Source organism: Lycium barbarum, chromosome 10 (assembly GCF_019175385.1).
Source record: "Lycium barbarum isolate Lr01 chromosome 10, ASM1917538v2, whole genome shotgun sequence".
Taxonomy (NCBI): domain Eukaryota; kingdom Viridiplantae; phylum Streptophyta; class Magnoliopsida; order Solanales; family Solanaceae; genus Lycium; species Lycium barbarum.
The window spans coordinates 111,364,103-111,508,281 of NC_083346.1; the positions used below are offsets into that span (position 1 = coordinate 111,364,103).

The 144,179-nt window shown below is 33.2% G+C and overlaps 7 protein-coding genes across 11 annotated transcripts in view; 4 read left to right on the plus strand and 3 right to left on the minus strand.

Moving 5' to 3' along the window:
- Nucleotides 1–8,792: 8,792 nt before the first annotated feature.
- On the minus strand, nt 8,793–13,920 carry LOC132615506 (polygalacturonase At1g48100-like). The gene is made up of 7 exons (XM_060330109.1): nt 13,379–13,920; nt 13,002–13,169; nt 12,306–12,350; nt 11,778–11,985; nt 11,123–11,204; nt 9,545–9,802; nt 8,793–9,430 (listed from the first exon to the last, which is right to left on the minus strand). The coding sequence occupies exons 1-7, from the start codon at nt 13,805–13,807 to the stop codon at nt 9,181–9,183; spliced, it is 1,440 nt and encodes a 479-aa protein (XP_060186092.1). The 5' UTR covers nt 13,808–13,920; the 3' UTR covers nt 8,793–9,180.
- A 37,043-nt stretch (nt 13,921–50,963) lies between these two features.
- LOC132612598 (RNA demethylase ALKBH10B) lies at nt 50,964–59,654 on the plus strand. Of its 2 annotated transcripts, none has more exons than XM_060326694.1 (8): nt 50,964–51,814; nt 54,986–55,099; nt 55,410–55,516; nt 55,796–55,913; nt 57,405–57,524; nt 57,610–57,722; nt 57,810–57,964; nt 58,627–59,654. In XM_060326694.1, the coding sequence occupies exons 1-8, from the start codon at nt 51,322–51,324 to the stop codon at nt 59,255–59,257; spliced, it is 1,851 nt and encodes a 616-aa protein (XP_060182677.1). In that variant the 5' UTR covers nt 50,964–51,321; the 3' UTR covers nt 59,258–59,654. The 2 variants fall into 2 exon arrangements, with proteins under 2 accessions (XP_060182677.1, XP_060182678.1); XM_060326695.1 differs by lacking the exon at nt 50,964–51,814 and adding an exon at nt 52,331–52,486.
- Nucleotides 59,655–63,195: 3,541 nt separating this feature from the next.
- On the plus strand, nt 63,196–73,421 carry LOC132615398 (purple acid phosphatase 8-like). 2 transcript variants are annotated; one of them, XM_060330001.1, is made up of 7 exons: nt 63,204–63,622; nt 70,404–70,560; nt 71,198–71,305; nt 71,506–71,633; nt 72,194–72,322; nt 72,846–72,913; nt 73,043–73,421. In XM_060330001.1, exons 1-7 carry the CDS (start codon nt 63,416–63,418, stop codon nt 73,257–73,259), a joined length of 1,014 nt encoding a protein of 337 aa, XP_060185984.1. In that variant the 5' UTR covers nt 63,204–63,415; the 3' UTR covers nt 73,260–73,421. The 2 variants fall into 2 exon arrangements, with proteins under 2 accessions (XP_060185986.1, XP_060185984.1); XM_060330003.1 differs by lacking the exon at nt 71,198–71,305 and having other exon boundaries at nt 63,196–63,622.
- A 4,184-nt stretch (nt 73,422–77,605) lies between these two features.
- LOC132614028 (purple acid phosphatase 3-like) lies at nt 77,606–85,948 on the minus strand. 2 transcript variants are annotated; one of them, XM_060328370.1, is made up of 7 exons: nt 85,671–85,948; nt 82,680–82,836; nt 81,324–81,431; nt 81,102–81,232; nt 79,436–79,564; nt 78,363–78,430; nt 77,606–78,042 (listed from the first exon to the last, which is right to left on the minus strand). In XM_060328370.1, exons 1-7 carry the CDS (start codon nt 85,866–85,868, stop codon nt 77,829–77,831), a joined length of 1,005 nt encoding a protein of 334 aa, XP_060184353.1. In that variant the 5' UTR covers nt 85,869–85,948; the 3' UTR covers nt 77,606–77,828. The 2 variants fall into 2 exon arrangements, with proteins under 2 accessions (XP_060184353.1, XP_060184354.1); XM_060328371.1 differs by having other exon boundaries at nt 81,102–81,229; nt 85,671–85,945.
- An 8,016-nt stretch (nt 85,949–93,964) lies between these two features.
- Nucleotides 93,965–100,262, minus strand: LOC132614474 (annexin D5-like). The gene is made up of 6 exons (XM_060328927.1): nt 100,070–100,262; nt 97,779–97,924; nt 97,125–97,343; nt 95,501–95,716; nt 95,328–95,417; nt 93,965–94,675 (listed from the first exon to the last, which is right to left on the minus strand). Exons 1-6 carry the CDS (start codon nt 100,143–100,145, stop codon nt 94,472–94,474), a joined length of 951 nt encoding a protein of 316 aa, XP_060184910.1. The 5' UTR covers nt 100,146–100,262; the 3' UTR covers nt 93,965–94,471.
- A 2,136-nt stretch (nt 100,263–102,398) lies between these two features.
- On the plus strand, nt 102,399–107,167 carry LOC132613663 (putative 4-hydroxy-4-methyl-2-oxoglutarate aldolase 2). Of its 2 annotated transcripts, XM_060327789.1 has the most exons (3): nt 102,434–102,556; nt 105,463–105,515; nt 106,474–107,167. In XM_060327789.1, the coding sequence occupies exon 3, from the start codon at nt 106,488–106,490 to the stop codon at nt 106,986–106,988; it is 501 nt and encodes a 166-aa protein (XP_060183772.1). In that variant the 5' UTR covers nt 102,434–102,556; nt 105,463–105,515; nt 106,474–106,487; the 3' UTR covers nt 106,989–107,167. The 2 variants fall into 2 exon arrangements, with proteins under 2 accessions (XP_060183771.1, XP_060183772.1); XM_060327788.1 differs by lacking the exon at nt 105,463–105,515 and having other exon boundaries at nt 102,399–102,556.
- A 35,568-nt stretch (nt 107,168–142,735) lies between these two features.
- The window catches only part of LOC132613910 (65-kDa microtubule-associated protein 6-like), a 7,103-nt gene continuing 5,659 nt past the window's right edge, over nt 142,736–144,179 (plus strand). The window contains exons 1-2 of the mRNA XM_060328207.1: nt 142,736–143,449; nt 144,140–144,179. The exon at nt 144,140–144,179 is cut by the window's right edge and continues 164 nt beyond it. Of these exons, the coding sequence (XP_060184190.1) occupies nt 143,372–143,449; nt 144,140–144,179 (118 nt within the window). The 5' untranslated portion in view covers nt 142,736–143,371. The remainder of the gene's footprint in view (nt 143,450–144,139) is intronic.

Below are 144,179 nucleotides of genomic sequence, written 5' to 3' on the forward strand. Positions count from 1 at the left end.
TAGGAGGATATAGGAAATGGGTCATAAATGTGGGAATAGTGCCATTTTTTAGTAGTAGTTTGGGGTGAATCATGAATATTGAGATGTTGTGATTGTAATTACGTTATGAATGGTGTTAAGAGCATGAATGTAATGTTGTGCTATGATTATGATTATGGATGACCTTGAGAGGAAATTGTGGGGATTGGATTAATGATAAATTTGATAAAAGTTATTAATGATGATATTATGAATGTTGTTATTGACGTCTGGGAGTTGATATATGATATGGAGAAAGTAGTATAAATAAAGGAGACGCTGCTCAATTTTCTCTAGTTTTAGTTCAAACACGCTTATGTTATCGATTATCTAATATGAGTATGAACTTTCTTGAAGGTAGAAATGTGAGCAACGAAGAAGAACGATCAAACGATAGAATAGCTAAACGAAAGAGGTATATAAGGCTAATCATTTCCTTCTAAGGCATGAATCTTCCTAATTTTCCATAATCTTCCTAAATAATGGAAATTATGAGTCTATGACTATAAAAAGCTACTCAAGCACATGATAAAGAAAGGAGATACGATATGAGTATGTTAATGATGATTTTCCTTGTGTACACTCATCTTAAAATGGTTTTTCTATGATTATGAGTACAAGAATAATGAAATCAAGACCAACAATGTACTTCATCTCTCATATGTTAACAATGGAAGCACGTCCGCCTACTCATGTAAGTCTAGCTATATAATCCCTATATGTAAGGTGTCTTTGTATGGAAATGAATAACCTTTGACACCAAGGGGTTGTGTAAGTAATATAATGAGAAGGTCCAGAAAAAAAATTATTACTGGGACTACTATCGTTGTATTGTCTCTGTATCATTGTATAGCCATTTTAATATTTTGAAGTGGATATACTAGAAAATCTGACATTCAACTACTTATGAGACACTCACGCGAAGAGACACTCACGCGAAGGGAAGTAAAAATCAATCAAGTTTTTGAATTGTGATGTTTTGACCGCTGGAGTGATCTTGTTTTGTTTAAGCATTTGGTATTCGGAATTCATGATCTGATTGATTTGAATTCGTGTCACATAAATTATTTTAAGAGGCAACACTGTAGGAAATTTCAACAATTATCGTTTGTCACTCCACTTTGATTAGCCTGAACCAAAATTCAAGTTGCTGCGGCTTTACGATTGCTCTAGAACATATGCAAGAGCATGAGTTTTGATGATTTACCAGTCTTTTGGCTTTGACTGTTAAAAATTTCCATTTGAACCATAGTTGATAAGTTTACTACTAACAAGATCGTCGAAGCAAATTTAAAGAAGTTTATAATAATTGCTTAAGGGCAAGTGACAGAGTCACTATTATTTATAAGGATGAATAAATTCATCCCATTATTTTTCTGTGTACAATAAAAATAAGTACCCAATTCTAGAAAAAGGATTTCAAGAATAGTTTGATTTAACTGATAGTTATTTTCACAACAAACAGTTCTGAACTTTTCTGCTTGTGCATCAACTAAATAAATTTCTCTTGCATTAAGTGTAAGAGAATATTTTCCCTGTCTGTTTTCATTCATTCCATAGATTAATATACATCATGTACATCAATTGTAGGCTACAAATTACGAACTAAATTGACTAATGGATTCTAACATATGCTATCCTAAAATAGAATATTACAAAATATATGGGAGACTAAATATGTACAGACTCTAACACAAACCCGCAGTTGAAGCAGGAGGTTTACGAACGGTTAGACTGTCCCGAAAATCATCAAAGAGTACGCGCGGAAGACCTTTGGTGAAGATGTCGGCAATCGGATAACGGGACGGAACATGTAGGACACGAACCTCTCCACGTCTAACCTTCTCACGAACAAATTGAATGTCCATTTTAATATGCTTGGTATGTTGGTGTTGTACCGGGTTCCCAGACAAATAAATGGCACTCACATTGTCACAATAGACCAAAGTTGCTTTACAAATATGACAATTGAGTTCAAGCAACAGATTCCTAATCCAACAAGATTAAGAGACAACATTAGCAACCCCTCTGTACTCAGCTTCAGCACTAGATTTAGATAGAGTAGGTTGGCGCTTAGAAGACCAAGAAATCAAGTTATTCCCAAGATAGACGCAATAACCAGATGTGAGTGTCTGGACATCCTCCCCAATCAGCATCTGTAAATGATAGTAGCGACTGTAGAGATGTTTTGTATAAATGTGTGCCAAAATCAATCGTACCTCGAATGTAAAGCAAAATGCATTTTAATGCTTCCATATGCTGGACTTTGGGATCATGCATAAACAAGCAAACTTGTTGGACGGCGTATGATATGTCTAGCCGAGTCAATGTCAAGTATTGCAAAGCACCTGCCAGACGATGATACTTCGTAGGATCCTCTTACGGGGCGCTTGAAGAAGCGCTGAGTTTGCCTTTTGTGTCAACTGGAGTGGGGAAAGGCTTATACTGTGACATGCCTGCCCTGTCAAGAATATCCTCTGCATAAGAACTCTGAGACATAAATAGAGAATTTTTGTCTCGGGAGACAGCAATCCCCAAAAAATAGCTTAACGGACCCAAGTCTTTCATTGCAAATTCCGTAGCTAACTTGGACATAATACCGAGTATGAGAGAGTCTGAAGATGCAGTTAGAATAATATCATCCACATATAACAAAATATAAGCAGTATCCTTTCCACGACAATAAGTGAAGAGAGAGTTGTCATATGTACTATGCGAGAAACCAATGTTTGCCACATATTCAGCAAAACGTTGATACCAAGCCCGTGGTGCCTGTTTCAAACCATAAAGCGACTTACGCAGAAGAATGACATGATCAGGATGAGTCAGATCCCGAAATCCCAGAGGCTGATACATATAGACGGTCTCATTCAAATTGCCATGTAAGAAAGCATTCTTTACATCAAGTTGGTGAATGGGCCAAGAGTGAGATAAAGCAATAGTAAGAACCACACGGATAGTTGCCGGCTTGACCACCGGACTGAAAGTCTCGTCACAATCGACACCTTCCCATTGAGACCTGCCATCACCTACAAGACGGGATTTATGCCTCTCAAAAGAACTATCAGACATTTTTTTATGCCGAAAAATCCATAACGACCGAATAATATTAGCATTTGGAGGACGAGGGACCAACTCCCAAGTCTTACTATCAATAAGAGCATTATATTCATCTTGCATAGCATTTTTCCAATTCGGGTCATTAAGGGCACCGACGGGATTCCGGGGAATGGGGGAGATGGAATTAGTGGTGGCACTTAAGGCTTTATTATGGTATTTCAAGTTCGGCTTAAAAATCTCATGTTGACTACGTGTAGTCATGTGATGAACGGGTAGGGGCTGGCAGGGAGGGAGCTGCTGCCGTAGTGGGGTAGCGAGAGAGAAGGAGAAACCGGCAGTGTGGAGACTACCAGTTGGGCAGTGGCAGGAGGCGGCAGAAGCTGGCAAGCAGTTGGGGCAGTAGGAGTGCACTGCTAGGCAATCGACGCTGAAGAAGAGGAGGTGGGCGAGCTCGGGTGGTGGGTTGCAGGAGAGGGAGGAGGCTGCATTGGTGGAGCAGTGGCCTGGTCATGCAACAAATGGATTCTCAATGGGGAATTATCATCACCCAAAAACTCATATGAGGTAGGAGATGGAGTATTTATTTGTGAAAATGGGAAGGAACTTTCATCAAACCACATATGCCGGGCTATGATTATTTTTCGGCTCGATAAATCATAGCATTTGTACCCCGATGATTGGAAGGATATCCTACGAAAACACACAGAGTGGACCTAGATTGCAGTTTATGAATTTGTGTGGAGGGAAAGAGAGGAAAGCATAGACAGCCAAAAACTCGGAGATGAGAGTATGATGGATTCTTTTGATAAAGAATGTGAGTAGGTGTCTTATATGCTAAGATTTTAGAAAGGAGAATATTGTGTAGGTACGTTGCCATGGCCAAGGCGTGATGCCAATAGGAGGGGGCATAGATGCATGGGCAAGGAGCGTACGAACAATATTATTGATGGATTTAATTTTCCGTTCTGCCTTACCATTTTGGGGGGAAGTGTGGGGACAAGAAAAGCGGAAAAGCATCCCGTTTTGTTCACAAAATTTATGAAAAGGACCATTATCAAATTCACGCCTGTTATCACATTGAAAAGTTTTGATTTCTTTTTCAAACTGAGTGCGAATGAAAATCCGGAAAGCCAAGAAACAATTATAAACTTGGGACTTTGTTTTGATGGGAAAAGTCCAAAGAAAATTAGTGTAATTGTCAATAAATAAAACATAATATCTGTGACCAGAAGAGCTAAGAACAGATGAAGTCCATAAATCACTGTGAACAATGTCAAAGGGCATAGTAGTAGTACAAAAAGAGTCATAAAAAGGCAATTTAATTAATTTCCCCAGCGGGCAAGAATGACAAACATTGTTTTGAGTCTTATTACATTCAATCAACTTACTACTATGTAAAGAACTTAGAATAACATCCCCTGGATGACCTAAACGGGAGTGCCAAATATGAGGAGAGATGACACTAAAAGAAGATGGTGCGGAAGACGAGATGGATCGATATTGTTGGAAGAATGGATAAATATCACCCGAACTGTCACATCTCATGATTTTGGTCCCCGTCCGGAAATCGTTCACAGAAAATCCAAAAAGGATCAAATTCAACAGAAACCATATTACCGATAGTAAATTTACGAACGCAAATAAGGTTTTTGATGAGTTTAGGTGCATGTAAAACATTTTTTAGGTTTAGGGAGGGATCTACTCTAAGGTAAGTATGACCATAACCACGAATAGGAATCATGTTACCATTACCAACAATAATGCTATTATTTTTGCTCAATTGATAGTAAGATGAGAGAGTACCTTGGGAGTTGGTCATGTGAGATGTGGCTCCGGTGTCCATGTACCAATTGTTGTCTTCAGGCAGATTTAACGACATTGTATGCATAGCTTGATCAATATCCGTGGGCACATACCCACCATGTGAAGACGGGGCTGCTGAATAGAATGACTGAGGAGGACGAGCACCGAGAATACCTTGCTGGGACTGAGCTGGCCGTGACTGCTGCTGCCACCCGTGAGGCTGCTGCCACTCGCGTTGCTGCTGCCAGCCAGTGGTGGGGTAGGGGCACGGTGGGGTGGCCCACGGATGAGGCCCCCAAGCAGCCCAATGGAGGTAAAACCATGACTGGGCAGCAGCCCCTTGGTTCGGCGATGTTGCGGGCAGATTGCCCTGGGCAGTGTGCCGGCTACCCCCGCCGCTGCTCTGCCTGTTTCCTGCGCCACCGCGGTGGCTGTTGCGGTTTCCACCGCCGCGACCGCGGTTGTTTTTCTTTCCGCGATTGTGAGAATTTCCTCGATTATTAGAACCATTCTCAAAATTGTTGCACTGCACATTACTAGAAAAATTATAAGGATTAACATTATGGGAAACAAGAGCAGCATTCGACCCGGAGTCGTGGATGGTGTCCTCGCCATGGATGTCTTCCTCAAGTTCGAGCATCGACCGAACAATGTCAAAAGATGGGAAAGGAGTACGGTGTCGTACCGTCGTTCGAAAGGTTTTATATTCCTCCGATAATCCACGCAGAAGATGAAGCACAAGTCGTTCGTCGGAAACTTTATGGTCGACGTTTGCGAGATTATCTGCAAGAACCTTTAGCCTGGTGCAGTATGCTTTCACATTCGGAAATTCCACCAATTTGGTGTTGGTGAATTTTGCATCAAGAGCAAGAGCCCTAGCCGATTTGTTGTCCTGAAAGAGATGAACAAGACGATTCCATGCCTCGGTTGCAGTGTCCTCTTGATGAATGATCGCGTTGAGAAGATCATTCGATATGGTACCATATATCCATTGACCAACAATGTCATCTATCCTTTCCCATAGAGCCTTCGTAGCAAGTTTCTTGGCTTCCGTTGCCGGTGGTGGCACGGTGGGGGAGGCAGGAGGTAGTATATGGTCGATCACCAAGTTTGCTCGGCAATGGAGCTTGAAGAGGGTAGCCCAGTTGTTGTTTTGGCTTCCTTCATAGTCAAGAAAAATAGGAATGCATGATTGATGTTGGTGACTGTAGTCGCAGGGTGCAACTTGGAGGTGTCAGCCATGGAGAAAAGGAGGAGGAAGAGTCGAAGAGAAGGAAGGCAAGAAAGTTGGTGGCGGCTAGGGTTTAGGTTGCTAGGGTTTTAGGAGAAACCTAGTCTCATACCATGTAAGAGAATATTTTCCCAGCATGTTTTCATTCATTCCATAGGTTAATGTACATCATATACATCATAATCGTAGGCTACAAATTAGGAACTAATTTGACTAATGGATTCTAACATATGTTATCCTAAAATAGAAGATTGCAAAATATATGGGAGACTAAATATGTACAGACTCTAACATTAAGCACAACTGAATTTTTTCATTCTTTTTAGTCCAGAAATTGGATAATCGTCCTAGATTATTCATCCCTGTTGAACTGTCACGCTGGCACCTTCTGAGATGTCTTGGAAGGGCAGCATAAGGCAAAGTAACTGACTTTCATGTGATTACTTTCAACCAACTAGAGGCTCTCTCCATATGCTAGACTCGATAGGATTAGTAGCAAAGGTGAAGCCAGGATCTCAACTTTATGGGTTCTGAATTTTAGAACGACAATTTCAAGTGTTAGTAACCAGGTTCTAAACTTAATACACTATTTGAGCAAAAGCTACTGACTGAACCTGTAGCTGGACTTCTAGCTCTGCCCCTGATTAGTAGCTTGGGTAGCAATACGGTTTTCCCATTCGGGTTGCCTGCAAGACCAACAATTGATGGTCATGAATCAGGTAATTCAACAGAAATAGGCGATGTGAAGTCCAGAGTTTCGGGAAGCATCAATGAGCCATTTGGAACAAATGAGATGCAATTTCACTTGTCTTGGTTGTGGTCATGCTAATGAGTTGTTTGAGTTTGCTATAAGTGTGCGCATGTTTTGGGCATAAGACTGGGGTGAGGAAACTCTAATAGAAGAGCTTGAGTATGTTCAAAGGAAACTATTTAGATAATACAGTAAGAGCACTAAGATAAAACAGAAGCCATTGAGTGGAAGCAATTGATATGTATGCAATAAATAGGAAGTGAAAATGAAACTAGAATATGTAAGATCAACCGAAATAAATACGCTTTAACTTATATACACTGTCACCTAAATGATAACTATAGTTAAGTGGTAACCATTCCATAAAGGTGGAAATAATAACCTGGAAAATAAGGCAAGTTACCTGCTACAACATGTTAAATAGACAGGTACTACATAAATTTTGCAGAGCATGAAACTCTAAACTGCCTTTTTTTTTTTTGGTGCCATCATTCTCTTTCTGTGGCTTATTCTCTCTACCATTTTGGTGCAACAATAAATGATTCCTCAATCTGCTAGTACTTTAGCCATTGCTAATTGCCATCGCTCACCAGACCCAACTCCTCCATCAAAGTACAAATGCAGGGATCGGACTCTCAAGATTGTCGATGGGTGTGTGTCAGATCCTTCAAAAATAGTGTATTTTTAAAGGATCCAACACGGGTGCGGCAAACTTTTTTTTTTTGAGGCAGAGCAACATAAGTATCCACAATCTGCTCTTTTCTCATGTTATCTAATAATCTGAGCCATAACACAACTTTCTAAAGAATTAGATGGTCTAATATACCTATCAAAATCCTGATGCTTCTCTTGAAGGACAAATTGAACTTTTTCATCATTAGTGCAATTTGTAGAACACATAATTCCTAATGAATCAAGATTAAGCTGTTTGAATCTGAAAATCCCTTCATCAGAAATTTCCTTTTTAGATCTTTTTCGAGCTAGTCTGCGAAATGGATTTCACAAACTTGATGCAGCAAAAATATTCTGATTGTTCATGTGTTGACATTTTAGAAAATTGCTTTTTCTATAGTAAGTTGTACTTATCACCTGATGCACACAAAATTTCAGTAAGTCAATTTTCTGGCTGTGCTCCTTCAGAAGCCTGCAATTCATCATTCAGTTGTTTAACTGTGAGTATCAAACCAAACCTTATCCTTTCTAATTTCGACAGTTAGATTCGGTGTTATTTATCCTTACAGATAATGGATCGAGCATATCTCTATGTTAAATCTCAATAACTATCTCTCTGTTTCTCTCTATGTATTTGTTGGTTTTTCTTTCTTTCATCTTATTCCTTTTATATGGTTGGAGTTGCTTCTTTAGTCTAAAATTTATGTGGTTGATGAGAATGTTTAATTTTCACAATTACTGGGATAAAAGTAAATAAGCTTAAGGCTTTAGCTGCAATAGAGTTCTTGAAATGAAAAGGAAACTAAAATTATGAGTTTACCCATAGGGAAGGAAGAGTTCTGTCATGTGTAATAACACGAATAAGGATCATTAAGTCCAATTTATGTGACGTAGTTTGAATCTACATGGGATTTAAGAAATAAATGAAAACTTCGGAAACTTGTGATCTAAACATGTCTTAGCCTTTGTGTGCCTATAAAACTTTTGAAATATGTGGTCTTAAATGTGTCATAATATTTGTATGGTTATAAAAGCTTTTCAGTAAGGGCAAAATGAAAAGCTAAGTTAATTGTTTTCAAAGTTAGTAGTGTCTCATTTTCACCGAAAGGGCTAAAAAGAAAAGTGAGTCACATAAACTAGAACGAGAGGAACCAGAGGAGTAGCATTTTGAAGAATATGAAAAATTAGTCCACTCTGTTACACAGTTTTTAGTTGCTAGATTTCGAAATTGTAATGAAAATGATGAAATAGAGAACCTCTTTAAACTAATCATTTTATTGGTAAACATTTCACTATCTAGTACAGACGATAGGTCATTAAAATAGATCATATCTGCTAATACAAAATAGTATCCCCAATAGGGATGGAAACCAGCCTAGCCAGTAAGTAAACTTTATATGAAACTGACCTACAAAAATAGTTTACATACAAAATACAGCTATAACTAACATTTCTGAACTCCTAACGATTGATCGATCATCAGGTACTGCAGGTACCATATCTGCTAATACAAAATAGTATCCCCAATAGGGATGGAAACCAGCCTAGCCAGTAAGTAAACTTTATATGAAACTGACCTACAAAAATAGTTTGCATACAAAATACAGCTATACTATTTTGTGAACTCCTAACGATTGATCGATCATCAGGTACTGCAGGTATATTCAACAGCCTCTCCAACCGACTGTGGCATTCCATCTTGCAAGCAATCAATCGGAGGTATCGTTAACGTCTGTTGAGTTCCATAAGCATTCCAACAGAACGGATCATCCACGAGCTCACCTTCATGTGGGAGAAGTTCAACTTCGGACATTGTAATATTGGTGCAGGCGATTGTGTCGCTACAGGCAAAGTGGATAGGAGGGCTCCTCACGTCGTAGGTGCCCTTGATGTTCCTGTACTAGGGGTGACAAAATTAGCTCATGAAAATATGACTCGCCCAACCCGCCCATTTATTAATTCATTCCATTTAGACCCGCCTATATTCAATCCAAATTTGACCACCCTACCTGTACGAGATGTCGCGCACGTATACGGCCGACGTCTCATTCCGACAGTCCTTTGTCATGCAGTAGTATTGATCTATGATTATGCAGTTTCGCACGTTTTCCATCTGAATTGTGTCAAATAAAAATCCTGTTACTGATCCGGACCCGCCTTGCCATGTCTTGATCCGAACTCCGTTGTCTGAGTCGCGTATAATGGCGTTACGGACCGTTATGTTTGACACACATGCCTGGCTATGGTGCACTCCTAGGCTCCCAATACTGCAGCAAAAGAGGGCAAGTATGTATCAACTTCTAATGAGTTTTTTGAGTACTAGGTGATTAATGGACTTACGGTAGTTCATTAATGAGATGAAACATGTACTAACATTGTGTAGACGAATGTAAACTCGGAAAGATCAATAGATCACATGGTGTATAGTAGCCATGATAAGGTTACGATGACACGTTGAGTAAGGACAAGAACAGGTCAGATTATCTTGATTTTCACAAGTTCATTATCACTAGTCCGAGTTTAACTTGGAGCTTGTTGGAGCCCATTTGAGTTATCTGATAAATGTTAAGTACTGAAAAATGCTTTTTAATTGTTGAAATTCAATTTCACAAATAAGAAATTATGTGTTTGGATAGAAGTATTGAAGCTGACAACAACCAGTTGATGTGTTTAGTAAAAAAAATGACAATAAACATTTTTTCTATTAAAATGACTTATTTGGACGACCAGATGGAATAGAGAGGCAGTTAGGAGTTTTAATTTGAAACATAGGGAGTAATCTATTTTTTCCGAATTTTTTTTTTTTTTAAATCATGTATAATACATGTGAAATGCGATATTGGGGAGCAAGTGAAAATGGCACTATTGAGGTGTTGAATCGAGTACTTTAGATCGATAAGCTTCGACACTCTCAACCTGGTTTTGGCCAATTTTTGGAAATTGTTTGAAAAATATAATTATGTATGAATGAAAATGAAAGGAGCATGGATTTTGCAAACGTTATTCTTTAAAATTAGTTATTCTTGTTTTTTGTTCTAAAAAGTAAATATTCACAATTAGTTTTTAGAGACTAAATTTTAAACGAATCCTACTAAAATTAAATTGAAAATAAATCCAAGCAGCTTGGTGGAGAGCTTGGTGGAGTAAAGGGAATATAAAGTCTGTAGTCATCAAATATGTGATGGGGTGGTAAGTATTAGTATTTTATTCTTAATAGAAATATCGAATTCGAGTCTCGAAATAAAATTACTCTTAATAAGAAGTGCTTTATTTCACAAGATAAACCTTCCGATGTTGCATTAATCGGGTCTCAAAGTCAATATCGAACACCAAATAAAAAAAAAAGTTTGGTATACTCTAAATCCGGTGACATGATTAACTAAGAAGATTATTAAAAGAGAATATGATTAATTAAGAAGATTATTAAAAGAGAAAAAGATAGATCTTGTCCTTACTTGCACTGCACTAATTTAAGGAAAATTAGATTCAGCTTTCTGTTAGTACAAATTTTTAATTTATAAAATTGAGGATGATGACAATAGTCAATACGTCAAGTTCCAATGAAAAAATAGAAACAGAAAAAGTACCTGATCCCGTGACTAGGCCCACATGTGACTGCTTCAATCTCAACATTTGAACAACCAGGTCCTATTGATATGCAATCATCGCCTGATACAACAATATTACATTTTCTTTAAAAAAAAATCTTCTAAAATTAATTAATTAGATAAAAGAAATTCACAGGGTAACTTGTTTCGACATCAGTATTTAATTTGTATCTGCCTTTTTTAAACTTCTGCACATATTTTTACTTTAAATATAAGGTGTTTGAAGTTAGGCTTGATAAAATTAAAGTTGTTACATATGAGTGAAGTTCATGCGTTAGCCATATGTGATTGAAGTTCAATCAGTTTGCCTAATCTTCAGTCGTTTTTGTTTGAATTTCAGCTAAATGTGCGTGAACTTCGGATATAAAGGTTGAAGTCAAGCAAAAATTACTGAAGTTCAGCCACATATGATTCAGAAAGTTTAGACAAAAATGATTGAATTTCAGCCATATGAAAATTCAGATTATATCTGAAGTTAAACTTTATCAAGACTAATTCCTGACGTCGTATCTAAAATTGTCCTGAAGTGAGTACATGTGCAAGAAAAAGTTTAAGAAATGGGCACAAGTGAAATGACGGCGTTAAAATCAGGTATCAGGTAAATTTCGCCCATTAATTGGGGTTAATTTTGTACCATTGGCTATGACAGAGTTGTAGATTCCAACAGAGTTGGTGTTCTCAATGTGAATTCCATCAGTGTTTGGGCTAAGCTTAGGTGAAGAAATTGACAATTGGTCTATCAATACTCCTTCACACCCATCAAATTTCATGTGGAACATTGGACTGTTTTGTATTCTTAAACCTCTCACCACCAAATTCGAGCTCATGAAAAACCTTATCATCTGCAAATTTATGTTTAAAAAAAAAGGTTACATAATGAAAATAGAAATTATAAAGAGACACTTAGACTACACGTTACTATGTTACACACCATAAAGGCGTAGTACAAGTAGAGATAGGTTCAGAATTTTGAGTTCATAAATTTTAAATTTTAGAAAATATAGTTTATTAGGTTCTTGATAAATTATGTTATACATACTAAGGACATTTCTTAACACAAATATAAAGCTTCAACAAAAATTAATGAATTTTATCAAACTCGAAAATAAAAAATCTAGTTTCGCCACTAATAGAGAGGGAGAAGTGAAGCTAATTAACTTACAGTAGGGCTGTCACATGGTCCATGTAAAGTTGAGCCATTAGGTCCCTGTAACAAATGGAATTGTACTGATTACCATACAGAACAAACATTCACGAGAATCCTCTAACTCTATGCTTATTCAGACAGTAGTAAGTACACTATATTTTTAGTGTTTGTGTTTTGCACACTGAACGATGACATAAAAGATATATGTACACAATTAAGTTAGTTAAGATGCAATTGCATGTAATTCCATTTAATAACGTTGATGTAATTTCTAATGAATGATATTTTCACGATGACACATTTGGCTGGATATGGAAATAAATTAAGAAAAGGGGGGAAAACTTTAATATTTGTGGTCTTAAACAAGTCACTGATATTTCTGTGATTATAAGTCATCTCATTAAAAGTAAATGAGTAATTTATATTTTATTTTTTATTTTTTAATAGAAATAAAACGGACCAAAAAGGAGTAAGTATCCTGTTATAGTAAGTCAAATTACACTAATAATATTAAATTTCCATTGCAATATCAATATGACAATATCAGTACATATACCTTAAATAGTACTAGTACTACTTTTAAACAGATGAAAGAAAGGTAGACAAAGAGACAGAGAAAAAGACACCAATATTATCACGGACTCTTTTACTCTTTTCTTTTCTCTCTTTTTTAAATTAAAACCGAACCAAAAAAAAAAAAAAAAAACTTACCCGGTGAGGTTTGCAGGGCAGTTCCCACCATTTTTCACCATTACCTTCAATAGTACCAGTACCAGTAAAAGTCATATTATCAAGTCTGTAAAACACAAGCCATTGCTTGTTACTATCTTCTTTAGGCCAACATTCCGGTCCTTCTGGTGGCATTAGCACCCCGTTTACCTAATTGTAACAAAATTTAAAAAAAAAACATATGTATATATATTAAAACTAAAGGTAATATGTAGAACAAAATATCTCCCTCGGTTCAGTCTATGTCACATAAATAGATAGTAATACTTTATGTCTTAGAATTCTGAATATAGTTATGTCACATACATTCAAACTGAGGAAGTAATAAGGAAAGAAAGACAATGATGATGTGTTCTTACTCGAAATTCAAGTCCAGGCTTACAAGGGCCAGAGAAAATAGTGGAAGTGATCATGAAAGTACGGTCCGCGGGAACCAAAATCACAGCGGATTCGGCTTGACACGCGCATTTCCAAGCCGCGACGAACGCATCCGTGTCGTCCGTGGAGCCGTCCCCGACGGCTCCATACTCCATCACGTCGAAAATGCAATTATCGTCAGAATTCAGAGCGGACCCGCCTCCGTAACTCGGGTCCGACGGAACAACATTACTAGGAGAAGAAGCTGGTGATGGTTCGTTAACACGAACATCAACAGGATTAGGAGCATTACTATCACTTTGGCTCTTTTGTTTCTTGGAAATGTGATGTCTTCCTTCCACATTGATTGATTGACTATAGAATAACAACATACTAGTAATAATAACACATAGTAAACGAAGTATCTCCATTGAAGGTGGAAATTGAGAAAATATTGAAGGAAAGATAACAACAACAAAACTCAATGTTGTAGTACTATTGTGTTATTTGTGTGTGTATTTATGTGGCGTGAATCATATGAAGTTGAGGCTGTAAATTTATACTGAAAAAGGGTGGCTAAAGGCTGGAAACACGTGGCAAGTTTAGGTTGATCAATCCGTTGCTGTCTACAAGAATATAATGCTCTTTCACGAAGAATAAAACTGTTGAGAAAATTTTAAAATATGGGAGACAATGCCAAGTCATATATGTGTGAGGCTCTTAAATGTTTAACAGGACTAGTGAGTCCTACTTCTACCACTATTATTTTGACACGTATACATCTTTCTCTTTTGTTTCTTGTCCCTCTCGTTGGAATCACAAGGCTTTTCCTTGGGGAGGCTTAAGGAATTTTACGTCTAAACTTATTTGTTTTAAATTTAAAATATCTCTATAAGATTTTTTTTGAAAAATTACATTGTGTATAGGATGAAATTAGAATAGTACATGCGGGTTTATAAGAATTTAGCAATTTTTGTCCAAACTCCAAATATGTATTATAAAATTCAAAAAATATTTATAAATATTTCATTATAAATTCAGTTATTATTTTTATAATATTAAAATTAGATTATTATATGAATCATAAACTTTAGATCCTGGGTTTGCCTCTAACAGTATATTCAAAATTAATAACTTGTTTGCTCAACTCAACTTTGTATATTTCGAAAAATATTTGTTTTCTGGTAGAAGTACTTTTTCGAAAAAATAATTTTGCAGAGTAACAATTTGTATTTGGCAATCAATTTGAAAATCACTTTTTTGATATTAGAGCAGCAATTTGTGCCTAGACAAGGTCTTAAAGGTGTTTGTAAGGAAAACTATCTTTTCCAGCTTTGAAAAACAACGTTAGCTACAACTAGGCCTGGGCAAAGAGCTGGGCCTGCTCGGTGCTCGGACCGGCTTGCCTGTACTTTGCTTGGCTCGATTTCAATCAAAATTTAGCTCAACTCGGTAAAGCTCGAGCTCAGTTGAGCCGGCTCGACTCAGCTTGATTGACTCGTGTTGGTCATGTACTAATTACTTTAAAACTAAAATTCATCCATTAATCTTAATTAAGTTAGAATAATATCAATTTAATAAATATAATTATTTATTGTAATAAATTTATAATTTTGAATTTCTTTAATTGATTTGACATAATTGAACTTTTTATAGACATCATTGCTTAAGAATATTTTATGGGTGGTGCAAAATGTAATTAATATTTTACATTTAATAGTTCAAAAATTAAGGAAATTTAGTATTGTACAAATTCGTTGAGTTTAGTATTGCTAGTTATATTGTTTATTTTTTGTTTGAAAATTTCTTCTATTTTCAATATTAAGTAATGTCATTTAAATTTGAGTTCTTGTTTAGACTAATAATGTATATATTTCAGTCACACTTGAATGCAATTATCAAATTAAACTAATAATGCTTATATTTTTCTTAATCAACCAATGTATATATTATAGATTTATGTTTTAATGGCATAGCACTACGGAGAACAAAATACTAAAGAGCCTAATCGGGCTCGGCTCGGCTCGAACTCAAGCTCGATTATAATTTGACAAAGCTCGGCTGAGATCGCCTCTGCTCGGTATTATAAAAAGTTCGGTTGAGCTCGGCTCGGTGGGGCTCGGCTCGCTCGGCTTGGTGCCCAAGCCTGGCTACAACATTTATCCCTAAAAGTTTGGTCAAACACCCCAACTCTCTAAAATGGACATTTTTTACTTTCAAGAAGCTTGGTCAAATAGGTTACAAAATTTACTTTTATGTAATATATAGTACATTTGAATCCTTAGAGCTATTTCAGATTTGTTTCTTTATATTCTAATTTTTTTTTTTAGTGAATCCTGATTCCTCACCGAGCCTTAATTAAAATGGTTTAATCAAATTATTTTTGCAACAAAATTGATATCTTGATGTCTCTTCATCATTATTTGGAAAAGAACGAAAACCAAGAAGTATGAAGATATCCTATAAGAGTACCAAAAAAAGTCATGATTCTAACTCTTAACCAGATTTCATACCCACAGATTTATTCAACGAACATCTCTGTTACTCCGAATGATATATCATGGTTTTATCAGGCGATGAAAATGAACCATACAACAAAAATCTAACTAGATCCAGAGCCAAGATTTAAAACTTACAACTTCAGAATTTCAGTCTTTTAAAATTATTGAATTCTAAATTATAAATATATACATATTTAATAAAAAACTAATATGAATGCAAAATGTAAATCAAAACTAATGAATCCGACCTAACCCGTAACCGAAATGCTAGCTCCGTCCCGACCTTAATCAAAGTTAAATTGGTGAACATGATTTGGATGTAAAAGCAAGGGAGCAAAGCTTTAAAAATAACAATAATAATTTTAAAAAAAATAATAATAAAGTTGTTTCGTGACTCTTATATTTTTGCGTAAACCAAATATTTCATTTTAAAAGCTATAAAATATATATATATATATATATATATATATATATATATGTGTGTGTGTGTGTGTGTGTGTGTGACTGTGAACCAAATTATTATTATACATTAATTTGAGGTTGTTATAATAACTCGTAAACTTAAAATTTATATCCGCCTCTGATTTCATGAACCATAGAAAGAAAAAAAACTAAATCAAAAGTTAAATTAATGAACATGATTTGGATGTAAAAGAAAAGAGCAAAAAATTGTAGTCTCGTGAGTCTATATTGTTTTGTAGTATCTTGGGGCCACGGAAGTTGGAAGCATATAGTAGGTGGACGACAAAGGGAAATAAGCACTTCACGGGTGCATCAACTAATAATATTAGACCCATTGTGTGTGTGTGACACAACCGACATACTTTATATAATTTGATCAATGTTTCCAAATAAATTATTTTAGGATAGATTCGGCATATTCCAAGTAGTTACACTACTTGAGTACACTTTTATTACGCCTAACTATGGTTTAATAAAAAAAAATTAAGCGGTCCTGCAAATATAATTTGACTTATGAATCCAGGACATATCGTCCTCACAGAGTAACAATAGTTTCAGTCTAGATAATTTCTAAATTATCAAGTTGAAAAAAATTTAAGTTGATTTTGTGTTTTTAAATAATAAATGAAAAAAATTAAAGATAGATAATCAAAAATAGGCAGTAAAGATTTGATTATAAACAATCTAAGATAATGAATTCTCCAATTATTGAAACAATCATGAGTTAACTTCGAACCATGTGTTTGGTCGATACTATTCTATCAACCCTGGACTTAAGGTCGATCGCTAGTGTCTCATAACTTTTAACGTCTATTCTTAAAGTATTTTTTTCAAAATGATTCAAGACCATTAATAACTTCAGCTTATGATCATAGTCGAATTACGATATCCCTATGATGATTTCAGATTAGATTAATTAATCTCTTAACTAACCCGAAGTACTGTTATTTGACTAACTCAAGTACATTCAAGCAATATGGCATAAACAATTGCAGACTTAAAATAATTGGATTCAATAATAAAATGATCAAATAAAGAGAATGTCAGGTCAAGAATTTACAGAGTTATTCACAACCACCTAATAATGGGTTTATCAAAATCTAGAATAGAAATATTAGCCTACAAATATTCTACACAATAGACCAGAGTAGAAAAAGTAGAAGAACCTAACCAATTACTAACAGATTTCAATTTATTGCTAAAAAACTCGTTTGAATCCGTTAGTGACGTTGAATAAAATCGGATGGTAAATAACACATAAATTAAGTATTTACAAAAACGGAAAAGGGCCAAATATACCTCGTTATACTTTGGGTCCAAATATACCTCTACCGTTATATTTTGGGCATATATATACCCGTCCACCGTTAAAGTTGACCAAAATGGAGGTCAATCCCACATGACATTAATATTTTAATGAAGTAAATATCACGTCGCATGTCAACGAATAAGGTCTTTTCATTTATTTTTTTCCAAACACATTAACAGATACGTAGTAATTTTTGTTTTCCAAAAAGAAAAAACCAACATTGCTCCATTATTAACTCCACGTGATTCAAGTGGAGATGAAAATGCTTACCACTTAAGTTAATCATCTTTGGTCAATAAATTAAGAACTTGGCAAGAGCACATACAGGCTTTGATTTTACAATAAGAAGATAGGATGGTGAAAGATGATATGGTACTATGGTAGGAAGGGTGGGGGTGGGGTGAGGGTGGGTGGGGTGTCTGGGAGGAGGCTAAATTGGGTTTAGTTAGTGAGGTGGCATGCCACATGTTATTTACTTCATTAAAATGTTAATGTCATGTGGGATTTGGCTCCATCTTGGTCAACTTTAACGGTGGATCGATATATTTGTGCCCAAAGTATAACGGTAGGAGTATATTTTGACCGAAAGAATAACAAAGGGTATATTAAGCCCTTTCCTTGTAGTACAGGGGTATATTTGGTCCTTTTCCGTTACAAAAATGTTTATGCCATAAGAAAAGAGCTCAAGAAATATGGAAATACATCGAAACCCCCTGAAAATTGACATTTTTTTCAATACACCTAAACTTTGCGGGGGTCCTATGACCCCCCCCCCCCAACCTCCCCCGGACAACTTCAAAGTGGTATTAACACACTTTTTTGATCTCCCAATTTTGAGAAAGAAAGTGAACTCACGCACCTATCACTAATTGACACGTGTCAAATATAAAAAAATACAAAAAAAAAGACAATTTTTTATAAATTAAATATATATATATATATATATATATATATATATATATATTCATTCCTCCTTCTCCACTGTCCCTAACGAACTAATGATCAGAAATGGAGTGGGTACTTAGCTTCAAGAATGGAAACTAAGTGGAACTCCACCATTAATGTTATCATCAACTGTAATTAGCTTAATTTTTTCTCCCTAAAATTATACAAACACATATGTGGCCAATAAATCAATTTGAAAAGCTTTCTTCCACCGAAAAAAACCACCATGGCTGACCACCACTACTCTATCATCCCCTCTCCTTCAAATCACTGAAAATACTGATGTAATCGTAAATCAAAAGCCCCCACGATCCACCCCATCCTCAAATTGAAAGCGAAAAGACTCGCCGGAAAAAGCTCCCATCGGGCGACTTGTGTTCATCATCTTCTATCTTCCTCTTTTTTCCCGTAAAACACAGTTAAACCCCTATTAGTGCTTACCAGAACAAATTTCGTACCATTGTAAAAAAAAAAAAAAAAAAAAAAGGCAAAAATGAGAAAAAGCGCCACCTCCGGCCGATTTACCACCTCTTCATCGCCGGAAAACACAATTCGCTGTGAAACGGTGGCCGGCAGCGATCATCTCCCTCTCCCCTCATTTTATACACTTTCTATTGCTCTTCATCGTCCTTGCCGAAAAAGCAAACACCGGTAATCAGAAAACCACCAACTTCTATAATGAAGAAGAACGGAGAAACTAAAAAAAAAAAAAAGGAAAAAAAGTACTCAAAATAAAAAGATAAAAAAATAAGAAAAATATTTTTAATAAAAGAAATCAATCAAAAATAAAATTTTCAAGCTTGTTTTGGTTCCTCACTCTCTCTAGGAGAGTGACTTGCACTCACTATGCCAGGTGGCCGAAAAAGGGTGTATTAATACCACTTTGAAGTTGTTCTGGGGGTTGGTTCCTCACTCTCTCTAGGAGAGTGACTTGCATTCGCTATGTCCGGTGGCCGAAAAAGGGTGTATTAATACCACTTTGAAGTTGTTCAGAGGGGTTATAGGACCCCGCAAAATTTAGGTGTCTTATTGAAACAACGTATCAACTTACGGGGGTTTCGATGTATTTTCTCCACCAAGAAATATATACACTTAATAGTAAGATCTATTGCAATGTCATATCAAGCAGATTAGAAGTTATCTCCTCATTAAAAATATGATAATACAATGTAAGTGTTGGCAATAAAATTTTACTCGATCAGAAAGATGATGAGTGTTTTTAAGTTGCTTCTATGGCGACTCGCAGTCTGGATAACGTGACACGTGGTAGTTGTTAGGGGTGGTATAGAGTATAGACTGGGATAATTGAAAAAAAGTCGATCGAACCAAAATTTACGTTTCTTCGGTTTTTAATAATTTCTGTTATTCAGTTTGGTTCGCGATTTTTCAAAAAATAATTTCTGGGCCCCTTAGTTATCTTCCTTCCTTCCAAGCTCCGGGCAATTTGCAGGATTGCCCTTCGCTGGAGGTGGTCTTTAATCTTTACCCCTCAAAATGGTGGTCTTTAAATTCTGCCCTTCAGGCAAAATTTTTGCCTGCACAGGCAGAATTTGCATGGCAGATTTGCAAAATTCTGCCTAAGGCAGAATTTTGCGATTTTTTTTTTACTGAACTGGGGTTCGAACCCACAACCTCAGGGTATTAGGCGAGGGGAAATACTTAAAGACCACCAATTTGAAGGGCAAAAATTAAAGACCACCCCAAATGAAGGGCAATCCGTGCAAAAAAAAAAAACGGGTAATTCGCAGAATTGCCCTTTTTTTGGGGTGGTATTTAAATTTTGCCCCTCATATTTGTGGTCTTTAAATTTTTCCCTTCGGCTAAAACCCATAGGTTCCGGGTTCGAACCCCCGCTCAGTCAAAAATTTTAAAAAAAAATTGCAAAGCAGAGTTTAAATTTCGCTATGCCCCCTCCAGCAGACTTTTAGTCATGTTTTACTAAAAGTCTGCCGGAGGGGGCAGACTTTGCCTTGAAGCATATATATGTATTTTTTTTTAAAACTTTTCAAGGTAAACTTTTAGTAATGCCTTAACTAAAAGTGTGCCCCATAAAACATAACTAAAAGTATGCCCCATAAGGCGTAAGTTTTCCTTAAGGCATAACTAAAAGTTTGCCTTATAAGGCAAAGTTTAAATTTTGCTATGCCCCCTCCGGCAGACTTTTAGTTGTGTTTAACTAAAAGTCTGCCGGAGGGGGCAGACTTTTAGTTGTGTTTAACTAGAAGTCTGCCGGAGGGGGCAGACTTTTAGTTGTGTTTAACTAAAAGTCTGCCCCCTCCGGCAGACTTTGCCTTGAAGCATATATATATATATATATTTACTTTTCAAGGTAAACTTTTAGTTATGCCTTAACTAAAAAGTGTGCCCCAAAGACATAACTAAAAGTATGCCCATAAGGCGGAACTTTTCCTTAAGGCATAACTTAAACTTCGCCTTATAAGGCAAAGTTTATGCCTTAAGAAAAGTTCTTGCCTTATGGGGCATAATTTTGTTATGCTTTAACTAAAATTCTGCCCCATAAGGCATAACTAAACTATGTCTTAGGAAAAATTCTGCCTTATGGGACAGACTTTTAGTTATGCCGGATCCGGCATAACTTTAGCTTTTCCTTAAAGATTGTATACTGGATCCGGCATACACTCCCCCAGTCCTGCCTTGCGAAATTATTTTTTTATTTTATGCCTGAGCGGGGGTTCGAACCCAGAACTTCATGTATTCGCCCACCTTTCCAAGCAAAGGGCAAAACTTAAAGACCACAAATATGAGGGGCAAAATTTAAAGACCACAAATTTGAAGGGCAAAATTTAAAGACCACCCCAAAAGAAAGGCAATCCGCACAAAAAAATGAAAAAAAGCCAAGCTCCAGTACTCCAGCCCAAAATTAAAAGCCCAGCCCAATTGACCAAATGGCTAAATTAGCTTTCTTCATTATAAGATTTTGAACTCGTGATCTACAAGTTATCAAAATATTAACTCTCAGTTTGTTAATACCAAAATCTACAATGAAGAAACAAAACCAATTAAACCAAAACTATTGTATAATACGTAAGTTTGACAGTTTAATTTGAACCTGTGATCTACAAGTAATCAAAGACTAGTAACGCTACAATTTGTTAATACCAAATAAAACGTATGTACATGCTCATACGCATAGTTCCTCTTTTATGTAGAATACGTATGTTTGACAGATAATTAAAAAAAATGTTTATTTTGACATTTGAGCATTATATATTTACTGAGTAAGCATCAACATTTTATGAGTACTACTGGTCATCATAAAAAGAAAGAGGATTGGTGAATGAACTCTTGTTCTCCTAAAAATGGAAGAAATTGCACGGTTTTCCCTTCAAATGGGCTGTCTTTAAATTTTTGTCTTTCAAAATCGAATTTATGTCTAGCGGGACATATGTTCTTAAAGAACGCGAGGCATAACTTGTGGGATACTATGATGCAAAATATAAATTTATGTCGCACAAAAAAAAATGTTTATCTTGAGGACAAAAATTTAAAGATCAGCACAAAATAGGGAAAAAATGCAAATGATCCCATAAAATGTTCTCGAGGAAGAGAATGATGTGGGCTCAGAAAAAATGAAATGGGTTCATTTTCTATGAAGAATTAACTCTGAGACTCATTTCCTTGTCCAAAAAAAAAAAAAAAAAAAAAGAGAGAGAGAGAGAGAGAGAGCTCAATTGGTTAGTAAATCACTAATCGAAAATCGAAACTCCGAATTGATGCTCACCCCTAGTAGCTATTTTAACACTAATCATGGTGCTGCTACACATGTGATCAATACGTGGAGATTTTGGGAAAATTTTATCTTTTGTATTTTCTTGGACATAATTAGAATTGTTTGTTAGAGGATAGTCAATAGGATCGTTGTACGTCGTTGTTACAATTTCTCTTGTATATTTATATGATTGTACAATGACGAAATACGCACACACACCCAAAAAAAAAAAAAAAAAAGGATTTACGTTTTGGAATATGTAGTATCTATTTAGCTTCTAGTTGTAATGTTTCTTCCATTTCCAAATGTAGTGAGCAAACTATGTCCATCAATGAAAAGAGTTCAATTTTTTTTAATTGATATTGTTCTGCTGGAATTGTGTCTGATGTATCTCTTTCGTATATCATATTAGGTCACTTTCTTTATTTTAATTTGAAAGTAAAGTAAATGTGTCAATTTTAAACCAGACAATTTGAATTTTGAAACTTCAGAACATAACTTTTAACTTTAGACCCGCATATTTAAAATTGATTATGTGAAAGCTAAATTTTAATTTTCTAACAAAATTGACTATTTTTCAAGTAAGGGTCCGAAAAATAATTACTTGTACGATTCACTAAAAGCAATACGTTGAGTTACAGAGAAGATTAAAATTAGCTTAAATAGCTTTATAATCTAGTTTTCATATGGGAGGGTACATCAAATATAGAAAACTTTATACAATTGATGCAGGAAATATCATGATCCAACGTACAACAACAATTTAATGTAATTTCGGCTACCACATCAAGAGTTATATTATACTTTTACCCCCAAAGAATACTAAGAATTATATTCTCTATATATACAAATACACAAATTATTGATTCCAAAATTTTTATATGAGGGTTCACTCACCCCCGTTACAATATTCTTATTATTATTGATTTCAATTTTTTTACTTCTACTAATATTTCACGTGTTTCTATTTATGATTCCTATGGAGTTGCATTATATCAAATCTTCTTTTTCTATATCATTGTTTTTACGGAAAAGGCTCAAATATGTCATCCAACTATCAGAAATGACTCATTTATGTCACTCATCAATAGTTTGGCTTATTTATGCCATCGAACTATAGGAAATTGCTCATTTATGCCACTGAACTATAGGAAATGACTCATTTATACCACTCATCAATAGTTTGACTCATTTATGCCATCGCCTATTATCAAAATGACTCATCCATGCCATATTTCATTAAAGCTGATTTTACAATACCATATATGACACGTGGCCTCCAACTAGATTATGATTGTGGGTGGGTAAGGTGTATGAATCGAATTTTTTATTAATTTGGTATTTAAAATTGGGTTGGTTTAATTAAACGACGTAGACCTCTAATTGGAGTCACGTGTCATATCTGGTATTATAAAACCAGCATTAATGAAAAATGGCATGGATGAGTCATTTTGGTCACGGGCAATGACATAAATGAGTCAAACTATTAATGGGTGGCATAAATGAGTCATTTTCTATAGTTCGATGGCATAAATGAGTCATTTCCTATAGTTCGATGGGATAAATGAGTCAAACTATTGACGAGTGGCATAAATGAGTTATTTCCGATAGTTGAATGACATATTTGAGCCTTTTCCGTTGCTTTTATGCTTTAGAAGCACTAGCCGCCCTGGCCCAAACTGAATGAATATTATCTCTATCTGATAACTTTGTTATTATATTAGTGTTATCTACACTCAATCTGTAGGTATAGATATGAAAAGAGGGGACAAGTTATTTGTTGTGGATCTTTCTTGTTGGTTTCTTAGAAGTTTTTTTCTCTTAGATAATGAACCAAATGTTGACATAAAAAAATATATAACAAAAAAAGGAAGAAGAAACCAAATTAAACAACATGTGCAACATGTTTTTCTTTTATTTTATTATAAGGCAAACATAATCTACTTATTATGGTTTTAGTTCAGTTTTCAAAAATTAATATAGGGAACTATTGTGTGTTTGAGATTAGTTTTTGACCAAGTTTCGGAGAAAAATCTTTAAGCCATTAAACATTACTGTTTGCCCTAAAAAGAGAACAGTTGAATTTGTTTGTGGTTTAAAAGATACGTGAATTGATTTGTTATAAATAATGAATAAAAGCGGATAACAACTAGAGAAATCAAATGAATAAATCAATATGAAATTATAAAGCGATAATGAAATAATTAAGCCCAGGCTTTATTGATCCTTGGAGTGAATCATCTGATATGTTTTCCTCTGGTGGAACAATTATACGTTCTGGCCTTGAAGGAATAAATATTAATCCGGTATAAAAGAATGACAAAACAAGCTAATTGTAAAGAACTGAATTGTATGAATGCGAATAAGTAATTGTGATTCAATGCCCCTTCCCATAGGCTTTTAAGCTCCTTTTATAGTACAAACTCCTCAACACTTAAGTAGTGACTTAATTCTAATAATGAGTAATAATAGAGAATAAATGCTGCTTTAATTCTAAATGGTAACGTTTGCTTCGAATCTAGACCGGTAACTTTAATCTTTCATTAATGACCCGAGACATCTCCCTTGGAAGGTTTGCTCCAGGTTTATCCGGGGCCTCTCATTCCGATTAAATGAAACGGCTAAGTAACGTTCCCCCCCCCCCCAACTGGCACGTGTTCCATTCCCATCATACCACGTGTTGAGCTGTATCTTGCCATGTATACAGATAGTCCCCCCACTCTCTGGTGGAGAGAAGTTACACTAGGGAGTGGACTTGAAACATCGCCGGACCTATCCCTACTTAATGGCGGGAAAACGAATCATCGCGACGGTTCATTCAAAAAAGCAGCCTTCAAATCCCAATTCAATGTTTTTTCTGTGAAGCGCTAGAAACTATTCATTAACGATGACTGAAATAAAGCTGTCATTCATAGAAAATTGTGTCCCTTTGAATACCAAACGTTTCATCTTTCATAGTTGAGTATACATAAGGCGATAGATCAAGCTTAAATTCAACCAAATCTTGTCTTTCCTTAAACGAGAAAGAACTTCTCTTGAAACCTTTCTTGTCTTTATCTTTTCCTCGTTTGCAAAGATTATAACATGTCTGCTTCCTCATCCCCTAATTGCTCTTCTCATAATGTTACTCCATCTCCCAGATGTCGTTCTAGGAAAGCCCCAATCTCACCAACAAGTCAAGAAATCGGCCTTAATTCCCTTGTCGCTGATATCCTTCCTACTGAGTTCAAGTATCATGAAGATTTTAGCATCGTTGACCACCATCAATCTGTTGAAGAAATTGATTCCTTCATAACTGCTAACACTATTCCCACGGTTCGAAAGGACTCAAACTTCACACCTGAAGTTGAAATTGCTGCTGTTAATTCTAAAGCCGGAATGAACCATCACTTTGAGGGTTTCTCCATGGTATACACCCTATCCTTTTGCGATAGATTTCAAGCTCCCAGTTCCCCAGATCATTGAAGACTTTTACCGCCGATACCAGCTTGTATCGGTCAAGTTGCCCCTCAAATTTGGCTCCTCGTCTACTGCATTCAACTTATGGCCAACTAGGCCGGAGTTGCATTCTCCCTGGATGACTTGGTGCACCTGTACACTCTTCAAGTTTTTCGAGGGTTAGTACACTTATATCCTTGCGGCAAATGATGTCTGGTTAACCTAGAGAATGATTTTGACAGGGGGTGGCTTCATAGGTTCATGATGATCCAGACCAGGCACCTTCATCGTTCCGTGCTTGAGCCGTTTCCGGAGGCATGGAACATAACTCGTAAGACTTTCCATGGAATTCTCCCTTTTTCCTCTTGTTTTTTTAATCATTACATCATGCCTTATTTCACTTACCCTTTTTTCGATATTTTATTACTTTTCCAGCGGTTCCTGTTGAGCTGGAACTTCTGTTCAGGATTTTCGAATGGGTTGTTGCACTGCTACGTGCTACTCCCAGTATTACTCGATCTTAGAGAGGTATGACCTCCGATTGGTGGAGAGGAAAAAACCATGGTGAGCCAAACTCAACTTTATTAGTTTCGCTTGACTTCCCATTTCTTCTTTCCTCCCTTTTTTTTAACTGAAACCTCTCCTTACAGGCCTTCTTGCGTGAAAGTCCACCTCTCGGAGGGTCCACACTCGAAATATTTCCATGTTAAACATTGTTAATATTGTTTCCTCCTGGCAGAAGCGTAAACCAAAAAATGCTTTTGCTTTCCTGGCAGAAATTGTTCCAGAGTACGAACTCGATGTCGGCTTACGGAAGCGTGGAGCCAAGCTCAGTAGGGTATTCACCTCGGAGTCATTTTTATCAATGATGATGATGAGCCACGAGTTGGTGATCCCCAAGATCTATTGCCTGACGGTTCCAGCAAAGCATCCAGGGAACCCAAGGTTTCTCCTACTGAAGTATGCCCAGGAAGCCCTGTTGCCCCAATTTGTGAACCATCGCAGAGGAGATTCATTACACCAGTTAAAGCAAGAACTTCCGGCTTATCTCCACGTCCCAAACCTACAGTTTCCAGCTTGGAATCTTCACTGGCTTACCTGGACAAACTGTTCCTTCAGGTATCTATTATGCTTTTCTTGTGAATTCCTTCACAAGTCCTCAGTGTTCCCAGTTGACCCTTTTATTATCCCACTTTCAGGGTCACGTGGTTGCTAATTCTACTGTCGAACTTGCACGATCCATCGCTCCCTCCAGTGGCGAGGTCAAGTTCCAGAAAGATAACGATCGTCTGAGGGTTGAAGTAGAGAGGCTCCAGACTGAAATTCGAGACTTTGATTCTCTTTAGGCCTCTCTGAGAATGTGCTTAGATGATGCGGCTAATTCACTAAGGGGCCGGGAGAATTCTATTCAGATTCTGACTTCCTCATATGTAGTTCTTCAGAATAAAGCGCCAGGCTCAAGGATGATTTGAACAACATCCAGGGGTATCTTTTTAGTGTTGAAGTTCCCCGGGATCGCCTTCGAGCCCGATGCCAAAAATTACATTTTCGTTGTGATTTAGCCATTTTAAAAACTCGGAGGGTTACGCTCAAAGAGGCAAGCGCTCCTGATTTTGATCTTCCTACGTCGCTTCTTGAAGCGGAAATTGATTTAGAGGCTGCGGAGATGGTTTTCGAGGCTATCCAGGATCCTGAAGAGAACATACGGGGGAGTGATGACTTTAGGTCACCGCCTGCTGCAGGAGCTACTTCGGATATTTAGCCCTCATACTTGCTCTAAACATTTATAATAGAATTATTATTTTCCTCTTTTTTTTTTTCAAACAATTGTTAGCTTTTAATGGAACTTCTCCAAGTTTTGCTTTTAAGCCCAAGCAGATCATGGGACCAGACATACCGATCCTTTTGGCAAGTTTGTAATATGGCTAGGTCAATTTTTACAATCTCTAGACGCATTGCTATCTTTCAATAACATAACTTGTTTCCGGCTGCATCAATCATGTGTTCACTTTATTTTTAGTATAATCATCTCCGTCCTCTTCCGTTTATTTACCCTAGCTACTTTTATTCCTCATGCACTCCCCATATCTACCTCAATGGAATATAAAGGTGATGTAACTGGGCAGCAACCAAAGAAGAGTACGTTTAAGAAATTTAATTTCTTGATGCTCTTCTTGACATGTCTATTGATGTACCTACCATGTTGTTCCATGCTCAACCTCGCAGAAGATTCCAAAGGGGTTTGAAGAAGAAACCCGTAGGTTAATTCTACCGTAGCCACATACAAAGAGTTTTTATGATTACTGCAATTTTGATGAGAATAGTGGATGCTCTAAATGGTGATTAGTTTGAGACTAGTAAATTCCTGATACATTGTAACACTGTCAGTTTTTGCACTTATCTTGGGCCTTTTGTCATCCTTTTAATCTTTCAACGTGTATTCAACTTCTAATTTAATAAACATGACTCTTCTGAATCAACCTACTTCCTTGTCACAACTCTTTTTTATTTTTTTATAGCCTCAGTAACTATTTCTTATTTTAATGTAAAACAAAGCAAAGATACGAAAACAATCAAGACTTACCCGAACACACTATTTCTGAGGACAACTTAATTCTTTTATCTTTTGTTCACCTCGATTTCTTTTTTCCCTAAGGCAAGTGAACTCTTCCATATCTACTACGAAAAAGACATATATGTGCGACTCCATGTCCACTTTTACTGCACTCGCTTGGATAATCTCCGCATTTTTTATTTACTCGGGTTATGTTATTATCATCCGGACTAAATGCTTCCAATTGGATAATAATTTTCTCAGGTTTAAATACCTCTAGACTTAATTTTATTGGGTTTAAATACCTCTGAATTTGATTTTCCTTGGGTTTAAACACCTCTGAATTTGATTTTCTTGGGTTTAGATACCTCTAAATTTGATATATTGGTCAGGAATGATACTTCTGACTTAATTTTCTTTTCATGAAACTTAATTTCTTTTCATGAATCCTTATAATTATGCTGATGAATTAGACATCTCTAATTCATTTGTGCATTTTTTGCTTAAGTGGAAGCTTATAATTTGTGTATAATTCTAGTGTGTGCAACACTCAATCAAAGTTTTGCTTGAAGAGAAAGTCTATTTGACTGTTACAATTCTCTTTCTGCTGTAAATCAAACTTTAGGAAATAAATCCAAAAAGAAAAAGGGTAGTACAACCTTTTGACTAACCAGCTTAGAGCTTGGCCCGCAGTCCCAAGTTTTTCCAATACTTAACTTTAATAGAGTTGTCCTTGCTTTTGGATTTGAAAATTTTAACTCCTTCTTTCTTCAGCCAACCCTTAGTTCCTTGCCGCGACTAATCTTCTCGAAAGCTTTTTTGGATCATTCCTGACTTCTGGCTACCTATGGCCACCAATCAATCTGACTTGCTATCCAAAGTAACACGTTCGTTGCTGCCTCATTAAAAACCTTACAGGAAAAAATCTTTTTTTTTCTATAGATAAAAACCGGACGAAGGAAAAAAGAGTGTAGCACGTGTTTTCTAAATCCTCCAGATAACTCTGCAATCTTCCCGTGCTTCCGAACTCAATCTTTGTTGGAAACCGCTTTCCTTTTTCTACTGCAATAAATGTGGTAACTTTCTTAGAAAAAGCATTCAAGGAATTAAACTTACCTCGAACGATTTTGACTTCTGACAATTTGGTGTGAATTTCTTCCCTGTAACCTTATCTGGTTAAACAGTTCTTCGCTCATTCCTTTTGCTCATTTCTTCCATCTAGTAGTTATTCCTCCATCTTCCTAGCAAGTTTTTTTTTTTTTTTTTTGAAGTAATAAATCTGCCTTGACTATGTCACTACCGGACAACCCATTTGTCAAAAAATTTTGCGGGGACATACTCCACTCCCTCCGTCATTTGAAATTCTAACCATCTGAGTGAAGCTGCGATCATGGCGTTTGTATCTTGAATCCAAGGTCTCCCCAATACAACCTTAAAATCTATGCCTCCATTTATTATTCGAAACTTTGTATTCCTTTCACCGCCTCCGGTGACAACTAACAATTCTACAGCCCCTTTCGCAATTTCTTCGGGTCCAACTATCTCCCTGGTTTCCTTCTCGGGTAGTTCTATTTCAGCCATCATTACTTACTGTTGTATAACTCCCCACTGAATAATGTTCACCGCACTTCTTGGAAAGACTGCAACTCCAAAAACTACATAGTTATTAATCAAAGCAGAAATCACCAAATCATTGGGACGGGGTGAAATTCTTCGACGCTTCTGTTGTCAATTGACAACACTTTCTTTCGCTTATGTTCCAGAGTTTTCCGTCTACGAACTCCTATCACCTCATCCTTTCTAATCGAAGGAATTTCCTAGATTTGACGGGTTGGTAAATTATCATGTAGATAACATGGCGTGGTTCGGTCTGAAGCTCTTGCTTGATTAAATTCTTATTTTTTCCGTAGTTATCTTTGGCCCTGTCAGTCAAGAATTCTCCTAAGTGACCGTCCTTTAATAATTGTGCTACCTCGTCCCTAAGGTGTCGATAATCAGCAGTTCGATCACTATGGGTTCTCTAAAAATCACAAAATAAGCTCATATCTCTCTGACTAGGAACTGATCTCATTGTTCTGGGTCATTTCACGCCATCATTTTATTTATTACCACAACCAATTCCACTAAATCAATGTTGAAATTGTATTATGACAACCTTGGATTTTCAGTATTGTTTGTAATCGAATCAATTGTTGCTGACTTGGACTGCAATCCTCATCTGCTTTGACCAGAATTGGCCTTTCTGTCAGGATTCAGTCTCCCATACTGATTGTTCTGGCTGTGTTCTGGTCTTGAACGAGACATTTCCAAGTGACCATACGATTGATATCTTTCTTTTTCAAATATGAAATCATAATCAACATTCCTTCTTGACCTGTCATAGTTCCGATTCTGGCCAATTGATCTTGCCGGTAATCTGAATTGATCATCTTCCACTCGGATTTTTTTATTCATACCTATTATAAACATCTGCCCAAGTTATAGCAGGAAATTCCAAAAGGTTTTCTCTCAGTTTTAATGAGGCACTTGAACTTTTAGGGTTTAACCCCTTGGTAAATGCCTCTACTGCCAATTTATTTCAGACAACCGGCAACAACATTCGTTCCCTTTAGAACCTTATAACAAACTTACAAAGCAACTCAGGATCGCTTTGATCAATCTTGAAGATATCTGTTTTCCTTGATGATACCTTCTTTGCTCCAGCATGTGCTTTGATAAAAGCATCCGCAAGCATTTCGAAAGAATGAATCGAATGCTTTGGAAGCAATGAATACCAAGTCATTGCCCCTTTGGATAATGCATTACCAAACTACTTGAGTAAAACAGATTCAATCTCGTCCGACTGTAAGAGGTCACATGCTCATGAGGATCTGTGGTCCCATCATATTTGGGCAGATCCGGCATTTTAAACCTCTTCGGGATCAATTTAGGCATTGTACTTGGTGGGAATGATAGCTGCACAAATCTCTTTGAATCCGGTCCTTTCAGTACTAGCGGGGCTCCTGAAATCTGATCTATCCGAGAATTGAATGCTTTAAATTTTTGTTACGATCCAACCGACTGTTTAATTCTTCTCATTCTTTTCTAAACGATTAGAAAGATCCTCCAGGTACTTCATAACTTCGGGTGTCGTTCCGCCACTACGGGCACCATCGTTGTCATCTCCTTGTTCTGCCTCCGTATTAAGTGGATTTGCACCAGCATTGCGTCTCCCTGCTTGTAAGTCAACAACAACTTTCGTCTGCTTTTCCAGCAGTTCCAATATCTTTGCTATCCCTGGGTCTGCGTTCGTAACCACTTCTTCTTCATGGTCATCATTAGGAATCTCGTCTCCCGTGTGCTTGGATCCACGAGGGAAAATCGGTGTTTGATCGTTCCTTGCCCTGACTTCTCCTGCTGCCAAAGCTCTCTCTTGAGCATTTAGGTTGTTCAAAACTCTATCAGCTTAATTTCCAATGTTTGTCATTGTCAAAAACTACCCGGTGACAGAGATTTAAAAGTGATAAGTAAAGTGATTAGAGCAACAAAGAATATCACTATTATCCTTACTGTTTACCCTAAAAAGAGAACAATTGAATTTGTTTGTGGTTTAAAGGATAAATACATTGATTTGTTATAAATAATGAATAAAAGTCGATAACAACTAGAGAAATCAAATAAATAAATCAGTATGAAATTATAAAGCGATAATGAAATAATTAAGCTTGGGCTTTATTGATCCTTGGAGTGAATTATCTGATATGTTTTCCTCCGTTGGAACAATTATACGTTCTGGCCTTGAAGAATAAATATTAATCCGGTACAAAAGAATGACAAAATAAGCTAATTGTAAAGGACTGAATTATATGAATGTGAGTAAGTAATTGTGATTTGATGCCCCTTGCCAGAGGCTTTTAGCCTCCTTTTATAGTACAAACTCCTCACCACTTAAGTTGTGACTTAATATTAATAATGAGTAATAATAAACAATAAATGCTACTTTAATTCTAAATCATAATGTTTGCTTCGAATCTGGACCGGTCATATAATGTTAATCTCCCATTAATGACCCGAGACAACTCCTCGGAAGGTTTGCTCCGGGTTATACGGGGCCTCTCATTCCGACTAAATGAAACGACTAAGCAATGTTTCACTCCCCCCCCCCCCCCCAACTGTCACGTGTTCCATTCCCATCATGCCACGTGTCGAGCTATATCTTGCCATGTATACAATTACACCTACCTCTAAGGTCCGTATAATTTTCAAAAGATATTTTGGTTTGATATTCCGAAACAAAAATTTGCTCCTAAACTATACGATTTAGGTTAAAATTTTAAGTGAACTATCAAAACAAATGGACCACGGGTTTGCATTGGTATTAAAATTTAAATACCTAAAGAAAATTATTCATTTTAAACAAACCTTATGTTTTAATTTTTTTTTTTAACATTTTAACGCCCAATGTAAAAATTAGAGACAAGCATAGATAGGGGATGCAAGAACAATTTGGGACGAAAGAGTCCTCAAATGTCAAAGATATAATCAAACGCAATACGATGTATGGTGAAATAAAGAAAAAAGGTTCAATATTTAGTTAGTAATCTCGACATCTTACATAATCAACTTGTATGTATATTGCGTGTGGTAGGAACTCTTTTTAAATGTGAAAGTTACGCACAATCAAACGCACATAAAAATGTGGTGGAATAATTGAAATTTCTTCGCGTATAGTTAGAGGTCTCGAATTTTTAACTCAACGAAGAATACAATTCTAATGGAATGTTTAATTCCTTTAGTAAGTCTACTGACTCTACTTGATGCGAATCCAAATAACTATTAAAGTCAAAAGGTTTTAGTAGTCTCCCAAACTACCATTCATTAGGCATTTGGATAAAAATTACTTGACATTTGAAAAAAAAAAATACTTAAAGTTAAGTTGAAAAATGTTATTTGAAAATTAAAGTTGTGGTTGAGCATGAAAACATGATTCAAGTTAAGTGAGTGAAACTTGAAAAACTACTAAAATCTATTTTTCAAACTTCAGATTCCATATTGCATTTATTTGCTATATCTATTTATTCTTATCAATCTGAATTACTCTTATTTCTTATAGTTTGAATTACTATATTTTTAATTTCAGAAACTTCTGATTCCGTACTTTAAATTTGAAGTTGAAATAATTGATCAATTTGATAAACAAACAATTATTCGAAAATAATCTTCAAATATTATTCCAGCATTTTAAAACAAAACTATGGACAAATGGCTCCAAGTTAAAAAATATATATTTTGCATTCATAATTTGATATGGATTAACACTGATACAAGCAGTGACGGAGCTAAGATTTTTTACTAAGGGAGTTTAAAAATATAAAGAAGTAAACACACGAAAAAGCTAAGGGGGGTCAACATTACTATATATACATAAAAAAATAATGTTAACTTTATATATGCAGTGTAATTTTGATCGAAGAGTATCCAGATGAACCCGCACGTGTATTTATGGAATGGAAATAAGTGGCACCCACTATTCATTAGCTATATCCGTCCATGGCTGTTGTCCCCCGAACCTAAGTCCTAGGGTTGGCACCAATGAGCCATATAAAATTACTTGGATATTAATGATCTTCACTATTAGGTACCAACGTTGACTACTTGTATAATTAAGTGCACATAGCATAATAAATATGTGCTTTCTCTTGAGCCGAGGGTCTTCCGAAAACAGTCTCCCTACCTAAGATGGGGGTAAGGTCCGCGTACACTCTACCATCCCCAGACCCCACGTTGTGGGATTAACTGGGTATGTTATTGTTGTTGTTGTTATTTATTATGCTAATAAATAGTTGACATTTGAAAATTTAAAACAGGATACAAGTGGTTTTTTTCCGTGTGGATCTTTTGTGCCCATTCTGAATTTGTTTTAATATAAAGCAAAATAAAAGAGATCTTTGAAGAATTCTGTTCTTTTATTCAAACTAGTTCGGGGTACGTGCGTTACACTTGTGTATCGCGTCAAGCAATAAATATATAAAAAAATATTGAGAAGGAATAATTAACGTTAAAACAAATGCAACATTTTTAAAATCATGAAATAAGTGTTAGTATTTCTTTAACACAATACCTCATGAACATGTAAAGATGATGAATTTCGTTATTATTTGCATCTTACCTGATAGCATTTTACAAATGATTTGTTGGTTTTAATATGCAAAATATTAGTTGATTTTAAAGTCCTAAATTGAAGGAAAATAATTAAATGACTATTTTGTCTTCTCTGTAATTTGTTTTTTAAAAGGTAAAAAAGAACATTTCACTAACCCCCTTTTATTCCGCTTAACTTATCATTATTTAATTTCTTTAAAAGATCTCATAAATAATATTGTCAGAATAATTGACAATTTCTAAGTCTATTATTGGCTAATGCTCAATATTCCAAATAAGTGTCATACTTAGTTTAAAACGTTTGAAAGGTAAGAGGTGGAGTGCATGTCAAAAGTTCCTTATTCCAGTGCAGTTGGTAGCATTATGTATGTTATGGTTTGCACTCGGCCTGATATTGCTCAAGCAGTGAGTGTGATAAGTCGATTCATGTCTAATCCGGATAAGACACATTGGGAAGCAATTAAGTGGATATTGAGATATCTTAAAGGTTCTTCGAATGTTGGTCTAACTTTTTGTAGGATGACAAATGAAGGCTTCTCGGTCCTTGGTTATGTGGATGGTGTCTCTTGTTTTCTACACGGAGTTAGCTCACGTAGGCTTAGAGACATTGGGCTGAATGACGTTCATATGGAAGCTCGAAATTCATCTTAAGGTGGAGATTGTGCAGTTGAGAAGATATTCAAACCAATTCCTACTCAAAAGCGGAAAAGAAATAAAAGGAAACTTTTTTTTGGCTGGTTTTCGAGTGTTATTGGGATTTAGATCCTTTTTAGGAAAATATTAGACCTAGTAGTATAAATACATGCTAGCTAGGATTTATTAAGAAGGACAGAACATACAATATAAGAGTATTCAATCTTGTAACTTTTCTCCCTTGATATTAATATAACTGCCGGCCGATTTCCGTAGACTAGAATCACATCGATCCGAACCACGTTAATTACTGTATTTTTATCGTTTCCGCACTAACACTTTTAAAAAACTATGTCTATAAAAATTTAATTTGTGAGCTTTTCACGAGATCTCATATTTAATAGAATTATAATGCATCCACTTCATTTATTTGCTTTGAATAATATCTGGCTCTCACGTGCACAAAAACTTTCTTTAATCGAGCGTTGTTGAAATGCTTCAATCTCTTAATTCCTCTGTTTATAAGTCTATTCAATTCTAGCGTCTTTTTCGATTTTGAGATAGTGTTTTATTGGTAATTTGTCATAATAAAAAAACAAGAGTATATCTTTTTTTAGATTTCATATTAAATTTCGTGTTTATTTTTATTAAAATTTAAGCTTGAAAGAATATAAAAATGAAAGATCATTAGTATTAGATTACTCCATCCGTCCTAATTTAAGTTCTTAGTTTGACCGGACATGAAGTTTAAGGAATAAAAAAAGGCTTTTGAATCTCGTGGTCCTAAATTAAAGATGTGTAATGTACTAAAATGTCCTTTGAATCTTTTAGTTCTAAACTTGTCATGTAAGGTGCATGAATTGTCACCTTACAAAATATAGAAAGAGATACTCTTTTTTGGGAAACCAAAAAGAACAGTAAACTTCTTAAAGTTGAAGGTTAGGGTGTACATGGATCGGGTTGGTTCGAGTTTTTCAAATACCAAACCAAACCAATTATGTCGGGTTTTTAAATCAATAAACCAAACCAAATCAATAAAAGTCGAGTTTTTCGACTTCTTGTTTTTCGATTTTTTGGGTTTTTTTTCTCCGGAAAATCTTCATACAAAATATAACTTTAACTTAAAATATTTATTTCTTCCTAATAAGACACAACCATTCACTTAAGATTTTCTTAAGAAAATAACAAAAATGTGAAATGAATGATGACATTGTAATGAAATATTCAACAAAAAAAATAATGAAATAGCATAAAATAAATATTGCTAATTAGTAAGGTATAATGAAAATGTTCATCATCTAAAAATGCTAACTCATGCTAAAATTAGTACGACTAATGAGTATTAATTACATGAAAAAGAAAAAAAATTAAGTTACGTATTTTTATTATCTAAATTAACAATGCAAAACTAAAGAATAGATATTCAACATTGTTGTCATTCCCAGTGTTGGGATTGAATTACTTTTGTTATAAGCATTAGTATTGATTTGGTTTTGGTTTGGACTTTATTTGAGTTACTAACATCTATGGCTATAAAACTTATTGGAACATTCAAAATTTTAAGTCCAAGCTTAAAATAATATGTTAAATGACAAAAACTATGAAAAATCTTAATAAATATTTATAAATTACATTATAAGCAAATCTTTTATGTATAAAATATATTAAAAATTTCTATACATGTAATGTCGGGTTGATCTGGTTCGGTTTGACTTTTTTTAGTTAAAACCAAACCAAACCAATTATGATCGTTTTTTTTTTTCTAATACTAAACCAAGTCAAACCAAATCACTAATCAATTTTTTTTTTCCGATTTGATTCGAATTATCAATTTGGTGCGGTTTGTCGGTTTTCTTTGTACACCCCTAATTGAAGGGATGAAGTTAAAGGAACATTATCATGTATTATGAAAAACATATTTTGATATTGACATAAATAAACCGAATAAAATGGAACCACGAACACCTAAGGCGTGGATGCAATTTTTACTATTGTATCTCACTTTCCCTTATAGCCTGTTTGGCCAAGTTCATTTTCCCCCCCAAAAGTACTTATTTTTTCAATAAGGGCTTATTTGAAAAGAAGTGGGGTGTTTGACCAAGCTTTTGGGAGAAAATAAGTGTTTCTGGGAGTAGTAAAAACAGTTTTGCAGAAGCTAAAAAAATAGTTTTTGCCCAAAAACACTTTTTTGAAAAGTACTTTTGAGAAAAAATACACATAGAAGCACTTTTTAAAACAGAAAATACATCAATTAACCCCTGAACTTGGCACGAAAACTCAGTTTGAAAACTAAACTTAACTTGTACTTATTTACCCCCCCTTAACAACTTACGTTTTAATTATTTTCCCCCTCTAGTGGCCCAGACCTGGGCGCGTGTTTGACTGTCTGACCCACGCGTTAATTAATTTGTTTTAACGTTTTTTTTAATAGAAATAGATTATTTAAATGGGGGTAACGGTTATAATACCGTTCCCCCTTTCAAATCCCAAACCCGACCCACCACCCTTTAAAACCCTAAATTGTTCTTCATCTTCATCTTCATCACACCTTCAATCAACCCTATTTTTTCCTCCATTCATGAAATTCCTCTTGCTCACACCATTGCTCCTTCATATATGTATTCTTCCTCCACCAAATTTCTGTCCATAATCACACTCTGTTCTAATTCAAAAAATTTATGAGTTTATAAATGTCTCAAGGTAGTTGTTCATCTCACGTAAAATGTAATTGTGGCACCATTGCAAAACACCTCACTTCATCAACTCCTATTAATCCCGAACGAAAATTCTACAAATGTCCGAGGCCTAAGGGCAATTCTTGTGAATTTTGGGAATGGGAAGATGAATTGTTCCCTCAGATTCAGTGAAATAATGTTTAAAATTTGACATCGTCGTTAGATGCGGTCAAGATCGAAAGGGACAAATTGCAAGAAGAATTAATTGCCATTGAGGCTAGACATCTAATTGAAGTGAACAAAATGAAGGAGGAATTCATTGGCTTGAAGAGTAAACAACAATTTGACTTGAAAAAAGTTCTAAACTTAAAGGAGAAACTTGCAAATACAAGGATATTGCACTTGATTTCATGGGGAATATTTATTGGCTTTTTGGCGGCGTCCTTAATCAACTGAATTTATGTTGTTGTATGTTGTAATCGCGTAGTAGGTAATGTAAGAACTTTATGCTCTTGTTGTAATGTAAATGTCATGAAAGAACTTTATGCTCTTGTTGAAGAATTTTGTTGTTATGGAAAATATTACCTTCAAATTGATAGCAAAAGTTGAGAAATTTTATAAATTACTTTAAATAGAGAATCCGGAGACCTAATCTATCATTACGATCTCCGGATCCTCCTTTACATGAACAAAAAACACTATGCGGTTCTCATCTAAGCATGCCTTAAAATACAACACATCTCCTATCCCTAATCCGGTAGCATCAATGAAGGTTATCCAGCCTTGAGCGAGGCGCGTGTATACGCCAACCTTGTATTTCATATTATACTCATGATCGTCGTAATGAACAACAGCGTCCTTGTCGGTGTTTTGAAGAAATTCCAGTATGTCAGTTGGAAGGATCTGCAAAAAAAAACATGTTATTACCAAAAGAGGTAAAAGAACAATTGAAAATATATAATATGACAACACTTACAAAATCGTCTTTTGGACGTATGATTTCGTCAATTCTTTGTCAAATCATGCGGCCATTTCCATGTCATCCATCTTAGATGAAGGCTGCCTCTTTAATATCACTATATGAGTTAAGAGTTATTTGAGTTGAGTGAAAGTGAGATGGAAAGAAGGCCTATTTATAGTTGAGTTGAGTTATAGTGTTAGTGTGATCAAGTAGTTAATGAAGTCTCAGATTCACTGGTTTTGACCATCACTCCCAAGTGCCAACTACCATCATTTACTAACTCGGATTCAATGTGTTTGACTGCTCAAATTTGTACAATGCATTTACTTGCATCCATTCAATGTGCTTGACTGCTCAAATCTGTACACTGCTCAAATGTGTAAACACTGCTCAAATCTGTTCACTGCATTTAGTGTTATACACAACATTGCAGTCACAGCTGGGCAGCTTCTCTATGCATTTAATGTCATACACAATAATGCAAGACTGAACTGTCACAAAACCAGGAAAGATACAACAACAGTGCAGTCACAGTTGCTTAATATTGCAAGATTAGAATGTCAATACAAGGCAAAATTCCAGTCACAGCTACTTAATATTGCAAGATTAGAATGTCAATACAGGGCAAAATTCCAGTTACAGCTACAGAATTGATAAAGACTAAAATAAGCCTAAGTGCATATTTCTTTGACAAATGTACATCATCTACCATAATTGTTTCACAAAAACAACATCAAAATCTGCAGTCACTGCTGCATAACAGTCAGTACCAAATACATACATATACAGGACTAAACTAATTCAACTTCATTTTTCCATTTCATTTCTGGGTAGCTGATGAACTTGTTTGACTTAAAGAGTTCAACTCAACAGCTTTGGCCCTTGTTTTCATTCTCTTTTGTCCACACATCTGTTGAAGACCTTGTTGTGTTATAGCTGGACTCCTTTTCCATTTCAGTCCTCCTGGTCTTGGTTTGTGATGTCCAAGACTACCAGTGACGACTGCTAAATTCATAGGCATGATTGAAGACTGATTTGCCATTCCAAGCTACATTAGCAAAATAGATCTCCATTAGGCTAGATTGTTTGTAGTAAATGATTAATGAGGATGCAAACTTACATTGACAATTTTGAAACCACTTTAGGTATGAAGCACTCCCATTCCCACAATCTTGGCCTCTTAAAGATGCCCCTCTTCCAGTAACTGATGCACTTGCATCAGAAGCCTAAGTCACATTTAAGGTGTCAAACACTTAGAGTTGTAAAATTGATTAAGTGGTAATTTAACAAGCAAAGTAATACCTGTGATGTAGACGACTGTCCTGTAGCCCTTCCAGATTGAAATGCTGCAGCCCTTCCAGATTGAAATGATGCAGCAGCCATGGCCTAATTCATATTTAAGTAGTTAGTCTCAATGTAAGACTCTAATATTTAATTAAGTAGTAAATAACAAGGAAAGTTTCTACCCGTTTGGTAGAACCTCTTGGTCTTACCCTTCCTCTACTTGGTTGGGAATTACTTATTACTTTAGAAGAACCAACACTTGACCTTGTTGAACTGGTACTTGTCGCTCTCCCCCTTGTCCTTCCTCTGCCTCTCACAGATTGTGGATTTATAGTACAACACTTCTTATTGTGACCCTTTGTATGGCACAAGCTGCAGGTCATCTCAACACCTCTTTTGACAGCTTCCCTGTCTTGTTTTCTGTCTGCTCCTTTCTTCTACACTTCCTTGGCCTACCTGGCAGCTTTTTAATCTCAGGTGGGAGGACAGGAGTGTAACACCTCGTATCTTAGAACTCATGTTAGACTCGTAATGTTAGAGTTTTAGAGAAAAATTTGAAAGTTTGTACGTATTACGAAAGTGGTTGACCAGCCTACTTCGGGCACCCATAACTCCTTGATTAGTTGATAATTTGAGAAAATTTAAAACATGAAAGTTGTACCCTTTGGAATAGCTTTCCAACGGTATCTTATGGAGCTCAAACAGAGCCCTGTGCTAAGAGTTATGCCTGTTTTACTATCACTGATTGGAGCAGAATTTTCAGATTTTGGGTTACGTTTTTAGCCTTTTCCTACTCGAATTGGGACTCCTTATTTTATTATTGTATGAAGTAAAAACGTCCCTAAAACTATTCTAAACCCTAAGAGACTATTCTTTTTCTCTCTACCTCCATCCCTAAAGAACCTAGACACTTCAATCTTGCAAGAAACTCATTCTTGCAATCAAGAAAAATCAAGAAACCTTCAAGAATTTGGTTTGACAATCTAGTTTCCTAAGGTTTCCTCCATGGTAAATATTTTAATCAAGAACCTTTGTATTCTACAAGATTTATCATTTATAAAGACTAGAATAAATCCATCCATCCCTTTACCCTATAAAAATCAAGAGTTGTAAAAAGTTGGAGAAAACTCTAGTATTTTTCTGTTGAGTTTCATTCCGACCAACCATATTAATTTGGTGTTTTCCGATAATATAACCGTTGGATCAAGCCCAAATTATAACTGAGTGTTAATAACACATAATTCTAAAATATGAACGGTGAAGATTGGATTTGGAGGTCCGGAGAAGTACCCTTTGAGCCACGAACAGTAGCTACGAAAATCAGTGAAAATCCTCTCAAGGTTTCCAAATTCAAAGCTTTTGGAATTCTTCTTCAAAGATTTAGAATTTTCTTCAAGTTTTGGAGCGATTAAGGTATGTAGAGTTACTATCTACGTGTAGGAACATCATTGTTCTTCCCCACGCCTCATAATCCATAAATTATGATTCTCTACGAAAACTAGGGTTTTCTATACCATGCTCATGACAACCCTAGGTCCATGTCCATGATTATATTATGTATGAATTGCTATTATTCTACCATTGTGTTCTTAATAACTCCATATGATTATTGAAAATCAGTCCATAATCCATGAAAACCCATATCTTATATTCCATGGGTTCTTGTATGCATGTTTTAAAATAAAAAATGATTATTTCATGAATATCCTACATGTCTACAAGTTTTCATGCAACTATATTATATAATTACTTTCATGCTATGATACAAGATACAAACATACTAAATACAAGTTATTTCATGAAACCATGTTTACAAGTTATTTCGTGAAATCATGATTACAAGACAAGTACAAGTTAATTCACGAAAATCACGGGCTTCTTAGCCAACTATATTATGTTCATGTTTTTGGGAGTTGCACGAATTACCGAGAAGGCTCAGATAGCCTGAAACTATGTAGCCACCATAGGACAAGGATCGCTTCGCCCAGTTAGGACGATACCTTAATTTTACACTGAATGGATCCATCAGGCATGTTACCACCTTATACCCTGGCAAGGTATGAGGGCTCTGCTGGTCCGGCGAGGTACCAGACTCCACGTACCCACGTGGTGATATCACATATCGGTTCATGAAATGCTCTCCCTACTTATCATGTTTTACTTATGTTATATATATATGTACTCATGCTCAAACTCATGTTCATGTCTAGGTTTTCAGTTTCAGTTCTTATCATGTTATTTCATGTCCCATGTTATTTCATTCAGTTGCTTTACATACCAGTACATTTAATGTGCTGACGTCCTCTTCTATTTCCCGGGGGCCTGCATTTCACGATGCAGTTACGTATTTACAGGACGCCGCATCTGCTCAGTAGGATTTGCTCGTATCAGCTCATTGGTGAGCCCCATCTCATTCGAGGTTTAGTCAGTTATCTTTATTTTACTAGTCATGCATTTAAAGGTATGCTAGGAGGACTTGTCCCAGCAAGTACGTTTTCCAGTCAAGATTCACGATTAGAGGTTTCATAGACTAGAAAGTTTAGTTATGTTAGACATGCAAGGTGTTTAGCCATCTTTGGCTCGACTCATGTTACTTCCGCATTTATGATTTAAACAAGTATTTCATTAAATTATTATGACATATCATGTTTTATAAAAGCTCATCACGTTCATGCTATATTTCCGCTCATGTATGCCTCATGATGATTTAGCAGGCCATGTGGTTCGCTCGGTCACATGCAGTATGTCACCGAGTGTCGTGTTACGCCCAGGCCATTGTTCGGGGCGTGACAAGGAGGATTGGTTGACTTTGGCCACATTACCATATTAGTAACAGGTTAAATAAATGAGTTGTATGTTTTGAGGTAAGTGTCCTTAGTGTACCAATGTGCAACATAGTCAATAGGTTCCAATTTTCTGAAATGAAGTGCAGCTATGACATGACAGCAGGGAATACCTTTCAGCATCCAAGATCTACAAGTGCAAGTATTGGTGTTCAGATTTACTATGAATTTATTACCCCAACTGTCCTTGACCTCAAAACCATATTCACCATTCCATTCAAGAGTACACTTCATTGACTTTGATGTGTTCTCTTGCAATACCTTCAAAGCCATTGGGCTGATGTTTGTTATCCAATCTCAGAAAACACTCTTAGTTGTCCTACCCTTCTCATCATTTTGACTCTAATTTCCTCAAGAATTGTCTTGTGCCTTGGCCCCAACATCCATGAATTGAAACTCTCGGTCATGTTGTTGTCAACACTATCACAACAGTTGAGGTATTTAAAGTAGACTTTGGACCACCTATCTATGTTGTAATATAGCAAATCTCCATTTATTCCATCACCTAACTTCTCTATATGATCCAATTTTTTTTGCAACTCCTGCTCATATATGGACTTAGCATATCTCCAGAAGCACTTTCTAATCTCTATGCCTTTCCATTTCTTGGAAAAATTGGCAAGAACATGTCTTGCACACATTCTTTGTTCTACATTTGGTAACAGATCCTTAATGGCTATATCCAGACCCTACAATAACATGTAAAAAAGATTAGGTAACAGTACAACAACATAAGTTAAAGAGAATGAAAAAAATTTAGAAATCAATAACCAAGAATACATTACCTTTTGCATATCTGAAAGAGTTGTCAAACCAGTCCCATCTCCAAGCTCAAGATCATGCCTTAGAATGTTGACAAACTATCTCCAAGTAAAAGTATTCTCAACTTCAACCACTGCCCAAGTCAGTGGTAGCATCTGGTTGTTCCCATCCTTATAAACAACCACAAACAATTGGCCTTTACTAACACCTTTTAAAAAACACCCATCCAACCCAATTGCTCTCCTACAACCAACCTTGAATGCCTTCTTCATGATATCAAAACATATATAAAAGGACTGAAACATTTTGATTCCACCTTCAAAAGTTTCTTCACTCAGCCTAACCACACATGTGCTACCTGGATTAGTCCTTAAAAGCTCATCCCTATAATCCAAAATTCTTTTGAACTCCTTCACATTGTCACCCATGATTTGTTGCGAAACAATGCTTATGGCTTTCCTTGCCACAATCCTACCAATATACACCTCCAATTCCTTTCTTACCATATTTTGGAGCTCAAAAATTCTAATGTCAGGTTCAGAAATAATTCTATCCTTGTACCTTTCTGAAATATACAAAGAATTCACCAACTTGTTCTTTGTTGTGCCATTGCACTTGTGAACAGGATTATAATTCTTCACAACAAAATCATTTGTTCTAGAATCATAACTGGCAAACAATAACCATGGACAACCAGCAGTACACTTTACCCTCACCCTAGTTGGTTCATTGACATATTTATCCAACTCTACATGTTCTTGAACTGAATACCTAGTAAGTGACTTCCTAAAATGTTTAGCACTTTCAAATGCAAGACCAGTCTCCCAAACTATTTCTTTATACTTAGGATAAAAAATAACCCTATTTCTAATTCTTTTTGGTCTACTTGACTTTTTGGTAGGCTTTTCAACCACACCTTCATCATCAATCTCTATTTCAAAGCTAACAGGTTCATCTGAGTCATAAAATGGCTCATCCCCACCCAATTTTCCTTCAAATGTACTCTTACTCTAAGATAAATATTCATCATGTCCCATATCTACACCTTTTGGCCCGAAATCTATCCCTTCAGATCTCTTAGCCTTTTCTTTCTTCGTTTTTTATTTTACAGCCACCCTATCTTTCCTTAGATTCGTATCCTCATCATGGACATCATTATCAAATTCTTCTTCTTTTTCACCTTCCTCTACAGCTACATTGTCAGACTCCTCAGATTCACTCTTACTTTCTAAGTCAGAATCATCATAATTATCACCTGCTGAAGTAGTAGTAGTTGCAGTAGCAGCTGAAGTCCCACCCAAGGGTTCATCAAGACCAGCAGCCTCTTCAAACCCTAAGCCTTCACTACCCCCAAATGTTTGACTACCTTCACCTGCCCCAGCCTTTTCATCTACATCTTCACATGCGGGGTTATCAAAAGCAGTAAAAGATTCCCCACCCACAAGGGTAATAGGTGGAAGAGCAGGGGGGACCACAATAGGTTCCTCAACAAGATGCGTGACAAAAATTACAACAATATCTCCGTTTTTTAATTGAGGTACAATACCAATAATGTCCCTATCACTTTTAACTTCTACTACAAAAAGACATTTAGGTGGTCTAATATATACACAACAAGATGAAACATTGTAACCTATTTCTTTAACATAGTAAACAAGCTCAAAATAAGAGAATTCATCAAGATCAACATCAAAATAATCTGTCACACTACCTCCAACATGCTTAATACGAGGTTTTTTTTTTCTAAATTACCTCTGTGGTTAAACCTCAAAGCCACAAACACGTCGTCCATTTTCACAAAACCTAAAATTGAAAACAAATGAAAAATTGCAAGATTCAGTTACCATTTACACAACAAAAAAAAAAACGAAGTTAAAGTTTTTTTTTTTTTTTTTTTTTGCATATAAAATAGTAAAATCGAAATCTAGACCAACCCTAACTTCGAAAAACAAGAATCGTGTACCTTTGTGGCTAACTAATCTTCAATATCACTCAGAAACGACAAGATTTACGTATATTTTGGGTTTTTAACTTTGCAATGATCGGTTTGTGTAGTGTGGAGGTTTGGTTGTGTAGTGGAAAAGGCAAAATGTCGATTGGGAACCGTGGTTGGGTTTTTGTTTGGGATGGGTCAGGTTAATTGGGGCTGGGTCGGGTTTTTTTATGTGGGGACGGGTAAAAATAAGTTGGGGAATAAATAATGAAGTTTCACCCATGAGCTCGTTGATGTGTCGTGAATTTTAGCACATTTTATGCCTTTGTAACTAGACATGTTGCTTGATTTTAAGTGTTTTTACATTGTTTCTTATGTTATTTTTGTGTTTTATAGGGTTGATTAACTAAGGATCGGAAATGAGAAGTAATGCTGAAAAAACGGACAAATTGGAGCTAAGCGACGCTCCGTAACTCATGTTACGGACCGTAACTCATGTTACGGACCGTAACAGGGTCAGTAACTCATGTTACGGTCCGTACCTTTGAACCGTAACAGGGCCTGAATTTCCAGAAAGTTTTCATTGAAACCATCAGTGTTACGGTGGAGTGTTACGGTCCGTAACTCATGTTACGGTCCGTAACATGTCACCGTAACATGAGCTAAATTTCCAGAGAGTTTCAATAAAACCTTCAGTGTTACGGTCCGTAACTCATGTTACGGTCCGTAACACTTCACCGTAACATCAGCCAAAATTCCAGAGAGTTGCCAAGTAATTGTCACCACTTACGCTTCAGAAGGACGAACCGTAACATAGGGTACGATCCGTCGCATGGTGGCCGTAACGTCAAAGTGGTCAAATGACGAAATGAAGGACGGACCGTAACCTGAGTTACGGTCCGTAACAATGCGGCGTAAGGGCATTTTTGTCCAGAAACTTGGCGCGATTTTTGGCTCTATAAATACATAATGTAGGGTTTTAATTCATTATTCAGATTTTATTTTAGAGGCATAAACCCTAGGTTTTTAATCTTGAAGTGGTTGGAGCATTTAAGGCAACAACTTCACTCTCATTCCATCTTGTATTAGTATTGTAAGTGTATTATGTTAATCTTTAAGCTTTTTCTGTCAAGAAACATTATGAGTAGCTAATTTCAATTCTAAGGTTGTGAATCCCATGATGGGTATTATGTGAATGAGTTTCTATTTATGATATATGCATAATGGTTGTTGTTATTTATTCTATCTTTGAGTTGTAACGTTGGGTAATGATTGCAAGCATTAGCCGAAGCCATTATATTGACTTTTCTTGGGAAAGAGAGTCAATATTGGTAAGATTGAATAACAATGACTCGAGGCGTTAACCCTCGTTTAATAAACTAACTTAGGAATAAGAATAAGTCTAAATTGGCATTATTGGTCGCTCTTCGATTGTAACTCTTTTATATTCGGAAGAATCATAAAGAGGAAATCTTGCTTAACTGTTGGGAAACATTAAGAAGTCTTTAAGAGACCAAGTGCATATTCATAGAACAACCATTAGAAGTATATCACCTTGAAACCTGAAGCATAATATCTAATCAAATTGGGGAACACAACCTTAGTCTCTCTCTCTCACATTAATTACATTTTAAGTCAAAGTATTCAATTACATTATTAAACAATCAATTCAAACTATCCGGAATAGGATTAAAGCATTTAAAGATCGGTATCGCATACGATTAGTACTCTTTTCTCTCCATATTCCCTGTGGGATTCGACCCCAACCTTTGTTGGGTTACTATATTTGACAACGTCCGCTTTACGCCATTAATAGGTGTAATTTGAGCGTATCACTCGTGCGTGTCTAACAATACCCAGCCCTCAACTGGTCTGGGCCACTAGAGGGAGAAAATAATTAAAACGTAAGTTGTTAAAGGGGTAAATAAATACAAGTTAAGTTTAGTTTCCAAACTGAGTTTTCGTGCCAAGTTCAGGGGTTAATTGATTTGGTTTTGATTTGGACTTTATTTGAGTTACTAACATCTATAGGCTATAAAACTTATTGAAACATTCAAAATTCTAAGTCCAAGCTTAAAATAATATGTTAAATGACAAAAACTATGAAAAATCTTAATAAATATTTATAAATTACATTATAAGCAAATCTTTTATGTATAAAATATATTAAAAATTTGTATACATGTAATGTCGGGTTGATCTGGTTCGGTTTGACCTTTTTTAGTTAAAACCAAACCAAACCAATTATGATCGGGGTTTTTTTTTCTAATACTAAATCAAGTCAAACCAAACCACTAATCAATTTTTTTTTTCCGATTTGATTCGAATTATCAGTTTGGTGTAGTTTATTGGTTTTCATTATACACTCCTAATTGAAGGGATGGAGTTAAAGGAACATTATCATTTATTATGAAAAACATATTTTGATATTGACATAAATAAACCGAATAAAATGGAACCACGAACACCTAAGGCGTGGATGCAATTTTTACTATTGTATCTCACTTGCCCTTATAGCCTGTTTGTCCAAGTTCATTTTTTCCCCAAAAGTACTAATTTTTTCAATAAGTGCTTATTTGAAAAGAAGTGGGTGTTTGGCCAAGCTTTTGGGAGAAAATAAGTGTTTCTGGGGAGTAGTAGAAACAGTTTTTCAGAAGCTAAAAAAATAATTTTTGCCCAAAAGCACTTTTTTGAAAAGTACTTTTGAGAAAAAATACATATAGAAACACTTTTTAAAACTTGGCCAAACACTAATTGTTGCTCAAAAGTGCTTTTTAAATTAATTGGCCAAACACAAACTGTTTTTCGCCAAAAAGCAAAAAAATATTTTTTAAAATAAGTTGATTTTAAAAGCTTGGCCAAACAAGCTATTAGTCCATATTTAGTTATTACTCCTATAAGAATAAAATTTAAGGGGAAAAAAAAAGAAGAGAAAAGACATATTTTCATCCCTGAACTTGGCAGCAAAACTCACTTTAGCAACTAAACTTAAGTTATATTTATATACCCCCCTTAACAACTTTCATTTCAATTATTTTCCACCTCTAATGCTGATGTGACCAAAAAAATAAAAATAAAAATAAAAATAAATCATGAGCGTAAATTCCATAAAAATAAGGCGGGCTCACTGATGTGTGTATATTGTACAATAAAAAATGGGCCCCATGGCCCCTAAACCTTTACCCACGTCCCTACCCCTTCCCTCTTCTTGTTCTCCATCCTCTAAAACGTTGCTGCGCTCTTCTTCATCTTTTTTTTTTCTCCTTTCTTTTTCTAGATAAATTGAAGAGAGCAAATTTAATATTGCATCTATAAATGGGTAAATAAACATATCTTTATTTAATTTAATGTGAACACAAAATGCAAATAAAGGAAAAAATAATGGAGGTCTGAATGAAGATGGGCAGTTCGTGCAATTTCTTTATTGTTGTTGCATAAGTCCATTTGAAGGGCAGTTCGTGCAATTTCTTCATCGTTTAACAACAATGAATTATGGATTTCTGGTAGTTATTATAAACGAATATGAAATTGAAAGATACGACGCTGACCTCGGTGTAACTGTTGCTGGGTGAATTATTATTGTGTTTTGAGGTTTTCGAATCAGATTTGAAAAATGACATTGAAATTTTTCGAAGAAGCGGCGAAGCAAGCTTGCGGAGAGTGGAAGTGGGTATGCTATTGAAATTGGGAAAAGCCTCTGCTATCGTCTCTATTTTTCTAAATAACAATGAAGAAATTGAAGAAATTGCAGGTGGGTTTTTGTTGATACCCACCGCCACCTCTATTTTTTGTTGATACCAATCTGAATTTCAGTCCAAAATTTGTGAATTTTCTTAATTTGGTGATTTGAATGAGAAGTAGAAGCAATATTGGAAGAAGATGGTCTGTTGGAAATTATTGTTGCTTCGGTGGTGGGAAAGGTTGATGGCTGCGGTGGTGGTGGCTATGGTTGAAATATGATTAATAAAAGAAAATCTTTGACAAAGATGAAATTTTTCAGTTGGGTTGATTTAAGGAGGCGGTGGTTATGGGGGTGGTGGTGTGGTGGCGGCGACGGTGGTGGTGGCGTGGTGATTGCGGCGGCGGTGGTTGCTACAAGTGTGGGGAGAATGAGGAGAAAGAAGAAGAAAGAGAAAAAATAATGAAAGAAAAATAATAAATGAAGAGTTGGTAATTTTTGACATGGTAATGACGTGGCGCGAGTGTAATACATCTCACATTGTGAGAGTGACATTATTTTTTTAGGATGAAAAATAATTGAAACGTAAGTTGCTAAGGGGGTATATAAATATAACTTAAATTTAGTTGGTAAAGTGAATTTTCGTGCCAAGTTCAGGGTGAAATAATATCTTTTCTAAAAAAAAAAAAAAACATTGCATTTTAGAATATCCTTCTAGATTCTTCCTTCCTCAAACCCTCGGTCCACTCCCACGTCCCATTCACATTGTAGGCCTTCTCATTTTTCCACCCAATCACATTGTAGACTAGACTAGCAGACAGACTTCTTGTATACCATTGAAACACAGTAAAAGAAAAGGTCAAAAGCAACCCATAGAATCCTTGGGTATTGGCACTTTGTCCTTATTTTATGTTGGTCTTTAAATTTTGCAACAAATAATTCTTTGACTGCGCATAAATTTATATTTTTGTATCATAATATTTGACAAGTTATGCGCAACCTCTTTAAAGAACGTAAGCTCACTAGGCATAAATTTAATTGCGTTGGACAAAAATTAAAGATCAACCATTTGAAGGGTAAAAATCAAGATCAACCCATTTGAAGGGGGAAGCCGTGCAATTTTTTCTAGAATCCCTTCCTCCATAATTAAAAGTTTTGGGTTTAAATTTTAAGTATGTAAAAAATCTTGTTAGAAAAGTACTTCCTTCTTACGTGAGTCTTATATTATGCAAATTAAATTAATCAGGCTAAGTATAGAGAGCACTTCCCTATTAAATAGACCTTATATAGTGTGATTGAATTAATCAGGCTTAATCGAAAGTACTTTCTTAGACAGTATATGATAAACAAAATTGAATTAGTCTGGTTTAATCAAGAGAACACTTTCCTCTTAATTGAGCCTCATACAGTGTGAACTGAATTAATCAGGCTTAGTCGAGAGAGTACTTTCCTCTTAAATAGCCCTCATACAGTATGGAACTGAATTAGTCAGGCTTAATCGAGAGAGCACTCTTCTCTTAAACGAGCCTCACACATTGTGAATTGAATTAGTCAGACTTAATCGACAGAACACTTTTCTCTTAAACGAGCCTCATACAGTGTGAACTGAATCAGTCCAATTTTCCTAAACGGGCCTCATAGATGTAAACTCAAATTATTCGGGCGGCTATTAAAAACATCAAACAAAAACCTAAAATAGAAAGGTGGAAAAAAAAAAAAAAAGGAACCTGAATTTTCCTAGAGAGAGAGTCAAAATCAAAAACAGAAAGCCACAAAGAAACCACCATTTATAGGAAACCAGAAAAAACAAACACAAATACGCGTGCTCTATAAGCCAAATATTCTTCCTAAAAACCCCTCATTCAACCCTTTCTCTACATCTTCACACACACACACACACACACACACACACTTATTCAGATCTCACATTTAATTTACCTTTTTGCAACAACCCCATTGTGTTTTCATCCAGATCTGATTAAAAAAAAAAAAAGAGCTAAATCTTTATCACACACATAAAAAAAACAAAACACAACTAAACATAGATAATAGTAACATATAGTAGTTAATATTTGAGTTCAAGAATTCAAGAACAATGCAATCAGGTAATGCTGCCACGCCAGCAGAGAAAACTCACAACAACGGTGACGTGTCAGGGGTGGCACGTCATCAGCAGCAACAACAATGGTTTCAACCTCAAATGGATGAAAGGGATGGGTTTATATCATGGTTAAGAGGTGAATTTGCTGCATCGAACGCGATAATCGATGCATTATGTCATCATTTAAGGCTAGTTGGTGAGCCTGGTGAGTATGATGGAGTCATTGGGAGTGTACAACAAAGGAGAGGGAATTGGAGTAGTGTGTTGCATATGCAGCAGTATTTTAGTGTAGCTGACGTGATTTATTCATTGCATCAGGTTGAGTGGAGGAAACAGCAAAGTGTTGGGGTTAAAGTGGGAAAAGGGGATAATAAGAGGGGTGGGAATAGAGGGGGTTGGAGAAATGAGGGATTGAATAGTAAAGAGTTGTATAACAAAGCTAATGGGGTTGAAAAGATTGATGAAGTGAAGCAAGGGGACAAGAAAGGTGAGATTCAAGAATGTTATGTTTTCTTTATTTTTACAGTATTGGATATGGTGTGTGTACTTTTTTGTGTTTAAAAGACTGTTCTTTGGAATTTATTGATTGAAGGGTATGTGATTGTATTGATCATTTATTAGGAAACTGTTAAAAATATAGAATCTTGGTTCCTTTTCCATTTATTGGTTGTTAATAATGCAAATTTGTAGTCACGGGTTTGTAGAGATTTGGATTTATCACCATTTAATGATAGTGATATTTGTTGAAATTGATCATCTATTAGGTAACTGTTAAATTTTATAATCTTGGTTACGTGGCGAATTTGTAGCAGCGAATGCGATAATCGATGCATTATGTCATCATTTAAGGCCTCTTGGGTAGCCAGGTGAGTATGATGGAGTGATTGGGAGTGTGCAACAAAGGAGAGGTAATTGGAGTAGCGTGCTTCATGTGCAACGGTATGTAGTGTTGCTGAAGTGATTTATTCATTGCATCAGGTTGAGTGGAGGAAACAACAAAAGGGGTTTGATGGTGGTGGGGGTAAAATGGGTAAAGGGGATAATAAGAGGAGTGGGAATAGAGGGAATTGGAGAAATGAGGGACTGAATAGCAAAGAGTTGTATAACAAATCCAATGGGGTTGAAAAGATTGATGAAGTGAAGCAAGGGGACAAGAAAGGTTAGATTTTTAGAATGCTATGTTTTGTTTATTACTTTCTGTACTGGATATGGTGTATGTTCTTTGTTGTTTAAAAGACTGTTGTTTGGATTTATTGATTGAGTTTTAGAATCTTGGCCCCTTTTTCATTTATTGGTTGTTAATAATTTAGCAAATTGGTAGTCGTGGGTTTGTAGAGATTTGGATTTATCACCATTTAATGATAATGATGTTTGGTAGTTTCACTTAATCAGAGTGTAATCTAATCTGTTAAACCTACTTAGCAATCCAAAATTTCCACTTTAGAATTAGTGAAATCATCACTATGAATTTGGTCATTTAGTTACTTTCCACAAAGAGGTAAAGTTTTTGCAGCAGCGAATGCGATAATAAATGCATTATGTCATCATTTAAGGCTAGTAGGTGAGCCTGGTGAGTATGATGGAGTCATTGGGAGTGTGCAACAAAGGAGAGGTAATTGGAGTAGTGTGCTTCATATGCAGCAGTATTTTAGTGTTGCTGAGGTGATTTATTCATTGTATCAGGTTGAGTGGAGGAAACAACAAAAGGGGTTTAATGGTGGGGGTGAAATGGGAAAAGGGGATAATAAGAGGGGTGGGAATAGAGGAAATTGGAGAAATGAAGGACTTAAAGATGGAAATAGTGAAGAGTTGTATAACAAATTGAATGGGGTTCAAAAGATCGATGTTGTAGAAAAGGAAGTAGAAGTGAAGCAAGGGGAGAAGAAAGCTGAGATTTTAGAATGTCATGTTTTCCTTTTCTTTTTTTTTACTTTTTTCTTTTCTTGATATGGTGTATGTACTTTGGGGTTGTTTGTTTGTTGGTTAGGAAGGGAATTATTCATGTATAATATTAAAACATGCATAACTAGAACCATGTTTGGTAGCATTTTAGTTGCTATGTATAAGATTCAGCACACCCAGTACGGTGTTTCATTAAATTTACAATTCCACATAACTAAAACATGTACTATAAGTTATGAATCAATTTATGTAGAAGATGGAATAACTAATCCCTGCATAAGTCTAACCAGCAACCAAATGGCTTGTGTTTAGAATACAACCATTTGGAATTTATTGATTGAAGGACTGTGATTCTACATCCCTGTTAGTGATGACTGTTGAAATTGATCATCTATTAGGAAACTGTTAAATTTTAGAATCTTGGTTCCTTTTCCATTTATTGATTGGGAGACAAGATAAAGTGATTATTAATAATTTAGCAAATTGGCAGTCATGGATTGTAAAGATTTGGATTTATCACCATTTAATGATATGATGTTTGTTAGTCTCCCTTAATCAGAGTGTAATCTAATGTTTTAAACGTACTTAGCGATGGATTATATTAATTGGTGGAAAGACAGATTGAGTGCCCCTTGTTCCAATCAAAATTTTTACTTTAGAATAAGTGAAATCATCACTATGAATTTGGAAATTTAGTGGCTTTCCACAAAGAGGTAAGTTTTTGCCATTTCAGCTGGTTTAAAAGTGTTTGCCGTGCTAGTTTACGGTTTACTTGGCTTAGTTTAATTGATGGTTGCAAGGGTATCTCTGACCATCTGTACGATTGAGTGGAGCACATCTAAATTTTAAACTGCAAGAAGTCTCTGCTTGCATTGACCTGTGCTAGCGATTGAGAGAAGTTCTAATGCTAGAGATTTAATTGTCACTGTCAGTAAGAGGCAGAAGGAGCGACAGGAAGCTTCTTCCTGGATACTTCAGGTATATCGTTCCAACCATAAGGCAATTGGACACCTATGTTGCTCGGATTCTCTAAAGATGTTGCCGCACCCGTGTTGGATCCTCCAAAAATGCACTACTTTTGGAGGATCCAACACGCACCTGTGACATTTATGAAGAGTCCGAGTAACATAGTTGGACACTGGGAAGAGTATTGGAGTTTTGCGTTTTGTGGTATGGATTTAAATCCAGTTTTGCAAATTATTCTGTCAAGATAATTAGGATGATGTGAATCTTGATATTAGTAATTTTTATGGTTGAGGCAAAGCTAATGAATTGCCTTTAATTGTCTTTCATATGATTCTGCTTACTGAGTTCATCTACTTTGTTATGAGGTGTCACACTGGCAGTGTGAAGCCCAATAACTCGTGGCATCAAATAATTTGACATGTGCTAGACACATTTATTTTATTGTATCCAAGGTGAATGCTTCAGTTTTCCATTGGTACCTAACGATTAAGCTTAATTAGATTGCTTGTGAGGATACTTCTTGATCATGTGAAGGATATTATTTTGAACTTGGAAAGGAGTTATCCCTCTGAGTTGATGCGAGGCGGACGTTTCTCTTGGGTTTTGTACATTGCATAAACTTCCTTTACTGTCACATCATTGCAAACCAATGGAGAATCAGAGTGAAGTACATCCATATGAACTACAATTTGTTCACCGTTTTAGATGGAGATTTTTTATGTGTACATGTAGCTTCTCTTGTGCGTTGTAAGCTATGAAATTGATTTTGTTCTTATTTATGATGAAACAGAGTTGGTTGGAAATCCTGAAGCAAATGACTCAATGAAGAGTTCAGTCAAAGAAGTTGGCGACTCACAAAGTGAAGTAGACAAAACCGGTGATAAACGTGATTCAAACTCTGATGGTATGTAGTTTATTTTTCTGATTTAGATCAGACGTTCTATTTGTTTGTGGAGCTGCATCTTTTAGAAATGCATTGTGCTTTAGAATGTTCTAATAAGCATATTATTCGTCCACGAAAAAAATAAGAATAAAGAAAGACTGCTTTAATCAGCCATATCAACCTCTTCTATCAAAGGAATTTTGTTTTCTACTTGTTTTTGTTTGTGGAAATTGATTGTGATGGGTGTGAGATGAAATGGTTATGTTTTACTCGTTTATCTAAGCTAATTATATTCCACTATTAGTAATCGTTTTCATGTTTACCTTTTAAGGGTCTTCTACTGTGGAGAACGAATCCAGTTCCATCCAAGTACCAATTGAGAAGCAGAATGTTGTACCAAAAACTTTTGTTGCTACAGAGATATACGATGGGAAACCGGTAATGTTAAAATTTACAGCTTCTTCTTTTTCAACTCGAGAACAAATGTACCGCAGTGCATTTTGTGAAGTTTAGGACATTACAATTTTTGTATTCTTGGTGTAATCCGAAGGATGTCTATGATGTAAATACTTTTGTTGACCTTTTTTACTTGCTGCATAATTAAGGGAACCAAAGGTCTTTTTGCTGTTCATATTAGCATCAATCTGACAGAATAACTTGGCTACAAGATTCAAATTTATTTGTTCATAAGCTAAGATGCAGCGGTTTCTTCTGTAGGTTAATGTGGTCGATGGCATGAAACTTTACGAGGAACTGCTAAGCAATTCAGAAGTTTCAAAACTTGTTACTTTGGTAAATGATTTGAGAGTTGCTGGGAGAAGAGGACAGCTTCCTGGTAAGTAGTTATTCCGTGTGGATTGTGTGTCTGACATGCTTTTGAAAGCGAGTTTGGCATTTTCTTTAGAAAATAATCAAAAGGATTGTTAGGGATGTCTGTGAAATATAAAGTTGTGATGACTTCGATGGTCAGCATGCAGTTGGAGACTGATAATAATGTCTCTAATAGAGATAAGTTGTAGGAAGCGTTTTTTAAAGGTGAATTTACCTTTGACTGTGAAGCTAGAACCATTGGAGACTAAAAATGACGCCTTTACTAATTAAAGATATTATCTCTTCTTACTGTTAATCTGCCTTTTGAATACAAATCCAGAACTGTCAAGGTAGACCATGTGGGACTAAGAGTTACTTTTTATGCTATTATCAGGGGAAGTAGTCTAATTGTGAGTCGGCTGAGGAAGAATTGTGAAATCAAGCTTAAGTACTATAAATATAGCTTTTAATTCTAGTAGGCTTGCCCCTGTTCACTTTTTTCTATATATACAAAATAAATTATTATGCTATCACATAAATTTAAGATCATTAATCTTTTCCATTCCCTTTTTACTTTCTCTCTTTATTATTTTTCATGCAGTTTTTGCCTTTGTATACTTCCTTTTTTTTTTTTCCTCCTTCGGCCTAATCTTTGTCTTTGATGAGGGGGGTTCTTATCTGAAATTAAATGTGAAAAAGGTTATTTTGGAAAACCATTTAAATTATAAAAGTGTTTCTACTAATAAAAAGATTAGGAGCCCGTTTGGATTGGCTTATCAGTTGCTTATAAGCTGTTTTCAGCTTTTTTGAGTGTTTGGCTGGCCAACTTAAAGTCATTTTGTGCTTAAAATAAGCTCAAAAAAATAATTGGGCCCGTTTGACTTAGCTTATCTAAAGCAGCTTATAAGCTCAAAAAAATAATTGGGCTACCCCAACTTATTTTTTTTTAGCTTATAAGCTGCTTAAAATAAGCCCATCCAAACAGGCTCTAGGATACTTTGGTCTTTGGTTGGACATAAAGGTCAGTAGCATGTGATAGTAGTTCAGGTTGTTGTTGGGTGGGGCAAAGGTAGCATCTCTGGTGATATTTACTTGCAGTAAAAATTAAAAAATATTTACATTTTCTGAGGGTGTGTTATATGTAGGAATTGAAGAGAAATGGAGTGACATCCTTAAAAGATGGAAGTGGCTCACTCCAATCTGTATAAATATTTCTTGGGGCAAACTCTTTTACGTGTTTAGGTAAAAACGCCGAGAAAAAGATTTATCGTAATGTCATATGAATGCAGCCGATATGCACTTCATGTTGGTTAAGCATTTTAAGTTACCTTTTACCAAATGAAATGTCTGTCAGTACTGTGCTTTTTACATCATGATATTCTTAAATTCATTAAATGCAAGATAAGCAGGAGTGTTTAATTAAAAAGCTGGATCAGATTTTTGTGATTGAAGTGCTATCATTTGTATCTGATGCTTTAATATAGATGTCAATGATTATAAATGTTTTGACAAGCAGCACAGACATTTGTAGTCTCAAAGAGACCTATGAAGGGGCATGGAAGGGAGATGATACAGTTGGGCATTCCCATTGCAGATGCACCTCCCGAGGATGAAGCTGCCATATCAACATACAAAGGCATGCTAAACATTTAAGCAATAGGATAAACTTATATATTTTTCCTTTCAGGTGTAGTTAATGGGGTTCTTAATCGAATTTGCAGACCGGAAAATAGAAGCGATTCCCGGTTTGTTCCAAGATGTTATTGATCGACTGAGTGCTATGCAAATTTTGTCTGCGAAGCCGGATGCTTGCGTTATTGATTTCTTCAACGAGGTTGCAAGCAGTAGTTTTTAGTTCTTATGGTCATGGTGATTTTGCTCAGAAAGCTTAGGAGACTTGATATATTGCTTATAATTGTAGGGGGACCACTCACAGCCTCATATCTGGCCACATTGGTATGGGCGACCTATATCTATGTTGTTCTTGACAGACTGTGACATGACTTTCGGTAAGGTGATTGGCGTGGATCATCCAGGCGATTATCGAGGCTCTCTCAAACTGTCTTTTTCACCAGGGTAGTCCTTTCCTCCGGCTTTCTTTTTCGGTTTGTTATTTCTTTTTGTTTCGCTTACTAGTTTCTTTTCCTTGACTTGTAAATTTGACTCCAAATTGAGTTGCTGCATTATCCAGCCTAGCACGTTATACCTTCAAATAACGTTAATGAGTAGATCCTACTACTACTGTTAGAAGGGCGAAGGGAATGGAAAGAAGTTTAACAACATCATAGAATTTTCATGCCATTTGTCCCTTCGATCCATTCTTCAAACCTCCACAAACATCCCTTACCGCCAATGACTTTTGTATTAATTATTAAATACATAAATACCTCATCCCCAGTCATAATATAATTTGAGGTTGCAGTAGCGACTAGCGAGCAATAGTGAACTTGCAATATTGTAATTGTGACAATTTAGGATGAGAGAAGAGTCTTTAATTGACTTATTGAAGGGTTAAAGTAGTAGAAGCCACAACAAATCTCACTGCTTAGTTGACACAATTATGAATGTGTTTCTGTTAGACCAAAATAACCCTTCACAAACTAAAATGCGAAAATACCCCTTACGCACACTTTTGTATATGCATGTCACTTTATGTTCCACTACCTCTTTTTTCCACTAATGTCTCTATTTTCTTGGAGTAATCACCTAATAAATCTCTCCGCTTTGAAAATGCGCAGATCCATACTTGTAATGCAGGGAAGATCAACTGAATTTACAAAATATGCAATTCCATCCATCCGGAAGCAGCGAATACTTGTGACCTTTACAAAATTGCAGCGGGGAAGAATCAAGTCTGGTGATGGTCAGCATTTCCCTTCATCAGCAGGAGGTCCTGTCCCCCAGTGGGTTCCTCCTAGCAGATCACCAAATCATATCCGTCATCCCTTTGGTGGGCCCAAGCATTATGGTTCCATGCCAACAACTGGTGTATTACCCGTTCCAGCTGTTCGTCCACAGTTAGCTCCTCCAAATGTCCAGCCTATTTTTGTTCCCTCTGCAGTTTCACCAGCTATGCCTTTTCCTGCACCTGTTGCTCTTCCACCCGCCTCAGCCGGATGGGCAGCACCTCCTCCTAGGCATCCCCAACCCCGACTGCCACTCCCTGGCACTGGCGTTTTCCTTCCTCCAGGCTCCGGAGTTTCAGCCACTGACAACAACATTCCTGCTGAAAATCTAGCTTCCTCAGAAAAGGATACCAGTGTTCCTGTGAAAGATAACACGGATACTGAAGTACAAACACAAGAGTGCAATGGAAAGATAGATGTTAGTGATGCAGAGAAAGCAGTGGCTGATGAAGAACGACACTAAGGTGGAAAAAGGTGAGTTTATCGTTGGAGGGAAAGGTTTAGGCTACAAACTGCAGTGAGTTTTTGAAGAAAATGTAAAGAGCGGAAAATTGTTCAGAGTTATACTCGCATATCCAGCAGAGCAAGGGAAGAAGAGTTATCTGTTCTTCATGCACCTCTTTGCTTGCTCTTCCTTTTTGTCGTCTTATCAAACATATATATTACATATATATCTTAAATTAGATGAGGAACTTAGTTACAAAACTTTAATGTAGCTCCACAGAAAATTTTAGCTCATTGAATAGTAGTAATGAGTATTTCTTTCTGTCAGTTGCTGCCCTGTTCTCATATATGAAATCACCAAAAACTTGTAGGCTAAATGTTTTACACTATAATGAACTTGGCACATTTTATTCCTTTGATGCTGTCTACTCTTCTCTCTCCATGGTTAATTTCCTTTGCTTTCTGAAAATAGTTTCTTCCTATGCTGATAACTTGATTATAAAATCTTTTTCTTTTTGTGTGACGACAAAAAATATATTCTTACCTCTATTTAAAATGGAATTGATAATACTATATTAGCTTTCATTTCTGCTGGGGTCAAATACTACTGCCTAGCAGGTGGTATTAATTTATAACTGCAGTTTAGGTGATTATTTGTTATCAGATTTACTTCTAACAGGATCTATTAGAGTATCCAATGGCTGATTAGTTTGGATGGAGGAGGTAGTACTCGTGTTGACTTCATTTGATTATTCTTTTTTTTTATGACGGAAAAATAGCCAATTCTTAGGATCAACTGCAGCCATCGGAATAACGGGATCACCCCTTTATCCCTTTTCACTTAAATACCAAGCTTAGTTCACATGATGTAGTAAAGTCATAATTCCCTCAACCTTTGACACTTGAACATGAGTTGGGAGCAGGATTTTTTCTGATCATCCTTCCATTCTTTCTTTCTTTTCAATATGATCGAAACATGAATTGATCAGGATTCTTTTCTGTTCATAAAGTCTCTTGTTTACTGTCAAGAGGTATCGTTACGTTAGATGGTTTTAGAAGTTTCTAGCTCGAGCTCTAAGAATCTTAATAAAGAGCCTTTCATCCCTTTAGTGAGCTTACCCGACACAAATCTCAGTGGGTTCAACCAGTGAAATTTAAACACAAATACTAAGAGAAAGGAAGAAGTCTCGAGCAATAAAACAATAGGACATCTCTGGTGGCTAAGATTTGTCTCCAATCATTTAATTTTCTGGGCCATTTGTTAAAGTAGAACCAAATGAGTGCGCACATTTTTTTTAAGACTAGATAGTGTACTCTTTTTCCTTAACTTGGATTTTCTCACTGAGTTTTTCCTAATAAGGTTTTAACGAGACACAAATCTATTAATGAACAGTCAAGGTGGAGTGTTGTAATACACCGTATTGTAGATGTCCATTCAAATACACAATCATCTGGATAAGCTTACAATCAAACGGCAGCTTACGAGTAGCTCAAGCAGACAGCTTGCCAACAGCTTCTGAAAAGCCTTGCAACAGCTTTCTTTCTTCTATAAATAGGATGTCAATTCAGTTCATTTGTACATCAATTGAAAGAGCAATATAATCTCTCTTTTCCCCCCTAATTCTTTTGGCTATATTTCTTATTGTCGTGTACTTTTATTATTATTTTATAACAGTATATACATTTTACAAGTTAAACACATACATTGTACATTAGTGTAGTGATACTAAACTCAGCCGTCAAGAAAAGTTAATCAAAGGACTAATTAATAAAATCGCTGTTTAATTTTTGAAGTGTATTGAAGGATTAAAATGTCATTCAATCTTTTATGGGCATTTTTGTAATCTAGTTTTCACTTAAGATCTACCCGCTTTTATAATAATATGATGTCAAATCCAAGAAGTTTGGAAGTGACACTTTTAAACTCTTTCCTGTAAATTTCTTGAGACATTTTGTACCTTTAGACCGAATGTCAACACCAAGAACAAAACTTTTAACATTATGCTTATAATAATAGCAATAGTAATAATAATAATAATAATAACAAGTTTACGTAATTACCTTTTAATATTGGAATGTCAATTTAGTAGAAATAGCGTTCATTGATAACTTTTTGGCCATGTCTTTAATAAATTATTATTATTATTATGATGATGATGATGGCGTTTCAAATTTCACTGGCAAAATTCCATGATAACGTCATAGAGTTTTACTTATGAAATTTGAAATTTTATGATAATATTTATTTTTCAACGACCCTGGATCTATTACAGCGACCCCAAATAATTTTTTTCTGGGATCTCCTGCTCTTTGGTCAATGAATTCAAGTATTTGGAGAATTGTTTAATCTTCTCTTTTCCTCCACGAACAATCATATTTTTTCATTAATGAAGTATTAGTTGTTTACTTGTTTACTGACACCAAGTCACCAACCCACCACCACATAAAAGAGGATCGATTAAAATAAGACTAGGGGTTCAAATTTCTATTTTACTTGAAGTCTTGAACAGTGAAATATAAATCAATTGAATAACACAACACGTTGGTATTTATTAGTTTTCTCCTTTTCCACACTTAGAAAGTAAAATATACTAGATCAGATTAGCATCACCAAACTTCCCGTTCATCGTTCAACGAAAGAAAGGTGTGAACGATTAATTAATTGTTGAGAGACTTTAAAATTGCCTAATCTGTAAAAGGCTTCCTATTGGTAACAAGATATTTTAAAGCTTTTAATGGTTGAGAAAACAACATAAAATAACCCTAAAATGTAAAATAGTTACCCGCTTATGCGTCCTAAACTAATTTCGCTTCTTATTCAACCGGCTGATAATATTTACCTGAGTACCTTTTCGCCCAAAACCCTTCCTCCATGATAGCATCGCAATATATTATATATTATGATGGTATCATGGATGACTAAGAGAAAGACTAAAGCAGTCCTCCATGATATCGTCTTAGTATATTTTTGTACCACGATGGTATCACGGAGGACTAAGGAGTGTCTCATTGAAGGACTGATCTAGTCCTCCACGATACCATCACAGTATATGTATATAAGATGATGGTATCATAAATGTTTTTTGAGAAAAGTGCGTCTTTTGAATAAATGAACATGATACCATCTTAGTATATTTATATATCACGTTGGTATCATAATTTTGGGACATTTCAGATAAATAGTTTTAGGGGAATGAAAATAAAGGGGTATGGAATGGTAATTATTTTGTTTTCAAGAGACATCAACGTTCTTTCCCCTTTATGGTTTTGATTTATTAGAGCTCGTCTGGATTAATTAATTAAAAATAGTTGATAAATATCAAGTGAATATTAATTTTATAGATTTGTAATGATTACGCTTTTGAATAAAAATGGTGATAAAAGTTTTTTTAATTAAAATGTCTTTAATTCCCTAAAATTTATCTACAAAAATATAAATGTAAAAATATCTTTTCATGAAAAAAGATGAACGCAAAAATGGCATGGAGAGCAATTTAGGAAAGATATTTTGATAATTCCAAAAAATTAAGGACAAAATGGTAAAGATTTGGTTAAACAAAAATGTTTATAAGCTAAAAACTCATAAGTGAGGGTCATCAACTTATGATTTTTGGCTTTTTGGCTGATTTCGACTTATAAATACTTTTAAAATTTATCAAACACGTATAAAAATTTAAAAGTGCTTAGAAGTTGGGTTGACAAGCTTATTAACTTGTGCGCACCTCGACTAGTTCCACGGGATAGTTGTTATCTCCCATCAGAACATGTAAGTAACACTATTCATCAAGATTTTTAATAGTATAATTTTTAAGTCCGCCAAGTATTTTAGTGTCTTGTCTGTATTCATGTGAGATACGTATAAGCAAAGATTTGAATAAAATAAAAAGATACCTTGGCTTCAAACTTAGTTATAAGGCATTCGCATTCTTGTAATTCCTTATCACATTCCTTTCCAAAATAGTTGAAAGTACAGTAAGACAACTTTTGGATATTCCATTGATATACCCTTCGTTCATAAATCCATTTCCCCTTTAAGAAAAGCAAACTTAAAAAGCCAGTTCCACAACTTTTGGATATTCCATTAATATACCCTTCGTTCATAAAACCATTTTCCCCTTCAAGAAAAGCAAACCAAAAAAGCCAATTCCCTCCAAAGTCTTACATCTTTTCATATCAAATGGCAGCATTTCTTCCCAAGAAAAACACTATGCATTTTCATTATCTTATTATTTTCTTGGCTAGTTTTGGATTGTGTTTTCTTCTTTGTGCTGCTGAGTTTCCATATTTCAAGCAATCTGTAAAAGCTGATGGCTCTCTTAGTTTTCTTGTTATTGGAGATTGGGGAAGGAAAGGTTTCTATAACCAAACTGACGTGGCCAACCAGGTTCTTCTTCTTCTTCTTCTTTAATGGCTTAATACCTAGATGAACCCTTAAATTTGACATGTTTTGTAAGATAGGCATATAAACTTACAAGGTGACCAGATAGACACTTAAACTTACTCAAAGTGTATTTTTCAAGTTTTCCAGTTATTTTGAAAACAAAAACTATATTTTTCAAACACTCACAATTTTCATGGCCAAACAAGCCCTAAATATATCACAAAATATTTTTTTTTAAAATGCAAAAATAAGGCAATCGCATATACATGAGACTATAAATGTGCACTTAAACCAATAAATACTCGCTAATCGCAATTTTGCAGCTTTCAATTAACTCGGTTTTTTTTTACACTTGAATAATTAAAAAAACAATAACTTTAACCAATAAAAATCCTTAAAAAAAGAAATTTCAAATTAAAAAATTTCTTTTTTTTAAGGATTTTCTTCTCGGCTTTACAGTTTTCTTAATTTGAAATTTCTTTTACACTTGAAATACTGAACTTAGAAATTTCTTAATTTGAAATTTCTTTTTTTAAGGATTTTTATTGGTTAAAGTTATTGTTTTTTAATTATTCAAGTGTAAAAAAAAAAACCCGAGTTAATTGAAAGCTGCAAAATTGCGATTAGCGAGTATTTATTGGTTTAAGTGCACATTTATAGTCTCATGTATATGCGATTGCCTTATTTTTGCATTTTCAAAAAAAAATATTTTGTGATATATTTAGGGCTTGTTTGGCCATGAAAATTGTGAGTGTTTGAAAAATATAGTTTTTGTTTTCAAAATAACTGGAAAATTTGAAAAATACACTTTAAGTAAGTTTAAGTGTCTATCTGGTTACCTTATAAGTTTATATGCCTATCTTACAAAACATGCCAAGTTTAAGGGTCCATCTGGGTATTAAGCCTTCTTTAATTGTCATCATTTCCCTAGTTTTTTCTTCATATACTGAATTGATTTATCAAATGGGTCACTCAACTAATACTAGTTATTATCTCAGAAAGTCACATTTTTCTCGATTTCTCATATACTTTGTATGGAAATTATTTGAGTTCTTGTTTTTGTTGTTCTTATTCTTTAGTCTGGTTAGTTATAAAAAAAGCATGGTAATGTTCTTTGAGATTTAATTCTTCTCAGAATACTTATAAGTTACGTCTCTTTGTTTTTGTTATAACTTTTTTCTTATTTTATAGAAATCTTTAAATGTTGAAAAATGGTGCTTGATAACTTGACTAATATTTGGTTGAGTCTAAAAAATTCTTGTAAGAACAAAAGTTAGAAAGCTACTTTTTGGTTTATCCTTTAGTCTAAAGAAATCATGCTTGATCTTGAAATTTTGAATTCCTCTCATAGTGGTTACAAGACTTTGCATTTTTTAATTACTTTTTCATTTTATAGAAAAATTTAAATATTGAAATTTAGTTATATATCGTGCTTGTTCTTGAAATTTTAATTATTTACAAGCTTTAACTATTTGTTTTCAGTAATAGAAAACTTTAAATGTTAAAAGTTGGTGATTGATCGACACTGGAATGAGCCTAAAAAAAGAAATTGTATGAAATAAAGAGGGAACAAAAAACAATTCTTGATGATATGTTTTTATGTAGGTATAGGAGAGGCAATTAATCTATTTGCCACCAATGCAATATTACTGTTAATGTTGAACTTGTACTTAGCAGTTAGCATTATCGCCAATGTTTGACTTTTAATTATGCCTGTGAGGCATCAGTTTAAAATTTTAATGGTTCCTGCAACGCAATATTAATGCCTTTAGTTAATTAATTACTAATAAAATTCTTACTGACCTTTCAACACCTACTTTCTTCTTTCTTTCTTTTTGTTCTGACTATTTAATTATGACTGGGGCGGTGACAGAATCAAAATTTTAACCAATGATATTTAAAATATAAAAAAATGTAAATAAATATACGAGAAGCCAAATATTCAACATCAAATGTACATAAAAAATAAGTTTAACCTAAATATATGCAGTGTAATTTTTCGGTGAGTGGTGTTTGGACAAACGCCTTGAGACAGATAGAGAAGGCGTTAAAGTCTCGGTTATAGATTTGGTCAAACTCAATAACTTTGATTTAAATCTTATATTTATCTTAAAAATTTGTAAATATACGTGCATTCATACTTTAAATCCTGAGTCCGCCACCGTAATTGCGTGGGATTCACGAAAAGCATATGACCTTTTGCATCTACATCATTATATTGGAGTGTTGGACAGGAGTTTTTTTTCATCACGCAAATAGAAAGGAATAACTCTTTGGATATTCTAGATTGAGCCTTGGTAGCTTAAAGAAAAAAGGCATATTCCCCACTCTTCGAAATGCCATTCATCCAAAGTTCTACTACTTTAAGCCATAACAGTAAGCTCTATTTATGTATTCCATTTTAAAATGAAGATTAGCATAATCTACATATTGGAGAATTAAACATATATTAATATAATTAACCTACCACAATTATGTAGTAAATTAGAAAGATCAAATATAGATTAAAAGAAGGCTTAATGCATATGCAACCCTCTAAATTTGTCCCCTTTTTCCATTTTATATTAGCACCTCAATTAGGTGTTGTTCGCATTGAACTCCTGAATTTGGCCTCAAGTGTGTCAATCAAACACAATCCAACTTACATAACATATATGGTGAGCAGTGGCAGATCTAGGATTTTCACTCAGGGGGTTCGAAAAAAATAATAAAAGTTAAATATAAAAAATAATGTTGTTGATGGGAATCAAACCTAGAATGCTAGAGACTATTTTGAATACCTTGGACCACTTAAGCTAACCATTTGCATTTATTCAGGGTGTTCAAAAGTTAATATATGTATATGTACATAAACACAAAAAATCTACCCTGCATATACACTGTAATTTTTTGTCGAGAGTGTTTGGGTAACACCCTCGAATACCTCTGGATCCGCCCCTGATGGTGAGTTTCATTTTCTTTAGCCTTGTGCGTGAACATCAATCGCATCCTACATGAAAAATTCAACCAATTAAAACCCCCTCACGCATTTTAATTATACACATCATTAAAATATGTGTATAACGATCTTTTTTCAAGAACCAAGCAATTCGGCCAACTAGGAATTGAAGACCCTCCTTTTGAGATTGATTTTAAAGCTTTTTTGGGATTCTGTAATAACAAAATAGGATATGGTATTGCTTAATATTTTTGGCTTTCTTATTTTCTAGTTTGGTTTCTTATTTTTCAGTTTTCAGTTTTAGTTTCTAATTTTGATTTCTTATTTTCCAGTTTTGTTATTTGATTGGTTTAAGTGGTGCTTCTTCACTTGTATAACACAGTAGCACAATTCTTCCTATCTGATGTGTATAATTAAAATGGGTGCGGTGTTTTAATTGGTTGAATTTTTCACGTAGGATGCGATTGACATTCACGCACATGACTAAAGAAAATGAAATTCACCATATATGTTATTATGTAAATTGGATTGTGTTTGATAGACACACTTGAGGTCAAGTTCAGAGATTCAATAGGAACAACACTTAGTTGAGATGTCAAAATAAAAATAAAAAGTACCAGTTTAGGAGGCTGCATATGCATTAAGACTAAAAAGAAATTAATTATAAATAGATAATTCAAGGTCAAAGTAATGAATATTGGTTACGTAACGATCCATTAAGCAAAGGAGAGAAACAAGGAAACGTGCCGTATATGTTTAAACACTCGAGTAATTAGATATGCTTGGTCAAGTTGGACTTAGCTTAGCTCAACGAGAAAACGTTTTGAATTGATGTAAAGCTTTATAATTAATTACAAAAACTAGTTATCACTTACCCATTTTAGTAAATTAAGAATAATTTCTTTTTCGCTTTAAAGCTGTTACAGTCAGAGACATATTCGGAACTAAAAGTTTATGAATTCTTATAACGATCTCAAGTTAATATATATTCTAATAACAATTGGTTCACAATTAACTATTTCTAATATTTTTTTTGCCCTTAATAGATTTCTTGATACATATACAGAGTCTAGACAAAAACTTGAGTTCCTGTTAGGGGTGTCAATGGTTTTCAAGAAACCGATTTGACTGACAGAACCGTACCGTACCGAATAGATTTTTAAGTTTCTTTTAATAAAACCAACAGTTTTTATATAAATTTATAACCGTACCGAATAATCAGGTTGATTTTTAATTTTATAAAAATAAACCGAAAAAATACCGAACCGTACCGAATAAGTTTACATATGTAAAATATATTCTATATATTAAATTTAAATATAATAAACAATTTCGCCTTGGGTTCGGGATGATGAGAACAACTACAAGTCGGCAACATAATTAACACTTAAAATTTCACCTCTGAAACATCTTATACTCTTCCGATTGAAATTAAATTAGTTCTAGCATCTCGAGTAGTAATTAACTTGTAAGCTATAAGGTATTCCAACGATCTTGGATGGAAAGCTACAAAGTACTAAGATGACTTTCCCCTCGTATGATTTTAAATTTCTCTTATTGGATACTTAATCTTAGTAGACTCAGTTCTTGAGTCTCATCTTGATTGGTTTCTGCCCCCTCGTGCAATCTAAGTTAGACTCTTTGTTTTTGTTTAACATTGTTTGACACTATAATAAAATAGTGGGGATTAATCTTTATTCTTGTCATCTTTTATGTTTTCTAGATTCATCACATTTTAAACAGTAAAAATGTCTAGAGAGTTTTACCAAAGTCCTACAGAAGTATGCATGGTATCGTGTATTTAATTATTACTAGTGACTATAACATGTTCTTTTAAAAAAAAATTGAAAATTAACCTAACCATACCGATATCGAAGAGAAACCGAGATGATGGGACGGTTTCGAAAAGTTTAATTTTGGTTCTACAAAATAAAATAACCGAAAAATTGGTATGGTATAAATTTTATAAAATAACCGCCCGAACCGTACCATTGACACCCCTAGCTCCTGTGAACCAACACAGTGGACCGGCCCTGGGTTATAATCTTTGAGACTGAGTTAGATCCAAGATTCATTTTGTTTACCTAATAAGCTATATTTTGAGACTGAGTTAGATCCAAGATTCATTTTGTTTACATCACAATCGGACCCTTCCCTATATTAGTATACCAAGTATTGGGCCCTCATATTTTAATAAGGACAACTTACATAAATAGCTACCTTTTATTGGCTTCTAACTAGATATAACTATAAAATGCAAAATTACCAAGCGTAGCTATTTTTCTTTAGAAATGCGTGTATTTCTATTTTTTTGAAATATAGAGAAATACAGTGAACAGTAAACACGCTCTAGTGAAATCAGGAGCTATTTATGGAATAGATTTTTTGAAATACAGTGAAATACAGGGAAATACAAAATCGGGTTGAGTAAAAATAGGCTATATTTTTGGAACAAATTCTTCTTTTTCTTTTTAAATGGTAAGTTAAATTAAATCAACCATATTTCACGCATTCCATAACAGCTCACGAATCTCTCTCAACTTTTATCACAATCAAAACTTTTTGAATTCAAAAACCACTAAAGATCTGAAAACTTCCAAATATAGAAAAATATACGCTGCAATGCAATGAAATATGGCTGATTGTTTAAGAAATATAAACTTGTAGTATGCGTATATATAATGGAATACAATGAAATATATCAGAAACTATTTCATAAATTAGAAATACAAAATGCAGAATTACATTAAGATACAGTGAAATACAAAAATCGTGAAAATAAAGTGGAGCAAAAATAGGCTCTACACAAAAAAGAAGAAGATAAATACAGTGTAATAATACACTGAAATATACTGAAACATTTTATCAAACACTTGGTGGGCGTGAAGCTCCACAACTCTCATCAATGGTGTTTCTACAACTTCCACACTAACCACAGATTCACCAAACATCCAAGAAGAAAAAAGAGTTAACAACTTTGAGAACAATTCTCCTTTATCATGCCCAGAATTTTCTCTACCCTACAGGTGCCAACTCGAGCTTCGACTCTTTTAGTGTCTTCTCTGTAGATTGCAACAGGTTGGGCTTTTAAAGAAAAAATAACATGGAGCACTTGAGCAATCTGATGCTCATGCATTGTCTCTACGTTTATCCTTGACCATTCCTCCACTACTTTTGGTTACTACTTGGAATCAACAAACTAACGGAAGGAAAATCTTGGAATTTTGGTACTGCTTGGAATCAGCAAACTGTGATAGGAGGAGGAGAGGGAATGGAGAGAGAGAAAGAGAAGGGTGAGGGAGAAATAGATTTGAGAGGTGAGAGAAAACCAATTTAAAAGAGGAATTTGTGAAATACACGACACTAGTTATGATGTGTAATTTAAGAAAATATTCTAGTTATGAACAATAAATAAATAAAAGGTAGTTACTATTCATAAATAGGTCTTAGAATTAACTATAATAAGTAAATTTTCCTTTTAATAATGTTCACCTCTAGATGTCCATGCTTAGGCTTGCAGGAGGAGGGAGGGGGTATAAAACTATAAAACGTCTCACATTAGTTGAAGGAAGGTGTGTTATTTCTTTGTATTATAAGTTAATTTCTTATGTCTTTGTATAATTTTGGCGATTCTTACCTTATGAGCTAATTTTTAGTGAGTTAGGCATAATAAATAATAATTATTTTCATTCACATAATTTAAAGCTTTACTTAAATATGAGTTTAGAATTTAGCGGCTACGAAAATTGGTGGACGTCTTAAATATTTACTTTTGTGTTTTCATTGGTGAAACATTATTATGTAGTCATTTTTTTTATTTTTTTTTGGTTTATGAAATGTGTATAGATGGGAGAGATAGGCGAGAAGCTAAAGATTGATTTTGTAATATCAACTGGTGACAATTTCTATGAAGATGGGCTCACTGGTGTTAATGATCCTGCATTTCACGACTCATTCACCAATATTTACAAAGCTCCTAGCTTGCAAAAAACGTGGTACAATGGTAAGTCTTTTATGAAATATTTCATCATCAACATCATCATTACTATTATTTATGATAATTACATGCCTTTAAAAACTTACCAGGACTTAAATAGGGGTCGCAAAATTATCCCCAACAGCAGGATCCGTCCAACTCATCAAAATTAGTCACCTATTTACTATTTATTAACTCAGCTCATTTTGATATGTCCAAAGGAGCTAATCTAAAAGTTGGATTGATTTGGGCTAAATATATACCCCAACTTGACATATCCGTTTTATATATATATATATATATATATGTTATATATTGCCTCAACAAAGGAAAAGAGTTTTGTTAATTCTGTTTGGTAATTAAATAAACTATAAGTAAACAAAACCAAAACTTGATAGGAGTTGGGTACTGGGTAGATTGGACTATGACCTATGTTTAGCCCATCTTGACCCAACCCAAATAATCTAACCCGCCCATTTTTAATTTATTATATTTTGACACGCGAAATTAAACACATAAATATTTGCATGAATTAAATATTTAACTCGCTTATTTAATAACTTACCTCATTATGACCCGTTCAATTCAACATATAAAAATATTACATGAAATTGAATGTCTAAAGTTATCAGTTTGTTAAAGTTCCTATTTTCTGTTGTGATAGTGTTGGGCAACCATGACTATAGAGGTGATGTAGAGGCACAGCTAAGTCCAGTCCTTCAAGAAAAGGATGAAAGATGGTTTTGTTTGAAATCCTATGTTCTTGATGCAGGTAATAGTTATATAACAATAAGTTTTTACTACAATATTAATAATGCTATTTCATTTTTCTTAGCTCGTGTAATTAAAGGGAACAAAACCTTTCACCCTTTTCTCAGACAAGATAAAGAATTAAAGAAAAACACAGGTTCATATCCTTAAAAGTAAATATTACTATATTAACACTCTTGTCCTTTTTTTGTTGTGAGGCAGACATTGTGGAATTTTTCTTCGTAGACACAACTCCCTTTGTGGACGACTATTTTACAAACCCAAAAGAGAGCACCTATGACTGGAAAGGTGTCTTGCCAAGGGAAAAATATCTCAACGATCTCTTAAAGGTAATAACGAAGAGTTTAAGTTTTATGTATTGATGTTGTACATAATAAGATTGTTTATTAGATAATTATAAGTAATTTTATTACTATATATTAGTTAGTATTTAATAAAAATGGCAACTAATTTGCTATCACTGATATCTTCACAAAATTTACAACACAAAATTTTTAGAGATAAACTAGAAAAACATAATTTTAGAGATAAACTAGAAAAACATAGTATTCGGAGGACTTTTGGTGCATTTCTGCATGTAAAACCATTACTATATATTCCTTATGTCCAAAGTTACGTGGCATACTTTCTTTTTTAGTCTTTCCCATAAATAATGTCACTTTTTTATATTTTTTACGAGATGATTTACAGCCACACAAATATCTAAGATTTGTTTTAGAGCACAAATTTCAAAAGTCTTCATTTTTTTCTTAAATTCTGTGGCAATTCAATTGGTGTCACATAAATTGAAACGGATATATATTTTAGAAGTAACATATATATTGAGAAATTTATTCCGTTATTTCTCTCAACCTATTTTCCTAAATTCTCTTTTGGGGTTTGCAAAAAGGATTTGGATTTGGCATTACGTAGGTCAAGTGCAAAATGGAAGATGGTGATTGGTCACCACACGATTAAAAGTGCTGGACATCATGGTAGTATTACAGAGCTTGCTGACCAATTAGTCCCAATACTTGAGGTAATTTATTTTACTACCACATAGTTCTTGCATTTAATAAGATTGGATCCACAATTTTTGAGAAAAAGAAAATCATAAATAACATTTTCTTCAGCTCATATAATTGAAAATAAACCATTGTTATGGAGTTCCGAATTAATTAAAATCTTTCACGTGTGATTGAAACTCCATAACAATAGCTATTTTTTAAAGACAGGGCCGAAAAGTGGACAGTAAATACTATTTTTGCACCAATCATTTTGCTTCATATTTATTGTTAATTTTATGAATAAATTACAGCATAATACCATTAGGTGATCTAGTTTACAAAATAGCCACCAAATACATAGGTTTTGTATATTTAAGCATAATATACATATAATATGCATATACCATATGTATAATATACATATATTGTAGTTATAATGTACATATCAATGTATAGATTTTGTATATTTGGATTACTGCCAGTAATCAAGTTCAAGTTCGGCCGACGATACATTTATGTAAGGTTCCGCTAATTTTATCTTATTATTCCATTTAGGAACATAGTGTCGATTTCTACATCAACGGCCATGATCACTGCCTGGAACGCATCGGAAGCATTGACAGGTAACAAGATAGCGAGTATACATAACTAGTGTCTTTATATATACTGTTATACATTAACCAAATTTCATTAATTATTTCATAAACATTGGTTTTCGTTCGAACTAATCGGTTAATTATTTACATAATTAGCAAATTGGAGTTTTTAACAAGCGGAGGCGGATCCAAGGCTTGGAGAGGAGACCTAAAAGGGTGGAATCCGGTGGAATTGAAATTTTATTATGATGGACAAGGATTTATTTCAGTTGAATTGAACCAAAAAGAAGCTGAATTTGTGTATTATGATGTTTTTGGACATGTGCTACACAAATTTAGTGTGTCAAAGGACTCTGGTGTAGCTAAGCAATAGGGGTATACAATTAGTACTACAAAAAAGCTAGTTGAATCATGAACGAGGCATTAAAATTGTACTTTAGTTTATTATTGATTGTTCCCTATGAGGAATTAAATTGTACTTTTTATTATTGATTGTTCTCTATGAGGAATTAAAATGTACTAGTTTATTATTGATTGTTTTCTATGTAATCTGATAGAGATACGAAAGATTAAAGCACTTCATGGTGATTTAGTTTAAGGAAGAGGCAAAACATGCACTTAAACTATTGGAAATTGAGTAATTACGCCTTATTTATTTTTTGCACAAATTTATCCTCAAGGTTAGCCAAGTGAAGTAGGGGGTAGGGCAGAGCTACAATTTTAAATTTATGAGTTGAAAAACCACAAGCCAACGCTCCACCACGACGACCCTTGTCTCCCTCTCCCCTTTGTTTCACCACTGGTAAACGGAATTAATGAGGAACAACCAGATCTGGTCCGAAATAGTCCCAACGCCAGCTATACTTTCTGATGGTTGTCATGGCGTTGGTGGCGAAAGCCGTTGAAGCAACGCCACCTTGGCTGGTGTCGGTGTCAGATCTGGACGGAAACAGTCAGATCTGGCCGGAATCTGACCAAAAAATACAAAATACACTGATTTGTTGTATATATCCAGTGTATACAGTGTTTTTCGCTTGTTTGAAGAAGATTTTTTTGTATACAAATTAATATAGTGAATTTGAAGTGTACATGTATACAAATGAATACAGTGAATTTTATTTCTTGTATTCAGTTTTTGAGTGTATTCGTTAATTGTTTTAGTGCAAAATTTAGTGTTTTGGGGTGTATTTTGAAGGATATTTTTTTGTATACAATCGATTTTAAATGTAATAAAGTGAATACAGGATAAAAGTAGCTACAGTTGGCCGAGCCGATTTTTAAAAAAACGCCTTTTATCACATTCAATTTCAATTTTTCCCCAAATTGGCATGAAATTTTCAGTTTTATTTACTTATAAGATGATGATACGCAATAGATTTCAACGTAAAAATCCAGGGATAATGTATCTGTGAATGTCAATTTCACTTCTGCGGTTTCAATTTTTGAAAATAAAGCTGACTAATTTTCTCGATATATAAAGTTGACTAAAATAACCTTACAGTTAAACACTAAGTTTTTTGAAAAATATATTTTAAAAAAATTAAAAAATGGCTTTTAATCAATTTGGAATATATATATATATAAGATCAATTTAAAAAATATATAAAAAAACTGTTTTTTTTTTATATTTCGTGGATTGTTCCACGAAATGCAAAATAAAATAAAAAAAAAAAACAGTTTTAAATTAAAAAATAAAACAGTTTCGTTAATATAAATAAAACTGCTTTTTTTTTTTTTTTTGCATTTCGTGGAACAATCCACGAAATATGTTTTTTTTTTTTTATTTTTTTTTATTTTGCATTTCGTGGAACAATCCACGAAATATTTCATTGGTACATGAATGAAATATATATATATATATATATATATATATATATATATATATATATATATATATATATATATATATATATATATATATATATATATATATATATATATTCCTATTTTTTATTTTTCTATTTCGTTTTTTAATACACGAAATGCAAAATATATATATATATATGTATATAATTTCCTATTTCGTTTTTTTATTCACTAAATACAAAAAAAAAAACCTATTTCGTTCATTAGATTACGAAATGCAAAAAAAATAAAAAAACAAATCAATTTCCTTCATTAATACACGAAATAATATATATATATTTTCCAATTTCCTTTTTATACGAACGAAATTAGAAAAAAATTTATCCTATTTCGTTTTTTAATACACGAAATGCAAAAACAAAAAAAAAATTATAATTTCCTATTTCTTTTTTTATTCACGAAATAAAATAAAAAAACATCTATTTCGTGGATTGTGTCATGATATGTAAAAAAAAAAAAAAAAAAAAAAAGCTATTTCGTGGATTGTTCCACGAAATGCAAAAAAAAAATTAAAAAAAAAGCTATTTCGTGGAACAATCCACGAAATAGAAAAAAAAAAGAAAAAAAAAAAAGTTGCTGCTATGAACAGTAACTGGGGTATTTCGTTGAATGATCAACGAAATACCCATTTGGGTATAAAAAAAAAAAGACAGCCTATTTTGGTCTAATTGCTGTAAAAATATGTCATTTTGGCTCCGGACTCGTTCCCACCGTCATACCGACCACCATAATTGGCATCGCCAACTCCCTACCGCTGGAACAGCTAAAGTAAAACAAGAATTTGGTACAATTTCTTTCGTCATTTACTGACTAATGATCCATCTTTAACTTTTTTTCTATTTAGGCTGCCGGAAAGTGAAAAAATAAAATAAAAAGAACTAATAGGCATTTCATGCTCTTCACATATCTCCAAGCATAGACACAAAAAAAGATTGAATTTTTAATACTTTTCTTTGATCTTAAATCAAAGAATGCAGAATTTGAACTGTCGATAATAACAAAAAGAACATTGTAATGAAGATGAATCGAAATACCCAGATTGCCAAATCGCATTATATTAGCATTCTATTCTTCAATTGTATACGAGCATTATATTCTTCAAATGTTCTTCGCATTGAGTTGATTCACTATAGAGAAGAGGGCTGGAGAATAGTGGTGGCTAACTCGGGTAAAAGAATAAAAATAGGCTAAAATGGGTAATTATTTTGTCCTAATTGACATAGAGTGTAAAAATCCCTTAAATTAATATACAAAACATAATACTTCTTAAAATACTTGATTGATTAATCAATATTAATAATGTTAAACCAAGGCAGATATTCAAAATTTGATTTAATCAATTATACATTTTATGCAAGATGATTTTACGATCTATACTATTGTACTATCTATAGAAGTGAGAATTAAGCCCCATATCAAAATATTGAAATAGTTCTATAATGTTGACTAAATTATTTCACAAAACCAAAGCAGTTATTTCACAAAACAATAAATAATAATTTTAATTATATTTCTAATATTTAGGACTTCAAAACCAACTAAATTTAATAATTTTCCTAATATTTAGCCTTTCTTTTAGGTGTAGGACTTTTGAGTTTTATGCAAAATCTTACCGCTGTGTTTCTTTCCTAAGCAACCGATTAATTTACCTTCCTTTTAGGGTGAGAATTTTGTGGTAAATTCCTTTTTGGCTAAGCAACAATCTTCATAAATCATAGAAAATTAATAATATTAAGAAATTCAACATTGAAACTAAACAACATATTGAAAAAAGACAATTAGTTGCCATAAAATTATTCATATAATGAGGTACACGCGTTGTTCACGCGCAAAGCGCGTACATTAAAACTAGTTAGCTAAAGTGTAGTTATACCTAAAAAAAAACCTCAAAATATAGTCCTTTATGTAAGTTTCCCAAAATGATAATTGTTTTTGCTGAATTGAAAATTCAGGTTGAGAATCTCAATAATAGTATAACACAATTAGTGAAATAAATCAAAATAACAAGTAACAACATAACATTGTTAGTGAACTACTTCCTCCGTTCCAAAATAATTGAGATTTTAGATTTGGATACATGGATTAAGAATTCACTTACTCCTAAAAATTAAGAGGTGTATTGACTAAAATACCCTTAATTAAGAGAGCTTTGAAATTATAACAAACATTAAATTTGTTCATTGAATTAACAATGTGATAAGGGTAAATTTAGAAAAAGAATGAAATAGCTTTTTGATAGACTAAAAACTTCAATTATTTTGGACCAGCTTTTAGAGGCTAAATCCTCAATTATTTTGGACCGGAGGGAGTATTTAAAAGATAGATATTTTACGTACCCCCTCCTTCCCATATTACTTGGCCACATTACTAAAAATATATGTGCCAAATTATTTATTCATTTACAAAACTAAGATAAAATTAATTAAATCTTTCTCATCTTACCCTTAGTATTACATGTTCTTGAAAATAGTCAATATTGATTAGAATGTATTTATTAGAGAAAGATAAGAATAAGATAGTAAAATGCATTTTTATTTATAATTTTTTAAAAGACGTGTAAAAGAAAAAGCGGTCAAGTAATATGGAAAGGAGAGAGAAACAATTTATTTTGCTGAAATCAATAACTTTTTGAGACCCGGGAGTAATTAATATTATGAGCAGAGTGGATGAAAATTAATAATCATTAGAAATTTTGGAATTCACTAAAATAGTGACATCAACAAAGTTTTCACATCATTTACGAACCTTTCTTGCAAATGGTGTCAATAGAAGTTCATATTTTGATTTTATTTTTATCTAAGCAAAAATAAAATAGTTTAAGTCTAAAGGGGAAATCAAGGACTTCAAATGATAGGAGTTGGTAAATATGAATACTTAATATAAACTTGGATTAATATTACAATAGAAGATATTGGGTACAATACATCAGCCCATAAAATTAAATTAGACAACTAGAGGGAAATTAATTATGGGTGAGAAGCTTCACTAATTTTCAATTACATCAATGATTAGGATATTTAACTTGTAAGTAAGCAGAAGCAAATTAATTAATTCCATCATTTTTTTTGGGAGCTGTCTACATAATGGAAAAGAGGGGTTTTGAGGCACTCCATTTATGCAAAACGTTGCCAAAAATGTCAAAGAATTGGATCCAAACTTCTGTTTGAGTAATTTGCATAGCCATAAAGCCTTGTCCATCATAATAGAACTTCATTTCATTTGGGTTCCACCAATTAACATCACCCCTCCATGACTTTGAACCCCCACCACTTGTCAAGAATTGTAGTGGACTGAAAAAATAAAAAAAATAAAAATCAGAATAATAGCATAATCAATTGTTTTGATAAATTTTGACCGGACTTTTTTATTTGAAAGGTAGCTTTGGAGCAACGGTAAAGTTGTCTCTGTATGATTTATAGGTCACAGACTCAAGTCGTGAAAGCAGCCACTGATGCTTGCATTAGGGCAGACTGTCGACATCACGCTCCTTGGGGTGCGGCCCTTCTCGGACCTACGCGTCAAAGCCAGGATGCCTTGTGCACCGGGCTGCCCCTTTTATTCTATTTGAATTAAAGTCCATTTTTTAGTTTTAGTCGTGTTTAATGTTTACCTATCTGAGCTGCTGATGTGCTCCAAGCAATGGTCGTGTCCATTCAGGTAAAAGTCAACATTGTTTGCCTGTGAAAAGAAAGAAAGTAGAAATGGAATAGGAAACAGAGGAGAAAGTATTAGAAACAATATTATCAGAACAATTTAGTGCGTTTTGGATTCATGAGCCTATCAAGTCGCAACATAAATAAATTACAAGAAAAACATTATAATTTATTATCATTAAAAAGAAAAAAATAGTTCTCTAACTATAATTAATTTTAAATACTGAAAAAAGAGTCTTTATAAAAAATAGGAATAAGTGACCTACAAATTCTGTAGCTAAAAGCTAAATATCAAAATTTGTAGTCGAATTAATAAGCCAAAGATTATCAAAATAATTATGTTATCTACGAGCGATTTAACAAAAGATTAGTGTCAAAGTTCGTAGCTAATTTCATTTTTTGTATTAACTGCTCAAATTAGTTTTGGATTGAAGTATAGGTTGATTGATTGATTGATTGGATGAAATTAAACACCATCATATTAGCTCATGTCGCATCAATTATAATTTACTATCATTAAAAAGAAAAAAATAGTTCTCTAACTATAATTAATTTTAAATACTGAAAAAGAGTCTTTATAAAAAATAGGAATAAGTGACGTACAAATTCTGTAGGTAAAAGCTAAATATCAAAATTTGTAGTCGAATTAATAAGCCAAAGATTATCAAAATAATTATGTTATCTACGAGCGATTTAACAAAAGATTAGTGTCAAAGTTCGTAGCTAATTTCATTTTTTGTATTAAATGCTCAAATTAGTTTTGGATTGAAGTATAGGTTGATTGATTGATTGGATGAAATTAAACACCATCATATTAGCTCATGTCGCATCAATCACGTAATATATCCTTAGCTTATATACGTTTATTTTAATTTCTCGAATATGTCAAATAAAATAGCCAATGTTTTATAAAAATAACTGCTTATAAAATTTATGATCCATAAATAATTCAGTGATTCACGTGGTATAAATTATTTTTTCTCGTGAGGTTAGTCAAGATGCACGCAAGTTGAGCTAATTACGGTTTTACCTGTAAGATGGGAAGAAGCTGGAGTTCAAGCTCCTCAGTGTTACCATGGTGTCCAGCACTTTTAATGGTGTGGTGACCAACAACTATTTTCCATTTTGCACTTGATTCCCTTAATGCTGTGTCCAAATCCTATTTAAATAAAAAGGTTAAAGTTAAAACAATGCAATAATTAGGGGTTAGTTTAATGGATGATCATTCAACTTTCACTTTATTGTGGTGAATGTTTAACTATATTTTTTGTAACTTTAAAAAGCCACAAAACTTTACCTAAATATCAGGAAAGTCATTAAATTAAATTATTTGTATAACTAAGTATTGACTAATAAGTATCACAAAAACTCATTAGGCATTCGGCAGAAATAATAGAGACATTTTGTAAAATATTTAGACAAAATTAAATGACGTTTTGGTAACCAAAACGGATAGATTGTTCAGTAGTTAATTTTCTCTGAGACTTGGGCAACGTTAAAGTGAAGTTTTTGTTACAAAAGAAAAGATAGTCTAGTGACTTTCAGTGCAATTTAGGTGAAGTTAAATGATATTATTTTTCTTAATAAAATAGAGCCGTGGACAAAAAGAAAAACTGAAATCTTCATATTTTTTTTCTGAAATGACTACTTATTTAGCCACATATCTCATTTTATTTACCCACACGTTTGTGGCCAGGTAATTCTCCGCAATAATCTCATATAGGTATATAACAATTTACCATCAGAAGCAAAATTGAAGCCTTTGATAGTTTATTTTTCATCTAATTTGTTGTCTTTAAAAATTCTGTTAAGATCATATGTTACTGTCGTTGTGGAATAAAAATATGTATTTTATTATGCTATTGACAATATGATCTGGGTTATGTGTAAACCTAGAACCTTGAATTATACTGATGAGAAATTAGTCTTTATCCGTTCTAATTCAAGTACGAAAAATATCCTTAGTGGCCCAGAATTTTAACTACTGAACAAACTGAAATAGGTAACAATATTGAGGTTATTAAATGAGTTAAAAGCAGATTGTTCAATCTTCGAGTCATGAGGTACAAAAGGCATCAACAGCTAACAATACTAAACACCAAAACTACCCTCAAAGCATTTAGTTAAGCCTAGGTATTTTTGACCATCAAATAATTACATCCTCAAAAGCATAGGTGTGCAAGAGCAGTGATGTAGACAGTAAAGGAAATCCCTAATATACCCCTAACCCAAGTTAAACAAGCAGCTCAACCCTCCCTTCTATATAGGTAGTAATAGTAAAGTAATATATATATATATATATATATATATATATATATATATATATATATATATATATATATATAAAGTTTGGGCTTTTATTACAGAAAGTGGAATCGATATTTTTGGCCATAACAAACACTTGGTGCACCATGTAAGACATTCCCATAGTTGTTAGCAAATAGATGCATTAACGAAGACTGATGTATAATACTAGTTTCTATTATAAAAGATAGTTTAGTGACTTTCAGTAATGTTGCAGAAAATTGACTTATTTTTCCTTATTAAAAAAAGTATAATTTAGTGACTTTCAGTATAATCAGAGGAGGATCCATAGCTTTACCTACAGGTTGACAGGAATCAAATAATTTTTTTGCATATATCTGAAACAATAAATGAATGACCATATGTGAAATTATACCGAAAATTAGCTTTACCTCCAAAACACTGGAGAGATAATCTTTTCGAGGCAAAACGTTTCTCCAGTCATAAGTATGATCTTTAGGATTTGTGAAATACTTATCTTGGAATGGAGTTGTATCTACAAAGAAAAATTCTGCCACATCTGCTAATGAAATGTGTAGAAGTAAGTGAAATTTAAAATTTTCACCCAATAATTAAATTTCCTAATTGAGCTTAACTTAATTAAAGTTAGTTACCTGTATTAACAATATAAGATCTTAAACAAATCCACCTGTTATCCTTTTGCTTAAGAATGGGACTCAATTGTGCTAAAGCATCACCTCTGTAATCATGGTTCCCCAAAACTGCAAATAAATCATTGCACAGAAATAAATTTTTCAATAAGGCTCAAATATTCGATTTTATATTAGACAATTACTCTTCAAAACCAAATAAATAATTTATTGATCATAACATATAAAGAGTATAGTAATATTTGAGATTCTAATTAATTAGTTATATCTCATTGTGTGTGTGTTTCCTTTGTATATACACATGCAGGATTCTAAGTAAGCGTTTGGACATGCGATTTCATAAATCATCGTTTAGACATGTGATTTCATCTCATGAGATGAAATCCCAAATCATCCAAAAAGACATGATTTGGGATTTGAAATCATGATTTCAAAAAATATAAATGTAAAATTTGACTCATACGTTTATATTTTGTAAAAAAAGACCCATAAGTTGATAGATATATTTATCAATCATGTTTACCAACCATTTGTATTAAATATTAATCTGCAAATTGGTAGAATATATTTACCAATCATGTTTACTATATGGGAAGATTATATTAAAGAATAGTTACATTACTATTCATATTAAATTTTCCTTTTTATTGAACTAAAGTTTGAATAATTGATATTGTATTTTTTAGAAAGGCCTTCTAGTAGCGTGTTAATTTTATTATGAACTATGATTTACTCATTTGCTAAGATTGTTGATTTACTCATTTGACAAGATTGTATAAGAATTGAAAAAATTTAGATGGTTTTCACAACTTGTGGGGTTTTTACATTTATAAAAAAAACTACAACTTAAGAAATTCAAACTACATGTCCAAATATGATTTCATCTCGTGAAATGAAATCATGTCCAAACGGCTCCTAAAATACTTACTCGCGTTTAATATACCAACCAAATTAAAATCTGTACATCTAAACGCTAGTTAATGGGTAAGACATCGCAATTTATTACTTATATTATAATAAATACTAGTAGGATGATATATACGTACAAATAACTTTTTACCGATAGAATTATTCAGAGGTCCAAAGTAGTCAAGCTGTGCTCTTCAATTAATTCTCGAAAAAGGTGATAGCGACAAATGAATGCATAAAATAAAGACCCTAAAATAAACGTGGGAAGTATATGTTCACATATTTATTTTGGTAAACGTGGGAAGTATATGTTCACATATTTATTTTGGTAAACGTGGGAAGTATATGTTCACATATTTATTTTGGTCTGTTTGTTTATATATTTGTAGGAATAAATAAGTGAGTAGTAATTTTTTTGGTTAAAGAAAAAGGGAAAGGAAATAAACTTACCATTATACCACGTTTTTTGTAAGCTTGGAGCAGTGTAAACATTGGTAAAAGATTCCTCAAAGGCTGGATCATCCACACCAGTCAATCCATTATCATAGAAATTGTCGCCAGTTGATACAACAAAATCTATGCTTAATCTCTCTCCAATTATTCCCATCTACATAAATTCAAAAAAAAGAAGAAGAAAGAACACAATATTTTAGGAAATAATAAATAGAAAAAATTATTTTACAATTTATATATACACACATTGATAGTATTTATTGAAGCTACAAATTTTAATTCTTGAGAAGTTCTCCGCTTCTCTCTTATTTTTTAGTCAATATAAAATGTTTGAATAAAATAAAAATCGGTTGCAAAATTCTGAGCATAATTTCATTTTCGTGTGTTGCAACAGGTTAACGACTAGCTTTAAAATAGTTTAATTACAATAAAATCTGTTATATGTCTATCTTTCTTAAATTTCGTGTCCAGTCAAATATAATCACATAAATTAAAACGGGAAGAGTAATATTATAATGGTGAAATTTGAAGTCAAAACCTATGCGTGCTCAAGCATCACGTTAAATTATGTGAAAAATTTTATTTACAAATTTAATAACAGCAAAATAGGTCCGTGACAATAATTAGGATTGAAAAATGAATTTGAAGGAGCTTGCATCCCTTCCGTTGCAAATATCTACATTATACCATGACCATATTGTGGTTCTTCAAATTTCTTTATAATTCATTCGATGAGAATGGAAGGTACAGTCAAATTTTTCCATAATAGCATTATTTGTTAATATATAATTTGATTGTTATAACAAAGCGTTGTTATAAAGAACATATAAAATATAACATAACATGAAAATCAGTTTTTTTAAAACTTGATTGTCAAGTTGAAAATAGTATTATAAAGATGACTCTTATAGTGAAATATATTTTTTTTTTTTAAAATGACTATAAAGAGGTATGGTTTATGTTAGCAAATTTTGGAGCCGTCTGACCATGAGTTATTAATTTTTCTGAAATAATTTTTCACTTTATTTCACCAAATCTAATTTGGAGTCGGATTCTAAATTTGAAAAAGCGTTCTAAATCTATTTTCCAACTCCATCTTCATGACTTCTAAATGAAGTGTTCCCTTCACTTCTTGGCAAAGAGTATAACCAAACATAACTCATTTTTAATTTCAACTTCATAAATTTTAAATAAAGTGAATTTCAAATAAAATGAAAAATATCTAGAATCAATTGCTAAACGCCTACTTTTATCTTCTTCTTTTTTAAATTAGAGCACAATGGATAACTGTATGATGTGGAACCAACGCACTAACTAAATGTGCATAATAAAAAAATAAAATCATGAAAAGACCTTTGTGGAGGAAAAGGCAAAGACCCTTACATGTGAAATATATGAAGCCACGTAGTAGCAGTTAATTATATGTGAACAGACAAAAGAAAATTAGTGGTCGTTTGGCGCATGACCAAAATTATCTCGTAATTATAATTTCACTTAATTTATTTTATATTTTGAGATTATTTTATAACATTTAGGAGATGGTATAAAATAGTCTCAAGATAAGTAATATAAGAAGGTATATCCAACTTATATTATGGAATGCATTTTATATTTTATTTGGTACAAGGTATAAACCTTCTATCAAATATGATATAAAAATTAGTGTTGAAATATCCCAGCTTACACCTTCTACCAAACGATCCCTTAAAGATTTAAGCACGCGAAAATCGATTAGCTGTCCTTTGGGGAACAATCAATACAAATTAATTGATTATCTAGGTGGCAATAGACTTTAATCTACATTCAACTTCCCATATGGAGTAATTTATTTACAAACTATAAGCTATTGATTCACATCTACTGCAATCTTTGGAATAATATATGTCATAATGATATCCAACCTTTTCAATTATTCCATTCTAAACTTGGATATTTTGGAAGGCAATTAAAGTCTAAGCAACTAACTAGAATCAATTAAACTTGTATAGTTCATTCTAAATTTGGATATTGTGGTAGGCGATTAAAGTCTAATTAGAGTCAAATCTCTTTATAACATCGTCCATTGGCCAAATACTTTTTGACTACGATAATAAATATTGTTATAGAAAATATATAATGTGACATAACATGAAAAATTGGTTTTAAAAAAAAAATTAATAGTTATTATAAAGTATTATTATAAAGAAGGATTGTTATAGAGAAAAAAAATTGACCATATTCGAAGCATGTATTTTCATTAAAGATATTTAAAATTTATTATACATATATAAAAATAATAAAAAGTGACCTATGTATACATTATAACTTTTCCGGCCCGAACACTAATAGCCTATTTGGCCAAATTTTTAAAATTAATTTATTTTGAAAAGTGTTTTTTATAAAATACTTTTAACGAAAAATATATATTTGACTAATTTATTTTAAAAGCACTTTTGAGCAGCAATTAATGTTTCGCCAAGCTTTTAAGAAATATTTCCAAATATATTTTTCTCAGGAGTACTCCTCAAGAAAAGTACTTTTGGGCAAAAATTACTTTTTCTGCTACGCTTCAAAAATACTTATTTTCTTCTAAATGTTTGATCAAACACTTCACTTTTTAAAAAAATATATATTTTTAGAAAAAAATAAGCTTGGTCAAACAGACTATAATGCGTGTGGCTATGAAAACTAAATATTTTCACTGTATTTAGAGTTTTGAAGTTGGAGTTGTATTTGATTATAATTTTTGTCAAGAATATTTGATTGTTTGAATGTAATGAAAGTAAAAAAGACTTTAACTGTTTTTTCTAATTCCAAATATTAGATTTAAAATTTTTATGATCAAATACTGATTTTTAAATAAAATGAGAAAAAAGTGAAAAATTCTCATGGTAACGAGTAACTCCATTCCTGGAACTATTCATTTGTTGGAGCGCCAAATATTTTATGTTGTAGAAAATATATAGAGAAAATTAAAAAAAAGTAGAGGATAATGTTTATAGTATTTACTTGATGAGCAACATGAGATTGGTTATACAGTCCTCTTCTTCCCCAGTCTCCGATGACCAAAATGCTCAACGAACCGTCAGTTTTCGCCGGATGTTCCAACCGATGAAGCTCAGCCATGGCCTGTATAAGTAGTAACATGAACAAGAAAGTAATGAAAAGGTTGAGTTGAAGAAACTCAAGCTTTTTCATGGAAGCCATATTTGGAAGAAGAAGGAGTGTTAAATGTGGTGAGGAAAATGGAGAAATTTATATGGTCTTATGATGGGGGTAGTTGGGTGCAGGGTGGGGTGGGGGTAGGAGGAGATTCAATAAGTGAGAAGATATAAAGGAAACTTCGTGAAACGTGATTGATTGATGTGCAACTAAAGTTATACTATTTGTTTCGTCTTAATTTATAAGGGATCGTTTGGTTGTGTGAAAACTTTAACAAATTAAAAGAAATTTTTAAAATTTATAGTTTAAAATAAATTATATATATATTTATGTGGCTATAATTATATCAGTAAAGGTAAAATAAAAAATTTAAATTTAGTAATTGACATTGTCGATACATAATTGATCATTTTAGAACTATCAGTGCATCTTTACCGGTTACAACATGTAATATATTTTATCGTCAAGATTTTAAATTTTATATTTTAAAAAAATTTACTCGTAGATATTTTTTAAATTATCTGATAATGTAAAAATTATCAAGAACAACAAACGATCTATAAAACTTTAAACTCCTTTCTAAATAATATATACTTATATTAACTGACATTCTTTTGGAACAAAGTAAAAGGAAAAAATGTTGGATTTCATGATAAGGAACCGATATAAGGGGAAAAAATAAGAGGAACGTTGGGACCTTTTCGAAAGCAAAAGCTGTAAAAAGTTACCCTTTTCCGTTTATAAAAGAGAAATATTATTGTTTTTGGAGCCAAATGGAGTAGTTACTTATACGATTACGAAACTTCCAAACATTTTAAAAGTACTTTCAATTCTAAATATGTAATTTTATTTTTAGAATAATAAATAAACATAATAAGTGTGATAAACGTTTATACATCGATAATTGAACCCCGCTGTCCTTTTGGAGACAGAGGAACTAGTCAAAATACTTTATTATAACGTTCTTGCAATAGTAGAGCCCATTATGATATTATCTACTTTTTAGATCTTAACTTGCACGACTTAAATTTACAGCGTTATGAGGGTTTAAAGCTTCTTTGTTTGTATATGCAGTATCCATATTACATCTTGCCATTGTAAGATTTGTGTATAGTGTTATCTATGCTCTCTCTAAAAATTCAGCTTCTTTTTTTAAAGTTTGTCCATCATCTCCCAAAATTGTACGTGGAGTAACTTTGAATATAGCGTTATATATTGGGGTAGAGCGAAAAATTGAATCTTATGCGTTCTGAATTTTAATCTTCTTAAGTTATTAAATTCTCAATTAATAATATGTAATATTCAATGAATTTTTAATATGTAAAATATAAAGTTTGAATCAAAATTATTGGATTCAACCGAATCAATAACCGACAATCTAGCTCTACCCTGATACTCAGTGGCGGAGTCACATAAAGTCGAGGGTACATCCGAACACCCTCGGCAGAAAAAAATACTGTTTTTACAAGGTTAAAATTATTTTTTATGTATATATAGTAAATGTTGAACCCTCTTAGACTTCTTCGTATGTTTACTTTTTTATATTTTGAACCCCCTCGGTGAAAATCCTGATTCCGTCACTGCTAACACTCCGTAGGAACTAATGACATAATGTACTTTGGACCTGTAGCTAGTGCTTCTTCATGTACCTAATATTTCAAAATAAATAACTAATGCTTCTTGATCATACCTAATATTTCAATATAAATAGCTTGTGCTTCCTCTCTCTTGTACCTAATATCTTCTTTCGTGTTTTAGCTATATGGAATTTGCGTGGAGTGTTACAAACTTACAATCCTTCAAGTATTAAGTCCCAAGTCCCAACCATGAGAATTATACGTCTTTCCTTTTGTCACTTCCTTACGTTATCAAACGGAACATGATTTGTTATACTCCAAGTTGTACGCGTCAATTTCATAGATGGTTACTTAATTTTTTTTTCTGAATCCAGAAAAGTCACTTAACTATCGTTTCTAACACAAAAATTACTTAACTTTGAATATACAAACACAATAGTCACTAAACCACTTTCCGGTGTCACTACACCACTTTATGGTGATAAGTCATTTTTTTAGAAGAAAAAGAAAATCTAATAGATAAAAAATTAATTTAAAAGGTTTAACCCGACCCGACCCAAAACTCGTATGAAGAAAGTAAATAACCTTTCATATTCTTCCATTTTCCCTACCATTTTAACACGTTGGTTTGCAATAATACTAGGCAATTCTTCTAGCTACCCATGACCAAATTAAACAGGGTATGGCATCATCTTGTATAACAAGATTTTCTATAATTAAACAGTTAGGGGTGAATTTATTTAGCATATTAAATTTATTGCATCCTATTTCTGCGGTTACAATCCTGATATTTGCTAAAAAGTGCAAATAAATTGCTAAAGAGTAAAATCTTGATATATGAGGAAAATCTTGTTATACAACATCTTGCTAAATAAATTCACCCCTAGTCGGGTTGAACCTAATTAATTAATTTTTTATTTATTACTGTTTCCGTCCTAATTTATATGACTTTTTTTCCTTTTTAGTTAGTCCCAATAAAAATACCTTTCTATATTTCTGTAACAATTTAACTTTAAATTTACCTTTTTATCCTTAATGAAATAATTTTTAGCCACACAAATTTCTATGGTTTGTTTTAGACCACAAATTTAAAAGTCTTCCTTTATTTCTTAAACTTCGTGGCCAGTCAAACATCTTCATATAAAGTGGGACGGAGGGAGTAGATTTAAAAAAAAAATAGTAAAAGATGAGTTATCACCATAAAGTGGTTTAGTGACACTGGAAAGTGGTTTAGTGACTTTTGTGTTAGTATACTCAAAGTTAAGTGACTTTTGTGAAAAAAAGTGATAGTTAAGTGTCCATTTGTGAAATTACCCTAATTTGTACGGTATGTAGCAAATGAGATGTTACATTACGGAGCCAGAATTTTCATTAATAAGAGTCAAAATATAAAGTAATTAACACATTAAGAAGCCAAAAAAATTCAACATATATATTTATCTTTACAAAAATAATTTACCAGTCTACATATATAGTGAACATCAATTTTGACACGTGCTAAATAAGGATGGCTTCGCCACTGATCATTGGCAACTTGGGTAGGTTCCTCATTTAGTATCTTCAAAGATTTTTTGAATTATATTTTCTCATAAACGTAACTCATGAATATTCCACAATCATTTCTTCGATAAATTATTTTAGAACCTAAATCTGGATATCACATGCAATGCAATAGACGTCCATTTGTGTTTATAGATGAATTTTTTTTGAGTGCGAAGATGATTATCTCGAGTTTGTCAGATAAATATAAGACGAAACGACGAAATACGCGATTGGATTTTATTTTGTTACTCCCAGTGATACATTTTTGCACTATATATATATATAGTAGTAAATTAGAGAACATGCATGTCTAGCATTATTGAAGGAAATAATGTGGATCCAGATGCAACTATATTTTATTCTTGTTCGCAGCTAGACCGTATATACATATAAAGTTAAAATTATTATTTTGTATGCATATGATAGATGTTGTGTCTCATCGACTTCTTTATATGTTCATTTTCAACGAAAAAAATGAGAATTACTGACAGGGCAGCTTCTGTCACTAAACCCACAAAAATCTGTCACTAATTCCCTCTAATAACCGATTATATATATTAGTGACGGATTATCAAAAATCATATTAAGAAACAGACTGATTAGGGACTAATTTCGTAGTTAATTCTCTTTTTGTAGCATTTTCTTAGTGAAAATCCTCACTCCACCGCTGCTACCATATTGTTATGATCATCGAGTCAATTAATTTTAGACGAAATATAATATAGAGATAATTAATTTGTTTTCTTCCTAGCTCCAATGAAATTTATATTGAATTGAAAAAGAAAAGATGTACCGGAATCATCATTTAAAACATACAGAAAACATTCTTAGTCAAATTCTCTAATTAGTAATCACGATTTCACTAGTTTAATTTGAAAATACAATGCTACAATTAAACTTTGACTAAATGGTACCAAGCATAAATATAAATTTCTGGGATGATAGCACTTTAAGTTGGTCCCTCAAATTATTGGTAAACTTTGATTTTATTCTTTGTAATATTCGACAAAGAACATCCGACCTTCAATTAGTTGAAATGTGTGTTTTTAGTCCCTTTATGTAAGAAACATGTTATATTTGAACTATTTTTAGAACTATAACTCTTAATATGGAGTAATAGTACAATCTTAACATAATACATGGGTAAGTAACTGATGAATAATTGATAACCATGTTAAATTGTGAATCTTCACAAACAAAGATCAATTAACTGAAGGTAAAGTGTGTTTGGTATGGATCCAATTTTTTCATGTTTGGTCGGTTAAAGTTTTTTGATAGAGGAAAATAAGATCCTTAGAAATGAAGAAAGTGACCTCCACAATACAAGTAGGGAAAACAAGGTTTACAAGTTGCATCCCACATTGATCGCCTCCTCCCAACCTTCAACACACTCCACCCGCCATGCCCACCCTCATAACCCCCATCCCCACCTTCATAACCCCCATCCTCACCAACACTTTGGGGTGGGCATGGTATAGTAAATATCGACCACCATACCGAAATTGAAATTTTTGATACCGTGGTATTATGATATTTGGACGGTATTTAGTGTGCATTTTAATTTATTTATATTATGTACGATATTTGGTATATATATATATATATATATATATATATATATATATATAAATTGATCTACCGAATACCATACCGAAGTGTGTAGTTACATATGCAATTCATATATATTATAATAATACTATTAAATATATAAACTAGTATTAGTAGTAAACTAATTGTTTAGATGTTGAAACTTTGACTACTCTATCTTGATTGAAATACCCTTTTTGTGTAATTCATTAACGAAGGGGATTAATTGTCCTACTTTTTGAATACTTTAACATATATAAGGTATTAATATGATATAATTGAGACGTTTTTTGAATAGCTGAAGTCATAATTCTCTATTATATGAGTATATAGAAGTCGAAGTCGAACAAACTATAGTTACCAATTTACTGTACCGCAAATTACCGAAATCGACCTTAAAAATACCAAATCATACCAAATTAGTTTGGTATGGTAATAGTGTCATATTTTTAAAAACCGAAATTACCGAACCGAAGTCTTTAAAACCGTACGATGCCCGCCCCTAACAACACCTACCCCCCTCCCCACCACCCTACCGCCACCACAACCTCTCATAGTGTTTGCCTATATTATGCCAAATACTTTTGAGATAATATTTTCTAAACACGTACCAATCACAAGAAAATAAATACAAAATTATTTGTTTTTCAGAAAAACATTTTCCAGTTTTGTCTGTGGAGAAGATTTTCCTCCATACCAAACAAACCCTTAGAGTTAAAATTTATCAATAATTAAGGGGATCAAAATATGTGATAACCCTAAACTTTTTCATTAGAAAGGTGACATATGATGTTCTTGTTGTAACTAGCTAGCTAGTAAAAACGTAGAGCAAGTTTGCTCCATAGCACAAATTAGATAACTTAAATTAGAGAAAATAAATAAAGAAACATATCAAGAAAAAGAAAAGTATATTGGAAAATATATGTAACTGTGTGCTGAAAATATTCTCTCTAAGATATGATGAGATGCAAGAAAATGGTAACCACAAAAGGAACTATAAGTGAGATAAAACCATGTGCCCTCCCGGTCCAATTTTGTTGCTAAATTTGATGACTGGAACTATATGTGAGTGAATAGTGATTATGATCTGCCATTCACATATATTCCATTATTTTAGAATCTTAGTTTATATAATGTTAGCTGTAAAAATCTTTTCAAGAATCTTATCTTGTTTAAGCAGTACGTTAACAAACAAGTGACTATAATTGGGGATATGGCAATTTTTCAATTTTTTTTTTATCAATGAAACTTAAGCACTACTTCTAGCAACAATTTGAAGAAATATTTTTTCTATTAAAGTGAAATCACGTATAAAAGATTGTTTATAGAAAAAAGACAAATAAAACTCAAATAGTGAAATTCCAAAAGGAATGAAGATAAGGAAAGAAAAATAAATATATTGAAGTCATTTTTTTAAGGGAAAAGATTGAAATGCCTTTATATTTGTGAAAAGTCGAATTTTGTCATTTGAGAAGTTTTGGCTCATTTATGTTCTTGCCTATTTTGCTCAAAATTGCCTTCAATCACTACAACGCGGACAAGGTTGAACAAAAGTTTTTAACCGCAACGACAAAATTTGGACCTTTTCCTTATTATATATTAATTAATCTCTAATTATTCATTAAGGGCTTATTAGAGGTAGTGGAAATGGAGTATAGGATTATGAAGGAAATTAATTGTTTGAGGGACAATGAAATTGTGTACCGTAGTTGATAGTGGAACGGCCAGTGGTGGAGTGGTTAAAGTGTAAAAAGCAACATGTAGTGAAAATGAGTGGATTCTTTATGTAATTCATTTTGTTGGTGGGCAAAGTTAGATTTGTCGAAAATCACACGGATAAAATTAAATCTTTCGAAACCACAATGATAAATTTGGACGTTTCCCCTATATACAATGTTGATGTGTGAATGACCAAGGAAAATAATTTCGAGCAAAAAGCAAACAATAAGGGCCGTTTGGCCATAAGAATTATTCACTTTTTTTCAGAATTTTTTTTTCACTTTTTTTACGGAATCAACGTTTGACCATAAAAATTCCAAATACAACTTGAAGTTGTATTCCGAAATTTGATAAACAAGAAAAACTTATTTTTCAAGTTTTTCACTTTTGTCACAACCAAAACAACTACATTTCAATAAAAAAATATAATTTCAAAAATTATGGCTAAACACAACTCAAACTCCAAAATTCCAAAAAAAAGTTTTTTTTTTTTTTTGGTTTCTATGGCCACACGCCTATTAAGAGTATGAATGAACTAAACTTCTAACGAAGAGTTAAATTACACTTTTGCTCAAAGTACAAGGATATGTCGGGATCTTTTTCCTTTTCTAATTTAACTAGTGCTAAAATCAAGTCAATCAAACTAGAATAGAGAGAGTTGTTCCTATCACCAAAACTAATACTTTATTTGGTCCAAAAGTGTGGTGAAGTGATAAATACACTTCAATATTTTAACTAAACATATTGTTATTGAGCAGTACCTTTCAAAATGAAACTTTTCGTATGAATTCAAATTAATCGGATCAATACAATTATACCGGATGCCGAATGAAAACCAAAATAAGTTTTTAATTCTTATTTTTTGATATTTTGATTAGCAAAGTGGAGGAAGCAGGTAGATGGATGAATCACTAATTTTTTATTTTTTTTAAATCAATGGTTCATAAAAAGTTAAAGAATGCGGTGGAAATAACTCTATCTAGACAAACCATGTTCAGTTGTAGCATCATTTCATTTGAAACTATTTGAAGTTCTCAACTAGACAAGTCTCATTTTTTATTGTTTTTGCATTGTTGAATTAATTTACAGTTTCTTTTGGTTGTTCTTTTGTCATTTTATCATCATTTCAATTTCTTTTAGTTGAAGTATCACTTTCATCATTGAACTGTGCCCATATCTCATTTGTCCCAAATACTTAAGAAATATTATGTTCATTTCTAGCATTATCTCCCTTGGATAGATAGTCTCATTATGGACCTGTAAATGGGATTTTTGGATCAAGTTTGAATTATTTGAAGCAGAAAAGTCTCTGAGCCATTGGGCTAACCCAATTCACGTGGTACTATTTGTGGAGATGTAAATGAGTTCTGAAAGATTGAATTTTAATTTCTTTTTTAATTTTAAGAACAACAAAAATAGCCGCCCATGCAATTACTTTAACTTAAAAACAACCTATGATTTATGTGTATGATAAAGGGAGCCTTGGAGCAACGGTAAAATTGTCTCCATGTGACCTATAGGTCACGGGTTCAAGCCGTGGAAGTAGCCACTAATGCTTGTGTTAGAGTAGGTTGTCCACATCACACCCCTTGGGCTGAGCCCTTCCGGGATCTAGCTAAAGCCGGATTCTTTGTGCACCAGACTGCCCTTTATATTTATGTATATAACCTATGTATACCGACTAGAAAAATAAATAGTGAATCCGCGGGCTACTTGAAAGATCCCTTTTTTGGATTTCCCACCCAATTCTGGCATCCGTTTCAGGACCCAACTAATCCACATTCACGCCTGAAAGTCCTATTTGAGGATAAAGCATTCTCTACCAGATACAACTTCATTTACAGAGCTCGAACCGATACTCTGGTTAAGGACAAAGGGGTACTTACCACCCGCTACGAAAACTTACATCATATCAAATCAACTTTTACAAACACATCATTATAACGAAAGCACCTTTAAAGAGGAGAAAACATTTGCACTGGCGAAAAACCAGAAAACCTATACATAATTACAACAGAGACAACATATACAGACGTATTCAGAATGAAGTTCAAAAGAATTAGACATAAAGGGAAAATGCATAGCTGCTTATAGGCCTATGGCTTAGCAAGAATTGCAAATATCACTTCCCAATTTTAGGCATGGATTTGGAACATGAACTCCACAAAGGCATCAATTACACAGTGTTAACACACACGTTTTCAGTGATGACATCTTAGCGCGCTAGTAATTTGGCCCCAAAAGAGATAGAAGGAAGGTCCGATAATTGCCAGAAGTCTCTGAATAAACAGCATCATTCAGACACTTCTTATATTTCTTTCGGTACTCTGCTTTTATATACTGCATATCAATCTCAGCTCGTGTTACTATTATTCTAATAAGAGCTGCATCGTTCGTTCCCAAGCCCTTCATAGCCTTATGCAATTGCTGAATGCCAAAAAAAAAAAAAAAAGTTTGAATGTGTACAAGATTAAAGTGAGGAATTGTTTACTAGGTTTAACACAATATAGAGTTAGAGAAGAGATTATTAATACAGTAATGGAAAGAAGCATGCATTTAAATGAGATACACAATTAATAATCTACAAACGAAAATGAAATTTGGAGGATAACATTATTGTTAAGATTAAGGGCAGAAGTGCTTATTATCATGCCAAAAGTTATAGTACTAGTTAATAGGAAGGACAAAACTTCATTTCTTAACTAAGCTCATCAAGCAAGCACCATATTCGACCATCTCTAACTCGGGCCATCACTTAGGTAGGATACTGTTATTACCCAACAAACTATAGCAGCTATCAAGGACACAACTTTATTTCTTAATCAAGCTCATCAAGCAAGCGCTATTTCGGCCATGACACTGGCCAGGGCCATCTCTGGCCCATTGGCTGGGCTTCGCCATAGGCAGAATGTTGGCATTACCCAACATTAATATTCAAGAAGGATTTAAGTGATACTGATAGTGCAAAGATTTTCTATACTATGTAATTTAATGTGCACGTTATACGTGCTAGTTACCATTTTTACAAGGTTACCAGTTAATATTTATGACAGAGAACTTCAGAGTATGTAAACAATACCTTCGCGAAGAAACTTGCTGGATTCTTAGCACATCTCAAGATAGTCAAGAGGCCAAATCTAAAGATCCCTGAAGTTTCACTTTTTACTGCCTGTAATATGAGGTATTTATCCATTAAAACTAGCATTAAAAAGGTTAATTAAGCTGATTAGACGTTAAAGTAAGTAAACTTACGTTTTTCAATTTGTTCTTGTACTTGTTTTTGTAAGCATAACTAACAGCAGCCAAATGTGCACTGCTGCTTTCACAAAAGAGACGTATGAATGTCTTCTCATCGGTTCCCCATCGCTTCTCCCCTGCTTTATATAGAACTTTAGCATCACGTTCCGCTAAAACACTGTCAACTTCTGGTCCTTCATAGCGTACCGTACGTACATATGATAGAAGCAACTGTAATATAAAGCAAAAAATACCGATACATCAATATCTTCTTTTGAAAAAATCTCAGCAATATGGATGGATCACTTTGTTCAATCAACTCAACTTCTGTACACAGACAATATACAGATTTCAGAAATTGGATGCTATGTCAGACAAATCAATCTACTTAGAAGAATTGGTAACATTTTTACTTCCTAATTATAGATGTAAATGAACAAGTGGTAGACTATTCATAGCACTAAGCCCTCAGTTCCACGCAATCCAATTAAACAAATCTTACATATGGTTACTGAACCTTATCCATTATAACGGTAAATTTACAGAACTATTTTCAATCACATTAAAGTAATTGAACTTTATACACTATTACAGTAAACAGAATAGCATTCACATCTTCAAAAGATGGGAGGAGGAATTTGTCAGCCTTAAGATCAGATAATAAGATCACACAGGCATCTCGAATATGTCAGAGCATTAAGAGGTGAAGGAAAGAACATCAAGTGGCCATGAAGATCCATAAAACTATCTGGAACGTGAGGTTTTACTCAGAATTTGAACATCTTGAAACAATATCACCATGAAATAAGATCAAACTGTGCTGACATAACCATATTGATACCTTCAAGGATATAACTTGTCATAATTTTGCTTCGGCAGAAAGTGACTATTGATATATTATCTCCTAAATGCATAAGATGGTGTTGGCCTCTAGGAAGATATAAGATGAGTCCCATTAGAGAAATGTAAAAAGCAGGTCCAAAGCACAACAAGCCTACTCATCATCAAAGCAAATTATTGAAAACAGTTTCTACTTCAAACAAAATTCAGCAGCCTTCACATGGACTTAAGTTTCCAATTGACACCAAAACTAAAGGCCATAGGGGTGGAGCTATATGGTCCGAAAAGGTTCAGTTGAATCCCTTTCTTGGAAAGTTATACTGTGCAAATAGGGTAAAAAGAAATTTTCCTTACGTACAAAAGTTGTTAAATCCCATTTACATAAGTAAAGCTTAGAGTATAGTAATAAAAGGTGGCTCAAAAATGCTTTAAGTTGCAAGTTCGAAACTCAGGCGTGTCATTCCGCATTTTTATATCTGCTTATTAAAAATCCTGGCTTCAACAATTACTGAAGAGCATATGATATAATTACATGAGTCACTTTGCATACCCTAATCTCTAGGATAGTGCACACTCAAGAACTTTTGTTGCTCATATAGAATCATATACATGTTTCAGAAATCAAAGACTTGTAATTGTAGAATAGAAAATCAAAACTTCCTCATTGATTTTCTCTTTTATTCATCAACTCCAAAGTTGTATGCAGACATAGTTTTCAACTTTTCGATCAACAAGCCAGAACGAAGAAGAACTTAGAGCGACAGTTATCTGTGCATAAGCAATTGCAGAGGAAAGATACCTTTTTGTGATCATCAGATGCCCGCGACTCAATATCGTGCTCAAGGTAGACACTGTTCATGGTATAATAGATTTGTTTGAAATATTGTATTTGTGAAGGAGTCCGAGAACATATCACTTCAGTAGCAGCTCTGAGATCAACAACAACGCCACTCAATGCCTGCTTGACTATAGTGGCATCCCTTACTGCTGGATCATGCATCCATAGCAAGAACGCTTTCTGAACTCATTAATCCAAATAATACAGTAAATCAAAACACAAGACAACTTGACAGAGAAATGTTACTGTAAATTAGAAGTTTTACACGATTTTTTCATTTTTAGCCCATTGGGCCGAAATTAATTACGGACACTAGCCAAAATCTACAAAACCTATACACTGATTGTGTATATTATATGTATATTGTGTGTGTACATTACATGTATATTTATGCTTAATATACAAAACCTATACATTTGCTGGCTATTATTCTTTTGAGCAGTCCAAAAATGTAATTACCCCTTTACACTATCTATGTATTTTAACTTGTTGCAGGTAATCCGCCATTTTTCTAGGTTAGTAATCCATCTTATTATGGACGATTACTTGCAGTTATCTTTTAAGTGATATGTTAGTAAAAAAATTCCTTTACATTATCCGTATAAGTTAAATTACCTTGTTGTCACCACTAAGCTCTCTGGATAAGCGATTATTAAGCTCTTCGGAATACATAACTCTGTATTCCTGCATAATGAGAGCACGTTGACTTGCATCTCGATGAGCAAGAATGTTAATGACTGCTGCAGTATCACATCCAAATCCTGGTACAAAAGCAAGTAGTAATAATTATTAAACGTTATGAATTGTCAATGCAAATATTAGTTAATGAGTATAACCTTCTGGAGTTTCACTTTTTTCTGATTTTTTGAAATTCTATCCACGCATATGAAACTTAGGGGTTGTTTGGTAGGAAGTATTACTGAAAATAATATTGGTATATTAGCTTTGGTATTATTTAATCCCTCGTTTGGTAGTTCAACCTATGTAAAACACCCCATTCAGTACTATTCTTATACATTGTCATGGTTCTAGTACACCTTATTCAGTACAATTTAGTATGCAATGCATGTTATTACAACAAACCAAACAATCGATAAAAAATCATGTCTACATAACTAATCTCACCATTAATTACTAATACACCCTATTCAGTGTTATTTAGTATGCAATGCATGTTATTAAACAAACCAAACAATCGATAAAAAATAATGTTTACATAACTAATCTAGCATTAATTACTAATACACTCTATCCAGTGTTATTCTTATACACCCTACCAAACGACCCCTGAGCGTTGTTGGTTATCAAAAACTAAGGGTGGCCTTAAAAACAGAACATTGGGACGTGAACAAAAATAGAGAATGCAACTCCTTATAATTAAACAGAAATAGAACACTATGAAGACTTTTGACAAACAGTTTGTGGGCAAGAGAAGTTGAATGGAAAAGCTCTTTTATTGATCCAATGGCCTTTAAATTAAATACGAATACTACACTATCAAACTGATCCACTACCAACACTATTTGAAACTACAATTCCAAATAACACGGATGAACTACTTCCACTCGGGGGCGGATTCACTAATTGGCTCACGCTTCGACTTTGATCGTTATGGACTAGTACTAAAATCGAGTCATAGACAAGCGGATCTAATTTTAACGGCTGGAACAGTAACAATGAAAATGGCCCCCTCTTTAGTGAGATTATATGAGCAAATGCCTGAACCAAAATACGTTATTGCTATGAGAGCCTGTACAATTAACTTCCACTCAGGCGCGGAGCTACGCTTGCCCGAGGGGTGTCAAGCGACACCCTTTCACCAGAAAATTACAGTGTATAGTTAAGTGAAATTTTAGTTTTATAGGTTTGTATACTAGTATTGACACCTGTTAACACAAGTTGAAGGCTTAGCACAGTGGTTAAGGGGTTGCAAAAAATCCTAAGGTCACGTGTTCAAACTTGCGTTGCGACATATCTATATTTTTTGCGCTAGCACAAAACTATTACACTCTTAGCTTAATTTGTTGCTTAGCTATGATAAATTAGTATGATTTGGTAGGGTGTACACATCTGGGTGCGGGAAAAAGTAAACAGTAGTAAATAAGTTTCTGCAGTAACTTCCTAACATGGGAAACCCCAAATAAAACGTCTAAAGAGGTTGTAAAAGAATATTATATGAGACATTGTAATACGGTGATAGTAATAAAATGGATCATTTTGTGTTGTTATCTTGATTATATATTGTAGTATTAAAATCTGGATATGTGCAGAAATGCCTCCCGGAAAAGTGTCGGTGGAAAGTATAGTTTGTGTTTGGCTAATTAAAAACACATTTATCAATATTAAAAGAGATAATAGTCAAAAACACATATGAAGTATTATTTTTTGTGAGTTTCCTATCTGAACTATCAGCTGTTTGCATTTCCTACCTGAACTATCACCAACTATTTATCAAAACATGTCTCGAAGCTGACTAGACCAAGTGTTTGATACAATCACCAAAAGATGCGTGCAAGTTAATTTGCCCATAAAATTTCGTCCACATGGCAATTGACTCATTAATTGTGAGGTGTTTTGATAAATAGTTGGTGATAGTTTAGGTAGAAAACACAACCACTTGATAATTCAGGTAAGTGACTCGCAAAAAAGTGATACTTCATGTGTGCTTTTGACCCTTACCTCATATTAAAACATCAATTTGTGTTTGGTCAAAGTTCAAAAAACTTCTTTAGGGTAAAACTTACTCCTACCTTTTTTCAACTTCGAAAACACATATTAAACTACTCAATCCTATTCCTCATAAAATAACCATTTTTATTAGAAAAATAAATACTAATAGCTTCAGAGAAGCTTAGCCAAACATGCTACTAATCAAGAAAGAATTATATAAGGTGAAATTAAATTACCCTTGAAAGCTCTATAAAGTTGGGCGGCATCATCACGGGGCGAAGTTAAAACAGGAGGTATAATCAGGGTAGACATAATTATCTGTTAGTTAATCCCCTGCTAATTGTTTCTCTTCCTTTCTCTCTCTCCTTTAAGGAATTGTAAAGGAGAGAGAGAGAGAAACCTTGATCAGTAGATTAATGGAGACCTACAATTAACGGAAGTAATGATTAATTAGAATAATTGGAAACTTAATTTGCATGGAATTAATTGTGCATGCATGAATGGTAAAACTATAAACGCGTTTCACTCTCACCCATGCAAAGTTTATACGTAGTTTTGTGGCTCTTCTGAAAAAGAAAAAAAAAATGAGAGGAAAAGAAAAGATGTGCCTTGGAAAATTTTACTCTCCTCTCTCCGAATTTTTGACCTAAATAATACATTATTTCAAACAATTAACAAGAATAATACAATATTTTTAAAATTTACAGAAATAGAATAAACGTAGTTGTGAGTAGCGTTTTAGGTAATATTTTATTAAAAAAATTGAACAGAAAAAGTTAGGGCGGACCGAATAACAAAAACATAAAACGTAATTATAAGTAACTTTTTACAAGTATTTCATTATTGGATCAGTTACGACTCTCTGATTCTATTAATTACTCTCAGCTATAGTAAAGCTTGTGGGTCCAAGTGATTTTTATTTCTCTCACTCCTTTTTTCAGTGCTTCTTTTCTTACCTTTTTCTCCTATTTCCCTCTCTCTTTAATTTCTTTCTAACAAACTACACCAAAAATGATACAAATTTCCACAATTAAAGTGGAGATTTAAGTTCCATAAGTCCCTCACTCGTTTTCCTTTTCCTAACCACACATTAATTCTTATTTACTTAGAAAAAAAAGGTTTATTTAATACACATATATACTTGTGTCACTAAAATTTATTTAATTAAATTTTATTTTCATTTTTTGAAATATCTATCTCTTTATAATTAATAATACTTTTACAATCAAAGGTGATATTTAAAATTGCATTGTAATTATATTATGATAAACAACTATCTTTGCATACTTTTTCAAAATATGTAAGGACAATAATGCACTTCAGCCACAAGGAACAAAAAGTCACAAAAAGAGCAGCTTAGATCAATCAAATTTCACAACGGAATAAATTCTACTTATGTTTATTTAAATTGAATGGTCTTCAATTCTATCTTTTATCTTAGGAAATTGTGTAGAAACTATAATATACATTATAGTATAGGAGATTTCTCACTTTTGTAAGGAAAAGGTAAGAAAATAAGCATAGAAAAAAGGTGTGAGAGAAATGAAAATTATCTTGGACCCACAAATTGTACTTTAGCAGAGAGTAATTAATAGAATCAGAGAGTTGTAACGAAATACTTGTAAACACTTCTCACAATTACATTTTACATTTTCGTTATTCCGTCTGTCCTAACTTTTTTCCGTTAAAATATTTTAATAAAAGATTACTCACAACTACGTTTATTCTATTTTTGTAAAATTTTAAAAGTATTGTATTATTCTTGTTAATTATTTTAAATAATGTATTATTTTGGTCAAAAATTCCCTCTCTCCACCCTTAACATGGTAAAATTTTATTTGTGTTCCATGTTTAGTACACCAACTTAATGTATAGTTAGACATTTTATCCCTTAATCATACGATACAATTACATAAAATTATTTAATTTAGTATATACGCCGAATGCAGATAAGTAGTTACCCCTATTTCGTATTGTAGTTTTATAGCGGTTTATATATAAATTTAAATAAAATATTGGTTGTTTAATATATTGTTAAGTATATGAACATATTTTAGGGTTTTTTCCTTTTATATTGCTAAGGTACTTAACCAGCAACGCCCTAGTAAAGGTGTAAGCTACCTTATTATTAGAGAAAGAAGATTTTTTTTTTTTTTTTTGAAATTAACTAAGTTGGTGATTAAATTCCGCGAACCCATATATTAAGAAAGTTGTTGGAGTACATAAATACCACCTTAGCTGCTTATCTGAAATTACCATGTAAACTTTAAAACGATAAATTCACAAAACTATTTTATTTCATAGTATTTGTAACGATCTTCTATTTTTATTCCAAAATTTCAAGTTTACACAAGTTATAAAAATTTACCACATCGTGTGCTTAATCAAACTAATTTACCATGCTTAAATTTTTACCTTTACTCTTAACTTAATGTGTAAGGTAAATTTGATAGTCAGAAAATTCAAAAAATTTAAACTAAAGTTATACTAAAGAAATGAAAAGATTGTCCTAAAGTTGAGACAGACATCCTAAGTTTGATCTTTGCCTATGTTGTATGGTCAAAAAGTCAGATTCTTTTAAGCAAGGCACGTGGGGTTGCACTTGCTATTTTAGAGGAAAAAATAGTTACTGTAAAATACAGTAACGAAGATCTACTGATCCAGATCTCTTCCTCTCTCAGCTTCATACAAGTCAGCACACATCTAACACCATCTCCATCGAGGTAACATCCTCGTACAAATCAAATATCCCAAGTTTAATTTGTAGTTTAAAGTTTGTTAGGTTTATAGCCACTTGTTTATTTTCTTGAAAATTTTCACTTGATTGTGAGTAGATTTATGATTTTGGTGCTTATTTATGAGGTTGATCAAGAATTTACTTGATTTGGTGAAGTGGTGTGAGTAGATTTATGATGTTGGTGCTTATTTATGAGGTTGATCAAGAATTTACTTGATTTGGTGAAGTGGGGTTGTTGGAAATCTCATTAATATGTTTAAAGTTTGTTACTTTTCGTTGCCACTTTATCTGATTGTGCTAAGTTTCTTGAAATATTTCACTTTAATGATTTTGGTGCTTATTTATGAGATTGATGAAGAGTTTCCTTGATTTGGTGAAGTGGGGTTGTTGAAAATCTCATTAATATGTTTAAAGTTTGTTATTTTTCGTTGCTACTTTATCTGATTGTGCTAAGTTTCTTGAAATATTTCACTTTGATGATTTTGGTGCTTATTTATGAGATTGATCAAGAGTTTACTTGATTTGGTGAAGTGGGGTTGTTGGAACTCTCATTAATATGTTTGATTTTCTTTTTAGATATGTTTAATTTACGTCACCTGCCAGGATTAATTTGTAGTAGCTAAAGTTTGGTACTTTTATAGCCGCTAGCTTAGTTTCCTGAAATTTTTTAGTTGTTGTGAGTAAATTGATGATTTTGGTGCTTATTTATGAGATTGATCAAGATTCTTGATTTGATGAAGTGGGGTTGTTAGAATTGCCATAAATATATAATGATTTTCTTTTAGAGATGTATATTTTATATTAAGTCACCTACCAAGATTAATTTATTGCTAAGTTTGTTATACTTTTATAGCCACTTGCTTAGTTTCTTGAAAGTTTTCACTTGCTGTGAAGAAATTGATGATTTTGGTGCTTATTTATGAAATTGATCAAGAACTGTAAATTGATGATTTTGGTGAGATTGATCAAGAACTTATTTGATTTGATGAAGCGGGGTTGTTGGAATTGCTATAAATATGTGTTCTTCTCTTTTAGATATGTTTAATTTAAGTCACCTACCAGGATTATATGTAGTTTAAAGTTTGTTGCTTTCTCTGCCATTTTAGATGATTGTTAAGGTTCTTGAAAATTTTCCTTCTTGTGAATAAATTGATGATTTTGGTGATTATTTGTGAGATTGATCAAGAATTTACTAGATTTGGTGAAGAGGGGATGTTGGAACTTCCATAAATATGTTTGATTTTCTTTCAGAGCACAATCAGCTAAAGAGGCAAAGAAAGAAAGAAACTTTAACCTGTGGGGACAGATGATTGAATCCCTTTAATCTATAAACTCATTCCATCATCTGTCCCCACAGGTTAAAGTTTCTTTCTTTCTTTGCCTCTTTAGCTGATTGTGCTAAGTTTCTTGAATAATTTTCCCTTGTTTTGAGTAAATTGACGATTTTGGTCCTTATTTATGAGGTTGATCAAGATATTTTGGAATTTCCATAAAGATGTTTGATTGTCTTTTAGATGTGTTTATTTCACCTACCAGGATTGTTTGTCCTATAAAGGGATTCAATCATCTTTCCCCCTTAGTTTAACAAATTAGCAATCTTTATCTAACCATATATGAGATGAGGATTAAAAATATGCTTGATTTGGTGCTTTTAGTTTTTATTTCGCCCTTGTTAATATTCGTCCTCTCTACTTCCATTTTGTTAAAAAAGATCGTTGTAACGAGATCGCATGGGTCCAAAGATGGGCAAGGATCAATTGGTCAGCTAAGAAAGTTGATTTTGAAGTAGAAAGAAGGTTAATAAATAGAAACGGAGTCGGGGAATTCTAATTCTTGACTTGCTCCTGTGACTTCTTTTTCATTTGGTAGGGCATGTCAACAAGACCTCATGAGAGATTTGAGTCACTAAGCTCATGATCTAGGACTCAATTAGGCCGACTTCAGGTGAGGGGATCATTAATGATGAAAGTCATTCTCATTTTTCTTTGGTTTCCACAATCCCTTCTCCCACCTGTACCCCACAAAACCCACTTCAAAAGCCACCTAGAATAGAAGCCTCAAGATTCTACTGATTCCCGTTTGTCTCTCTAGTGATTGAAAGACAAACAAGGGCTAGTTTCCAGCTATGTCGTTTGCTGATGATGTGATTCTTGTGTATTCCTACATTTTATTTCTTAAGAACTCTTTTCTACCCCCAAGAATAATAGTATTTGTAAAATGACAATTTTATGAGATATGTAATAGCTTGTCGAAGGCACTCATTAGTCATTACAAGGGGAAATCAAATTTTATGATGCTTATGAAATAATAACAATTGGCTTAAAATAAGAACAGTTGCTAGGATACATAGGTAACCGGTTTTTTTTTTTTGGTTGGAGATGCTGTTATAGTGTTGGGATGGGAACTGAAGTCAGGATCTTTTGTCCAACATTCAGTTTCTACTTGATTCTGCTCTACATATTTCACACTTGGTAAAACAATATTTGAATTACCAAAAAAAAAAAAAAAAAGTATTGGCTTAAAATAAGTAAGCCTTGGAAGCCTACAAGATTGTAGCACCAGATTGTGTTAAAAGTAATCGAGTTTTAATGATGCTTGTGCCAGTGAAATCAATAGACTGGCCAATGACAATAAACATTGGAACCCTATATAAGATTGAGAGTACCAGTAGAGATGAGAACCATTTCTCATACGAAGAATGCAGTGCTGGTGATTGACAGTCTTGTTTATTGTTGAGTTTTCTCTAGACAGTTGTAATTGAGTATCTAGTTGTTGACTTGTTGTGATCTTTTTCTTCTTCATTGTAAAAAAAAAGTTTAAGGGTTTTCATTGTAGTCCTATGTGTCGTAGAAAAATAATTTAATGATAATATCATAAATGTCGTATATGCAGACGTCCTACTATCTCAATTTGGACGGAGGTTATCAGATTGAGTCTATCTCATTGTAAGTTTGTCCTGCCCCGGTGGTCCTTTGTCCCAAGTTCCAGAGTTTCCCTTCTTTCATTTCTTCTTTGGTTTATTCTGACTAGAACTTGTGAGCTAAGTCTCTTAAAGACTCCAGATAAGTCACAAAATACTCTAAAGCAGAGTCACTATCATTATCCCTTCAGTTACCCCTGTAACACCATTGATTCTTTTATTAGTTCAGCAACCTAGCATGCCCATTAACAATATCCACAAATCCTTAACATTTCTGGAACTAATCCATAGGAAATTTAAGTGTTCATTCCCGTTATCAGTATGGAGATCAGAGAGATGATGATAGAAATAAATCTTGTCCTCTTTTTAAGTTAATAGACACAAAATATTTAGGGGAATATTGGTGGTTCAACCTCCAAATAACAAGCTGAATCTGACGAGTTTGTCTAAATGGTTGCATCTAGTTTGGCATAAATTTAATGGAAACCTAACATATTGCAATTACATGGTGGCTGTGGTGACATACTTTTTCAGCTTGATTCTTATTTGGATGTTTCTTAAAGTTAGGATCCTGCACAGAGCATAACCAGTGGATTTCAATTGATATGTTCTCATACACAATTAATTATCTTATCCAATTAAAAGAAGTGAAATTTGACTATCTCTTGACTATGTTGCTGGGGCTCTCCATAATTGTTGCCACACCCGTGGCCCGTGTCTGATCCTCCAAAAATGCACTACTTTTGGAGGTTCCGACAGGCACCCAGCGAGATTTTCGAAGAGTCCGAGTAGCATAGCTTCTTGAATATCTAAGCATTACATAAAATGCGTTAAGAATTTTCATTTTTCTCTTATTCTAGCATTTGTTCCGTGCATACTTGTTTATATATTAAGAAAAATGATCATTTAAGTGGTGCACAAAAATGGGGGAATCTGGTATCTTTTCTTACAAGTAATTAAAATCTATCTTTTATTCCCTGTAGTTGTTTTACATAGGATGGCCTTGGTCACCACTGCTGAAGTTTGCGATGCAAACCCACAGCTTATTGTGAGTGGTGAACTACGTGCCCTGCAGCCAATCTTCAAAATCTATGGCAGGCGCCAAGTCTTCTCTGGACCTGTTGTCACTCTGAAAGTATTCGAAGACAACGTTTTGGTTCGTGAGTTTCTCGAGGAGAAAGGTAACGGGAGAGTTCTTGTTGTCGATGGAGGTGGTAGTCTGAGATGTGCAATTTTGGGTGGCAACCCCGTGGTGCAAGCTCAAAACAATGGATGGGCTGGGATCGTAGTAAATGGCTGTGTAAGGGATGTGGACGAAATCAATGGCTGTGATATCGGAGTCAGAGCTCTGGCTTCGCATCCGATGAAAGCTAATAAGAAGGGTATTGGAGAGAAGCATGTTCCGATAACCATTGCTGGGACTAGAATCTGCGATGGTGAGTGGCTTTATGCAGATACTGATGGCATTCTTATTTCAAAAATGGAGCTATCTGTTTGAGAATGTCCCGTCGCAAATTAAGTGCATGTGAGTTGTGAACTTACTTTTATGGAGCTTATGGTCTAACTGCTGCTCTGCACGTATGGGAATTGTAAGCTCGATTAATCTATTGTATGTTGTAAGTCAAACTCGTCGTTGGAACAAGTTTTACACAATTTTACTCTCTATTTCCTCTTAAATGTGGTCTTTGATTATCGAACTGCATATTTTGAAAAATTTGGCACTGGATACTAATTTACAAACTGGGGCCAGCTTAGGGAGATCTTTAGAAACTCCAAAAATGCTGCCAAACCTTCGTTGGATCCTCCAAAAATGCACTACTTTTGGACCGCAACGTTGTCGAAGAGTCCGGGCAACATAGTTTTTAGGTTACTTGGTTGATGCTTATTACCATATCATACTTAGCCATTGCATATATAACTATGATATACCTCCTTAGATAGTGCTGCTGCATAATCTGACTCTTTCTACTGTCTCTTAGATGGGAAATTCCTGCATTGACTGATAAAGTAGCAGAAGCTATGAAATGCCGGATGCATTTCTTGGTCTGGTATGCTTAATACCTTTAGTCTGATCGGTATCTAACTGTCTGTCTTAATTCGACCCTTTATTCGGGTAGGTTTTTCTTCAACTAATTGCCCGAGGCCTATGCTTCTTTGATCCAATTGTAGATATCATACCAGTCACTTGTGTTCTTCTTTCTCTTAGCCTTCGTTTGGCAAGTTGTTGTAAATTTTCGATGAGATCCTTAATACAATGTCCTAGAAAATTCATGATTTATTCGAGAAACAACTCTATGAACTCACGATCATTATAATGGCTGCAACTGATGACTAAAACTATTATGACTTCTGCTCTCTGTTGTGATTCATGAATGACTGTACGAAGTCAGAATTGAATCTTTCTCATGGACTTTCCCACACCTTCAAAAACACCAATATATTGGTTTATGACTATGTTTACTTCAAATTCAAGAGCAAGCATTTTGGAGGCCCAGCGGAGTGCATAGATAGCTGAGGAACCCCATTTAAGGCATAGCCGAAGTTTCTAAAAAAAAAAATCAAATTTAGTCGATTTAAACAAACTTCCGCGCGCAAGAGTTTTAAAAACTCCATACACGAAGTTTGGCTTGCCAAAGCCTAATTACTTCATGTAATTTGTAAGTAAGCAAACTTTCGACATACACCTATGATGTTTGGCTTGGTAAGGTTAAGTTTCCCACAATTTTTGTCTTGAGTTGTTGGGTTATTGGTTAGGGAAAATTGGATGACTGAAAACTTCCGGTATTTATGCCCGAAGTTCAGGCATAAGTAGTTCAAATGCTTTATTAAGGCCACCATTAATGAAACACGTTTCATTCATTTTCCTAATATAATTAGGTAGAATATACTAAGCTTGGGCTTCTTGGGAGGCATTAATAGGAGAACTTAGGCTTCGTGCATTGTACTTTTCTCGTCTCAAATATAGTGACAAGATCCAAAATATAAGGATCAATGTAACATGTTAAAACATTATATGAAGAATTGAACGAAGCTCAAGGACAATGTCTTTAAGGATATTTTACCCATAAAACGGATAGAATAATCAGGTGTTCTTCCAGTTATAAACTAGGATTAGAAACAACAACGAATTTCAGTAAACAAAACTCAGCTTAGAAGAGAGGAGAGGAGAAAGAGGAAGGACTTAGAAAATTCCATATGCAAGTTTCCAAAATACCTTGTATATTCCTTGTATATATAGGTATAGGATTAACGGCTAACTAACGTTAGTTTAGGATTAACAACTAACTAACGGCTAGTTTAGATTTTAATAACCAGAATAATATATTTACTGGGCACTGGCTAGTTTTATAATTAATATTTTTGCTGGCTATTTTTGACCATTTACAATAAGGCAAAATAAAATAAATAAGTAGATGCAAAAAAAAAAAAAAAAAAAACGTGACATGAATTAGGCCTCGCATTTGTACGAAGAAATTGCACGGTTTTCCCTTCAAATGGGACGGTCTTTAATTTTTGTCCTTCAAAATCAAACTTACGCCTAGAGGGGCATTTGTTTTTTAAGGGCGCAAGTCATAACTTGTGAAATATTATGATGCGAAAATAGTGACAAAAGTGCAAATGACTCCATATCGCACACAGAGGGGCAAACCGATCCATTTTGCCTTGTGACCCAACTTTCTTGTGCGAGAAAGCCCAATTTCATTTCTTGCTCTTTACTAGTCCCACTAGAAGAACAATTCTTTGTAAAATGTAAAAGTGAGCTCTTCCTAATTCATGAGGGACACTTCCTTTTAGAATACCCATTAATTTCTTCCAACATAATCTTGGTGTGAAATCGAACTTTGATTCTTTAAAATTTAAAAGTAAGATTTTCATAATTGAAACAGTTTCCCCTAGTGGAAATAAATGTCACAATTCACATAATATTTTAGAAAACATTTGAAAAAAAAAATCCTATTCAAAGAAAATCTCCTTTAATAGTAATAATATCATATATAAAATAGAACAAATACATTATATACTATTTCCATGTTACCCAAAAGGGACAATACCTTAGGGTGGCTCAAAATAATACACATAGAGAACTCTGCCCTTAAAAATCATTGTCCTTCTTCATATATTGCATCTTTACTGTGACTGCAAATTGTACTTGGAAATGCTTACTTTTAGAATCCAGCCAAAAAAGATCATAGGTCCATTGAATTTCGCCAGCATATGGTCTCAATCGCTAGATCAATAGTCTATAAATCCTATAGCATACATCCATGTTATGTCCCACCACAAATTGAGTGCCCATTTTGTTCTTGTTGCTCTCAAGTATCTGGTTAATTTTGCTTTTCTTTTTTCTCTTTGCCTATCAGAAGTTACAACTTACAATTAATTGTTCTTTGTGGCATCCAAGGTACGACCAAGTGGTCAATAAAGTGGATTGACAGTCTTACTTTTAAATTTTAGCCGAAAGAAAACACTAATCAAGTGATTCCTTCATTTGTTCAACCCTTAATTGACAAAGTTACTCAATAGATATGTTGGTGGGAGGTAATCGGTTTTTGAATTAGTCGAGATGTGCATTCTATGCGTCTTTCTTCAATTAAGTAATTCATCTAACTTAATATTCCTACTATTATATTGTGTATATGTTGCTCTTATGCTTAAATGGAGGTCATATCTTATTGATTTGTGTGATGTTTTGAGGATTGACAAATGAAATGTACTTGTTGAATAAATTTGTAAATTTAGGTAATTGATTTATGAATGTAATATGAGCAAGAAAGCTTGATTTTAAAAAGAGTGAAATTCTTAGAACTCAATATATTCTCTTTTTCTTTTTTTAAAGCATGCAATTAGGAACAGAGTTAGTCGTTTCTGATTGTTATTGTAGGAATGGTGAAATATAAGTTAGAAACCTAAAACGTTAAGCAAACCTTATGGATTTTACCTCCTATTATTATATATATGCTTCTCTTATGCCTCAAAGGAGATCATGTCTTGTAAATTCATGTAATGTTTTGATGATATTCACAAATGAAAATGTACTTGTCAAATAGTAATTTTGATTTAAATTGGTTTGTGAATGCAATATGAGCGCAAGAACGCTCAATTTTAAAAGAGTGAAGTTCTTAGAAGCTCAATACATTTTGAAAGAAAAATCGTACAGTTAGGAACATTAGTTGGAACATTCAGAATTAGTCGTTTTCTTGTTATTATATAAACTAGTAAATTTATCTGTGCTTCGCATGGTATGTTTTTACCAAATCTTATGGATTTGTCTCCTTTATTTTTATGCTCTTTTTGTTATCTTATTTATCTTCACTCATCATTTGTTATGTTAACTTCTGCATGACATTTTCGTATTCATTTTTATGAGAAAAGGACCTGCTGAACCACTGTTGGTTAGTCAATATTATTAATTAATGATGATATATGGTATAGGGTGCCCACATATTTATCGATCTACTATTTCCTACATTTAGTAATTGATCCCTTTTCCTTTTAGAAAATTGATAGATAATGTTGTGCTTTTTATTCTCTTCCAACTTTTGTACTCAAAAGTCAGTTATGTGTTGTCAACCATTGTTGTAATAATCTTCCTATTGCAATCAATGTCTTCACCAAACTTCTATTATTTATCTTTGTTTTATCTTAAAACTATTTAATTAGCTCAATGCAAACTGCAAGGCATGTTAAAGTACTTTTAGGGCCTGTTTGGATGAGCTTATGCCTATAAGCTGTTTGCAGCTTATAAGCTAAAAAAAATAAGTTGGGGTAGTCTAATTTTTTTTTTTTTGGCTTATAAACTGTTTTCAGCTTATAAGTTGCTTTAGATAAGCTAAGTCAAATGAGCCCAATTATTTTTTTGAGCTTATTTTAAGCACAAAATGACTTTAAGCTGGTCAGTCAAACACTCAAAAAAGCTGAAAACAGCTTATAAGCAACTTATAAGGCAATCCAAACGGGCTCTTAATCATTATTGCTCAAAACTTATTATACTTGGTTTAGTTAAAATCGTGGGGTATGAGGAAAATGGACCAAATTAGCTCTATTTCTCATATTTGTTAAGTACTAATATATAATTACTAAACCTACTCCACTACGTTATAGCACACGAGTGTCGTCCATTCGTCATGTTGTTAATTATGTAATATCAATCTGTACCAAAAAATAAATATATACCAATGCTTATCTAGCTTTCTAGAGAGCGAAAAAAAAAACATTCATTTTAATAAGGATCCAAACATATTTAATGGATCAATCTACTTTCCATAGTAACTGGACGGACATATATGAGACATGAGAGTTTTTGGCATCTCTATCCATTGATATATGAATCTTGGCCTTCTAATCTTTATTTTGTAATATGAATAGGGGTGGGCACACTTTAGGCCAACCCGAAATTCAAACCGAAATTCAAACTTTTAAAATATTTGGGTTGGATATTTGGATTATGGATTGGACTTCGGATTTTTTTTTTAAAATTTATGGATTTCGGATTGGATATGGATTTAGTACTACAGATTTTTGGATATCCGAAAATCCAAAATTTTTATACTTTATATCTAGCCCTATCTATATCATATGTCCCCAGTACTAATAAGTCTAGTTTCTAAAGGTCCAATAGATTAGTACCTAAGGTCCTACCCATTAAAATATTAAGTCCAATATACAATTCTCCACTAAATCAAATTTAATATAGGGTTTTCTTACTTCTCAAGTCTTAAAAGTCTCATGTTAGTGTCACCCACAGCAGAGTTTTTTGTTATTTTTTCAGATGACTACTTAAATTTTATTTTGTTCATTTTCACTTTTTCAGAATGCTTTTATTTGGTATGAATTTACTATGTTGGACATGACTTGGATTTGTTAATCCTAATTTGAACTGGAAGACTTTGTTTTTACTGAGCAAATTAAGATTTAAATTTATCTCTGTAGAACTAACACATCAATTTCGTTCCTAATAAGTTTGCCTTAAGTCTCAAGAGTCAAATCAGAAAATCCGAAATATCCAAACCGAATAATCCGAAACCGAACTTAAAATATCCAATCCAATCTGAACTTTTTTGGATTGGATTTGGATTGTAATTTCTTCAACCCGAAAACCGAATATCCAAACCGAAAATTTCATATCCAATCCGATGGCCCGAACGCCCACCCCTAAATATGAAGAAAAACATCTTTAATTAAAACTTGTAGAATAGTTCAAAGCCTTTATAAACCTCTTCGAATATCAATAAATTAGTTTTCACGATCCACTATAAAAAATGTAATTTCCCTCGGAACGCCGTCCGAAATATGAAATTTCCGACAAACATTTCTTCTGAAAATAACAATTTTCTTAAGTACTGTGTATCTAATTAGATTTGAAATTCATAGTTGGACTTGGTGAAATCACGTGTGAGAATAATTAACTTGTATATTTGATTCTGATATAATATAATGTGAAAGAATATGGACATCCAATACATAATTTTAAGACAATGATCATGGGGTAATTAACAAAGACACTATATAAATCCCTCTGGTCAGGGGCAAATTTAGGCATAAAAAATGGGTCACGTGAACACAAGGTCACCTGACTAAACTCAGTATATTATGTATATAATTCTTAAAATATATCTAATATTAACCGAAGGAACACATGGTCAAACTAGATTGAGTGGAGCATTGGTTAAAGCGCTAGGTTTAATCCCTTAAGGTCGTGCGATTGAACCCAACTAAATGCACTTGCTTTTATCTTTTTAAATTTTATTTAAAATGATGAACCCATCCTCTTAAAATCCCGGATTCGCCTCTGTCTTTGGACACCCATGTGTACCTATGTGGACATTATATAATTTTAAGATATGGATGTTTAAAATTTGTCCAATGTGGACATTATACAATTTTAACATATGGATGTTTAGAATTTGTCCAATCAATGTTGTCACTTCATGCAAAGAGGAGGACATTGTGGATATATATTGTCTGAAATATTCGTAAATAACCATAGTGCATATGTTATGAAATTGAAGCTAAACACATTTAAAAATATACAAAGGTATGTCTGCACACGACTTAAAATATTAAAAGCTCGAATTCCTTCTTCAATGGCACAACCTGTAAAATTTATAATATCTGTGTGTTTTATTATATAATGCATGCAGCACTTGAAATTATGTCTGTGTTGGAAAAGTATATTTGACACTTTAATTTTGGTCCACAATGCCACCAGGTCTTCATAATTGAATATAACTACCAGGAGAATATTGAAGTAAATTAATGAATAAATTCTACTTTTTTTGGGTAGTTGAGCTAACAAATTAAAGAAGGATCAGGGGAAAGTTATTTGTCTGCTACTCGAGTATTCATTATTGAGTAAAAGAAGATGTGTTTTTTGTTCTAAAAACATGTAGTTAAACTATTGGAAGTAGGCGTCGTACTTGTAATTGTTATAAAAAAGAAAACAATTTTTATGAGGTTGGGTCTAAAAAAGGGTGTTTTTTTTTTACTTTCTTGGTGTCACGTGGATAATATGTAAGGTGAGTTGCTCGGTATCGGGAGATCAGAGTTGCACAAATAGGATTATTCAAAGTTCAAATTTTGTCACCGTTTAAAAAATTAGGCAAAACAACCTTAGGGCTATACATTTGGAAGAAAAAAAATTATGCTCTTAAAAGTTTTGTCAGCGCAACATAAGCATCGTACAAATATTCTTCCACCTATCTTGTTAAATTATTTACAAGTCTTGCTGGATCGGCCAATGTTGCCTTAGCTTGTTCACAAATTATGTTGATGGGGCATAAGTAATTTCGTGCAATCTACATTACTCATTTTGTTAAATTACTCACAAGTTTTACCAGGTTTGAAGAATTTCGCCTTGTTCACAACTTATATGGAACGAGGCCTAACTCTGGAATAATCTTCATTCTACATATCATGTTAAATTATGCACAAGTCGAGCCAGATTGACAAATCTTGCCTTGTTCACAAGTTAAGTCAAGTTAACTTTGATACAATCTTCATTCTACTTATCTTTTAAATTGTTTATAGGTCTTGCCGGATTGGCAACTCTTACTTGTATAGTACAATCATTCACAAGTTTTATCGGATGAGAAAGTCTTTATACTATCTTGTTAAATTTTTCATAAATTTTTTATATCAAATGAACAAGGCCGGCTTGATATATTTTTCATTCTAATTATTTTGTTAATTATATTGCTTACAATTTTCACATATGAGCATATCTTGCCGGTATTTTTAATTTCTAAAATTTCCGTTCATGACTTCAAAATCTAACCAAAAGTTCAGCCGATGGCATTGTCAAATTAATTTATAGACATGTTTATAGAGTCAAACCTCGTGTAAGCACTTTATTTATGTACGTAGTCCCTCTTTTTTTTGTTGGTAAGTATTTTTGAGATAATCTTAATCCATAATTTGACTGAAGCGTAGTTTAAAAGCAATCCACTCTTTCTATAAAAGGATATGATGAAATAAATATAGAATCTATTGATGTCTACGACCATATAGTTGAATGTCTTGCCCTCTCATTGCTTACTCAACGAGAGCTCCATAGGCAAATTTTTAAAGTTCATCCATGCCACTATTTTAAAGTTATATTTGCAAAAAATAAAAATAAAAGTAAATAAGGATCAACAAGGTTCTCCCCCTAGGACCGGCTACAATAAATTCGTGACTCTAAAAGAAAGGGTAATCTCTATTTACTTGTAATGTTATGCCTATCAAAGTCTGCGAGGGCTTCTGTAACCTTAGACTTGTTACAGTATTGTTCGACCGGACTCGTTGACTTTGCGTCCACTGAAAGTCGGTAACTTTCATCACTGTCAGCATTTGGTAATCTCACTACAACATAAGGCATCTATAGCTACAAAATATTAGCTATGAATTTAAAAGTTGTAGCTATTACCTAGTAATAGCCATAAAAATTCAAATTTTATGGTTATTTACAAAATCGTAAAATTTCTTAGCCACGAAAATTAAATTGATAAAGCTAATTCCATATTTTTGCTATAATTCCTAACAATCGTGGCAATAAATACTTAAATAGCTACAATAAAATTTTGTAGTTGATCATAAGTTTTTGCCACGACATAAAAGTTATTGTAGCAATAACAACCTTTTAGCCACAAAAATTATTTGAAATAAATTATTGTAGCTAAATAAATATGTTTGCTTCAAGTTATAAAAAATTGTAGCAATAGTTAAATGATATAGCCACAAATTGTTTGCTACAATAAATTTCTGTAGCTAATCATAAGTTTTTGCCACGCCATAAAAGTTGTTGTAGCAATAGTAATCTTTTAGCCACAATAAATTATTGGAAACAAAATATTATAGCTAAAAAAATATTTTGCTTCAAGTTATTAAAAATCGTGGCAATAGTTAACTGATATAGCCACAAACTTTTTGCTAAAGTAAAATTTCGTAGCTAATTATTAATATTTGCCACGAGTTGAAACTTATTGTAGTAATAGTAACCTTTTAGCCACAATAAATTATTTGAAACAAAATATTGTACCTAAATAAATATTTTTGCTTCAAGTTATTAATAAAATATTGCAAATGTTAATTTATATAGCCATAGATGTTTTTGGCTATAATCATTTGTAGCTAATTATTAATTTTTGCCACGAGTTGAAACTTGTTGAAACAACAGTAATGTTTTAGCTATAAAAAGTTATTTAAAATAAAATATTATAGCTAAATAAATATTTTTGCTTTGTACTAAGAAGACGTGGCAATAATTAGCTTGATAACTATAATTATATTTTTACCACGAGTTGAAATTTGTTGTAGCAATACTAATCTTTTAGCCACCTTAAATAATTGTTTTCTTACACTTAAAGTTACCATAAAAATAGTACCAATATAATCACAATAATTAATTGTAGCAAAGTTTTTATAGTTAGATGAATAGTTATAATGCTTTTTGAGATATCTCTTCTGATACGTATAATTGATTGTATAAGCAAGTTTTCAAATGTCATCATAAAATAAAAAATTCATCAAATCAATAGCTAAATTGAAGACAAATTCATAAAATAAGTGCATAAATTAAATTAGAGAGACATACTTTATGATAAATCCACACAACTGTTTCATCGCAATAATACCTTTATCAGTCTAGCATAATTAGAGGTGTTAATCGTTGGATTCAATTTTACCGGGCTTACTTGTAAGTTCCAAATATAATTTAAATAAATAGGTGATTATATCTAATTACTTTTGATTAACTAATTATAACGAATTTAAATTTACTATGTCCCACTCAAGTTTTATATTGATCAAGTGTTTAGAGAATTGCTACTTTACTCGGACCTAATCTATCTGAACAATACCTTTATGATCTACTATTAAATTGAATTACTTAATAATTATTGTAAATGTAATTATGAACTGAGGATTAATAATTGAATAGAGTTATGACATAAGTGTATCCATACCACATGTTACATCTCAATAAATAGATGATTAAATCTAATTACTTTTTATTAACTAATTATAACTAATTTAAACAAAACTTCACTAAGTTTAGTTTTATTGAAGCTTCATCTTAATCAAGTGTTTCTAAAATTGTTATTTAACTCAGATATATTCCATCTTAATAATGCCTTTATCGATCTAGTGTAACTGGAGACGTCAATGATTCGATTCAGTTTTATAGCTTGTAAGTTTGGATTTTAAATAAATAAGTGATTATATGTTAACTTCTATTACCTAATTATATCAAATTTAAACAAAATTTCAAAAAGTCTGTCCCAAGCTTTATCATGATCAAGTGGTTCGAGAATTGCTATTTGACATGAACATGTTCCATCAGAATAATACCTTTATCGATTTAACGTAATTAGAGGTGTTAATTGTTCGATTCGATTCAATTTTACAGGCCTTATTTGTAAGTTAAAAATATAATTTCAATAGATATGTGATTACATTTAATTAATGTTGATTAACTAATTATATTGAACTTAAACAAAACTTCACTGTTTCAGCGAAGCTTCATCCTGATCAAACGCTTCCAGATTGTTATTTGACTTGTTCCATTAAAATAATATATTTATCGATCTAGTGCAATTTGAGGTGTTAATTGTTCAATTTGATAGCTTGTAAATTTCAAATAGAATTTCTATAAATAAGTGATAATATTAACTCCAATTAACTAATTATATCAAATCAAAACATAACTTCAATAAGTATCACTCAAGCTTCATCTTGATCAAGCATTTTTAGGATGGTTATTTACTGGAGCAATACCTTTATTTGTAATTAGAGATGTATATCATTCGGATCGAGCTAGATTTACAGGATCTTACTTAAAAAATAAAATAAATATAATTTAAATTTATCTTACTTGTAAAGTTTAAGTATAATTTAATTAAATAGGTGATTTTATTTAATTATCTTTTATTAACTAATTATATCGAATTTAAATAGAACTTCACTAAGTCTCCCTCAAGCTTCACCCGATCAAGTGTTTTGAGTATCCGTGTTATTTTATTCAGACATGATATATTGAAATAATACCTTTATTGATCTAGTGTAATTAGAGGTGTTCATCATTCGACTTGACTAAGATCTTATTTGTGTTTCAAATATAATTTAAATAAATATGTGATTATATCTAATTACTTTTGATTAACTACTTTTATCAAATTTAAACAAAACTTTACTATGTCTCACACAAATTTTATCATGATCAAGTGTTTCGAGAATTATTATTTAACCGAACCTAATCTATCTGAACAATACCTTTATGATCTACAATTAAATTGAATTAATTAATAATTATTGTAAATGTTATTATAATTAGTTAAACTAAGGATTAATAATTGAATTATTAGTTATTACAGAAGTGTATCTATACCATAATTTACATCTAATACGTATTAACTTAAAATGATGTTTAATGATTAATAAGTTATAAAATAAAATGTGTAAATCTAATATTGTACGTCTATACATCGAATAGAAAGGTACTACTACGTAAACAAAAAAATATTCGTACCGGAGATTATTTTTTGTTGTTATAATTATTAGGAGGAAAACATGAAATTCAAATTAAAAAGAGAGAAAATGAATTAGCAAAAAAACCCTCCAAATTATTTCCCTCAATTTTGTTTGTGCCTAAATTGGAGCCTTCTTTTCCTATTAGAGATTAGAGAGCAAAAATAAAATTGACAAGGAGATTGGAGAGATCAGAGAACCAAAAACCCTAAACTCTCAAAACAGATCCAAAACCATTTTCAGAAAAAAGGTAGTTTTACAAGCAGAATCATCAAGAGGAGCTGTGAAACGCCTACAGATGTCAAATCTCTCTCAAATTCAAACCCCACCACCAACAGGGCCGAGCACTAACAAGGGTTTTGAGGACTCAACACCACTGATGGCCGGTGAGACTAATCAATTGGAGAATCAACAGGATGTAACCCAGGTAAACAATCCTATACCAATTCCTCAAGAAGACAATACTCACCCGTTACCTCAAGCACCATGGACTAATTTATTTCCTGGAAATAGAGCTGCTCAAAACGGTTTAGCCCTAAAATATATTCCACCTGAAGTTGTAGATGGGAAAATAGTGGCGAAATTGGATAAACAAGAGGTTGAAAATGAAGCAAAAAAATGGGAATGCTCCTTAATAGCCTATGTAGTGGGTGACACACCCGGATATAAGGAGATGAACAGATATATCAACCGGATGTGGCCTCCAGTTACTGAACCAGAATTATATCTTCATGAGGATGGGTATTTTTTTGTAAAATTCCATGATATGGATGATTTGAATGAAGTACTATTAACTGGGCCATACACCATCAACAACAAACCTATTATCCTCAAAATGTGGAACCCGTATTTTGATTTCACTGATGAATTTCTCACAGAGATACCTCTATGGATCAAATTTCCACATTTGCCAGTCAGTTGTTGGAGTGATGATTCTTTGGGGAGAATAGCTAGTGTCATTGGCAAACCTCTCTTTGCAGATGAATGCACTGCAAAAAGGACTAGGATTTCTTTCGCAAGAATCTTAGTTGAGGTAAACACATTACAAAACCTCTGCCTGATACAATAGTAATATTTGATCCATATGGGAGAGAGCTGGAACAAGATGTCATTTATGATTGGAAACCAACCTTCTGTGCTAAATGTATGAAATTGGGGCACCAATGTCCACCTGAAGTAAGGCCAGATCCTCCACAACCCCGACTTAGACGACGCAAGAGGAATCAACAACCTACACAAGTATGGATGACTAAACCAATTCAGGGACAACCTATTGTACCAGCCTCTCCTCCCCCCGCTAATACTAACAATGATATGACAACTCAAATAGAAGATAGTGCATTGATGACTAGCACTAATTTAGGAAAAAATCCAGAAGGGGAACTGCAGCTAACGCCACCTGCTCCACAACAAAGTAGAGCTGGGATTACTAGTGTGCCACAGGGTGAGACTCAGCAGCAGTCTACAATATTGCCAGATCATGCCCTTGGAGAAGACCAGGGGTTAATGCAACAAAATAGCAGCAACAAAGATATAGAGAAGGAAATTAGTCCACCAGTGATAGCTAATCTACTTCCCTCTGGAGAAGGGGCAGGCTTCTAACTTTGCCTATGAACTGGCTAGTGTGGAACATGAGGGGACTCAACAAAGTATACAAGCAGAAAGAGTTGAGTATCTACCTGAAAGACAAAGAATAAAACCTCCGGGAATAGTGGAAACAAGAGTCAAGGAGCATAAAGCTCCAAATATTGTCAAAAAAGTAGCACCAACATGGCAAAGTCTGCATAACTATACTCATGCTAGCAATGGACGAATTTGGTTGTTATGGGATGATTCTCACTCATCTGGAAGCCTCACCTCAATTGATCCATATTCAAGTGATTTGCAGACACAATGCTATGAAATGTTGCATGGCAATTATATATGCTTTTAATACTGTGGAACATATGAAAAATTTGTGGCACCAACTATGCGATCTTACCTAGCAGACAACCATACCTTAGCTGATATGGGGAGACTTTAATGCAGTCTTGAATATGCAAAATAGATTGTTTGGAGATCCTGTCACCAATTCAGAAATAAAAGATTTCCAAGAGTGTGTTCAAGTTCATAATCTAACTGAAGTGAAATGGAGGGGAGAATATTACACTTGGACAAATAAGCAAAGGGGAAGCGACAAGATCTGCAGCAGGTTAGATAGAGCACTGGGTAACTCTGAATGGATGCTACATCAAGGTCACCTGGAGGTGGACTTCAAGCAGCCTCATATCTCATACCACTCTCCAATGGTCATGAGCATCAAAGTGGATAAACATCCAACTAAGACTCTTTCAAGTTTTTCAACATATGGGTTGAACATTCAAATTTTATGAAGCTAGTAGAAGAAGTTTGGGGTAGAAAACTCAGTAGAGACAAAATGAGAAATGTGTGGATGAAGTTGAAGGCCTCAAGACCTGTTTTTAGAGAGCTGAATAATGAAGAATTTAGAGGAATATCAGAGAAGATTACAACTGCCAAAACTAAACTGAGAGTAGTTCAAGAAAACATGACTATCAATTATTCAGATGCCTTAGCAGATCTTGAGCACCTTACGTTGCAACAATTAGAGAAATGGTCATTTATAAAGGAGCAAGTCTTGCGGAAAAAGTCAAGAGCCACATGGATTAAACTGGGTGATTCAAATAATAAGTATTTCTCAGCAATAATCAAGGAGAGGAAATAGAAAAAACAGATCACTACTTTAACTAGCCTTGGAGGTACTGTTCTCCATGATCCAGCTGCTATCCAAATGGAGATTATTAGCTTTTATAAATCCTTGATGGGGACTGCTTCGCATCAGTTAGATGTTGTCAACATAATCACCACGAAGAAGGGCCCAGTATTAAACCACTAGCAGCAACTAGACTTATGTATGCCAATCAATGCATCAGAAGTCTATGCTGCTTTATGTGACATGGGTGAAGATAAAGCGCCTCGGGTTGATGGTTATAATGTTGTGTTTTATAAAAAATCTTGGCCAGTGATTCACACAGAAGTAACTGAAGTTGTGCTAGATTTCTTCAACACAGGTAAACTATTAAAAGCAGTCAATTGCACTGCCATCAGCTTACTTCCTAAAGTGCTAAATCCCGTTAACATCAAAGAGTACAGACCTATTGCCTGTTGTACTATCCTGTATAAATTGATAGCAAACATATTAGCAAGCAGACTCAAGAAGGTGATGCTAAATAATATTTCCAATGCTCAGTCAGGTTTCATTCCAGGTAGAAAAATAGCAGACAGTGTTATTATGGCACATGAGTTGGTAAAATGTTACACAAGGAAACAAGTCTCTCCAAGATGCATGATTAAAGTGGACATTCAAAAAGCTTACGACTCTGTAGAATGGCCATATCTTAGACAAGTAATGGAAGGTCTTGGTTTCCCTGAGAAGTTCATACAATGGATATTTGGTTGCATCACTACAGTCAACTATTCTATACTCATAAATGGAGAATCCACACCACCCTTTGATGTAGCTAAAGGATTGAGACAAGGTGATCCTATATCACCTTATCTCTTTGCGATAGCTATGGAATACTTAAGCAGATGCCTTTCAGAGTTAAAAGAGGATAAGGATTTCAAATTCCATCCCAAGTGTGCAAAGCTCGGTATCTCTCATATGTGTTTTGTAGACAACCTACTCTTGTTTTCCAGAGGAGACTATAATTCTATCACTAAGCTGCAAGACAAATTCCTCAGATTCTCAAGAGCCTCAGGACTGCAGCCTAACCTGACCAAGAGTTCAGTTTATATGGGGGGGGGGGGGGGGTGTAAAAACAGATGATGCACAAGCAATCATTCATCAATTGGGATATGGAAAGGGTGACCTGAGCTGGTTTAGTCATCCATACTTGTGCATCATCTATTTTTTACAATGGCAACCATTGATTGAGAAAGTGGTTGCAAGAATTGATCATGGACAGCCAAACAACTTTCTTATGCGGGCAGGATTCAATTAGTTAAATCAGTCATATTTAGGGTGCAATCATACTGGGCACAACTGTTTGTCTTACCAGCTAAAGTCAGGAGAGCTATAAATGCCTATTGTAGGAGTTTTGTATGGTCAGGAGTCAATATTATAACCAAAAGAGCTCTAGTTTCATGGGAAAGAATGTGTCTTCCAAAATCAGCAGGGGGAATGAATCTAATCAACTTGAAGACCTGGAACAAGGCAGCCATCACAAAGCTATGTTGGGACCTAACACACAAACAAGACACATTATGGATAAAGTGGATCTGTACATACTACATAAAGGGTCAAACATTTGACTTGCTTAATATACTGTCGCAAGCTGGATGGTGAAGAAAATACTAGGGTCAAAAGACTGCTTGGTTGCTGCTTCTAGTGTTTTACAGGCAAATCCCAAAAGAAGCATGATGAAACAAGCTATATTTGCAGTCGTTAGAGGAGTTTCCTAGAGCACCATTGTCACGACCCAACCCCGTGGGCCGCGACTGGTATCCTAACTGGATACCCATACGTACCTACCTGACAGAATCGGCGTACCAGACAGAATATTTCAAATAGGTGTTTACAAATTCAAGTCAATACAGATACGGCGCGCGCGAAAATATATACATATGCATACTGAAACTTTTGCATAAGCCGATGAGGCTAACAAAGCAGACGGAGTCACAAAATCGTACGCACCTACCTGAACAGATGTAACCCGTAACCCACATACATATCTACAAGCCTCTAACAAACATACAGAATCAGATGACGAGACAGGGCCCCGCCGTACCCAGAATTGTCATACATACAGAATATACAGATGTCAGAAGATATATACCAAAAGTATTCGCTCCGGATCAAAGGAGCTCTTCAAAATAGCAGAATCTGAGTCCTAGACTGGCGGTGTATCTCCAGGTTCGTACTGACCCCGGAACAATACGAAAAATGTACCGAGTATGTAAAGCGAAAATGTATCAAACATAATCATAATCTGGACCAGAAACACAGAAATATAATAGACAGAATCATAAGCCGAACAGACAGACGGAAGTATACCGGACAGAGTCATAATCCAGACGGACAGACAGAATCATGGTCCAGACTGACAGACAGAATCATAATACATACGGACAGACAGACGTGTGCCGGACAGAATTATGCATGCAGAGTCATACAGAATCATACAGAATCATACAGAGTCATGTGCTTATATAAATGCTGATAGCACATACATACATACATATAGATCGCGGCCCTGTCACGGGGGCGCGGTAAACAGAACCCGGCCCTCTTAGTACGGGACGCGGTGGACAGATAGAATCAGATAATGTGTCATCCTGGCCGCCATCCCCATACACAGATCATAATATCATACTGATATAAACAGATCCCGGCCCGCACACCGAGGGACGCGGTGAACAATGCAGAGGAATATGCACGATAACAGAACCTGGCCCGGGACGCAGTGAAGGAAGCATTGAGACATCCACGAACAGATTAATGAGAAACCACACACATACAGACTCAATCAAACTGAAGTATGCCAAGCGGCGAGTCAAATCAGAGTATTCGGATGGTATTCATAATACGCGCCTATATCCTACTTGGGAAGGCACGACAGATTATCACCAGAATCATATTTTCAGATGTCAAAACCAGTTTGCAAGATTTATATAAAAACAGTCATATCATGGTCAAAATGATAGTTCAGATGTTGCCTGTGAAAAACGGACAGAAAGAAGGCAATTTAGGCCATACAAGAGGTATCGGGGCTCCATGGGCCCACCTCGGACCAACTCGAGGCGACATACGTAAATGACTTATAAAAGACCTTATGAGGTCATCCATAATCATTTAGAAGTATTCCGACCCCGTTTAAGGAAAGTTTCATACAAAAGTTCACTTTAAAGACATTTTATAAGGAAATGGTTTCAATCTTACTAAAGGAATTGGAGCGGATTTCCATCTCGAATTCCGAGGAACGGAGTCGTATTTAAGGCTCGCGGTCGAGCCTATCATGTTCAGAACATGCCTAAGAATAAAGGGGAAGGCTTTACATACCTCGATTGCGTCTTACGCTCGCTTGGCTTCGATTCCAATTTCGTCCAGAATCTACAAATGGTCAAGTTTACCAATTGTCAATTCAAGCCTTTAGGATTCCATACTTAATCATATAATTGCCTACCAAAATTTCAGCAGCATTTCTCCTATACATATAACACCCCCGAGACTTAGCTCGGCTTAATATATCAACACAGCAACCCAACAATCCATCAACAACATCAACAACAACACAAGTACTACAAAATATACAATATGGCATAGCTAGCCATCTTTCCGACATAACACAATATCTTTCATTCCGACCTTACATTTCCAAATCAATCTTACCATTTTCATATTCATCACTTAACAAGGTCATTACAACATACTTCGGAGGCATATCATACCATTTTCACAAAATATTCATAAGGTATACACAATATACAAGTTTCCTACCAAGGGCATAATTCACCCACAACTTCCAATCTTTTAGCAAACATGTTCATGACATATTCATATCTTCCAACTTCATCAATGACAATCATAATTTGCCTCTTACTACCTTCATTTCCATATTTACATAAGTTACAATAAACTTGCATGTTTTCCTACAACAACTTAACAACCAATTTTCCATAACAACAAGAACCATTATTCTTCCATTCATTTCACAATAACACAATTAACATACTAACAAAATTTAGTTCACCTTCCATCATCAACATACACCACACGGCCACACACTATAATTTCCAACTTCCACTAATTCATTCAACTTTCTTTTCTAATACAAATTCCACCATAACTACAACTAGATTACCACATAAAATTCAATTCATATTTCCTACACATTAATACATACTCACAGCCAACTTTCAAATAACACACCCACTTCACAAACTTCCATATTTTTATAAATTCTACTCATTTCTACATACCACAACATAAACTAAACTTCATAACATAAGAAAATGAATTGATTCTTACCTTTTCTTCAAGTTCTTCACTTGCCACCAAGTCACTTTCTTGCCAAGATACTTATATCACTTTGTAGAGAATCTTGCACTTAGTAATAATCCCACAAGAAATGGATTTTTGAACCAAGAATTTAGCTCCAAGAATTTTTTTCCTTTTCTTTCCTTTCTTTCTCTCTTGGCCGTGCTCTCTCTTTCTTTTTTTGTTCTTGATTTTTCTTTGTTTTTCTTGAAGCTTCTATGGATATAGATGACCATATATCACATGGAAATTAATTAATTTCCATGGTCTTGGGCCATAAGTGGCCGGTTGGGCCTCCCTTTGTTTGGGCCTCATTTTTTTTTTTTGTTGAGCCCAATTGGCCGCAAATTGTTTTGTAATTTCCGAAACCAATTTCCAAAAATTCCAATTTTGCCCTTGGCCTCCTTTCGTAATTCCCCACCAATGTATTCTTAGCCAACACATTCATACCAAGTCAAGTTATCTCGAATTTTTCGAATATGCAAAAATGCCGGATGTAACAACCATGGAGGAGTTTATTGTTCCAGAACTCAGCTAGGCCTAAAGCTCTATTTATTATGTGGCTTCAAGTTCAAAATAGGCTCCTCACCGCAGATAGACTACCACAATGGAATATTCAAGTAGACCCAATCTGTCAAATGTGTCACACTGGAAATGAACACAGAGATCACCTTTTTTTTTATTGATGTTTTGCACAGGTGCTTTGGCAAAGGTTGATGAGATGGTTGCAGACCCACTGGCCAGTACAACAGAACTGGAACTTGCAATACCAGACAGTCCTAAACCTTTCCAAAGGCAAGACAACACAGGCTCAACTGATACGAATTGTATATGCAGAATTTATATTTGCACTATGGAAAGAGAGGAATAACAAAAATTTTGAGAAAAGGGAGACACAAGGGGAGCACTTAGCAAAGGAAATAGCTTGCGTATGTACTGCTAGAGCTACCTCAACAGTGAAAACAAGACTGCTACAATGCAGCTTCTGAGAGAATACGAGCTGAGTTTAGATATATAGACTATAGCAAGCGATAAGGTGTTCTGATGTACAGTTATAGTTACCAGATAGCCTTTTATATAGTTTAGAAGGGGAACTCATCAGATTTAGCAAGCTGTGTTATAGCTTGGCTATTTTGTAATTATACTCTTGGTATTAATACAAGTCTATTAGTTACCAAAAAAAAAAGATATGTCTTCTTCCTTTGTCATTCACCGGAAAAAAGGCCAAAATTGCATGAGATTGTAGCAATCCGGGGTTATATACTCATTCATATCTTAACTTGCTATTACCAAATATGCCTAAAAAATTAATTCATACAAGTTATGTGCAACAGAAAGTATATTTTTTTGTTCTTGTATTGTGTGCTCTGTTTTTATCAGATTTTTTAAAGAGCTTTTATTCATACTCATAAAGAAAAATAACTCACTCCAAATTCATTGAGAGATATATGACTATTATAAGAATTTGAAACTATGGCTACCTAAAGAATCATCTTTGGCTAAATTAATTATTTTTGTAGGACTTGAAGATGGAAGGAGTAAGGTATTCTGATTCAATTTTTCTCCCTAAAATTTAGCTCACCCATGTAAGATATTCTGATTATGTCTTTACAGCAGCAATTTATTGCTTTATTCTGCTTACAGTTGCTCAAATTACTGATCCTTCTGAATATATGTAGGCAATTTCTTTTCTCATTCTTAAAGCTTATACTTATCGTTCTTACTGTATTTTCACCTATTGACCTCGAAGTTATTTCATTTTTATTATTTAACTTATTGATTTATCTATAGCAGTTAAAATTACAGGGCCCTAGTTAAAAGACACCATAATGTTGAGGAATATATAAGGACAAATTAGTTGTTTTCTTATATTTATAATAATTAGGTTTAAAAAATTTAAAATAAAAATAAGAGAGTTATGCATAACCACAAAAGAGTTAAGTTAAATGAAATGAAATTTGAGGGAGGTTTATGTGATTATTTCTTTATTTTTTGGCTAATGACTTTGTAGATAAAGTATTCTAACTTGAGTGACTTTATTGATACAAAACAAGCATTAATGAGTTTGATATGGAATTTGCTATAGTTGAATGACTATTTAAGTTATTAACTCTCTATATCTATCGGTTTGAAGTAGTATATTTTATTGAATTCCTGTTGGCTAATTTCTTTTCGATCTTATTCAATATTTTGATCCTTCTGAACTTCTACAGTCATTATTTGAAGTCAAAGCTATGTAACTTGGTGAAAATTAAGTGTTAAATTCTTCTTATAACTGTGGGAAACTATATTTCTAGCTTTGTATCAAGTATATGGCGTTTTAGAATGGGCTTATAGATTTGATAGCCACCTTCCTTGTTATTTTTCCTTTACTGACTTCCTGCTCTTCCTTCTACAAGGCAGAGAATGTTAGAAGTTGAACTTTGGCCTTTAATTGGGCAAGAAGCATATGTGGAACATCGTCTTGATAAGAAAAAAATAGTAAATAATGAAGTTTTTTTAATCTTCTTTAATTTTCTTATGGAGTGACAATTATTATAATACATGATCCCAAACTTAGCTATATTCTGTAGCTATGTGTGCACTATATTTGTAGTTTAGGATCATATATGATCATATATTTGTGGTAAATGACGGGAAAAAAAATTCAAATGATTGTTGCGGCTCAAAATCGACAATCAAATGATGCAAATCTAGCCGTAAGTAGCTTATTTATATATTTTCATATTATTCATCCAGTAAATATGTGATTTCTGTAAAAAAAAAAAAAAAGATATTCATATTAATAAATGAACTTTAATTGCTTAAAAGTATCATTTATTGTATCATTTTTCTTATTTGTTTTTTTTTTAATTATTATTGCAGCTTGTGGAGGAGTGAAGCAAGCAATCGATAGGGGCATGAATATTTATTTTTTCTTCTTGTAAAAGTATATTGATATGTTTGAATAAAGTGATGTTTCACTATTTTGAATGATATTGTTGAACCTTTCAGTCTTTTTTCTAATATATTGCTTTTGTTACACAATTGAAGATATTCTGCTATGATATTGTTTAGGCAGCCTATTGTTTATAAATTTCATGCCGAAAACGAATTCTCAGTTACATGATATGGCCAACAATATTGGTGGCAAAATTTTCAATTAGTAGCTATGCAATTTTTGAATTTGTAGCTAAATATATATATATAATTGTCACGCAAATGAGAACATGGATACAAATTTTTATTTCCATAGCAAACGAAGAAAATCTTTTGCTACAATTTTATCCTTCATGACAAAAAAGTATGGACTTTTAGCTATGAGCTTTTGAATTCATAGCTAGACATATACTCCTACAATTGCCACGTATCAAGAACATGGCTATAAATTTTCAGTATTCGTAGCAAATGAATATTCTTTTTAGCTATAATGCAATTTATTTCATGGCTAAAGATATGGATTCTTAGCTATATGAAAATATTTGTGGCAAATACTATAACTCATAGCTATAAAATTTTTAATTCGTAACTAAATATGAGCACTATTGCCACGAAACTAAGCTATAGAAATAGCCATAAAATATGAGTTTGCGTGGCAAACAAATTAAATCTTTTGCTACAATACAACTTTTTGTGGCTACAATATGAAGATAGCTATAAATTTTATTAGTCGTGGCAAAAGAGTAAAATCACTTGCTATAAGTATATATTTCGTGGCAGGAGTGTTCTACCATCACATACAAGACAAAAAAACTCGTAGCAATAAATATAAATCCTTAACCACGGATCATGTAAAGTTTGTAGCTAACTTTTAGCTACGCTACATTTTGCTACGAATGCTACGGAAAATAAAATTGTGGCTAAAGTGTTTAGCCACGAAAAATTTTATATTTAGCTACGACGTATTTTGTAGCAATATATGCCTTGTGTTGTAGTGTCTCTCGATAGTTTCAAGTAGAAAATTTAAGTATCGACCCACAAAATAAAACTCTTGAAATTATTCAAGTGGAAGTCTACTTGTATTTTTTGGGGTATTTTACAAATTCTTTTATTTTCAGTAATGTATAGGGCATAATTGAATGATATTTTCATTATAAAATTAATTATATGACTTTGATTCAATAAATTGAAAGTTGAATTATACTTATCCTATTTCTTGGATTGGTTGCATGACTCAACAGAGAAAATACAAGGAAACATTTCTTTTCAATAAAGGAAAGAGACAAAATTAAAATCTTGGACCCAGATGACAGATTTTCATAGTATTTTAATCATCAAGGCATCCACTCTGATTGGTAAGGCCAGATATTGATATTTGAGGACATTATATATGGGTCCTATGCGATGTTTGGGAGGAGAGAAATGAAAAGGAAAAATAAAGATTTTTGCCTCTTTGTTTAATGCAAAATGAAGAAGAAAAGAATAATGAGGAGACTATCTTTTTCTTGGCCCTGGGTTTATTTTCCAAAGAAAACATTATTCTTTCAAAGAAAACATTATTCTTACTTTTTAAGATCACGGCTGTGTGGTACAGGGAAAAATATATTTCAATCTTTTCATGTTTGGTGTGGTCAAAATATTTAAGAAAATATTTTCTCGAGAAAAATAAGTACCTTAAAAATCAAGAAAATTGTGTTCTTAATAGAAGTAGAAAAAACAAGTTTCATAAATGGTACTCACTTCGACCAAATTTATGTGGCTCTTCTGGATTTCGAGATTCAAATGAAATTTTGTTTGACAATAACTTTTTCATAGGTCTTTCAAATATTTTGAGACGTAGTTTCTAAAGATATAAATTTTATTTTTAAAAAAAATTAAAATTCTATGTCCGAATTCACAGTCAAATTAAAAAGGTTTGACTCTCGAAATCTGAATTCTACCACATAATTTGGGACATAGCAGTATTATATGTTAGATTGTCCCCCTCCCCCCCATCCCCAAACCAACACTTCTCCCCGAGGTCGTCCCCCACCTACCACTCCGCTAATGGTGGCGGTGAGGAAATTCAATCCCAAAACCTTTGCGTTCTTTGGAATCATGTTAAAGTGTAGTATCATGTTAAAGTGTGTGAATATCTCATCTAAAAACTTAAGTAGTTAAGTTATTAGAGAGAATTAATTTTTATTTACTTAATTATATCATCAACATCTTTCAATAACAATCACGTCTCAATCTCAAAATTTGGTCAGACTACATGAGACTCCGACAAAAATAAAAAGATAAAATTAACCCTCCATCCTCCAACGTCTACCACTCTTTCCAAACACTTTTTAAATAAATATATACACACATAAATAAGCGTAGAACGTATGCATTATTGTATATTTGCATTGCTCACGTCATTCCATCGTGTTATGTAGTTGAAATGATGATGATAGCGCTTGTCCTCATTCATAAAATTAATTATTACGACAATTGTTTACCAATCTAAGTGGGAAATATTAGTTTGCTTTAATTAACCTCCATCTAATTGTATTATCCCGTCCTAATCTACCAACTAGTCATTATTCATATGAAATATAAACAGGTAGAGGATAAGAGTGAATTGAATATAGCAGGTAAAATGTCAATTCACATATCAAATCATCATAACCTTATAACACAAAAGGTAGTGGTTGTAATAACAATAAATCAGATCATTGTCTGAACGCCCTGATATTACCTTCTGAAATTCTGATTAGATATCACTTGGGAAAAGGAGGAGATATGAAAAGGGAAAAGAATGAGAAAGTTCAGGATTTTTGTAAGAAAATTAATTTAATTAATAATTTGGTTTGCCAAATAACTAAAGAAGTGCGTGGAAGGAAAAGAAAATGGAAATTAAGAGCACCCACGTGATTAACAAATAAGGAGCTTGATGAACTAGGCAAGTAGATTAGGTTTATGGGTTCTAGCTAGATTTGCAATAGGAAATTTATTTTTATACATTAAATGAATTTTTAATTCAAATAAAAGATTTAGACCAAAGCTACTGATCAGATCTACTCAGAGGCAGATGTAAAGTCATTGGTGTCGGGTTCTGAAGAGAAAATATCACATCGGTGACAGACGAAAACTTTGGACTCCTTATAAGAATTGGGTAGTTTGCCTCCCTTTGAGCTAGCTTTTGAGATGTGAGTTAGGCCCAAATGCTAAATTGACAGGTTTTCAATCCACTAATTTCAACGCAACTGGATTATGACACTAGAATATCAAATGAATTTTTTAATAGAAATACAATGCTTGAGTCAAAACTATAAATTCTATCAAACCCCTAGCGAAAAGAGTTGCTCTGTGTTGAGTTTAATTCTAATTTTGAAGGTTTTTAAAATTCATAAAACTTACATCTTTGCTTAACTAGTAATAGATCCTTCCGTAATCATATCAAACATTATGGATCGGACAAGAGCAAGTTGCAGGTACGAAAGGATTTTTGACACTTGACACGCACAATTATTTGTACTTGCTAGCTAAATAAAGTAATTACTTAGCTTGTCATATCATTATTTTGTAACATTAAATAAGTAATATGAGACTGTGAGGGGAATAAACTTACATTATTTTGCATGAACATAATAAGCAAAAATGAGCTGGCATTTGACCAGGCTTGTTCGTTCGAATTAGGATATGAAGACATTTGAAGTGCAGAAGTCAATTTAAAGAACTTCATTTGGTCAACATATATATAGCCACTAGTGGGCATTTGGCCAGTGATAAGTCCATGCCCAAAATTAAGATTAAAAGTTAAATTTATAATTATTTTTTATTCTTTTCCTGCTTTCTTGTGACATTAAGTTATTGAAAGACTAGTTTGATTTTTTCTCAAACTCTAGCACTAGCCATAAATCAAGATTAAAAGTTACAATTGTATTTTTTATTTTTCCCCACTCTTTATGACATTAAATTATTGAAAGATTAGTTCGATATTTTTTGCAAACTCTTACAAACTAAAGGCTTCCCATCAGAGGCGGATCTAGGATTTCAAGGTAGCGGGTGCCACAATTTTTTTCAGTGTACATCTTGTTAGGAACGTGTATTTGGGTCGGGTCCATCTCTTTTTAGTTTATTCTGGTCAACTTAATAGGCTTTTTTTTATTTGCAAATATGAAATTACATCTCAAAAATCAAGAAACGAACATAATTAGCATCTAAAATAATGAATCACACCCATTAACAATAAAAGTAAAATCAACATTTTCACCAAGGGACTTGCATCTCTTATGTATATTAAAAAATGAATTTGCACAATAACATCCTCAATAAAAGAATTACACCAATTAAAATAAGAAAAATAATAGAAAAACTCTTCAATAGGTAAACACACCCATAAGTAAATGTATAAATTAGATAAACTACAAGTTCTAAAAAATAAATCATAAATTTCATGCTTATTCTAAGCAGTGCTTACGAAATTTCCATCACAAGTTAACTAGTAAGTGATTTAAATTGAATTTAACAATTATAGAATAGCATAAATTTTTATAATACACTCCCTCCGTCCATTTTTATTTGTCCATTATACTAAAAATATATGTCCACTTTTACTTGTAAGTTATATAGTTTAAAAATCAAGACATAATTTATCATTTTATACCTATTTTACCCTTATTATTAAGTACTCCAATTCATTTTTTTTTTGTTGCTTATTAAGAGTGTCTCAAGTCAAATATAGACAAGTAAACATGGACGGTGGGAGTAATAAACAAAAGAAATTATAAAAAAAAAAAAAATTGATCTCAATCCAAAATTTTCTTTGAGACCCAAGTTTTTCGATTTAAATATTCACAGATTTGAGATTAAGATCCATGCTTAATTTAAAAGATTTTGAAGTTTCTATTTATTTGTTCTCGCTGGAGATCACAGATAAAATAATAGAAAAGAGGAAAGGCAAGGTAAATAATAAAAAGATAAATAGAAAATTGGGAGAGCTGAAAAGGGAATTACTGGTACAAAGGAAGTAAAAAGCACAGAGAAAAACGAGAGTCGAAAATGTTTAAGATAGATTCAAACTTGTGTCTACCAGCAGTGACATCTTTGTCTAATTTAAGACTGAGGGTGGCAGGATCAAATATTTAACCTAATTTAAACAAATTACAACATAAGTATATAAAAAAAAACTATTTATCTAGGGGGTGCCATGCCACCCCTACTCTTTAGGGTGGATCCGCCCCTGCTTCCCATATATTTAAATTGCATAAAAATATTTGAAAATTGAACAAAAATTCTTTTTTTGTCCTTACTTTAGACCCCTTTTTTCACCTTCAAACAAATACATAAATTCTCTTAATTTTTAACAACATATATCCAATATAACATTTTCTTCAAAAAAAAAAAAATAGTTTGGTTCTAGATACATCAATTAGATATGTTATATTTATTCTTCTGTTCAGATTTTAATGAGGTTACTTATAAATAAAAATAAAATTTTATACTTTACAAATGTTTGTAGATGTTAATTCAATTAAATTATACAAAGTATATTGAAAAGACGAAGAAAATTAATTACTTTTTTTTTGGTGAACAATTACTTTTCTTAATATAATTAAACTTTCACTTTACTTTCTAAAAATTTACGTGATGAGAAAATGACATTTTTTTCTTTTGCTAGTTTAAATGGTACAATATTTTATAATTTATATATTTTAATTATTTTCTCAAACACAAATGAAGATTCAATGCTTCAGGATTCATTTAATCATGTTTCCCTATGCTAACAAACACTGCCTAATGTATTTTTTATCCGCATAAAAAAAAAAATGACACTGGAAATAACATAAAAAGTTTACTCTCTTTGTCACAAGATGTTGGACATGACTACTGCTAGAAAACTAAAAAATGTTTCATTAACTACATATTTTTTAAAGATGTTCTCAACATTTAAACTACTCCATCAATTTCATATTATAATTTCTTTTTATGTAACTTTTAAGTGTAAATATATATATTAAGAAATATATTTATGAATTCATAACAAAAATTGAACTGACTAACCACATAGTACGTCTTGCATTATTATTTTTAGATGAATGCAGTATAAACTACAACTTCCATTGTTCATTATGCATAGAAAATATAATTAAGTATGTGTGCATCATGTTTAAAAAATAAAATATTATAATACACAAAATAATATCCAAAAAAGAAAGTTAATTTTGTTAAGCATGAACGGTATGGGTAATCAACATACAAACCAACAAAACAAGCCGATGAAAAGATTCAAATTTCAATATTGATACAAATAATTAGATTAAAAAAAAGGTAACAATATCTAATCCAAATTAAGACCAATTTTATCTATTAAATTTTCAAAGTTTCACACTGAACAATTAAAGAGTTGTTAATTAGAGAAATTTCAATTTTTTTGTGCAATACATGTTTTGATTAAGGTAACTGCAAATGTGGTGTATTCTCTCATTCAAATTATGCACAGTGACTTCTTCTTTTTAATTGATATCATCATAATTCACAATTTCTTAAGCATTTTAAGAGGACCTAAATTTTTTCTAAATTTACCAAAATTGGGTGTGACACCTTAAATAATAAAGAAATAAAGTAGGAGTAAAAATATGCCATATGAAGAATTTGTAGTACATGTCATCACCTTCAAAAAGTTAGTCTAAGGGACTTTCTATAATAAAAAAAAGGCTTATAAGTGCCTTAATATTTCTAAAACACCCCATAGTAGAGAAAACAATAAAAGACAAATATAAGGGTAAATTTGGAAGAGGAAACTTTTAATTGGCAACTTTAGTTGTAATGTAATCAAGGGCTCTAACTAAGTACTACAAAAATGTTAAATTGACCCTTATTATATATAGTAAAGTCGCAACTTGTGGACTGTACGTAGACCATCATGCTGGATTGGTTTGTCGAAGGGGGTTCTTTAATAAAAGCATATGAGAATATAAAACTATAACTCAAAATAACAAAACGTAATGAAGGATTAAAGTTATATAAACTAATAAAAATAAATGGTAGACTCTAACCATCATACTTTGATTGGTTGGTAGGAGAAAGTTTGTTCTTATTAGCCGCAATGCGCATATACCCGATTATGAGATTACTATTTAAGTCATACCGATAAGTGCGCAAAAGATTGCAAGTCTATCCACTTTACAGAAACTTCAGACGAAAATTTAGATATTTTTGCCTAAGTTACATAAGACTGAAATTCAGCCATTTTGCCTGAACTTCAGCCGTATAAGATTTTAATACCACATGTCTGAAATTGTTCCAAAATAAATAGACGTGCAGAAAAAGATGAGCATGATTAAATAGCGTGTTCAAATAAGATATCTCGTAAAAGTTTCTTTGGTAAAAGCATACTTGAAATATTCTATATTTACATGTTATATATCTAGAAGAAGCTACCACATGTCAAAATAATTTGTTGAAATTAAAGAAAAAAATCATACTAATAAATTTGGTGAAAGTAGCATGATAGATAGGGCATACAAAGTTATTCTTCCACTTAACAATTCCAAAAATTCAATGCCCCGAAATAAGTAGTCCCATATTAGATAGTAGAATCGTGTGGAAAAAAAAACAAGATTTTAATATCGCACATTATCACAATCCATATCACAAATTCTGGAAATAACATTGATCAAAGCAATTATTATCACATTTTTAGGTCATCCATGACAATGATAACTTTATATAAAATCCCAATCATAAATGGGACAAGAGAGCATAAAGTAAAATAATCCAAAACTAACAACCAAACCAAATCATGCATGACTCATTCCCTAATCTGCTCAAGTTTAAAACATTTCATGGTAGGCCACGAGAACCAACCTTTTGTTGCATGATTATAAGTTATAACCTAACTAATTAATCATGTCAAGTATATAAAAGAAGGAAAATTAAGATTTTCGTTAGTGACATATATGATAATGAACTTAATTTATATATACACTAACAGTGTAAAATATTGTTTATACTAACATAAACGTTTATCTTACTTTTTATATGTTATAGTGAGTAATTTATCTTATCTTTTAAGTAATCTTACTTTTTACTCACAGGTATATAATTCAAGTGACTTAAAAGTCTAACAATTATCTATGTTATCCGTGTTTAGAAGTTAATTTCTCTAATTACAAAATATAAATATCAACTTGCCTTTTTGTGTTTAGTGTCGGCTTCTTAATTAACTTTGATTTAGTTATTCTCTTCACTTTCGAATATTTATTTTACTTTATGTGGCGAGAAGACTAGGGAATCTTTCAAAGTTATTAGTCGCTGCTTTCTCATTTTATTTTCTATCTCATGATTTAATTTATGTTTCTTCGCAATAAGAAAAAAGAGGAGAAAAGTAAAAACACGAGGTCAAGTCAAGTCTTTTAACGAGGTCAATAAAATTATAATAAGACAAAACAAAACAGTTGTTGCTTACTAAATTAAATTGTTTTTTTATGAGAGAAAATTTTTCATACGACTATACTTCAATGGACGTCTTGCAGTTCACCATAAACTTAACAATTTATTCCGTCACTTAATAAAAGGAAGAAAGACAGATAGAACAAAGGAGTTAAAACAAACAAATAAATAAATGTAGCTTATAAAAATGATGAGCAATAAATGTCAATAAGAAATCCCACCTGAAATTATATCTTATTGATCATGATTGGTGTAGAAGCATATGCCTTATCATTTTAATAAAACTACTTCTAACTTTAGAGCGCGCTATTAATGATTAATTAATTCAAGCACTTTGGAAAAGTATTCACCTCAAAGAAATGGTAAAGTAGCTTGGAGGATTTACCATTGAAATTACATGTTCGAGAGAATTCAATAATTTTGACTTAGACTTTATATTTATATTTAAAATTATTTGATTAAGATCCAATAAGCAATAAAGGCTGTGATCTAAAACCTTATAAACTTAAAATTCTAAATTTGCCTCCTGATAAGACGATTGCTCAACAAGTCCAAAATCACGAATTTACTTTATGCAAACTAGAAAGTGAGTAAAAGAAGCTAAATGGGGCAACCAAAAAATGATTGGTAAAAAAAAGAAAAATAACTTTAGCAATGATCATATACTAAAAGGTTATGGTGCCTTGCAAAGTAGGAAAATAATTGCATTTACATAAATTAAGAGCTACTTTTTCGCCTTCTTGGCCAACATTTTACATCTATATGGAATAATGAAATCAAAAGGTAAATTTCGTCATCTATATCGAATAATGGAATCAACATTTTACGTCTGAATCTGAATACACATCTGAATATTAAGATGTACATTAAGATTAATTAAGATGTCTAAATCTGAATATACATCTGAATATTAAGATATTGTCTCTAAATCTGAACACTTAATGATTAAGACTGTTTGTTTTCAATATCTGAATGTGCATAATTTCTCTTTTAAACATAATCAATATAAAATTCAAATAAAATTAGGAATTAAATATTATATCAATATAGTATTATAAAATATCTCATTTTCGCAAAATAAAATTATGTCTTTATATGAACTAATATTTCGAATATATACAAATAGAGAATGAATTTTATGAAGTGACTATTGACGAGGATACTCTTAACTTTTAGAAATTGTAATGAGTATATTGTAGTTTTTTGTCGTCTGTACTTCAGCCAAAACGAAACAAACAAATCAATTCATAGGCAAAATATTTGAAGAATAAAATGGCATGAAGATCTTTTCCAGACATATGGCGGCAATATAATCACGTAATAGTAGTAGATGCACATCAACCAAACAATCTGGTTGAATTTGTAAAGGCTTAGAATTTTATCAATTCAAGAGGAAAAAGGTTTGGATGCTGATGCTGAATTTATAAAGGCTTAGAATTTTATCAATTCAAGAGGAAAAAGGTTTGGATGCTAATTGATAGTTGGAGAGGAGAGAGAGGCATAAAATTCTTTTTCAAGGCAGAAGACGATGAGGCGTGAAATATGGCGGAAATAAAGTCATATCTATTTTAAGAGTCTGAATTGTGTTAAGACTTTATTACAGATCTGATTTATTCAGACCCACTCAGACCTATTAAGAGCTTTTAAAAAGGAAAAAACAAATGCATTTAATGGGCAGAATATGAATTATTAAAATTCAGACTTAAAAAACAAACGCACTTAATGGCAGATCTAAATGATTAAGATTCAGACCTCCATTAAGTGCAAACAAATGAGGCCTAAGAAATTAAAGGACTAATCATATGTGTATGTATAGATAGGAGTACTACCAACAAGAGTTGTGGTGAAGTGGTAAGTACTTCTTCGTCCTTAACCAGATGTCTCGGGTTTGAATCCCCTTTGAGTACATAGTCACCTTTGCTAGAGAGCGCTTTACCCCCCAATGTGAGACTTTCCGTCGCGAATTCGAGTTTAGTCGGGTCTCAATCGGATATCGGACACCGGTTGGAAAACCAAAAAACAAAAGTATAGAGAGGAGTACTAACTAGTAGCTTACATACTAAGAATGCTCTTAAACTAGGTTGTTTTGCTTAAATATTACAAAAATCGTAGTTGTGTACTGATGCAACATTTTACCTGAATTAAAATATTAGACATGTTTGATAATTTATAGTTTTATTTTTAGATGTGTTTGAATTTAAGCAACATTTACAATAAAAAGAATCGTCAACTTAACCCTCAATTCGGACCACCAAAATTATAATCAAATGATATCGAAAAAAAGTATCTCACACACTAAATATAAATTTTATTCTCACTATCTTTTTTTCCCTTTCCATTTCCGTTCCTCCGATGCAATAAAATAAAATTTTCGAAAAAACTAATCTTGGAAGAACACCAAACTTGGGTGTGTAAGGCCGTTAGCCATGAAAAAGAAAAGGAAACAAAAGTAGATTAAAATAAATTAGGGGTTTCAAGTATAATTTATTGAAAGCTTTGGCATTTCTAACAGCTGGATCACTACTGGATTGAGTTCAGATATATTCTTACTGCTCACGCGCTTTATTGGCACGTGAAGTACTTATAAGTTGGGATCTGTACAACACCCGAATTTAAGGAGAGGGGCCAAACTGCAAAATTATGTCTTTTTTTTTTTTTTTCAAGTTTCTGAATTTCACGTTGGAAATTGGATTAGTCACATGGTTTATAAGTTTATAATATCATTGGCTCGAAAAGAAAAACATTTAAAATTTGATAGAGACACCATTTCCCTCTAAGTTTCTATGATAACCCAATTATCCCGGATTATTTGATCAAATTTTTAGAATTAGATTAGAATTAAATTAGTTTGTCCTCCAAAATAAGTATAAGATTTACGTGAATAACAATTCTTAGATTATCATTGGACAACAATTTATATATTAACAATACTTTAAAAGGTAAAATTGAAATTGGTTCTTGAGCGATGCACTCGTAAAACTTCTCAAAACAAACGTGTTAGACTCTTATCTCGCAAGGCTCACGCCTCAAGGGCATGGGCATATGCCTAAGACGCGCTTAATGTCCAATGCACGAGATTTGTCCCATAATAAATATGTAATCGTATGTAATTACCCTTATATATCACCAAAATTCATCAACTAACCATGGGATACTCTTCAACAACGCTATTCATTGACATAATTCATAATTTGAGAATGTTGTAATTAAAAATAAGAAATCTAATATTCACATCTAAGGGGTGATTTAGATGTCAATAAAAGAAAAATTATGATGTTTCAGGTTTAAAATTCTAACAGAGGCAAAAAAGATTAAGTAATTTCTTTCCATCTTCCTTGACAGTATAAGTTATTCGATATCTGTAATAACGGAATATAATAAGTACCCGATAAAATTAATGAGGTAACGCAAATTGGTCGAACACTATGATCATTAAGAAAAGGAGAACTAAAATCACATGTTCTCCACTAAAATAAAGTGAATTTTGATGTCAAGAGGTCCAATATAACAAATTCTCCACTAAAATAAAGTGAGTTTTGATGGACCTCTGAAAACTTTTCTTGTCTTCAATTTTGTTAAATCTTCATTGTATCGTGTACTATTGAGTTTAATTTATATATGCAAAAATATTTAAGAAAATTTACTCATAAAAATGCCCAAAAGATAAAATATCTACAAGAGAATGCTCCATACAAAATGAAATGTTGCAATGTTGAAAATAATACAAATTATTTATAAATGTCACCTAATAGTACACAAAAATTTAGATTATATATATAATTAAATTCTTTTAATTGTCAATCTGTATTAGTTAAACTCTTTAAGAATATTATTTATGTATACTAATTACACTTTCTGCAACTTCTAATCATGCTGAGACTACTATAAGAAAATGCCTCCAAAATATAAAAAAGAAATGTAACGGCTAACACATAGAATAAGAATATCCTACTCAAATCTAATCCTTACTGCATGATACACCATGGAAGATAAATTATTTCTGCTACTAGTAAACAAAATAGACGAATAGTTAATGCAAGCACTTCACATATAATAATACTAAACCTATAAGGGATTGTTTGGTACGTCGGATAGATGAAATACTCTAGGATTATGTCTAAGATTAAATTTATATTGTGTTTGATTGCCGGTATAAATTTATATACTGTCACTCAAAAAAAGTATAAATTTAATCCCACACTTAATCCTAGATATTTCACCTTATCTCATCAAACTTTAGATTATTTTATGACACCTATCAAGTGAGATACATTAATCCAAAAATTATAATCTCGGGATAATGTAATCTGCAAACCAAACTAACTTTGTAATTTTTTGAGTGGCGAGATATGAGATTACAATTTCTTGATAAAATACATGATTATTTTATTTTGCATTTAGCATGAATATTAATTAAGTCCGAAAATCATTTTCGTATTAAAATGGTAGGATTAGCTAACTCAAACAGAAATTGGGATAACTGAGATATCCTTATCTATCCTATTTTGGTAACCAAACAATCCCTTAAGATTGTGCTCGAGCGGTAAATTACTTTTTCATTATTAATCAAAGGCCTCCGTTCGAGTTCTAGGTGCGAAATCATCTTTATTAGTAGAAAGTATTTTACCCTTATATGAGATTTTTTAACGCGAATTTAAGTAGGCATTTGGTCATAGAAATTAAGAACTTTTTTATTTTTTTTGGAATTTTGGAGTTGGAGTTGGAGTTGTGTTTGGCTATAATTTTTGTTGTTGAAATGTACTTTTTCAATAAGATTTTGGTTGTGAAAAAAGTAAAAAAAAAGTTTTGATTGTTTTTTAAATTTCAAATACAACTTGAAATTTTTATGGCCAGATATTAATTTTTTTAAAAAGTGAAAAAAATGAATAATTCTTATGGCCAAACGGTGATAAATTTAATCGAACGCCAATGTGGATGATGAACAGAGTCCGAAACCAAAATGACTCAATAAAAAATTAAGTGAACCAAAATACCCCAACAAAAAAAAAGTTACAAAACTTCCTTTAGTGCAGTAAAATACTGCGCTAAAGCAGTTCACGGAGACGGAGCCGTTAAATGCTTTAGCACAGTATTTTGCTGCGCTAAAGATTTTTTTATAGCGCAGTAAAATTTGGTAAACTTTTTTTTTTTTTTTTTTTGCAACACTTAGTGTGTTTTTCATACTTTGACCAACAATTAGTCATGTGTCAAGACTTCGAAACGTCAATATTTTATATAGAACCTGATATTTTTTTCTGCGTACAATAATGTAGGCTCAATACATCAAGGATACGTAGACGTTTGGATCGTCATTTTAGGGGTTAAGAAGGTGTCCGAAGTAAGTTTTATTTGAAAAAACTTAGTGTTTTTTGGCCAACTTTTTTTTTTTTAACACTTAGTATTTTTCCATACTTTGACTACTGATTAGTCGTGTGTCAAGACTTCGAAACGTCAATATTTAATATAGAACCTGTTTTTTTTTTTTTTTTTTTTTGCGTACAATAATGTAGGCCCAATACATCAAGGATATGTAGACGTTCGGATAGTCATTTTAGGGGTTGAAAAGGTGCCCGAAGTAAGTTTTGTTTGAAAAAATTTAATGTTTTTTGGCCAATTTTTTTTTTGTAACACTTAGTGTTTTTCCATACTTTGACCAATGATTAGTCGTGTGTCTATATAAAATATTGGCGTTTTGGAGTCTTGACACACGATTAATCGTTGGTCAAAGTATGAAGTTACAAAGCATTATTTTACTGCGGGTGTAACTTTTTTTTGTTGAAATATAACTTGATTTTTGATCGAGTCATTTTGGTTCCGGACTCTGATTAACACAAGTGGGAAACAGAAGGAAATATAGTACAGTAATAAAATACTGCTCTTAACAAATACAGAACATTTCAAGCTGTTGAAGCGTCACTGCTCACTCCCTCCCTTCTTCCACACAGAAATTAAGAGAGAGAGAACCAAACCAACCACCATTGAAACCTGAGCTTAATGCCCCTTTAGATCCATTTGCATTTGCACATTTTAACCCCACCCCACTTACCCAAAATAGCCCCCATTTCACTCTCTCTTTAGTGAAAAAGGAAAAAAGAAACAACCCTTTGTGTCCTTTATTATTGTTGTTGTTACTTGTCCTTTTAGTACCTTCCTTTGTACCCACTTCAACTCCTTTTTCTAGCTCCTATTTTTCTCTAGTTCTTGAAGTAAAAGGCAAAAAAGAAGCCAAGAAACAGTAGCATTTACAAAAACCGAGTTTAAAGTTGTGTTCTTGGTAGTTGGTATGGTGTAATTTGAGGTTCTTGGTTTGAAGAAACTTCAGATCTGATGAGAAGAGAAAATAAGATGAAGAATAAGTGTTGTGGCTTACATGGTCCTTTCTTTTTTTGTCGTTGACTTAAATGAGTGTGAAAATAAAAGTATAAACTAGTAGTCCTTCTTCAAGACTCACTTTTTTCTTGAGAAAGATATATAGTGATATAATCATTCATCAAATAGTAAAAATGATGGCTTTTGGAAGTCCTAGTAATAATAATGCTCGTACAAGTTCTACTTGCCACACTTTACTTAGAGAACTGCAGGTTTCTTTTCTTTCTTGACTTTACTTCTTTACTGTACATGTTTCTTTTGTTTTCTTTTTTTTATTCTCCTTTTGTGTTGGTTTGAAACTTTAAATTTTACTTATAGTTCTTGAATTTTGTCTTTCTTTGTATTTATAGTAAGGGGGTTGTGTTTTCTTGGTTTTTTTCCTCTTTATTTGCCTTTGGTTTTGGAAAAAGATTGGGCTATTTTACCTAATTTGAGGTGGGGTTTTGGTCAGTATGGAGTTAAGTGTAAATGGATAGTCTGTGATTCAAGAAACTATTTACTGTGCTGGTTTATTTAATGACTTGGTAGTTATCATGGCTGCTTAATTAAATTGAAGTAGTAGTTGTTTCTGTTGTTGGGTTTTTGTGTAAGTTGAAGTTTAATGGCTTTATGTGATATAACTGTTTTTTTTGTGTTATGAAATTCAGGTTAGCTTATATTGACTTATTCTGGGATTTCCTTTGTTTTTGTCCATTAAATGCTTAGTTCAACTGTGATTTTTGCAGTTGGAATTTTACAACAATTAGTGTTAAATATAACATTTTGTGTCCAAGATTTTCATGTAAGATGGGAATCCTTACAGGGATTTCTGGCCTCTGGACCGGGAGGGAAAATGAGCAATTAGTTTTTTTTTTTTTATTTCTTATGTAATATATTGACTCTTTTCGGCCCGCGATGTCCAGCAAATATGGACAGACATTGGAGAGAGTGAAGCTGATAGAG

Coding starts and splice junctions, on each gene's coding strand:
- LOC132612598 (XM_060326694.1), top strand. CDS start 51,322: ATGCAATCAGGTAATGCTGCCACGCCAGCAGAGAAAACTCACAACAAC. Junction 55,100..55,409: donor ACGTGATTCAAACTCTGATG/GTATGTAGTTTA, acceptor TTACCTTTTAAG/GGTCTTCTACTGTGGAGAAC. Junction 55,914..57,404: donor GAGAAGAGGACAGCTTCCTG/GTAAGTAGTTAT, acceptor TTTGACAAGCAG/CACAGACATTTGTAGTCTCA.
- LOC132613663 (XM_060327788.1), top strand. CDS start 106,488: ATGGCCTTGGTCACCACTGCTGAAGTTTGCGATGCAAACCCACAGCTT.
- LOC132615398 (XM_060330001.1), top strand. CDS start 63,416: ATGGCAGCATTTCTTCCCAAGAAAAACACTATGCATTTTCATTATCTT. Junction 71,306..71,505: donor ATCCTATGTTCTTGATGCAG/GTAATAGTTATA, acceptor GTTGTGAGGCAG/ACATTGTGGAATTTTTCTTC. Junction 71,634..72,193: donor ATCTCAACGATCTCTTAAAG/GTAATAACGAAG, acceptor GTTTGCAAAAAG/GATTTGGATTTGGCATTACG.
- LOC132614028 (XM_060328370.1), bottom strand. CDS start 85,868: ATGGCTTCCATGAAAAAGCTTGAGTTTCTTCAACTCAACCTTTTCATT. Junction 82,837..85,670: donor AATCTCATGTTGCTCATCAA/GTAAATACTATA, acceptor GAATTTATGTAG/ATGGGAATAATTGGAGAGAG. Junction 81,233..81,323: donor ATCTTATATTGTTAATACAG/GTAACTAACTTT, acceptor ACATTTCATTAG/CAGATGTGGCAGAATTTTTC.
- LOC132615506 (XM_060330109.1), bottom strand. CDS start 13,807: ATGGAGATACTTCGTTTACTATGTGTTATTATTACTAGTATGTTGTTA. Junction 11,205..11,777: donor CAACTCTGTCATAGCCAATG/GTACAAAATTAA, acceptor TTGTTGTATCAG/GCGATGATTGCATATCAATA. Junction 9,803..11,122: donor GGGCCTAGTCACGGGATCAG/GTACTTTTTCTG, acceptor CTTTTGCTGCAG/TATTGGGAGCCTAGGAGTGC.
- LOC132614474 (XM_060328927.1), bottom strand. CDS start 100,145: ATGTCTACCCTGATTATACCTCCTGTTTTAACTTCGCCCCGTGATGAT. Junction 95,717..97,124: donor CATCTGATGATCACAAAAAG/GTATCTTTCCTC, acceptor TTTATATTACAG/TTGCTTCTATCATATGTACG. Junction 94,676..95,327: donor CAGCAAGTTTCTTCGCGAAG/GTATTGTTTACA, acceptor TTTGGCATTCAG/CAATTGCATAAGGCTATGAA.